The following is a 144,179-nucleotide window of genomic DNA, read 5'->3' as shown; positions in this document are numbered from 1 at the left end:
TTTTTCAACCCTATCCAGCCCACACGCATGTGAAGGGTGGTGCCCCTCCTCCTCCTCTTCCTCCTCCTCTGTGTATTTATACATTACATACGCTCACGGGCCACACAACAAAACACACTCTTTCACAGGCCTCCCTCTTCTCTTCCAGGCAGCAGCATTCCGTCTCTATCGAACGTTCCCATAGATAGCAGGAAGAACAAGAGACTGAGAAAAGAAAGCAAGCAAGCAAGCAAGCAAGCAGATCGCAACCGGATCTATCTAGCGAGATGGTTAAGATCTGCTGCATCGGTGCCGGGTACGTGGGCGGGCCGACGATGGCCATGATCGCGTACAAGTGCCCTGACGTCCAGGTCGTGGTGGTCGACATCTCGGTGTCCCGGATCAACGCCTGGAACGGCGACCGGCTCCCCATCTTCGAGCCCGGACTTGATGAGGTGGTGAAGCAGTGCCGCAACCGCAACCTCTTCTTCAGCTCCGACGTCGAGACCCACGTCGCCGACGCAGAGATCGTCTTCGTCTCCGTCAACACCCCCACCAAAACGCGCGGCCTGGGCGCCGGTAAGGCCGCCGACCTCACCTACTGGGAGAGCGCGGCCAGGATGATCGCCGACGTCGCCAAGTCCGACAAGATCGTGGTGGAGAAGTCGACGGTGCCCGTGAAGACAGCGGAGGCCATCGAGAAGATCCTGACCCACAACAGCCGGGGCATCAACTTCCAGATCCTCTCCAACCCGGAGTTCCTGGCGGAGGGGACGGCCATCGAGGACCTGAAGAACCCAGATCGGGTGCTCATCGGGGGGCGGGAGACGCCGGAGGGCCGCAAGGCCGTCCAGGCGCTCAAGGACGTGTACGCTCGCTGGGTCCCCGAGGGCCGGATCATCACCATGAACCTCTGGTCCGCGGAGCTCTCCAAGCTGGCTGCCAACGCCATCCTGGCCCAGCGCATCTCCTCCGTAAACGCCATCTCCGCCCTATGCGAGGCCACCGGCGCCGACGTCTCCGAGGTCGCCTACGCCGTCGGCAAGGACTCCCGGATCGGATCCCGCTTCCTCAACGCCAGCGTCGGCTTCGGCGGATCCTGCTTCCAGAAGGACATCCTCAACCTGGTGTACATCTGCGAGTGCAACGGCCTCGCCGAGGTCGCCAACTATTGGAAGCAGGTCGTCCACATCAACGACTACCAGAAGAGCCGCTTCGTCAACCGGGTGGTGTCCTCCATGTTCAACACCGTCTCCGGCAAGAAGATCGCCATCATGGGGTTCGCCTTCAAGAAGGACACCGGGGACACGAGGGAGACGGCGGCCATCGACGTCTGCCACGGCCTTCTCGGGGACAAGGCCAAGCTCAGCATCTACGACCCGCAGGTGACGGAGGAGCAGATCCGCAGGGACCTCGCCACCAACAAGTTTGATTGGGATCACCCGCAGCACCTCGTCCCCAGCAGTCCCACCGCCGCATCCAAGCAGGTCTCCGTCGTCTGGGACGCTTACGAGGCTGCCAAGGGCGCCCACGGCGTTTGCATCCTCACCGAGTGGGACGAGTTCAAGACCCTCGACTACCAGAAGATCTACGACAACATGGAGAAGCCGGCCTTCATCTTCGACGGCCGCAACATCGTCAAGGTGGACGAGCTCAGGAAGATCGGCTTCATTGTCTACTCCATCGGCAAGCCGCTCGATCCATGGATCAAGGACCTGCCAGCGGCCGCATCCACCTGATGACCCACGAGTCTCCTCCTTTCCTTTTGCGATCCCTCCTTCTTCTGCACCTTCTCCTATCTTTCCCTCCCTCTCAGCTTCCCTTTTGTTTGTTTGTCTTAATTCTCCTTCGTGTGGTCTATGTTAGCTTCTATTATTATTCACAGTGAGTACTAATAATTATCATTGCTTTAGCCCCATTTCTTCCCTTGGATTCCGATTTCAGTTTTGTTCTGCGTCTATTTGTCCTTCACCTTCCTTAGTTAATTAGGTTACAATCAGAGTAATGACCCAAAGAAAAAGGAAGAAAAGCGGAAGGCAGCTGCTTCTCTCTCTCTCTCTCTCAAAATTTAGCCAGATCTGCTGAACCGGCCGATGCTGATCATCGTAGCAGGACTACGTTCCCTTCTTGCAGGCAACTTCCCTCTTCCTTTTGTAAGATCGGCTATCAGCATCATGTTGTTGTTTCTTGTTTGTTGCCGCTGCTGTACCCAAATTAAAATAAGAAAATTTTGAGTTTTCGTGTTATTATAATTACCTTGCTTTTTCTACGAATTCAAGTCGGTCGTTTCTTTCTTCCTTATGTCTGTGTGATTTGATTTCTCCCCTTTTGCGGCAATTAGTCTATGACAATCACAAACAAAATTCAGCTGGCCCTTGTAATCTGAAAAAACTTCTTGTTGTATGTTGAGAATGAGGAGGGCCTTGAATATCATCATAATGTAGCGAAGTGAACAGGGGTTAACGGCTTATGATTTCATTGCAAAACGAACTGTAGCAAACCTTACAGCATAGAAGCAAAGGCACAAATTCTCATAAGAACCCAGCCTTTGATGGTAATAAAAAAAAAACTGAACCACCATATATGTAACAAATTTGATGCAACAAGGTGAACATATTTTATCTGTACAAAGTATTAGCCAAGAAACTTAACTAAAGACGCAGCAGCTACGAAGATTGCAGTAAATGCTGGTGTATACTGCCATTTTGACTGACTCGCAGAAGACTCAGAGCTCCTGTTATAAAAGGCTCTGTGATATTCAAAAAAATAAAAAAAAAGGAAGAAAAGGTAAAGAGGCGATCTAAAAACCATTCTAACTTCATTTAAAGGTCCGGAAATGTCAGGAGCCCATTGCACATGACATTATCACCATGATCATGGCGATGGACACCTTAGTTACGGATCTTCAAGAAGGATAGGTCCTATCAACCTCGCAGGCGCCTGGAGTCTGGACCATACCAACTCTATCTGCATCTTGCCTTAGAACCTGAACTAGATAAACAGCAATGCCCAATCCTTTCAATGTAGAATTTTGAAGGGCTTTCATGGTTTGAGGGGGCTTTCTGTTAACCTCATGTTCTTAGAATGTCATCCAACAAAATTATGCAACTCAAGAGATGACTTTCTTACTTAACTAGCAATTATGAAAAATTGTGGATGCCACTTTTAAGAAGGTTATGAAAGCACGTAGGCTTTAACCTCCAAATAGCTTCCTTTACATCCAATCATCAGAAACTATTGGAGAGATGGCATTCATCAACTGTCAGCACTTCAAGAGATTCTTTTCCATTTCCATGCACTCTTCACCATTATCTCTGTTCCAAGCTGATCTGCTCTTCTTGAGATTCCAACCAAGATAAATGGTTATGCATTGCAATCGCCATGCTGGTCCCTGCAATAAACCTTGATGGAAAAGTTTCATGCTCCCACAAGACTTATAGATCAATACAAGTTTCCCCTTTTTCACATAGGCCACCCACAAGAAAAGAGGATTGATTAAGGCTCATAACTTGAAAACCTTCTCCAAATTGTTCACAAAATATTGGCTGAGAAAAGGCAAATGCCGACGGTTGCTATGACCACTCTTCTGCAAGGGGTGGGTAAAATCAGAAACCAGTTGCTCGACTCAGCTACTTTTCCCATCAAACATTGAGAACTCCTGTGGCATAGCAGCAGAAAGGGCTTTATGGTCATCGTAACTCTTCTCTTCACCCACGCATGCAGTGCTTGCAGTGCTGGCTGATTGGTGGAAGTAGCAGGAAGATGTAAAAAGAAACTCAGTCCATAGGATACCACCAAACATGTTTTTGCTCGAGAGGAAGATACCACTAACTATTCTAAGCCATTCACAAGGAGTCTTCCTATGTTGAGCATTCATATATCAAGTACTAGAAAAATAAATTAAGTCCATCATCATGTATGCCACCAGTGAGTGATTAACCTTGGTAGTGGCCTTTCTAACAGAAAAGAATGTTTAGAAATCACCACAATTATGTAAGCCATCAAGAGTATTGGTGGTGAATAGAGAAGCCAATTCATATGTGCCACATTTCCAAGAGACAATCAAGTGTCTGAGAAATCAAGTCAAACAAAGAGCTAGACTAATTGCAAAAGGAAAATAACGGTGAAAACAACTGCCACATGAATTGAAGAGCTGAAAGAAACATGATTTGCTCAATGTAACAGATGCCAGATCACCCAAAAACTACTAATAAGGATTTAATCCAAGAGAGACCTTACATAAAATGAGTACGACTAAATGTTCAATTACTCAAGAGTGTCAACAAACTTACCATAAGTTAGATGTGGTTTAGCAACAAGGTTATAAGAATTTTAAGCAACGACAGATACATAGAAGCATCGCATGATACCGCAATCCAGAAAAAAGTGCTTGAAAAATTTCTCATCTTTTGTCTGGAACAAGTATATGTACATTCGTAGATCCAACTATGGACCATTCGCTACAATCATATCCATCAGTTAAATGTCCACAAGTTTTGCCCATTACAACATAAAGAGAAACAAGCTTATGAAGAAACTGGCTGAAAGTTTTCTTTCATGCCGAGCATACTTGAGGACAGGAGAGCCCGTTCAACCCTGACAAGAATGAAGTTCACAAAACAATGTTTTATATCTTTCATCCAAACCATTGAAAGCATGTACCTGTAGCAAGGAAATCATAGCCAACTTTATTAAAAGAAACAATGCATTTTTATTTGAATTCACTCAAGATTGAATAGTTTCCGAAGGAGAAGAGCAAAGAGAAAGAGAATTTGCCTTAATGATAAGCTTAACAGCTGACAAAAGGTCAACAATAAACAAGATCACAGGTGTCATCAGTATTATTTTGGTTCATAGTGGTAAATGCAAATAGGAAAAAGCATGAACAAATAGGAATCAGTTCTTTTGGGTTGTCAGCAAAACTATGAGGAATGCAATTCACTCAAATTTAGGAACTATCAAATACTATGTCACATATGTGCGGGTGCGGATACAGGTACAGGTGTGGGTGCGGCGGTGCGGCACTTTAAAAAAACTTGGGTGCGAGAGGGTTATATATATTTGTTAACAGTTAACGGTAACACTAATAAAATAAAAACATTTATCATATCATCATTCATCATGCATAAATTCATGCAATACATCAAATTAACAATCTACAATTGTTATTCCTCATCAATAAAAGATAACAGCACAATTAAATCAATATAAATATATTATGACAACGCTATCTGAATTAAGAAAAGAGAAAATAATCAAACAAGTCAAGCAGAAAATAAGTAAATTATAATTATACTAATAAAAGAAGCAAACAATGTATAATTGCATACAAAAAGTATATTGTACATAATTTATATGACATTGAGGTAATGATCATAATAATTTTTTGTTTCATCATCAAATTCATCATAAGAAGAAAGAGTAGTCTCATATAAGTCCATGTTTATAGTGTTGAAATCATGCTCCTCATCTAAGTCACACTTCTTTGAGTTTATATCCAAAAAATTTAGATAGTCATTGTCTGCATTATAATTAAAATTTAAAAATTTTAAATACTTGCATATTTAAATGAAGAAACTAAGAAATAGTCAAATAATATAAGGGTATGTTTGGCTGCTCCTTTTTCATGTGATTTAGAATCTCACGATAAAGTGATTCTCCTAAGATTTTAAATCATTTGATTTGTAATCTCATGAGAAAGCAATTCTCATGTTCGGTTGGCTTGAGGAAAAGAATCTCATATAAATGAGATTTATTTTCTTTTGTTTGGTTATTGTAACATGGATTCATTTTCTCATACAGATGTGCCTGACTATTCCCATGTTGATTGTTAGTCATGTTGTGGGCAACTAGCTGGTGTGAATGCTATGGACTTCACTAATATTCATGTTTTTGTTTTGTTTGCTTTTTCCATGCAAAATACTCAATTGATGATAGTCTTGCACCACACCCTACTCTTGAGTATCCCCCACAATGTCTAAGATATATGCATGGTATTTGAAAAAGCAAATCCTTGCAATTAAAGACATACATAAAAATACAAAATAAGAGTACCAAGCTCTTTTTTCTTCAACATGATTGACTGGAGTATGTTGCTCTGAGTTAATTTAGAAATGACCAATGTTTTGTTAGCATCCCAAATAAAAGCTAAGGCCATTACATGGGTTACCATCTCTTTCAAACATTATAACAAAAGGCTGAAATGCAACTTCACATTCTCCCAAAGTCAATTGCAAAATCCAAACAAAGAACTACGACCCTCTCAAATTTATCTTATTCATCATCAATGGCAGCACAAAATATAGCATCTCACAGAACCATCTCATTCGTTCAAACATCTTTTTCATATTGCAGGTGACAGATTAGTGCTCAGTTGAAGGAGCAAATGGGGCTAGTGGGTGAAGTGATAGACTGTGAGCTTTCGTCAAAATTGTGAATTTATGTTGGTGGTGACTCCAACAATCATAAATAGCTACCCTTCTTTATTGAAACAACTAACGTCGCCCAAACTTGATCACAGCCATCTTAGGAACTCAACCAAGAGAGAGAGAGAGAGAGAGAGGTCACCTCCCTCTCCACCCCTCCCCCTGCTGTCTCAACCACTTAAAAAAAAATGTTACCTGTTTTCTCGTCGATACTTTTCCCATAATACCAAATCTAGTTATGATTAGCCGTATTTATGTTAATGCACTTCTCAATGATACGTGAAGAAATTATTTTTGATATTTGGTCATAGTCAGCAAAATTGTCGCGTAGATAAATGTATAAAAGCTAACTTGCTGACTATGCAATACTCGATGCAATGAAAGCATGACATATTGTAGCTTTTGGATATGCATGAGATGATGTATTGTTTACGGGGATTTCATCATCGAAGATACAACTAGGAAAGCACAGGTGCTAAAAAAGCATCACTTAATCTTTTAAAACTTATTCCTCAGTGGTTGGATAAACAATATACAAGAATGTCTTATGGTTAGGATAGCTTTTGGCCCTAAAGAAGATAGTACGCATCTTTAGTAATTCCCAGCACTTTTTTTTTCCTAATATTACTTTGGGTGTTTCTCATTAAGGGTTCTTGCTGCCAATATGATCAATTTTTGCGGCAAAGAGTGAATTTCCTGTCAACCACTAAGGATAGATATGAGGTGTTCATTGATTTTTCTATGATCATTGATAAAATCGGAGTGAAATTGTTGCCCAAGTAGGACCATCTTCTTGATTTACTTGGTATTTGATGCTTTTGCAGCCGGATTGAAGTTGCTTTTGCGGCCAACATGCAGCATGATAAGAGTGGATGGAGTAATTATTGATTGTGGGAGACATCACGGAAGCAATTTCAGATTTTGAGAAGCCTACAGTTGATGATTCGGAGTGTTGGACTGGTGGGAAAGTTAGAAGACAGTTTAATGTCACCAGTCGGCCCAAGCCTACACCACTCATGATTTAACTTACTATCTACATAATATTTTTAAGTCTGTGATTCAACATGTTGCTTGTGCACCTGTCTGCCTTGGAGAGCTGCATTTCTAATAACAAAAAAACAGATGGTGTACCGTGTAACTCTATGAAGTTTGTGCTGTATAAGTAATTTTGTGATGTTTTGCCAAGAACACTGTTTCCAGTTTGAGAAGCAAATAAAACATGGCAAGACGAGGCTGCATAATTAGCTTGATAGCAGTTTTCCGATCTCTGAGTGCAGTAGAGACAAAATCTGTGTACTCTTCCTTATTTATGAAGATCTAAAAATTTTGCATTTCCCTGCTTAGTGGCGTTGTTTTATTTTGTAAATCCAGTTTCAAGTACATGTGACCAGGAGATCGATGGGCATTTCCTTTTAATGTTTCCATACAACATTTATTGCTTTGATTCCATACAGCATTTCCTTTTATTTTGTAAAAAATTTATCCTTTTTCTATCGCATTCTTATCCACCAACCCGACTCTTTTTTTCCCTTTTTTCAATCTCAGCCTTACTCTTTTCCTTTCTTTTTATGCACCCGTTTTCGGTTTATTATTTCCACCATTTCATCAAGGCAACAATCTTGACAAGAAATGTGAACTCTTCAAAGATTAATAACAGGTATCTTTTCATATTGGGTCATCTCTTAAGCAATAACTTGTCAAGTTACAAAATTCTGACTTATGTACAATTCTCAAACATGTACAATATATCATTAAGTTAATAACAAGAATAAAGATCCAACTAGAAGGGGCAAAAAAGGCAAGGCCGAGCTCAATGCTTATCAGCCAAGATTTCTTGGGAACTGGAAACGACTGCCCTTTATAGACAGTCAATCAAGTGCTGCTTCAGCCAATAAAATATCTCCCTTAAGTCCCAAAATCTGAAAATTTATCTGCGTGAGACACGATAGAAGAAAAGGAACAACATAAGAGTGCCTAAAAAGCAGAACATGTTCCCATCAAACTGACACACTTCAAGTATACAACTTCTAAGTTCTAACTACGAAAATCTTCCCATGTGGCCAAATTAGCTTGACTGTAATGCATTTGATCCGTTGAAGATCAGAAACTCGAATAAACACTACTTATTGAGGATAAGGCAATGCGTAGATAAATCCTTGAGTTTTAGGTTGACAAGAGGAACCAACGTCCTGTGACATACTTGGCTATTACTGGTTCAATTTGGAGCACACATCATCTGCATCCATATCATCCTTCTAGCATATAATCACGATCAAATTATCAATGCTCAAGACAGGAAATAAGAACCCAGATCATTGAGGCAGGGTAGCTTGAATGTGTTCCATATTGCAGAATGGAACACATACACAAACAAGAGTGCTATTGCTACTCCAACATTAGATACTCTGCCCCAACCACCCCTAACTGCTAAAAGAAAACAGAGTTAGATACCAAGAACAAGACTCGATGATACAACAAAAACAATGTCTGGGGAATTGACTGTTTCCTGGTTGCAGATGCAAGATGTACCTTGATCTCACGCTCTCTGGGGAAAACAATGTGCAGATCAGGGTTGTTGGGGTTACCCCTCAAGCAAAGTATGTGATTCTGATGATCTTATATACCGCCTCCCTCTTTCTTAATTTGTGATGTATCATGGACAATGTCAACACCGATGCGCCATTTTGGCCCTTGTATCATGTCTCCTTATTAAAAACCTCATAGAATTGGCGATATCCCTGTATCCACAGTTGTATCATGCAACATAGATCATGAATCCATCTCTATTTTTTTAATCTAATATTGTTGTGGGTGCAGGCACTTTGAAGGGGTTGAGATGAATGGATGACATGAGAATGAAGGATGCAAGTGTGGTAGCAACTGCTTGCTTTGTATCATGTCAACTGTTCGCCAAGCATTTGTAGTACAATGGAAGAAGCACCACAGGATACAATTAGCATTGTATCATGTCAACAACAATAAGGGGGTAGTTTGACTTCACAACTGCTTGCTTCCTCTGATTTATGAGAGTGAGAGCATCGCAGTTCATCTCCTTCCACAGAGTAAGGATAGGTTAGACTTTGGGAAATCATGTGTCCAAGTGAAGATACTCCTTGCAGCTCTTCCGAACATGTCATCAACCTGAGGATGGTAAAGCATTATGAAGTTAAATGATACCCACTTCATAAATCAATGAAATTGCTAATAATGCTATTAAAGAAAAAATTGGAAATGAATTTACTTGTTTGGATGACATGCCAATCTTCTCCAAATCATATAGCTGCAACAATCAGGTGGATAATTTGGATAAGCTTTTGAATTACAGATCCAAATTGAAATAGCATATGCATGTTTCCTAAAAGGATTGTGATTTCCCTACCGTTTTAATGGGTTGTGGCGTTTGTTCTCAGCTTTAGAACGTAATCTGCCCTTTTCTGCCCAATACCTTGTATAGCAAAAAAAAAAGGAATTTTTATGGTACTATTTTTTCATGGTACAAAGCATTCTAGAGCTTATCTTTCTTGTTCTAGTGAACCTCACCTTCAAGCCCATTAGCTGCATCTGGAACAAAAGGTCAAGAACCAAAACAGATGAACAACTGTACATAGTATAGGTTCAAACAGTTTACATTATTCCCCGTTTACATATTCCAGGGATCATATATTTATATACGAAAATGGGTCCGTGCTAAACCCATTTTGTACTAAACCGCGTGCTAATTAGGTTTTTCAGCTTCTCCCGCGCTTTTTATGCTGTTCGGGCCCTATAAATGTGTTGGGCATGGTCGAATTACTAAGAATTCACACCTGGATCATGTGTTTTGATGGAAAAAATTGATGTTTGGAGCCTCAAAAATTTACAAAGGTTTTGGATCATTGATTTTTCGAAATCTTATAAAAACCACCAGTGTGTCAAAATAGAACATTGCAATAGCTGATCCCTATAAAATAAAACTCATCAAGCACCTAACATTCAAGCACATGAACCAAGTATAGATTCTTATTCTTAGTAAATCGACATGACCAACACATTTATAGTAGGGCTGGAATCATGTAAAAAGCATTGGAGAAGCAGAAAAACTCATCAAACACGTTCATCAAGCATCTACTATATATATATATATATACAAAGGAAAAACCCCTCATAGCATGCTGTGTGGTTCCATTAAAAAGGAAGGGACATTGGCAGCTGTCCGTACAGGTGACCCCGGGCACACCGACCGGTCTGCTGACAGTTCTGGTAAGGCCCAGAGAGAGAAAACGAGAAAAAGAAAGAAGTGAGAGGGTTCGGATGAGGGCTGCCACCCTTCCCCCTTCTTCTTCTTTTCATCTCTTTCCCTCCTCCTAACTTTTTCCTCCCTTATGCTCGAATCGAAAAGAAAGGGAGTTGTGACAGAGAAGAGAAGGAGATCGGCAGGGGTTGGTTCTCAGCTGGGAAGAAACCCCAGCGAAGAGGGGACTTGACTGACAAGGGTAACCCGATAGAGGTTGTGTGCCTCTATCGACAAAGGGGGCAGCGAACAAAGGTTGGAGGGTGTAGCCATGCAACCTGATTGAAACTCGGGTGGCTCGATAGATCTTTCATACAACAACAACAACAACAACAACAACTACGCCTTCATCCCAAAACAATTGGGGTCAGCGATATGAACCAAAAAAGAAATTCATTTTGGGTCTTCCACATGAATCCTTTTCCTCCAATCATTTCTATGCAACGCCATGTCCTCGGTGAGGTTCAAAGCATTCATATCCTTTCCTATCATCTCCATCCAAGTCTTCCTAGGCCTACCCCGACCTCTTTTAACTAATATATTTTCCCATTTCTCCAACCTTCTAACTGGAGCATCATTAGGCCTTCGCCGAATATGTCCAAACCACCGTAAACGATTCTCTCGCATCTTATTTTCAATGGGTGCAACACCTACCTTCTTACGTATCTCCGCGTTCCGAATCTTATCTTTTATTGTATTTCCACACATCCATCTAAGCATCCGCATCTCAGCTACACTCATTTTTTTAATATGATGTCTCTTGGCAGCCCAACATTTTGTACCATATAATAAAGCGGGTCTAATAGTCGTCCTATAAAACTTTCCCTTCAACCGCAATGGCATTCTACGATCGCACAACACTCCAGTTGCACTTTTCCATTTCATCCACCCAACCTTTATCCTATGATTTACATCTCCATCAATATCTCCATACTTTTGAATGATGGATCCCAAATATTTGAAATAATCATTCACCGGTATTTCTTGCTCACCAAGCTTCACTACACTCCCAGCACTACTTCGTTGCTTACTAAACCGACATTCCATATATTCAGTCTTACTCTTACTCAACTTAAAACCTCTAACTTCCAATGTCTGTCTCCATAATTCTAACTTAGCATTAACCCCAGCTCTAGACTCATCAATCAAAACAATATCATCAGCAAACAACATACACCACGGTACATTTTCTTGAATTGATCTTGTAAGCTCATCCATCACTATCGCAAATAGGAAAGGGCTTAAAGCAGATCCTTGATGTAACCCAACCGTTATCGGAAAATTGGTTGTCACCCCTCCACAAGTGCGGACATTGGTTACTACTCCTTCATACATATCTTTAATTATACTAATGTACTTTAGGGAAACACCTTTCTTCATCATTGTCCACCAGAGAACGTCCCTAGGTACTCTATCGTATGCCTTCTCTAAATCAATAAAAAACATATGGAAATCTTTGTTCCTCTCTCTATATCTTTCAATAAGTTGTCTAAGAAGATGTATAGCTTCCATAGTTGATCTTTCAGGCATAAAACCAAATTGATTCTCCGATATCATGACAACCTTCCTCAACCTAGACTCAATCACCCTCTCCCAAAGTTTCATAGTATGACTCATGAGTTTTATACCACGATAGTTTGTGCAATCTTGTATATCACCCTTATTCTTATATAAAGGCACCAAAGTACTCTTCCTCCACTCATTAGGCATCTTATTTGTTCGCCAAGTCAAGTTAAAAAGATTTGTTAACCATTCTAAACCTTTCTCTCCCAAGCATTTCCAAGCCTCGATAGGTATACCATCTGGGCCAACTGGCCTTCTTGATTTCATTTTCTTCAAAGCCTCTGCAATTTCTTTCTTTTAAATCTTGCGCATGAAGTCAGGATTTATCTCATGAAAAGGAATGGAGAAGTCTCCAAGATCTTGAGCATGACTATCATTAAATAGCTTATCAAAATAATCTTTCCATCTCTCCTTAATCTCCTCATCTTTGACTAAAACCCTTTGCGTTTCATCTTTGATACATCTAACCATACCCAAATCCCTCGATTTTTTATCTCTCATCTTTGCAAGCCTATAAATATCCTTCTCGCCTTCTTTGGTATCCAACGTGTCATAAACCTCCTTATATACCTTAGCCCTCGCGTTTCGAACTACTTTTTTAGCTTCCTTCTTTGCTATCATATACTTCTCCAAATTCTCATTATCACGACTCTTACTTAGATTTCTATAACACTCTCTTTTAACCTTAGCTAATTTGACATCCTCGTTCCACCATGATGTATCCTTACCTAGTGGTGCACCGCCTTTAGACTCGCCCAATACCTCCTTAGCCACTTTTCTCATGCCACCCGCTATCTTATTCCACATTGATTCTGAATCCTCCTCGAGACACCAATCAACTTCCTTAACTACCTGCTCTACAAACATTCTTTGTTTAGCTCCTTTCAGTGCCCACCACTTAATTCTAGGATCTATCCTATGTCTATCCCTTTTGCGGCATTGTCTAATTCTAAGATCTAAAATTAAGACTCTATGTTGTGTAGCTACACTTTCTCCCGGTATAACCTTACAATCGATGCAACAACCCCTATCTCTCTTTCTAAGTAGGAAAAAATCTATCTGACTCGTATTAACCCCACTTTTAAATGTTACTAGGTGAGACTCTTTCTTCCTAAACCAAGTGTTTGCTAAGATCATATCATAGGACAAACAAAAATCTAAAACCCTTTCTCCACTTTCATTTCTTTCTCCTATACCATAGCCTCCATGGATACTCTCAAATCCATCTCTACTAATGCCTACATGTCCATTAAGGTCACCGCCGATGAAAAGTTTATCCATAGATCTTTCATGTCGATAGATCTTTCATGATAGAATAAAATCACAGGAGAGAAGAGGTGTATCCATCTGGTAGGGTGTCTGCAACGCAAGAGAGAGAAGGGACGGGAGTCCGTGGTGGGGATCTGACAAAAATAAGATGACCCGGCGGTGGTTGGGGCTCCTGGCGGTGGGGCGATGCGTGGGTGGTCCGGCGGGATGTGGTGTGAGAGGAGGGCGGTGGGGTGTCGGTTCGTGAATTAGAAAGAGAGAGAGGATGGGTCGGGTGTCGACCCTCCAAGGAGAGAAAGGAAGGGAGTCATATAAGTGCGAAGACTCTTTTGCCTTTACTCTAATTTCAAAATTCCCTCGTAAAACTAATTTCCTTTCCAAAATATTCCTACCTCTAAGTTTTCTTTCGTAAATATCATTTTTGGGCTCGGTTTTGTTCAGATTGAAGTCCGAACCCGCGTACGTACCTGATCTATTTTTGCTTATTTGAATTTTTCCGGAGTCTTGTTATATCTTAATCCAGTTTGGATCATTTCTCTGGATTTAGTACTGCTTCAACTCTGTTTCAGACCAGATTTCTCGGTTTGGATCGTACTTGTTCTTGTTTAAAACTGTAAATCACAGGTTTGAATCACTTCAACGCTTATTTAACCCAGTCGATCCGAAATTTTGTTTGGATCATTTTCTGGAGCATATAACACTCCGAATTTGATTCAGATTGTACTTCTCATGTTTGAATCATTCCAACAGGAATCTAACCCAATACTAATTGATTTGGATCTCTCCTATATCTGAATTTATTTAGTTTTACAAAAATACCCTCAGTTTCAATATATATATAAAAAAACATATATTACAAATTGTCACGTGCACCAAAGGTACTTTGTCTTGATTGGATATGACCCTAAAGGGCCAATTACCCGAACCCAAACCCGAACCGACCCGGCACGGCGGGCGGGCGGGCACGTGTGTGTGTGGTGGTCATCCCACTCTCTTGTTCTCAAGAACAAGTGTATGAGTTCTCAAGTGGCTTATAAAGCCCACAGAAAACTCAAGCACAAGCAATGTGGGACTATTCCACCTCATCAAGACCACCTTCTTCAAAACAGCCCAGTTTCTCCTTTGAATTCTCTCTCCCTTCCTTCTTACACCTAACAGTTGGCTCGTGGCCAACTCAAAGGGACTTGCTTCCATTGCACTACTCTTGTGCAAGTTATAGCAAACATCAACACCAACCAATTCTTCCGATTTGCAGTCACATAATGCCACAAGTATTAGTTCAAAATGACGTTCACCCTTTTTGTGTACCCGTCACTCTGCAGGTGATTGCTTCCAGAGAAGTTCAACTTCATTCCCATCAACTCAAACAAGCATATCCAAAATCGTCCAGTAAACTACGTATTGTGGTCACTATGTCAAGCAATACTCTCCAATACATTGCAACATGCACAAAGAAGCGATGTGTTGCTTCTTCTATTGGGCAACTCTGAAGCGCATGGATGAAGGCCGCATACTTAGAAAATCCGTCTACCACCACCAAAATATAGGTCATGCCATCCACCTTTGGCAAGCCCATAATAAAGTCCATAGAGACACTCTGCCATGGATGTTCAAGTACAGGGAGTGTTGTTCAAGTACAGGGAGTGCATCCAACAAGCCACTCAACTTTTTTCGCTCTACCTTGTCTTGCTGACGCACTAAGCAAGTCTTTACATAGTGTGTCACATTTGCTTTCGTCTTTGGCCAGTAGTAGTTGCATGACACTAAGACCAATGTCTGATCTTGACCCGAATGTCCAACCCATTCAACATCATGCATCTCTCGCAACAACTTTTCTCGTAGGCCACCCGAGTAAGGCCCATATACCCTATCTCCCTTAGCATGTGGTACCCCGTCCAAGACCCAAAATCAATGGCAAGTGCCCTCCTGCACAAGCTACATCAACTGATTAGTCACTAGGTCACTAGTAGTTGTTTCCCTTATATGTTGTAGCAAATTTCCCTCAACAAGCACAACATTAAGGTAAGCCACACAACTTAGTGCATCAACGATAACATTTGCCTTGCCTGCCCTATGCACTATGACAAAATCAAACTCAGCTGGAAAATCCTGCCACCGAGCATGCTTCGTTGTAAGCCTTTTCTGTGTGGCAAAAAAATTGTTTGCCAAATTATCCGTATGCACCACAAAGGGTTTACCCAGCAAGTAGTGTTGCCATAGCCTCAAGCAATGCACACTCTTATCATCTTCTTTTCATGGATGGTATAGCACCGCACAACATTGCTTAGCTCATGACTCTCGTAAGCCACTAGGTGCCCTTCCTGCAGTAGCACCCCACCTAGCACCACATCTGACGCATTTGTTTCAACCTCAAAGGCGCTTGCAAAATCCAGCAACTTAAGCATTGGTTCCTCCATCGATGCTTTCTTCATGGACTGGAAGGCCTTCTTACACCATTCTGACCACTTCCATGTGTGTCCTTTCTTTAATAGGTCTGTGAGGGGAGCAACAATATTTAAATATCCACTCACGAACTGCACGTAGTAGTTTGCCAAACCCAGAAAAGACAGCAGGTCTGTGACTTTGGCAGGCACAAGCCACTTGCAACAACCTACACCTTGTATGGATCCATCGCCATGCAACCACCACTCATAAAGTGCCCCAAAAAATGACACTTTCGCCTGTGCAAATATGCACTTCTTCGACTTCAAGAACAACTGATGTTTCCTCAACTTCCCAAACACCAATTGAAGATGCCAGACATGCTCTTCCAACAACTTGGTATAGATGACAATGTCATCCAAATACACCACCACAAAGTTATCTATGTAAGTGCAAAACATGTTGTGGAATGCTGATAGAGCATTGGTCAGCCCAAACAGCATCACTTGAAACTCATACAAGTCATACCACATGATGTATGTCGTCTTATGCTCATCTCCTTCTGCAATGTGAACCTGATAATACCTTTATCTTAAATCCAACTATGTGAAGATGGTTGTTGTGGTCAACCGATCTAACAAGGATGTACGTTGAGACCAATTCAATGACATGATCCACATCACATAACGGGGGCAACTCTTTGGGCATCTCCACATGCAACACATCCTTAAATTCTTCCAACACCTCCTACACCACCTCAAGCAACAGACCCTACATGCTTTCTTATTTGACTTCCTGTAGAGTTGCAAGGTAAGTCTCCTTCCATTTCTGCAATTCGTCTTTCAGTTGCAGGGCTGACACCACTTGCAACTCTGATGATCCAACAGACAATGTTGGGACCATGCAGGGAGCCCTCTTATAAGCTATCACCAATGCCTTCAAGTGAGGAAACATTACCGCCTTAGCCCGCTCGAATAAGTTGATGCCAAGGATGACATCAAAATCATCAAGTTCAACCACCGTAAAGTCACACGACCCTGTCCAGCTGCATATCTGGACAAACACCATTTGAGCCACTCCATGGACCTTGAACGGTTGCACATTGATGGTCTTCAACCAACCATTGCTTCGCTCCAAGGTGAGTCCCAACATAGCCATCCCTCATGGCCACAAAATTGTGCATTGTCCCATAGTCCAACATAATACTTGTCATAATGTTGTTAATGAGGTCTTGCATATACAACAATCGAGGCCTTAAGGGTGTGTCACACTTGCTCTACAATGCGTTTAACATCTGCATAGGGTTCACACACCCTTCTTTAATAGACAACAGACCAGAGGTGTTGATCTTGACTGCCACATTCAATGATTTCCACAGAGGGCAGTGTTTGGCACAATGGGGTCCTTTGCATATAAAGCAACCAGAGGAGGCTAACTACCTGCTTTCTTCCTTATTTGCCTCTCCTTGATGTTGCTTATTAACAAGCTTCTGTGAAGACCATGGGGACTTATCCCTTGCCTTCGAGGTGTCACCACCACCCTCCAATCGAAAGTCGAGCAAAGCATCTGATGCATCCAAGACAATAGTCAGATAACTTGCCTTCTGCCATCAAAGGTTTGACTTTTCTCACGTTTGCAACCTACTCATGAAGTTGAAGAACTTATCTTCATCTGTCATGTTCTTCATATCAAACATTAGCGTCGATAATTGCTTCATATATTCTCACATAGACCCTGTATGCTTGAGTTTTCCGAGCCAACCCCACTGCATTTGTGAACATGAATTGCGTCCTCAATTCCTTTTTCAACTCTTCCTATGTGGAGATTTTCTTCCCACTGGCTAAATCATCTTCCACACGCATTCGCAACCACAACTTAGTATCACCATGGAGGTACATGCTACCTACCGACGAGAGGGTGGTGTATGTCCCCCCCCCCCTCGATGATTCATTGAATCCCACGTATGTGTTCGGGGCTTTGAATGAGCACCACGTATACAAGCACATGGGGTTTGTATTCCCGTGTATGTTGACATAACTTTGCATCGGACTCTGGTGCTATTGTAAAGACTTAAGTACCCTTTCTTGCTATTCTTCTCATAAAGTGATGGTTTGAGAAAATGACAAAAATGCCCTTCATTCAAAAAAAAAAACAAATAGTTCAAAAAAAGGACAAACATGTCCTCCATCAAGAAAGTCGAGGATGATGTTGACTCTTTAAAGTCTTCTTCTTCTTTCTCCGTTCAAAAAAAGGACAAACATGTCCTCCATCCAGAAAGTCGAGGATGATGTTGACTCTTCAAAGTCTTCTTCTTTCTCCGTTCAAAAAAAGGACAAACATGTCCTCCATCCAAAAAGTCGAGGATGATGTTGACTCTTCAAAGTCTTCTTCTTTTTTCTCCGTAAAACACTGTAAAACATTCTCTCTCTCTCTAGAGAAGAAATCAAAGGAGGCAAAGAGTTCTCCCTAGAGAAGGCCATGAACATCAACCATCTCACTCTCTCTCCCTTCTCTCTCTACTTTTGTGCACATCCAACAGACGATTCTACATTGCTCCATCAAACACCGACTGACCTTCACACTGACTGTAGCATCGTTCAACTTGATTCGTTGTGGAGCCTGATTTAGAGTTTTTGCCCTTATAGAAGGGAGGTCTGGGGGCTCCCCCCAGCGCGGATCCCGCTGCGCGGTTAGCGGGGGGGGTCTAGGGGGGCTCGGAGGGCAGCGCCCTCCGGACCAAATTTTTTTGAGGCCTTCCAACAGTGATTTGTAGTGTTATCGGGCTTTCCTACAACGATTTGTAGTATTTTTGGGTCTGCAACGAGCCCCACAATGATTTATAGTGTTATCCGGCTTTTCAACAACGATTTGTAGTGTCTTCCGCAAATCGCTATAGCGATTTATAGTGTTTTTAGATCTCACTATATCGATTTGTAGTGTCTTCCGCAAATCGCTATAGCGATTTATAGTGTTTTTGAATCTCACTATAGCGATTTGTAGTGTCTTCCGCAAATCGCTATAGCGATTTATAGTGTTTTTGAATCTCACTATAGTGATTTGTAGTGTCTTCCGTAAATCGCTATAGCGATTTATAGTGTTATTCAGTAAGTAAATTGTTGTAAATCGCAACTCGAATTTGGACCAACTTGTCAGGGCCATATCTCCCTAACCGGAGATCATATTTCAAATCCGTAAAAAATGGTGTCTTCGTTATTGAATCTAGTTTATTCCTGTAAATTTTAAACAATTTCTATTGTCATTTCATTCCCCATTTTAACTAAAAACCAGACCCTTATTATTTTGTGTTATTTGAGTTGCACAACACCATTCTCGCTTGACATCCACATCTTGATTCTGGCATGCTCCCTGTTGGATTTTCCATTGATTTCTTCCAACCTTGCTTGAAACAAACATATGTATTTCTCACCACGACACCCTGTGCATTTTTTGACCACGACACCCGAGACCCGTGCCGGGGGGGAGCCCCCGGACATCCCTCCTGTAAGGGCAAAAACTCTAAATCAGGCTCCACAACGAATCAAGTTGAACGATGCTACCCACGCTGGGAGGAGCCCCCAAACCCTTCTTCTGTAAGGGCAAAAACTTTGAATCAAGCTCCACAATGAATCAAGTTGAACGATGCTATCCACGTTGGGAGGAGCCCCCAAACCCTCCTCCTATAAGGGTAAAACCCCTGAATCAGACTCTACAACTCATCAAGTTGAATGATGCTACCCACGCTGAGAGAAGCCCTCAGACCCCTCTTCTGTAAGGGTAAAAACTCTGAATCAGACTCCACAACTCTTCAAGTTGAATGATGCTACCCACGCTGGGAGGAGCTTTCAGACCCCCCTTCTGTAAGTGTAAAAACTCTGAATCAGACTCCACAACTCTTCAAGTTGAATGATGCTATCCACGCTGGGAGAAGCCCTCAAACCCCCCTTTTCTGTAAGGGTAAAAACTTTGAATCAGACTCCATAACTCTTCAAGTTGAATGATGCTACCCACGTTGGGATGAGCCCCCAGACCCCTCTTTTGTAAGGGTAAAAACTCTGAATCAGGATCTACAACTCATTTAGTTGAATGATGCTACCCACGCTGGGATGAACCCCCAAACCCTCCTCCTGTAAGGGTAAAAACTCTGAATCAGGCTCCACAACAGTCAATGTGCAGGTCAACCGGTGCTTGATGGAGCAATGTAAGATCTTCTGTTGTATGTGCATAAAAGCAGAAATAGAAGGGAGAGAGAGAGTGAGAGGGTTGATGTTCATGGCCTCCTCCAGGGGAGATTTCTTTCTCAGATAATTCTGCAGTGCAGAGACTGGGTCTTAAATAATCATCTTCGGGGCACTTAAGTCTTTACAACCACTCTTTTTCAAGAATCGTCATTTTTTTTGGCACCAATGGAGGAGAGGGTACTTAAGTCTTTGCAATCGCATCAAACTCCAACGCTAATTAATGTTGACAAACATGGGGATACGAGACACACATGCTTACATACGTGGTGCTCTTTGGGACCCCCGAACATGAGATGTAGCTAACTGCCCTGTTCGGGGGGGTGGGGGGGACATCTAACCTTCTTCGCCTACCGACACTTGATCCCCAACAGGTGTGTGTGCAATATTTAAGTACATCTTCATATCCCACAAAAAATTTTCAAGGTCCTTGACACTCTACGTGCCATTGAATGCCTTCAATTCAAGGACTTTAATCTTCCTTGGTTCCGTATCGCTCGTGTTGACGATGGCACACTTGAGTACCACAACATCCTTTTGAACAACTTTGATGTCGAGTACACATCTCCTTGTAGCACACTCATTCGACCATTGATGCTTTTAACAAGTTGCCCATATTGTCCATCAAATCCACTTACTTGATTCATGAGAGCAGTAATGTTCTCTGACATTGCCATAACTCGTGCATCAAATGTCTCCTCCACTCGTGTCAACTGATCACACAACTCTCCCAATGCAGCCATAATAACACCCTAAAAAAGCCAACCTGACTCTTATACCAACTGTCATATTGCACTTTTTCATACTTGCTAAGGCACTTGTGTGACCTAGACTCCCATAACCCAAGAAACTCTAGCAACCTTTCTTTCCGCTTAAGGGATTTCGAAGGGACATGCCTGCAAGTCTCTGCCTTGTTGGCTTGTTATTGCATCAACTTGCCTAAGGCACACACACACTTGGCCAAAGAGCTTACAACCTGTTTCCCTCTTTTATTGCTTAGCACATAAAGTAAAAAATATAAGATATACACACTTAGTACACGCAAAGACATATACATTTTCACAAGTCACTTTGCAAGATGCAACCCTTCACACATATGAGGTTACACCTGTTCACTCCACAAGGGGGTGCCCCCTTCACGCACATGGGTTGATCCCCTTCATGCCCAAGGCTCGTGCCCCTTCCTCATCCACAGCCAACGACGAGTCTCTTCTACAAGTGTTGGTATGCACAACACCTAAGGGTATGTTTGATGCACCATTCTCAGCGAGATCCGAACAAAAATCTTGCTGAGAACAATAATTTCCAACAAACGTTGGATGCGGCAGATGACGTTCCAAGCATTCGTCGCATCCATAGTAGTATGCATTTTTTGATCCACCTCCCCTATTATAAAATGAACAGGAATAGGGGGTAAAAAAAATTGCATCGACGGGGTGCACCCATCTCTCTCTCTCTCTCAAATGGCTCAGCTCATCATCATCCTCTTCTTTGTTTCCCTAATTTTGATCCTCCTCTCTAAAATTTCATTGAAATCTTACGTCGATCTGGTCACCGACCTCCTCGCATTGCAGCAGCAGTCCAACACGTCAATCAAGTTTTTGTTCAACCCATTGATGCCGTAAAAAACTTGCACTTGCCCACCTTCTCACTCGCCCTTCTTTCTCGTTACTCTCCTCTCTCTCGTCGAGAAGAGTTCCTCTCGTTTCTCTCCTCACTCTCATCTCTCTCATCTAGAGGGAGTCAATAAGGTTTTCTCTCTTCACTCTCCTCTCTCGTCACTCTCATCTCTCTCTCGTTTAGAGGGAGTCGATCAGGTTTCCTCTCTTCACTCTCCTTACTTGTCCTCTATCTTGTCTTCCTTCTCACGCTCTCAACCAATTGTCATGGGTCAATCTTGGTGATCATGTATTGTGATACATGCAAGGAAGTGAAGATGTGTGCAATGCATGAATCGGGAGGTGCCGAGTAGATTTTCTTCTCCATCTAGGTTTTCTCAAAAGATTCTCGGCTTGGATCTAGGAAATTATCGGTAGGTTCCTGGTTTCTGGTGTTTGGGTGCATAAATCAGGAGGAACAGAGTTGAGTATGATGATTTATGAAAGTTTTTTGGTGGATTAGGGATTGATAGTGAAGTTCTAGAAGAAAAAAGTCCTAGAAAGTTGGAATATTTCTTTTTCAGAGCAGATCTGTAAGTTTTCTTATTCAAGGTTAGTGTTTACTCCTAAGTTGTTATTGGAACATGCCTTGATTCTGATTCTTGAATCTTCTTGAGGATTTTTTCTCTGATCCAGAAATTTATATCGTTTAATCTTATAAGTATTGTTCAAATTTTCTAATTAATATGCAGTGAATTTTCTGATATATTTGTATCTTTATGATATATTAAGGTTCAATAAATATAACATGCTAAATAAAAGATTTCAATACTGCTAAAAATTTTGTTGGAATTCTGCTTGTCATTTTTTATGTTTTTTGTTATATTCTAAGTCTATATCATTGATTTTGGCCTTTCAAAACAATATTGAGATTCTATAACCATTCACCATATTCCTTATAGGTAAACAAGTTCTCTGCAGTTTGTATAATCATCTGTAGCATAAATGTGAAATTCTATTCTTTTTTTTATAATTTAAACATTTGAGAAAAATCAAATACTATGGGATTTACTTGAGGGCATGTATAAAACATTGTTGAGCAAAACATGAAAGCCCATTTTATTTCATATTTCCTTAATATTGAAGCATTCAAGGGAAAATCAAGTATTATGTGGGATTTTTTGAATTCTATATGAGAGAAATTGCAGAAAAACTGTCCTCGTAAAATTGATTCAGTGGTGGAGATAATGATTATGCACCATAAACAGGTAAAACAAATATGAAAGAAAATATGCCATAAGAATGTGTTCATGGAAAGTCTCTTCCTTCCCAACTTTTCTTTAATAAGTCAGCTTTTAAGATCAGAGTGTGCGACAATTAGTCATGCTTGAAACTGAAATTGACATGCCTGTTGAAGGAAAAGAATCATACCAATTAGATGATAATGAGGATGGTGGTGGTGGTAGTTTTAAAACATGAAGGCCCTTGATGCATGTGATTGGTATGTTATAATTAGTCATTTTGTTATTACTAGTGTTTTTAAAAACTATGTTTTAAATTTCAATTTTGTTATAGTTGCCAATTCTTAAAATGCTTTCTTAGTTTGTGTGAATTCGATGCACTTCATTCTTAATGTACTTAACCTTATATGATGATGAACATAACCAAACAATATGCAACTTTAATTAAATTCATTTGTAGCTTAAAATTTAGAAAGAGAATTTCGCTTGTTTAAACTTTGCATAGAGAATTGTGATATGGTGACAAATTTTCTCTTCATTCTTGGGAATGTTGTTTTAAAGGCTTCATGTTAAAAAAATAGGAATCCTTAATGCATCCCTTATATGGTTGTATATTTTTGAATTTATGATGTTTTACCTTCACTTGAAGCACATGCAGGTTTATTTGTCACATTTTGGATTGCTATAGTTATGATAAAGTCGAATGATATTCTACGAAAGCAAACAACACTTAAGGTACTTTCCTTTCTGATATTTTTTGGTTTTCTTTTGTGATACATGTTAAAAAAATGTTGTGGTTGTGAGTAATGAGCCAAATAGATCATGCTCATTTATTATTAAACTAGCCAATCTCAAGCGCCATCATCTCTAAGTGCAATGTGAGAGCACACTTTAAGTGTGGTGCTACACTTGATCACCCATCATCTATAAAATATAGCCTTGCACATGAGTAAGATGGATAAGAGAAATAGATCATCACAAAAAATTTAGACCAGTCAATCTCATTCATATCAAATGAGTGCATCTACTAGTGGTATAAATGGTTTAACTATTATATATTACTTATTTTTAATATATGTTTTAATGCTTATTTGTTATTTTATATTGACAAAATTTGTCCTTGCTGTAATACTACATCTACATATGATTATATTAAGCAAACATTGTAAAACAAATATAGAAATTTATGATGTGAGAGGGGTCCCTTCCATATTACTTTAGTGGCTGGCAAAATAGGGAAATTAATTGGCAGTATGTGGTTTGTTGCATTGTCACTAGTGAGCCTAAATTTTGTCTTTTTTCAACAAGTTGCATTGCCACTAGTGAGCCTAAATTGTCATAATCTCTCTCTCTCTCATGTAAGCATGCTTAGTACTTGTGATGCAAGTCCAATTTGTATCAAAATATGTATTTAAAGGCTTATACATACATATACTTGATGAATTATCATATATATTCGAGCATTCACAACAACTCAATACATTCAAGAGAAGGGAAGTGGAGGAAATCATGCACATCATGAAGGTTTCAACAAAACAAAGAAAACAAAAGAAGAAGGCCCATCTCCACACTCGTCGCAAAGCCACTTATGGAGGCCTTTGCTGCACTTGAAAATTGAGCATCTCATCCTTGGAAGAAACCAAGACGGTTGATAAGAAGTTGATGCAGAAGATGAAGGCAAAGGAAAATGACATGACTAACTTCATGGTGCAGAGAGACATCAAGGTGAAGATGATGGCTTTAGCAGTAAAGAAAGTGTCTCTTGATCCAAAGGAGGACCTAAGGAAATCTATGTTGGACATGATAAAGGCTAATGAAGTGGTGCACTCCAATGAGATGAGAAGGTTGTCAGAGACAAAAATAACTATAATATTTGTTGATGTATTCTTGTTTTATGTGTGTGTATGAATGTATGTTTATAGAAAGGTAGTTTGGTCATTTTCAAGTCATCCTTTGTAGGGTATAAATGTTTTGTACATTTTGCTTGATGTGTTGTACATAAACAATGCCCATTTAACCAATGCTTATTGAACAAAATTATAAGTAGTGTGAGTGTCATGCTTCCAAAAATACTAAATCACTACAATGATGTCAACGTGAGTATGTTGATTTGTGCATGTTCCATGTCATACCTCTTTTAGTCAATGTGAATGGAAATCTAATATTGCATTTGAGTGCACAAAATGAATCAAGGGCTATGAGTGATGAAAAACTTGAAATGAGATATTATGTTGTTGCCACAACTAACCATGAAGAAAGCTCTCATGCCTGAACTCATTCAAGAGATCTTTTGATACATAAATCATTTGTAAGCATAGAGGAGATCTGCTATTAAGATCATACGTTCTTGAACTAAAACAATAATTTCAAAATGATGAAATGATGAATTTAAGCAAAGTTTGGTAATTTTATTGTGTGAATCGCTTGTAAATTCTTCATGTGCACACACACTTTTAACATTTTTCCTTGTTTATTTAAGTTTCTTTTATTTGTTATAATAGTTAATTAATGTCCCTAAGTCTAATCAGGGTAAATATCCAATTCGAGATCCATATTCGATGCAAAACTTCATATTGAGGCCAAAAATCCAATTCGAGATCTGTATTTGAAGCAAAAATCCAATTTGAGATCCTTATTTGGAGCAAAAATCCATATTCAGGGCAAAAATCTCATTTGAGATCCATATTCGGAGCAAAAATTCATATTTAGGGCAACAATCAAATTTCAAATCCATATTCAGGGCAAAAAATCAAGATTTTAGATATAATTTCGTAATTGGATTCATATTCGGGCAAAAAACATAACAAACTTGTTAAAATATGTAAAATGGTGGATGGATCGAGTCTTTAACACCCCAAAATTTCAAACTTATAAACCTTTCTAAAAAGTTCAAAAGTCTAAAAAATTCTTTTCTTATTAGATTTTTGTTAAGCAAATCAACAGAAACAATTTTTATTTTTGAAAGATGAAAGGCAAGTTGACAACCTTGGGCACATTAGCGTAAAAATCCATATCTTCAAACATATATAACTTGTAAACATTTTAATAAGTCATTTGTATTAGAAATAACTTTAAGTTGTATAAAATTAGGATTTTCTGAGAAAACCCTTGCCAAAAACCCAAAAGTCTAGGACGTAAGCTGCCAGCAGAAACAGTGGGATCTCAAACCATTTTTCAATCGCGTCATCGCTTGTCTCGTAACCTATTCATCACCTATACTCATGAAATTGGTTAGTTTCATAAAAAACGGGTAGGTGCACAAATAAAACACTATAAAACATAATGAAGTACATGCATTTAATTCTATCATGCTTAGTAGTTTATACATGTGAAAAACTATATAAGCAGCTTATCAACATAAGTAAAATGTTATAATTAGCATAATCAACAATTAATGAATAGTGCACAATAAACAAGAAGTGTGATCAGGATAACTTTTGTTTTGATACTTAGCTGGCTTGTGGGTATGCACAAGGCACGAATAGTAAAAATAACTAAGACTAGTTCAGGGTCTATTATGCCATGCATTTTCAAATACCCCGAATAGCTAGTTGAATCTGCTCCTAAGGGGACAACTGGTGACTGAAAAAAATTCCTCAAAGGCATACGTAGACAACAGATGCAACCTACTTCTGCAAAAGTCTGTGTAATCTACCACCTAGGATAATATCTAGTAATCCCGTCTCCTAACTTTGATGACTAGGATACCAAGTCATTGTCTGAGGGGTGGTTGTTAACAACCTATTCATCAGAGTTTTTGTATCATCCCATCCTCTCTCTTGACAAAAAACAATAGGTCGAATGAGTGCTTCAAGATTTTTTTAACTGAAAAGTCTTTCTGCATGCTCTAGTCTTTTCGATCTAACTCAATCATCTTGCCTATGAAGGAGAGTTATCACTATTTATGTGATTACAACATTGTGCCATTAGCACGATTCAAGGTCACATGACCGTCTCATCAAATCATTGTAGTACTGACATGACCTGTATGTCTAAGAGTACGCTATGATGAAGAGGGTATAGGTTTCACAAAAGGAAACCCCAACACTAAGTTTTGCAATGATGTAATATAATGCAAAGACTCATTTGGCATGTTTTATCTTTCGAAACTGAAGTACAACATTTATGCTATTTGCATGCTATGAGATTGCCACTGATCTCTCATATGTTTATCATAGTATCCGTATGCAGCGCATGGCTTGATACTAGTTTTGATAAATAGGATACGAGTTTCTCAAAAAAATTCCACCCAAACACATGTTCATACCCATAAACCGGGATTATTTGAGTTGTATCAGATACGCAAATAGAGATAGTAAAAACCTCTATCCCAAATATGTCGATTTGGGAGACTGGATTACAAATAAATGCGTAAAGAAAACCAACTTGTGCTCTAAAGCGTGGTGGCGAAAAGTAAATGAAAGAAAGCGATGCTTAATACACGAAACTGTGTATCAAGCTAAATTAATGCGTAAAGAAAATCAACCTGTGCACTAAAGCGCAGTGGTAAAAAGTAAATGCCAGAAAGTAATAAGGACAAGGATCACAAAAATACGTCCTTGAGTTTAAAAACATACTACTATAAATATATATATTTATATATATATTTAATTGTTTTAATTTGCATTATAAGTGTTTTAACTTAGTTCGGTTTATCCAAAGTCCATCACGCAACTTTCTCCTACCTTGGGGAGTCTCGGGATTGTGCTTGCCTTTGTGGGTAAGTAACAAAGGGCTTAGGCCATAGGGCAAGAGCAAGATTCATCGTGCGAGCTATGAAAAAACAAAGCATGAATATACGAAGAAAGCTAAAAAAAAATACAGAGGCGAGGGTGGGCTCGACTGTTAAGCCGAGTTCGGTCCTACCTGCAATGGCCCAAAGGCGATGGGTGGGCTCGGCTAATTGGCCAAAGCTGACCCTGGGCCCCAACAAGAGTGGAAAGAGATAACGGGGGCTGAGCCCCTCCCTTGCAAAAAAGGGAAATAGGGAGGGGACCGAGCCCCACCCCTGCGAACCGAGGCGGCAGGGAGGGGCTCAACCCCTTTACTACGCAGAATCAAAAGGGGGAGATAGGGAGGGGCTCAACCCCTCCCTTGCAAAAAAGGGAAACAGGGAGGCGACCGAGCCCTTCCCCTATAACTTAAGAAAGTAAGGAGAGGGCTCGACCCCTCCACTGCGAAAGGAAAAAGAAAGGGGGTGTGGGCTTTGCCCCTGCCTACCGGAGATACCCAGGTAGTAGGGACAAGCCCATGCCAACCAAGAAAAATAAAGAGAGAGAGTGAGAGTCAGGGGCTGAAAATCCTTGCTGTTCAATAAAAAATAGGCGAAAGGAGGCACCATGCCCTGCCAGAAAGTGAGAGGCAGGGGCAAAAGCCCCTGCCGACCGACCGTGAAGAAGAAGAAGAAGAAGAAGAAGAAGAAGAAGAAGACAAAGAGGAGAGAGAGAGCTTACTTGAAAAAGGGGTCGTCGAACGACGGTTCACCGGCGTCGGCCGTCCCTCTGGTTTACCGAAGAGGACAAAAGAAGAGAGAAACAAGAGAAGCAGAGGAGAGAGGGTTTTTCAAGAGAGAAACCCTCATCCCTCTGTGCCCTTTTAAAGGCATGGGGGGGGGGTGTAATTTAATGGGGTTGGGATCTGTCTTGGGTCTATTTTTAATGAATTTTACATGGTCATATGATCCAAAACGAAGTAATTCAACCAATTATCCATGACTATCCAAGTTGTCGTCATCAAACAATGAACATTTGGAACATAGCATTTGAGTACAGTCAAAACAAACGTTGGATTTGGAATAGTATTTATGGAACCAACAAAACCAATGTTCTATTCTCTTCTTTTTATTCATTTCGTTCAACCCTAGACAAACTATCAAACATACCCTAAGTGAGCAGCCAACAACGCTACCCCACTGAGTTCCCCTCTTCCTCGTGCACTCACAAGTTGGGGGCTTACAACAACCTTGTAAATAAATTATGCTACACACATTGGTACGGTGAGATCCAACATTTGGTGGCCAGATACATGGAAACATGAGTATGTAGTATCTAGAACCGCAGTAGTTTCGCTCTCTCCAACCATCCTATAGCAACAAAGGATCTTTAGACTCAGTGACGTGTTGGTAAAGGTGAAGTTGTTTGGAATGCGTTTGTTTTGGTCACAACTTCGGTTCTCAACAATATGACTGCTTGACATAGGTTCACGCTACGACCAACTTTCCTCAAGCAGCAAAGGCTTTTTAGGTGAAGTTGTTTGGAGTACGTTTTGTTTTGGTCACAACAGCGATTCCTCAACATATGATTACTGTTCATAGGCTCATATCTACGTCCTACTTTCACAAATTTAAAAAGAGGTCTCAACTTTCATAGTTGGGATTTCAGAATCACTGGCTGCACCTGCACATTGGGATGTTTGCTTAGTAGCTTCTCAAGGCAAGGCAAGCAAACGTGCCTCTTGCTGTATAGCGTTTTGTCTCTCCAGTCTCCCCCGAGATGTTACGAGACAGGGATGGGTCGAGTGAGTGCCTGTTGGCCCTACCATGCTGGGTCAAGGCCCAAGTCCCACTCGTGCGAAAAGAGATGAATTATTACTTATTAGACGCTGCTGCGTCGGTAGGTCGCAGCAGTATCGGTCGATACGCATCGTTTCGGCAAAATTTCGATAAGATGCAGGAGCCTTTCGGCTAATTTTTAACAAATGTAAAAAAATACCAAAAAATAGTTTTTAATATTATTTTTAAATTATTTTAATGGTTTTAACACGTATCACGTAATGATTGACACATAATAAATTTTTATTATTTTTGAGCCGATACAGAACGATTGAACTGGGTATCGGTATCGGCCGATACAGATGAATCGGCAGCCCAACGATTCAGGGCCGATACCGATACTGACAATAAAGACCAACAGAGAAGGAGTGATACAGTGGATATTTTCCATAAGTTCACGGGTGGTTTGCCTCTCGCGTCCATCATTCGTCGGCCCCCATCCATCCCTGCGCACTAATGCTGCCTGATCTGGTGATCTGCTGCAATTGCACATAAAAAAAAGAGCAGGCAAAACAAAAGGGGTGACTGTGAGGGGGCGTCTAATGAATGAATAGACGTACGAGTATCGATAACGAATCGATGAAGCCTCCAACCGATGACCCCGCCGCCGCCGCCGTCGCCTGCAGGAGCCCTCCATCCTGCTTTCTCCTCGCCGTCAGATTCAGAAATGGCGTTTTTGGAGCCATTCGTCTCTTGACTGCACTATACTGAATCTTTCTCCTTCACTGGAGAGGCATCCCGATTCCCAACCTCGCTCCCTCCTTCCTTCCTTCCCTCTTCTTTTCTTTTCTTTTTTTCGATCGTTCCTCTTGAGGGGTTGTGTTGTGAGTATAATAAAGATAAAGATGGAGCTGCAGATGAAGGTGGCGGAGGCGGTCCATACACTGAACCACGGCATTGAGTCGTCGCTCAGGGTTGCCGCCAACCAATGGCTCGTCATGTTTCAACAGACCGACGCTGCGTGGGAGGTCGCCACTTCCATTCTCACCTCTAATTGCTCTCCTTATATCGATTGCGAGGTCGATTTTTTCGCCGCTCAGATCATCAGAAGAAAGGTGCCATCGCCTTCACTACTATTCGTATTCATATTTTTATATTATATTTCTCCACAGCAAAGAAGAAAAGAAAAATAATTTGTTTACTTCATTTCTTTTTTTTTTTCCCTCTAAGAGTTCTGTTCTTTTTGCTTAGTCTCCAAATTTCAGTTATGTAGTCGTTGACCCTAAAATATGCCTCTTGAAATTTCTACAGTTACGAGATAGATCTATCTCAGTGTGTATTTCCCCAACGGCAAAATTAATATGCACCTCCATTGTGGAATTTTATTTCCCAATCAAGATTTCCTTCTTGCTGCGAGTTGTTCTTTTGACGTTTCAGGAAACGGCTAGTTCGTCAATCTCTACCAAGTTGAAAGCTTGGTAGTCAATGGCAAGAATGGCCTGACCTGAAAAATGTTTCAATGTTTGTCTTGTTGGCCTTCGAATCGAGGACTTTCCTTTCCCGTACCGAATGGTTACAACAGAACGCCGGAAACCTCATAGGGGCAGTTGATGGGGTTCCCAATGGAGCTACCATTTTTCAAGACCAACGAGACTTTTGGAACAAGAATGGGTGGATTGCATCTGAAACCTGCTCCGTTGGTTGAAGTTGTGGTGCAGTGTTGGCTCCCTACTCTTTGATGACTGACCAGAAGGCCATTTAAATGCAAGAAGCGTCTTCTATCCATTCATTTCCATTGATATAATATTGCTATCTTCGTCCCTTTTTGTAGTTGTAGCCTATCGTCTATACTAGTGTGTGTACCCGACGGTGGTCGGCATACACGTGACATGTACTAAAAGGTCATGCGTGTGAGCTATATGCATATGGTCCTTCTCAATCTTGATTAAAACTATATGTCCATTGATCAAAACATGTGACCAAGATCTAGCATTGCCCTCTATATGAAGAATAGAAAAGAGTAGAGGGGAAACTGCACATGAAACATGTCGGAAGCATCATCATCAAACCTTATCCCAACTACATGGGGATGTGGGAAGCATGACGTGAAGCAAATAATGAGTGTATAAATAGCAATACTGAAAGTTGTCCATTATGATTTTATATTGCATGAATAGGTATCATGTGCATTTAAATTTCATCTTAATTATTACAAACATGAAACATAACATGTGTTTGGCTAGGATTACATAGTCCTAAAATTAAATCTTAAAGTGAAATCTAGAGTTTAGTTTGTTCTAGCATATATGTGTTACATAAAGGAGGATTTTCAATGCGAGATATCAAAACATACTTTTCCGTGGCGCCTGTGCTAACTACTCTATGTGCTAACTACTCTATGGTTCGGCTCTTTAGTAGTTCTATTGATAGAGATCAATTGTTTATTCCCAGATGCGTTGACACTCCCCTTTTTTTCATTCTAGTTATCGATGTGTTAAGGGGCTTTTCTCATTGGAAGAAGAAGAACCCTGTTACGTCAAGTGTAGACCACTTGACAGCTCTCTAGCTGTCGAATCCCATTGATCAACTAACTGGGAGGGAACATGTCACAACATTAGAAGGGAATGATAAGAGGCATCCTCTAGTAACCACGATGAGGCTGGTCACTCTTTTTTTAGGTTTCACTATTCATGAATAACAGAATTCCGGGCTCTTTCACTGCTAACCCTGTTTCAGAATGCTGATCACTTCTTTGATGGCAGATCCTCAATGTACCTTAAGACCCGTTATGCTCTTTGATGTGTTGGCCCGGGTTTTGCTAGACTCCCTTTATCGACAACTAGCTGACAACACATGATTGAAGCCCTGGCTTTCTAGTATTTATAGCATCCAGTAGAGTAAAAATTTCATCATAATTTTGAGTTTTAAGAAATTGGTAAGCACTTGAGAATCACATTTTCCATAAGCAAGATTGAGGAAAGGTAGTCACCATTAGTAAATTCCTGTTGCTCTTAAGCAAGCTTTCATTAACTAACACCATAACACATAATGCCCAACTTATGAGCTTGCAAAATGCATTGTGAAATAGATGGAGTGGTTTTGTCATCCAGAGGATGAGTAATTGGGTGCTTGGGCAAGTGGAGATACTCAATTGTGTACACTTTTTGATTTACATACAACTACTAATCAAGTTCTGGTTTCCTGAATATGAACTCAAGTGTTTGACAAACACCTTATCGATTATTCAGGCATCAAAACAACCACTGCCAGATAGTTACTCTAGGTACATACATTTTCTTGCAATTTGTGTATTACATCTAAAAACTTTATTGCCTGTCATGTGAACATGCTTGCCTGATGGTGGATCTTCAAGATGGGAAATGAAAACGAGAATGTACCTGTGGGAAATACCTATCTGGTTGTGACATTTAGAAAAGATTAGATGTTACAGTCTGAAGCATAGCATAATCACCCATTTATATGAACGGTGCTCTTTCTTCAAGTGCACCAATTCATTTCATAGCTTTGAGGCTTGGTTATCAATGGTGGGCACATGCATGGGTAGCTCCTCAGTCATGCACCAGTTGACAAGGTGACTAAGATTGGAAGATCACTAGTCAGTGATAGATCCTCACTGGTTGGCGAATTCAGAATGGCATGATTTATTGTTATGATTGAGATTCTGAATTATTTGTCTGTGAAGGCAGTTTATAAACGCTACACCCATTTTCTGATGGTTTTGGCCTTAGAGTGGTTGCATGCACTTAATGATTTACTTAAGCTTTTTGTTTCTTTCATGGTTGATGGTGTCTCTTCCCTCTTTCCTGTGTTTCCTTTTCTTTGATGAGCTTCTTATTTATTTATTTTCTGCAAGAAGAAATAGAGATGGGAGTTAGGCGGCTTGGAAAGATAGTATCATAGTAGTAATAGCTTGGTAGTGGAAGGAACGTCTTTATTGCTAGTCAGTCCCTTTCTTTCGAGGCACTTGGCTGATCAAGAGAATGCAAATCATATTGCAACTTCAGCATATAAAGCCTAAGAATATTGTGCAAGTTGCTGGATCAACCTAAATTTATGAGCAAGTGTTTGAAGGTATATTTTAAGATGGCAATCTGTGTCTTGCCAGGGTAGTATGGTTATATCCAATCAGGTGACTCACCGCAGCTAGGTATGGAGGACCCTTGTGAGGGATTAAGAATTCTTAAATGATTACCACTCAATCTTGTCAAGCTTGATAGGCGTATATTGTCGATTCAGTTAAGTCTCCATAGATTCTTTGAGTGTCTTTTGATTTCTAGCTATTAATATTATTCAAATTTAGGATTTATGATCTTATTCTGGATCCTGATATGCTCACAATACTGGATGCTAGAGCTAGGCGGATGATGCTAAATGGGGGTGGTTGTGTGTTCCCCCAAGATGTGGATGCATTCACCACTTATGTTGAAGGCTTGTATATAATTCAAGAGTCAATACACAAATATGCATGCACATGCTTTCATTCATGAAGGTTCTTGTGGTATATGATGGTTAAAATATTATTTTGATTATTTATTTTTTATTGTTATATTCCTCACACTGTGTTTCCTTTCATATTAATCAATCTTTGTTTTACACCACAGATCCAAAATGAAGGAACTTGCTTGCATATAGGGGCTAAAGATGCTCTTTTGAATTCTCTTCTCCTGGCCGCAAAAAGGTTCAGTTTGGGCCCTCATCAGGTACTCTATCATTCTGAAAAAAATTCTTCACATTTACATGCTGATAAAAATGTTTATTTCACCTTGGTGGAATGATCAAGTTTCTTGGAGATTTTCTCTCTTGTTCTCTTTGCTTAAACTTGAGAATTGTCTGTGATACTTTCTACACTCTTTTCTTGTTACAGCTTTTGACTCAAATTTGCCTTGCATTAGCTGCACTTGTGCTTTGTGCTGTGGAACATAAGAAGCCTATTGAACAATTATTTTCCAGTCTTCAGGAACTTCAACAACAAGATAATGGTAATATTGCAGTGCTAGAAATGCTGACAGTTCTTCCTGAAGAAGTCATTGAGGACCAATATAAGAATAGTAAGATAAGTGCATCTCTCAGGTGGCAGTTTAGTCAAGAGGTTTGTGAATTTTTACTGTTTTTAGATAATGAATGTATAATGGATTTAAATATTTTTTTCAACTTTTAGTTGCTTCAAACATCCCTGTGGTGCTTTGCTTGTGATGGTGTTCTCTTTTTCTTCCCGTGGAATTTCTTCTGTCATCATTGTTATAGATAAGAGGTGGAATTTGTGTCCTGTTATGCTATATGACATATCTTTCTTTATTCATTGTCTGTATTTTCCTCCGGCAGCTCCTCTCACATACCCCTGCTGTTCTTGAATTCTTGCTGCACCAATCTGAGCAGAGGTCTGAGGATGGTGTTCAACTTCATGAGAGAAACCGGAAGATCTTGCGATGTCTGTTGAGCTGGGTGAGATAAATGGTTCAAGTGTGTCATTTATGCTTTATATGACCTTTAATCATGATTAAAGATACTGTAATGTTGAATGAATTTGTATTTCTCTTAGTTAAGTGGGTGATATTCTATTCAGTTGTAGTGTGATAGTTTGGGTTTCTACAGCTTGCTATTATTGGAAGAATCTGGCACACTATTCCAAAGTGAGTAAGATTCAGCTTGAAGTTGACAGTGCTGGTGTAATATGGAAGCCTGACTTGTGGATTTCTGTAGACTTCATGTCTGATATGATGTGGCTATGGGGGATTGACACTGTAAACTGTAAATTGCATAATACTGCCTGTGAAGCTTCTTGTATGCTATCTGAACTGCAGAACACCCCTACAAATACTTAAATAAATATTCACCAAGTTCTCTCAGGAAGTGAGGGAAAAATCTCCTTCCTGAGGTTCCAAATGTGGTCGAGTCCCGGTTAGAGGGAAAATGGTTCCATATTTTTTTTTCGTTGGTGGCAACCACGGAGTAGCTGTATGAAAATAGAGGATCTTCAACAGATACCTGAGCATTACCTTGCCATCAATGCTTCCAACCAAAGAGGAACTTGGAATTGGGAAAATCTCACTTTTTTCAGAGTAGGCAAATCTTGGATTTGTTCTTGCCAATTAGGGATGGGATTCTCCCCTCATAACTGGACTATTGGCTTTGTTGGTTACTCTTTCTTTTATTGTTCACTCTTTTGATGTTCTCTTGGGGGTGGTAACTTTGTCACTCTATCCTTATCTTTCAAGCTTGTAACCCTTTGATCTGAAAAGGGAGAACAAAAGGAGAAAATAAACAATCCAAAGTTCAAAAGGAGTGCCTAACCTCACTAGGATGCTACTGGCCTACTGGGTTGCTGTTTCCCTGGACTTCAACATCTAAGAACGGTATATCAGAGGATTATATCTAGGCAAGTGACTTTTTCTGTACATTGGGACTTGCATCTCTCATATCAGCTGAGCATGGTCAACAGAGTCGTATATTGCAGGCCACAAGTTTTATATGCCCAGAGACCCTGGTATTTAGGGGTAGAATCATTTAAACCATGAAGACAACATTTTACTGGAGTACATTAAGTTGCTCGTCATGGATTATCCCAAATAAAGAGTGCAGTAACTTAGGTGCATGGACGGGTCCTGTTATGCATGACAGCATTTTTTCAAGTCATGTCGTGTCTAACTTTGTGTCCATAGTCGTCTTTGATGTGAAATATTAGGTTTATCTGCAGATTTCTTACTCCCCTGTTATACATGAAGAAGATATCCTTTTATGACTGGCATTTCTGAAGTAGATGTCGTCTGAGACTCCATAAAACGATCTCAGGAGTCCAAATAAGAGTTTGTAAGACATCCAAAGTTTGCTCAGTATCTTGCAGTATTTGATGTACCAAAAAGCTCTGGTCTTTGCAGATTCAAAAATCACTTTTCTGCTCTCTATTATTGATTTAGTGCCGTGCTTATTAGGTTATTGAATTAGTTTATTTGCAACACACTCTAGACTCTGGTCCCTTAGCAGTCATTTACCATAACCTTAACCTAGTTGTGTGGACACATCTGAATATATCCTTGCGTTTGCAAGTTGGAGTTAAATTTGGTCCATTACTGTGGTACATTTTAGCTCTAGTATACACATAAAGGGAAAAACTAATTATGGTGTTTGTGCACCTGGTGAGCCACGATTTGATGTTGTACAGGGTACAACTGACAACCATGATTTGCATAGTCTGGATTGTTTATGTAATATCAAATGGCAGCTGCCATCTAATAATGGTATTCAAGTTATTGGAGACTATATATCAAGCACGATTGGGTTCACATTCCTATACATCAGGTCTCACCATGTCACTCTCACTTTGGCATATTTAACTCAACTTTGCAAGTAATAAGTACACAGAAGCTACCAACACGGTTCTTCACTTTGGTTATCTGCCAACAAACTTTTTTGTGGCATCTAGATTTTCAACAGTATAAAATTGTTATGTGTCTTCTTGAAGGATGTACCAACATCGATATTCTAAAATTCATTTAGTTCCGATCTTCAAGTATTACAATAAGTTGTTGAACTGTGTTGCAGGTGCGTGTTGGATGCTTTGTGGAGCTTTCACCCTCTTCATTGCCAACACATCCACTTCTTAATTTTGTTTATAATTCCCTGCAGGTATTTTTTTCCATGATATTGATTTACCATGTTATATTTTTATTGTTTTAATTTTGCATATAGAAAATTTGTATTGTTTGATTATTACTTTCATTTATCTTTTCTGTAAAAGGGTACCTTTCTTATCACTCAAAGTTCTAAGGATGGGTAAAATTGTGAATTCTGAACAATAAGCACTGGTTTGTTGAGTTGAATGTTTGATAGAAACCACCAAGTGAATCCTTTTTACATTTAGAAACATTTTCTTGAGTTGCCTGTTGGTGTGGTTAGATGTTCCCATCTTATAAAAATATGTCTCTGTTCCTGTGACTTATTTGTCATTGCAAGGTTCTACAATGTGGCCAACTTTTTTTACCAATTGTGTTAATCCTGATGTTTTGGATGTCTACATTGTTGGATAAAGTTTAGTGAAGGAATATGCCTATTTTTTGTGTCTAATGCCTATCTAAATTACTTTTATCTTTTATTTGTTCATTATCTCTCTCTCTCTCTCTATATATATACACAAAAGTATTAGTACTTGGACTGCCACCCACTTATTTTGTCTGGTAGGATTAGTTTGAAGCTTATGCTTTCCATTATCCTCATACGGTACCTCCCTATTCAGAATCTCTAAAACATTAAAGTGTTATGGATCCTTTTTCGGCTTCAGGTCTGAACCGCCCCTGTACTGGATCAGCCCAAACCAGGATCCGCCCCAAAGTATCCCACACCAATGAGGATTCTACACTAATTATCTGGAATCCTACCCAGGCTGGGACTCTAGTGGAAAGCTCCTTGGAATCCCATTCAGGGTGGGATTGTGTTTTTTTTTACCTTTTAGTCATTTTGTAAATCTATTTATAAATGTGAGATTTATTGAGTTCAACCTCTGAATTTCATTCTAGTTTGTGTGATTGCTTCCTGAGGGAAAGACTTTGCACTGTCACCTGTCCATCCATCCCCGCTCATCGTTAGACAGTCAGGAACATATTTTTTTCTTCCAACCATGCCTCTGCCTTTTGCTTCGATTCTCGTGCCCACCAGGTGAGATCTCCATCTCTCTCTCTCTCTGTCGGTTTTTCCCTGTGGCCGTGTCCTATACCCAGAGACACTTCCATCCCCACACACGCCCTTTCTTCCTGGCCATGTCCCCTGCCTGGCGACACGCCTGCACGTTGCAGCATGTTCGACACTTACCCAGACATGTCGTCGTGTCCTTCGCCGCAGCTGCTGCGCCCCTGCCTCCACTGCTGCACCCTCTTCTATTGCTGTAGCAACCCAGCGACGACCTCAGGATCAGCCCAGCACTAGCCGTGCAGGTGGGGATCCCTTCCGGGTTCCGACCTGCGCTCCGCAAGGCTAGAACTGATCCTTTGGGAATTGGGTTCTATCATTATCAGAGCATCGTTCTCGTTAGCCACGCCAACCAGCCTGCTCCTCTGAACGATGCACCAAGGGCCCAATCACTTCTCGGTTCAACACGGCAAATCCAACCACAACTAACAATGATTTGCATCAACCGCGACAATCTTTACCTTAGGATCTTTCCTCTGATCGTTCCAAGGAGATCACATCAACATCAGGTTCTTCGATTCTCGTACTTTCAAATCATTTTTGAATCGTTAGAATCCGACCACTGGTGACCTCAATCCGACTTCTAGAAGTCTGGCCAAATTTCTGCATGTTCTTGGGAAGGATCGGTATAGGCCTGCATCTAAGTCTAGTTTTCGAAAATTCATTTCGGTGGTTTGACAACCCTAAAAATCTCCCAAAAATTTCCATAGTTAGCCCTATCTGTCCTAAACCAAACCCAATTTACAAATTGAAAAAATCAGATCCCGATCTGTAGATATCGTCATTTTACCAAGACCTGTCAGATCCAACGTTAGGATCCTGACGACCTAACATTTGTTAAACTTCAAAAACTTCCCTAGGCCTGATCTTAGACCCGTCAATCTTGAAAATTTTACCCTAGGAACATACATATGTTAGCTTTCAAATCTAATTTACAGATTCCAAAAATTCGTTTGAATCACTGAGATCTGGTCTGATCTTTGAAACCTGTCAGAACCCAGAAAATCGAACTGAACCTACAATGTCCTGGTTTATCCCAGAAATAAATTAGTTTTGACCCTTTAAAAACCCTAAAAAAATCCCCCCAAAACTATGTCACATGGGTGCGGGTGCAGCGATGCGGCACTTTAAAAAAACTTGGGTGCCGGAGGGTGTATATATATTATATATTATATATATATAAAGTTTTTAACAGTTAACACCAGTAACACTAATGAAACTGAGATTGAAGGAAAAAACAGTAAACAGGGAATAAAACCAAAATTACAGATCCTTAGGCCGCCAAGAATCATGTCTTCATCTTCATTATATAGAGCAAAACTGGGATTGAAAAACAAGAATGTCACTATCAGAAAGCAATCTAGGACCAAACTGTTCAAAGCAATCTAAATTGATGATTAACATCAATACAAAGACAATCTCGAGGAAGAAAACTGAACAAGTACAGATTGTTACAAGCCAACCATGTAAACAACTCTAAATGAAAATTATGCCAAAATAGCTACTGAAAAGTCTTGAAGGTAATAAAAATCAAGGTAAGGTTGATAACTATGTCACACGGACTCGGCTAAGGAGGTGCCGCACCCGAGTCGACACGCCCCGACACGGGTGCGGACTCGGGTGCGGCTTCGGACTCGGCCCGGACTCGGTCAACGCCGAGTCGGACTCGGTCAACGAGTCCAGGCCGAGTCCGTCCACATTTTGGACTCGGTCAACTTTGACCGAGTCCAAAAATGTCCCTAAAAAACCATTTTTTTTATTTTTTTTTTGCTTAAAAATATATATAAAAAAAGGCACAGTGCAGACTGTGACTGTGCTGCCTGACTGTGACTGTGCACAGTCTGTGCAGTGTGCACAGTCACAGCCTGTGCACAGTCTGTGCCTGTGCACAGTGCACAGTCTATGCCTGTGCCTGTGCACAGTGCTGTGCAGTGTGCACAGTGCACAGTGCTGTGCCTGTGCACAGTGCACAGTCTGTGCCTGTGCCTGTGCACAGACACACAGACTATGCTGTCAGCTGTGGCATTTTAAAAATAAAATAAAATTATATATATATATATATATATATATATATATATATATATATATATATATATATATATTTTTTTGCCGAGTCCCCGTGTCCAAAAATTTTAAAATTGTGCCGCACCCGTGTCGCACCCGCACCCGCACCCGCACCCATGTGACATAGGTTGATAAGCATGTTAAAATGTAAAACTGTACATATATGTATATATAATAATATTATATATATATAAATACATTTTTAATTTCTTTCTTTTCTGTATTTTTTTCCTTTATTTTTATTTTTTGTTTTTATGTCATCTAGTTCAGTTTGAACTAGAATGACTGTTGCTAGTCAAGTCCTGTCCAGACTTGACTAGCAATAGAGCTGTTGGACTGACACAGTCCAACAGCTCTTAATAGAGCTGTTGGACTGACACAGTCCAACAGCTCTTAATAGAGCTGTTGGACTGACACATTCCAACAGCTCTAAATAGAGCTGTTGGACTGTGCCCAACGGCTCTATTGAGTCCTCTTTCAGCTGTGTATATAAAGGGGTGCAGCCCCTCTTGTATTTTACTCCAATGCTTCTTAAGCAATTGGTTTTTTATATCAATAAAGAATACATTTTTTATTTTTATTTTGTTTCCAGTTATACCCTTTTTAAGGGTTATGCTTTAGTGTCATTCTTGACACTTGCTCTTGTTAATCAAAGCTCGTGTTTCGAAGATCCCCATTTCATTTCATGGTATCAGAGCCGCGGAAGTACTAAATCTTGAGGAAAAACTGCCTCGGTTTCCGTGCCCATTTGCAAAAGTGTTCGCCACTTGAAGAGAAGTGTTTTATCACTTCATTGGAGAAGATTTCACATCTTGTTGTATTGTTTTTTTTTTCTTTCTTTCTCATTTTTCTTCTTGTTTCTCTTCTATCCCTATTCTTTCTGTCCTTGTAATCGATGGATGACAATGATAAAGTCACCATCATGCCTATGAAACTAAGCGATACGAACTATGTAACATGGGCTTCAATCATGAAGCACCATATATGGGGAAAAGGCTTATGGGGGATTGTGGATGGTTCCGATTCGGAACCTAAGCTATCTCTTACTAAAAAGGAGGGAGATAAAGAGGTCCCTCTATCGGAAGAAGAGAAAATCAAGGCTATTGCCTCATACGAGAAGAAATGGAAAGAATGGAGAATATCTCATGCGAAGATAATGTCATGGCTTATCAATAGCGTTGACATTAAAAAATGCTCAAGTCTTGCCAAATTTGATTATGCCGATAAGGCATGGGAATACCTTAAGAATATGTATTCCCTTAAAGATATTGCACACGTGTGCAACCTCCAAGAAAAAGTTCGAATGATGACACAAGGAGACAAAACTATTCGTGAATATTACAATGGGTTGTCCGAACTTTGGGAAGAACTTTCCCTTTTAGAACCAAAGTGGCATTGTGCCGAAGACATCGAGCTTCGTCAGAAACAACTCGATGCTGAACATTTTTACCAGTTTATCACTGGATTAAGGCCGGAATTTGAAACCACTAAATCGGCACTACTTCACCGGGGAAAAATCCCTTCTATTGTTGAAACTATTGAAGAGTTAACAATGGAAGAAAATCGTCTCTGGAAAGGTTCTTTAAAAATTGAAGATGATTCCGTTTTAGCCGTGTCTAGACCAGGGAATCATGTTCGATCATATAGGCCTCCTCACTTTAACCGACAAAATGGTGACTATGATAAGAAGAAAGTTATTTGTATCACTGTCATGAACCGGGACACTACAGGCCACAATGTCCCAAACTTAAGGAGCTGAGAGAAAAAAGAGCTGCAATTGCTGGATCGGAGCCTAAAGATCAGGATGCACCAGTTTCCCTGGCCCAACTAATGGAGATTCTTCAGCCTCTCATCAAAGGTGCCTCTTCCTCATCTGAAGCTTCAACCGGCGCAACAGCCTCATCTTTTTCTGATTTAGGTAAAATTTCTTGGCTTCTTGACTCTGGTGCATCTTTTCATATGACCCCAAATAATCAAAGTCTATCCAAATGTGTTAAAAATAAAACAAGTGTGTCAAAGGTCTTTACTGCTGATGGGACTTCTCTTGAAATAGAAGGAATAGGAAATTTTGAAAAAAAATTATAAAACAAAAAATTTTTTTATTCCAGAAATTAGACATGTTCCCAAATTAAATTTAAATCTTTTATCTGTATCTCAAATTTCTGATTATGGGTGTAATATTTCTTTTTCTTCTCATGGTTGTTGGGTACAGGATCGCCAGTCAGGCAAGCTGATTGGGGAAGGCCATAGAGAAGGAGGGCTCTATTACATGGATTTTTTGGAAATGCCGAAGAAAGCTTTTTGTTATAATATTCAAAAAATAGAGTTGGAACTGTGGCATAAGAGACTTGGTCACCCACATATAGCCAAAATCCAACATTTTCCAAATCTAGGGAAATTTTGTAACTCTGAATCATTTGATTGTAAAGATTGTATTCTCGGCAAAATGAAAAGATTACCATTTCAGAACAGAACCTTTTTCTCTTCAAGACCACTTGAATTAATACACTCGGATGTTTGGGGTCCTGCACCAGTAATTTCTAAAGGAGGATTTGTTTACTATGTTATTTTTGTCGATGATTTCTCCCGACATACGTGGATGTACTTTCTCAAACATAAGTCTGAAGTATTTTCATACTTTCAAACTTTTCATAATATGGTTAAAAACAAGTTTCAAAATGATATTACTATTTTTCGCACAGATTCAGGGGGAGAGTTTTTATCCACAGATTTTCAAAATTATCTTAAATTGCATGGCATCACACATCAAAGATCTTGTCCTTATACACCTCAACAAAATGGACTGGCAGAACGAAAACATCGCCATATTATAGAAACCACTAGAACTTTATTAATAGCAAATCAAGTCCCTAAAGACTTTTGGGCAGAAGCTGCCTTAACTGCCACCTATCTCATTAATAGGATGCCATCTTCTTCGTTACAAAATATCACTCCCATTGAAAAACTTATGAACATTTCTCCACACTACTCTAGATTAAGAATATTTGGGTGCAAATGTTTCATATTTACTGACAAAAATGATAAACTTTCCCCTCGTGCGATTCCCTGTGCCTTTTTAGGATATGTTGAAAACCAGAAAGGTTATAGATGTTTTGACTTCAAAAATAATAAACTATATGTGTCTAGAAATGTTTCCTTTCTTGAAAAGGAGAGCTTCTTTGATTTTAGAAAATTAAAAGACGTCACTGAGTACTCCTTTTTGCTAGATCTAACATCAACATCTGATGAATATGACCTTGATTGTAACTTTGATGATGATCACAGAATTATTGATCTTAATGTTGAAAATGAAGAAGTTCATAGAGATACTAGTATTCAATATTCCAGGCGACAAGAGTCTAATACTCCATGTGCACTTGAGAAATATTCTAACATTCCAACTAGACAATCATCCCGAATCTCGAGGCCTCCAGAAAAGTTTGTATTATACGAGTCTTTCTCACCCACATATAGGGCAGTTATTGCATTAATTCACTCATATGAAGAACCATCCACATATTTTCAAGCAAAAAATGATATCAAATGGATAGAAGCCATGAAAGCTGAATTAGATGCACTTGAAAAAGCTTCTACATGGAATATTCAAGATCTTCCTCCAGGGAAGAAAACTATAGGATGTCGATGGGTTTATAAAATTAAAACCAAGAGTGATGATACTCTTGAAAGATATAAAGCCCGTTTAGTAGCCAAAGGTTATGCCCAAGAATATGGGATTGATTATGAAGAAACCTTTGCTCCGGTGGCTCGTATGACTACTGTCCGAACCCTAATTGCCTTAGCTTCTATCAAAAAATGGTCTATTTTTCAAATGGATGTCAAAAATGCTTTTTTAAATGGAAAGCTAGTTGAAGAAGTATATATGGAACCCCCTCCTGGTCTAAGTATTCCTAAGGGTAAAGTCCTTCGCTTAGAAAAAGCTCTTTATGGACTTAAACAAGCACCAAAAGCTTGGTATGATAGGTTTAGTCGTGTTATGATTGATATTGGTTTTCAATTCTGTTTAACTGACACTGCTTTGTTTATTAAGAATTCTGATGCAGGGATCATTGTGCTTCTTCTCTATGTGGATGATATGATCATCACCGGAAGCGATAAACAGGGAGTTGCAACAATCAAAACACTTCTTAAATCTCATTTTGAAATGACTGATTTGGGCTTGTTGAGATATTTTTTAGGCATTGAAGTTGCTTATTCTCCTAGAGGATATTTATTATCTCAGACTAAATTTGCTTTTGATATTGTTTTCAGGTCTGGTATTACTGATGATAAGAAAGTTGACACTCCAGAAGTTGTTAATGTTAAAATGAAGATTGATGATGGAGAACTTCTTGCAGACCCTACTCCTTACAGACAGCTTGTCGGGGCACTTTCCTATCTATCCATTACAAGACCAGATATAGCACATGCTGTTCATACAGCAAGTCAATTTCAACATGCTCCTACTTCTGTTCATATGGGAGCAGTCATGCGTATTATCAGATACATCAAGTCCTCTCTTTCACGAGGACTTTTCTTATCTTTCTCCTCTTCTCTTGATTTAATTGCATATACTGATGCTGATTGGGGAGGTGATCCCAATAACAGACACTCAACCACTGGCTTTTGTGTCTTTTTAGGGGAATCATTAATCTCGTGGAGGTGTAAAAAGCAGCAGAAGGTATCTCTCTCATCCACCGAAGCTGAATACAGAGCCATGACAACCACGACCATGGAAGTAGTTTGGCTCCGACGACTGCTTGCTGACATGGGAGTTGAAGCAACAAAGGCTTCACAAATGTGTTGTGACAACAAAAGTGCGATCTACATTGCCAATAACAGAACATTCCACGAACGCACCAAACACATCGAAATGGATTGTCACTACGTCAGAGAGGAATATCTACACGGGATAATTGATCTGCCATATGTCACTTCAGAATATCAGTTAGCAGACTTCTTTACAAAGCCTCTCGCTGCTCCCCGATTTCACTTTCTCTTAGACAAACTTTCGCTCATTGTACCGTAAGTTTGAGGGGGAGTGTTAAAATGTAAAACTGTACATATATGTATATATAATAATATTATATTATTATATATATATAAATACATTTTTAATTTCTTTCTTTTCTGTATTTTTTTCCTTTATTTTTATTTTTTGTTTTTATGTCATCTAGTTCAGTTTGAACTAGAATGACTGTTGCTAGTCAAGTCTTGTCCAGACTTGACTAGCAATAGAGCTGTTGGACTGACACAGTCCAACAACTCTTAATAGAGCTGTTGGACTGTGCCCAACAGCTCTATTGAGTCCTCTTTCAGCTGTGTATATAAAGGGGTGCAGCCCCTCTTGTATTTTACTCCAATGCTTCTTAAGCAATTGGTTTTTCATATCAATAAAGAATACATTTTTTATTTTTATTTTGTTTCCAGTCATACCCTTTTTAAGGGTTATGCTTTAGTGTCATTCTTGACACTTGCTCTTGTTAATCAAAGCTCGTGTTTCGAAGATCCCCATTTCATTTCAAAGCATATATAACAAACTGCATTTCATTTTGTTGAGATTGAGAGAGAGAGAGGTACACAGTAACACTGAGGGGAAAGGGGAAAGAGATCGAGAGAGAGAGAGAGAGAGATTGAAGGAGAAATTGAGAGAGAGAGGGATTGAAGTAGAGATTGAGAGAGAGAGAGAGAATGCATACCTGGGTTGGAGACGGAGAGGAGGCGTCACCGGAATGTGGGTTGGAGACGGTGATACCTCATCGCCATGTCGGGGTGTTGGAGAAGATGGGTCACAACGTCGGGGTCGGGAGGAGAGGGCAAAAACTTTTTGCCCTAATCCCCCTCCCAGCCCATTTCATTGGGCTTTTTTTTAAGTTCAAAAATCAAACATTTATGGCCCTGGGTGCGTTGACCGCACCCAGGGTCGGTTTGACCGCACCCAATGCCACACCCTCATCGCGTCACGTCGATGCGCGGCACCTGGCTGGCCGAATCCCTGTGACATAGCACAAAAATTATTTTTACATACCTAATACCTCAGACCAGACGACCAAACCCAGAGCCCCCCCCCCCCCGTAGCCGAGTCCCTATTAGGACTTGTCCCCTCTCCTTCACGGTTCATGTAACCGTGTCCCCGTCCTGGGACACGACTCAGCTCCATGCTCAGCCACGTCAGCCTGACCGTGTCCTCCTCCCAAGGGCACGACCTTGCCTTCTTCCCTGCTGCGCACCACCACGCGTGATACGACCCTCACTGAAAATGCCAATGAAGAACCAACAGAATCAAGCCGAGGGAATCAAGAGCGATTTGACAGGTTCAGTCAGCTAGTTGAGCAGAAGGGTCAGCATGGGCAGTGTGAACTGAGTAGTGATATTCAGCTGGGTTAGCAAGTGCAGTAGGTCAGCAGTTGATGCAGTTGAGAGAAATCAACATGTGCAGCAATTCCTCAGCCACACAGTTTCAGAATGGAGGATAAGGTCGACACCAGCATGTTTTGAGTCATGGGCCGCCCAAAACTATTTTGGCGCCATGACTATGAAGCTTATAAATAATTCAAAGCTTTTGTAATTTTGCATGAATGGAATTTGTAATTTTCTGACAGAGATCAATAAAGTGAGATTTTCTTCTTGGCTCCAATCGGAGATAGCTCCATTCGAAGAAGGCCTCATCTAGAGGACTAGGCCCTGCTAGCTTTGTCGCCGCCTAGTGGAGGATATTTCTCAGTATCCATTCCATTTACAGCAAGTTAATTGAATCGTCATAGTAGATCTTCGCTCCAGCAGATCGAACGATCTTCACAGACATTCTGCAATTGTGAAATTGAAGCTTGCACATCCGACGTGAGATGGAACTTCCTCAAGCTTTACGATCGTCATTAAACTTTGCATAGATCTGTCCATCTAGAGTGCAGTGGACAATTGCAGGGAAGATCTGGAGCACCCGACGCTACTCGAGCTTGGATCGTCTCCAGTGAACATGGGCAGAAGCTCTCTTCATTGATCCAAGCTGATCAGCTAAGTGCATTGGGCTCGTTACCGATTTTCCTATTTGAAGGCTCATCAATTCACTACTATATTCTATATACTGCAAAGAATCACTTCAGACATTGATCGAACCTGAGTTTGTGTCTAAGGCAGAAGCCTATATGCGCACCTGCGTGCTGTCATCAGTGCACACTTGAAGTGAGCACTTGAATCATGAACGCCTGTATGCAAATATGAATGCGCATGTGAGTGCTGTAATCAACATGAGCACCTGCGAGTGTTAATTGAGATAAGGAATTGTAAAAGTCTGGAAATCAGTCACTGGAGGCAACCGGCGGTGAAGATCCATAAAGCACACTCTATCAACTGGTATCAAAGCTATGCCGCCGAAGTGAACCCCGTTGAAGGAAATTTTTCTTGATCTGCTGCAGCAGTGGTTCGAGGAATGACTTGAATAAAGTTCATCCCGAGTTGCGGCTATGGAGGAAAAGTTGGAGAAGTCTGACCATCAACTAGGTGGATTAGAGACGCAGCCCGTCTCCTTGCAGGTGAATGTGCAAGAGATTCTTACTAAGTTGAAAAATCAGAGAAAGCGAGGTGGAAAAGCTCTTGTCGCGACAAAATAGGAAGGCCGATCGACTGCAATTGGTCTGTCTGCGGAGCATATGGCCGAGATGCAACAAGTTGTGCATCAGGCACAAACCGCTGCTGAGCCTCACTTGAATGATTACTTGCAATGCGCAAATGTGCAAGGACAACCTGACAAAAATGTGCCAGGGTGCCACGCTGAAGTGCACCATGCATCAGAGGTGTTTGCGTCTAACGCACCCTACACTCAGGGTGTGCGCTACGCTCATGAGTTGCGCAACGCGGGCTACACGCGAGGCGATTGGAACGCGCACGACGCTCGTGAAGCATATCGTGCGGGAGATGTGCGCGCAATGCGCGCACGGTGCACGGCTTGTGCGATGTTTGCGAGGTGCATCTCGCACGCGACGCGCGAGCGACGCACAATATGCGTGACGTTTGTGAGACTTTCAGTGTGCGCGATGCATGTGCGGCACATGATGCGCACAACGCTGGGGGAGGTGCATTACGCGCAGGAGTTGCGCCAAACTGCTGAAGTGCGTAACACATGTAAGGGCAGTGCGCCAAACATTTTTAGACCTGACACATGCATGACACCTTTGTCAAATACTTATGCAAAATTTTGAGAGACCGAGAGGTTGGCACAACATTTCAATGTGCGCAGCAGGGTGCCGCCAATGCACAATCTCCGCGGTCAAGCGGAATTTATGCATGGCAATAGAGTGAGTGTCACTTCCTCAAGCGATGCATGGTTGGAAGATGAATTCACACCCGAAATGGAAATGGATGATTTCGAAAACACAACGAGGTTTACAAATTATGGGAGAACCAATACAAATATCGAAAAATAAAATGAAGTATTTTTCCCTCGGTCAGTGAAGCTACATTTTCTAACATTTTCGGGAAAGAATCCTAAGGAATGGCTTTACAGAGCACAACAATTTTTCGTAAGCCATAATGTGAAGTATGAGCACAAAGTGAGATGTGCAATTATGAGCTTTGAGGGAGAAGCTCTTAGATGGTTTCGTTAGTTTGATCAAAGAAATGGATATCCAACTTCGAATCTCCTTGAGCAAGAAATCATCAAGAGGTTCGGTCCTACACTTTACGTCAACCATGGGGTTGAGATGGAACAACTTCAGCAACTAGGGACCATGCAAGAATACCAAGCACAATTTGAAGACTTATGCTCCTTATGTGAGAAATGGAATGAAGGAGCACTTTTGAGCTCTTTCATTGGAGGACTCAAAGATGAGATTCACAATGAACTTCTAGCAAAAAACCCAAATTCATTTGAGGATTGTTATCTTCAAGCTCGCATAATTAAGGAGAAATAAAAAAGAATGAATGATATGCTCAAGAGTTCATGGAATTCTACTTCTAATTCCAAGTTTATACCAAAGCCCATGTGATGCAATGCTACGGTGGACTCGGTACACACCGATCCACGATCCAGGATCCAAACGGATCCAAATGCACGCGGAAGCTTATACGATGTAGAGTCCAAACATAATTCTCGAAAACAGATTTTTGGGACCTGTACACTCTGTTTCGACAGAGGCGGTCCAAATGAAAGTTGTGCATGATTCGCACAACTTTCCAACGAATTCGGAAACACCAGATTCGGAGCAGGAACGTTCGTTCCACAGACTCGGAACCAAGACTGATATTCAAGTATAACACAAACTGGTGATTTCGACAACAGTTTGTTCAATGGGATTTTTGGACCAATAAATGTTGAGTTTGCGAAAACTCACAACTGACAAAACGAAGTTTAGATCCAGACCTTTCCAGAACACTAGAGATCGCAATTTTTTGATGTATCTACAATCCTCTACGAATTTTTGAATATCCAGAATGATATAAAAAAATATTGTTGCATGAAATAACATTCAAGTATTCGATGACAACATAAATTGATATTTTCGGAATACAAAGACAATGATTCAATAAAATTATCAAATATGAAAGATGTGGGTTTCAATCTTAGCTTTTCACAGAATCAAAAATTTCTAATTTGCATGCATGGGATCTTCAGTTAACGGCAAAATACCGAACGCTACTAGGAGTGTTTTGAACCAAATTAATAACAGTGGATCACTGTCAGTCCGAGACTTTGACAGCAATTTTCAGAGTCTTAAACGATCGAATCATGAAATAGTTTCAACTACAAAGTTGGAGACAATTGTCTTAGCTTTTCGGGAAGCTAAAGAACGCGAAAATTTGTTCAGAAACGAGTCCGACACGGTTGTTTTATCAGAGACTTCTCTGTTATCACGGAATAATGATTTGGCCTCTTTGAAAACATCCGAGTTCATGCATACATGGCAATAACCCGAGAAAAAAATTAATTTCAAATAGACAATCAATGACGTAAAAGACCTCTAATATGCATTTACCAAACAATAACGATCCAATTACAACTTAGCAACAATATGTAATAAAAACCGCAAGATACAAATGATAATAGTAACGAAGGGAAAAGAACGAAGAACCAATGACGATATCCGGCTTGAAGCGGATAATGACCGTCGTTGGGAAGCAACCGACTTCAAAGGAGAACCACAAATAGTAGGGATGGATGAAAAACCACCACGAACAAACTCAGAACAGCCACCACGAATAGAACTTCTTCACAAGAGCACCTTCCACGCAAAAACAAAGTTCAATTTTTCTTTCACATCAAGATAGCTTTCTTTTTAGCACTAACCACACCAAAACTTGATTTTTTCTTACTCTAGCACCAGCTACACCACCAATTTCGAAAATGAAGAAGACCCCTAACCTCTTAGTCTACCTCCCTAGTTAAGGGCTTATGTTGCTTGGGAAGAGCCACAATAAAGAGACCTTGGGTCTTCCCAAGCTTTGCACAAAAAACGAGTTTGCAAGCCTAAATTTTGTCAAATGCTAATAACTCCACCAACAGTCCATTTTTGACTTTGGGCTGGTCAACATGAATTCAAATGAGGTCCAAGATGGACCACACTAAAGTGGCGCCACCTAGGACCCTCCTCATGAAGACAGATTAAGATTCAGATCCAAATAGGCTGTGAATTGGATCCTGCACCAACACTAAGAAAAGCGAATTTGCGAAAAAATAAAAACTACCCTTGGACCCCATACACCTTCTAGTACCACAAAAAGATCCTACAGGGTACCAGAATTATCTGGATCCGTAGAATCCGGCTCCTAAAAAAAATAAAAAAAATTACATAAAATAACTATTGCTAAAACAAAGTCCAAAATACGATTCCTCAACGGAATCAAGACAATAAAATGAGCACGACGAACATCGGCTAACTGATAGATCCACAAGGACCAGGGACGTCCTGCAAGCATGTGGATCGCCTTGGGTAGCGATGACCGAAACGGGTCTGGATATTTGGAATTGGATCCAAATCCTTTTCTGTCTCTGGATGCTCTGCATCACCATGCCTAATAAGGGAGTCAAATTCAAGGGTGCCAATAACCCTAAGGTTGAGCGCATCTCTAGGGAAGAGATTGAAGAATTAAAAAGAAAAGGGTTATGTTTTAATTGTAAAAGTAACTGGAAGCCCGGTCACAAGTGCAACTCTTTTAAATTTTTAATAGTAACTACAAATGAAGATTAATGTAAATCAGAAGAGGAAGAGTTAATGGATGAATTGGACCAAGAGAAAATTGATGACAATCAAGGACCAATTGGCCAATGCTATGCTTTGGTAAGTAAGTTCGCACCAAATTCCATGAGGGCTTCCGGCACACTTTTCGGCAAAAGAGTTGAGGTGGTCATAGATACGGGGTCTACCCACAACTTTGTGAGAGATGACCTAGTGTCTAAACTCAAGTTTAGGCCACATGAACATCCGAAGTTCGATGTATTGTTAGGAGATGGAAGCCATATCAAGTGTGGTGATCTTTCAACGGATGTTGAGCTTAACCTCCAAGGCTCTCATTTCAGGTTGGACTTATTTGTCTTGCCAATGCATGGAGCCTACGTTGTACTTGGAATGTGTTGGCTACACTTACTTGGAAGTGTTACGTAGAATTTCACTAATATGGAAATGACATTCGCCAAGGCGGGGCGACCAATGAGCTTAAAAGCTAATAACACATTAGATGAAGAACTAGTGGATAGCTAAGAGGCATTAAAAATTTTTCGGGCTACTCACATGGCTTTTATATGTTTGGCACAACCACTTATACAACAAGAGGAGTCCAAAGTAGAATCGCACATTCCTACAGACATGCGTGAGTTGCTTGAGTCATTTCAAGATATTTTTGGAAAACTTAAGGGTTTACCTCCTACACGTACTCAAGATTGTTAAAATGTAAACTTGTAAGCATATATATATATATATAATATTATTATATATATATATAAATAATATTTTTTCTTTTTTGTATTTTTTCTTTTTCTGTTTTTTGTATTTTGTCATCTAGTTCAATTTGAACTAGAATGGCATAACTAGTCAAGTCTTAGTTAAGACTTGACTAGCAATAGAGTCGCTGGACTCTAGTCTAACGGCTCTATTTAGAGATAGACTCTATTGAGTCCCTCATTCTCTCCCTCTCTCGTACTGTGTATATATAGGGGTACAACCCCTCTTGTAATGCATGTAAAATGCTTCTTAAGCATTGCTTCTCCTTGTTCAATAAAAGAATATTTTTATTCCTTTTTGTTTTCTTTTATACCCTTCTTAAGGGTTATGCTTAAATGTCTTGTTAAGACATCATTTCGAATCTCAGTTCGTGTTTGGAAGATCATCATCTCATTTCATGGTATTAAAGCCGCGGAAGTATTAGACCTTGAAGAAAAACTACCTTGATTTTCGTGCCCGTTTGCAAAAGTGTTTGCCACTTGAAGAGAAATGTTTTATAACTTCGTTGGGAAAGATTCCACATCTTGTTGTATTGTATCTCTTTCTTTTTCTCACTTCTCTTCTATCCCTATTCTTTCTCTCTCCTTGTAATCGATGGATGACAATGATAAAGTCACCACCATGCCTATGAAATTGAGCGATACAAACTACGTAACATGGGCTTCAATCATGAAGCACCATATATGGGGAAAAGGCCTATGGGGGATTGTGGATGGTTCCGATTCAGAACCTAAGCTATCTCTTACTAAAAAGGAGGGAGATAAAGAGGTTCCTCTATCGGAAGAAGATAAAATCAAGGCTTTAGCCTCTTACGAGAAAAAATGGAAAGAGTGGAGAATATCTCATGCGAAGATAATGTTATGGCTTCTCAATAGTGTTGACATTAAAAAATGCTCAAGTCTTGCCAAGTTTGATCATGCCGATAAGGCATGGGAATACCTTAAAAATATGTATTCCCTTAAAGATATTGCACACGTGTGCAATCTCCAAGAAAAAGTTCGAATGATGACCCAAGAAGACAAAACAATTCGTGAATATTATAATGGTTTGTCTGAACTTTGGGAAGAACTTTCCCTTTTAGAACCAAAGTGACATTGTGCCGAAGACATCGAGCTTCGTCAGAAATAACTCGATGCTGAACATTTTTACCATTTTATAACTGGATTGAGGTCGGAATTTGAAACCACTAAATCGGCCCTCCTTCATCAGGGAAAAATTCCTTCTATTGTTGAAACTATTGAAGAATTAACAATAGAAAAAAATCGTCTCCGAAAAGGTTCTTCTAAAACTGAAGATGATTCTTTTCTAACTGTGTCTAGACTAGGGAATCATGTTTGATCTTATAGACCTCCTCACTTTAATCGTCAAAATGGTGGCGATGACAAGAAGAAAGTTATTTGTCATCATTGTCATGAATCGGGACACTACATGCCACAATGTCCCAAACTTAAGGAGCTGAGAAAGAAAAGAGCTACAATTGCTGGATCGGAGCCCAAAGATCAAGATGCACCAGTTTTCATGGCCCAACTAATGGAGATTCTTCAGCCTCTCATCAAAAGTGCCTCTTCTTCATCTGAAGCTTCAACTGACGCAGCAACCTCATCTTTTTTCGATCCAGGTAAAATTTATTGGCTCCTTGACTCTGGTGCATCTTTTCATATGACCCCAAATAATCAAAGTCTATCTGAATGTGTTAAAAACAAAACAAGTGTGTCAAAGGTCTTTACAACCGATGGGACTTCTCTTGAAATAGAAAGAATATGAAATTTTAAAAAATTTATAAAACAAAGAAATTTTCTATTCCAGAAATTAGATATGTTCCCAAATTGAATTTAAATCTTTTATCTGTATCTCAAATTTCTGACTATGGGTGTAATATTTCTTTTTCTTCTCATGGTTGTTGGGTACAGGATCGCCAGTCAGGCAAGCTGATTGGGGAAGGCCATAGAGAAGGAGGACTCTATTACATGCATTTTTTGGAAATGCCGAAGAAAACTTTTTGTTATAATATTGTCCTTATACACTTCAACAAAATAGACTAGCGGAACGAAAATATCGCCGTATTATAGAAACCACTAGGACTTTATTAATAGCAAATCAAGTCCCGAAAGACTTTTGGGCAGAAGTTGCCTTAACTGCCACCTATCTTATTAATAAGATGCCATCTTGTTCGTTACAAAATATCACTCCCATTGAAAAACTTATGAACATTTTTCCAGACTACTCTAGACTAAGAATATTTGGGTGCAAATGTTTCATATTTACTGACAAAAATGATAAACTTTTCCCTCGTGCGATTCCCAGTGCCTTTTTAGGATATGCTGAAAATCAGAAAGGTTATTGGTGTTTTGACTTAAAAAATAATAGATTATATGTGTCTAGAAATGTTTCTTTTCTAGAAAAAGAAGCTTTTTTTATTTTGAAAAACCAAAGGAAGACACCGAGTACTCTTTTTTGTTAGATCTGACATCAAAATCTGATGAATATGATCTTGACTATAACTTTGATAATGATCAAGGAATTATTGATCTTGATCATAATGTTGACAATGAAGAAGTTTATAGAGACACTAGTATCCAATATTCCAGGCGACAAGGGTCTAATCTTTCATGTGCACTTGAAAAATATTCTGACATTCCAACTAGACAATCATCCCGAGTCTCGAGGCCTCTAGGAAAGTTTGTGTCATACGAGTCCTTCTCACCTACATATAGGGCAGTCATGTTAAAATATATGTAATACCTATATTTATATATATATATATATGCATATATATATATATATATATATATATATATATATATATATATATATATAAATATAGTTCTCATTCACTACCCGATAAGGGGTAGTTTTGTAATCTCGCCCAATAGGGGCATTTTAGACTTTTTCCTTTTCTTCTTTTTTTCCTTTTTCTATTTTTTCCTTTTTCTTTTTTGTCTTTTTTATTTCTTTTTGTGCATTTAATGCACAGCCATTGGGGGCCCCAACAAAGAGTCGTTGGGCCCCCAACGGTCACAATTGTGACCGTTGGGAGCCCAACGACTCCTTGTTGGGACTCCCAATGGTCCCTCTCTCTTGCTTTTCTCTAACTCTCCCTCACTCCTCTCTTGCCTATAAATAAGTGGGGTCTCCCCTTTTGTAATGTGTGGCTTCTTCAAGCCCTTTTGTGCATTTATAAGATTTTATGCTTTCTAGCCATTATTGGCTTTTGTGTATGTCCTCTTTTGGACTTGTTCTTTGATTTCTATGTGTGAATGTCCATTGTAGGACATACATTTCTTTTCCGCATATTTCATTACATGGTATCAAAGCCTTGGTTGTGCTTTTGATTCATATTGCTAGTTGTCTTGTTTTATCTCTCTTTGTTTGTCCTCCATTCTTGATTATATAATGGAAGGAGAACAAAAGATTGATCTCTCCTTCAAGCTCAATGGTACTAACTACATGATGTGGGCCGCCGCCATGGAGAACAACCTCAAAGGTAAAAAGCTTTGGGGATACGTTATGGGCACCATTAGGGAACCTCAACTTCAACTTACGAAAATTGATGGTGATCAAGAAAAAGCTCTAGAAGGAAATGCTCGCATGAAAGCTATTGAAGATCACCAATCCAAGGTAGAAGATTGGGAAAGTAAGCATGCAAAAATTCTTGCATAGTTCATGAACAACGTGGAGTTAAAGATTTGCGCCAACATTGCTAAATTCCGCCTAGCAAATGAAGCATGGTTCTTTATGAAAGGTATGTATACCCAAAAAGACCTTGCTCTTCAATTCTTCATCCAAGAAAAAATTCGTACCATTAAGCAAGGTGAAATGAGTGTAAGAGATTACTATAGCACTCTTGGCCCTTTGTGGGATGAGCTATCCCTTCTTGAACCCAAATGGGTATCAAGTGAAGATGTTGAAATGAGGAGAGAACAAATGGAGAAAAAACACTTTTTCCAATTTTTACATGGGCTTAGGCCCGAATATGAATAAGTTAGGTCCTCCCTCCTTCATAGATCCAAACCACTTCCATTGGAAGATGCCATAGCCGAAATATGCCAAGAAGAAACACGTCTTGGCATGATTAAAGGAGGAGATGAAGTTCTTGCCGTGTCTAAACCCGGCAATCATATGAAAGCATATAAGCCTCCACACTTTGGGAGGCAAAATAACTATAATGGCAATTATAGGAAAGCCATTTGCCATCATTGTCAAGAACCGGGTCATATAAGACCTAATTGTCCAAAGATAAATGAACCTCCAAAAGGTAAAGTTGCTATTATTGAAGAAATCCCACAAAAGAAGGAGGAGACAATGAAAGGGAAAGAGTCCTTCTCCCTTGCTCAACTATCCGAAGCACTACAAATTCTACTCAAGTCGCCATCAACTTCGGGAGCCGCCATTGCCTCTTCTTCTCCTCCAGGTACGCCTTCTTGGATCCTTGACTCTGGAGCATCTTTTCATATGACCCCTATTGAAAATGGACTATCCAATGTATGTAGAAACTCCAAAAATTCCTTTGTTTCCACCGCCGATGGTACCTCTTTACAAGTTAAAAGTTTTGGAACCTTAGATTTTTCAAAAGATTTTTTTGTGCCAAATGTAAGAGTAGTACCTCAACTTAATTTAAATCTTTTATCGGTCTCCCAAATATGTGATCATGGATGTGAAATCTCCTTCTCAACCAAGGATTGTTCTATACAGGATCTCCAGTCCGGGAAGCGGATTGGGCAAGGCCATAGGAGGGGAGATCTCTACTACATGACCCACTTGAAACTTCCTACTAACTCATTTTGTAATCATGTCCAAGATAAAAATATAGAAACTTGGCATCAAAGACTTGGACATCCAAGCTTCTCAAAAATGTACTCCTTTCCCTTTGGAAAGAAATTTTGTAATGAGAAACATTTTGTTTGCAAGAGTTGTATTTTTGGAAAAATGAAATCCACCCCATTTCCAAAAAGAACATTTGTGTCAAAAAGACCCTTTGAATTAGTTCATTCGGATGTTTGGGGTCCTTCTCCGGTCATATCAAAAGGAGGATACTCATATTATGTTACTTTCATTGATGATTTCACTCGATATGTGTGGATCTATTTTCTCAATTTAAAATCCGAAGTTTTTAACTTCTTTAAAAAATTTCATATGATTGTCAAAAATCAATTTTCAACTAATATCTCCATTCTTCGATCCGACTCCGGTGGAGAATATCTATCAAATGAATTTCAAGAATATTTGGAAACCAATGGAATTTGTCATCAAAGGTCATGTCCTAGGACTCCCCAACAAAACGGTATAGCCGAAAGAAAGCATAGACACATCTTGGAAACCACTAGGACTCTTCTTATTTCCCAAGAAATTCCAAAATGCTATTGGGCCGAAGCCGCCTTAACCTCCACTTATTTGATAAATAGAATGATATCCTCATCCCTACAAAATATATCTCCATATGAAAAACTTTTTGAAAGAACACCCGATTTTAATAGATTAAGAATTTTTGGGTGTAAATGCTTTGTCCTTACACATAAAAGAGATAAGTTATCTCCCAAGGCTATCGAATGTGTGTTCTTAGGATACGGAGAAAATCAAAAGGGTTTTAGGTGCTTCGATCCCAAAAGCAACAAACTATATCTATCAAAAGATGTTACATTTTTAGAAAATGAGAACGGTTTTGAGAAACATAAAGATATTGATGAAAGCGAATATGCTTTCTTATTTGATCTTCTCTCTCAAGAAGATGTGATTCCTCACGAAGAGGATGTTCCTAATGATTTAGAGGATACTCCTCTTAGTAATGTTGAAAATGCAAGTAATGATGTTGAAAATAGGTCCATTCAAACCTATGCTAGGCGTGGTCAAGAAACTCCTATTAGCGCTTTAGAAAAATATTCTCAAAATTCCAACATAGAAGAAACCTCTTTAAGGAGATCTAGCCGGATCTCCAATCCTCCTAATAGGTTTGTTTCCTATGAGTCCCTAACACCTAAATATAGGGCATGCCTAATTGCATTACACTTTTATCATGAACCGTCACACTATAATGAAGCCAAAAACATTCCTCAATGGGTTGAAGCCATGAAACTTGAACTTAGTGCCCTTGAAAAGGCTAAAACTTGGGAAATAACCTCATTACCCACTGGAAAGAAGTCTATTGGATGTAGATGGGTCTTCAAAATTAAAACTAAAAGTGATGGGTCATTAGAACGTTATAAAGCTAGGTTGGTAGCCAAAGGATATGCTCAAGAGTACGGAATAGACTATGAAGAAACCTTTGCTCCCGTAGCTAGAATGACTAGTGTTAGGACTCTTATTGCGGTTGCATCCGTTAAAAAATGGCCTATCTATCAATTGGATGTTAAGAACGCATTTCTTAATGGCGAACTAAGTGAAGAGGTCTATATGGATCCTCCACCAGGAGTATCCATTGGTGAAAACAAAATTCTTAAACTAAAAAAGGCACTATATGGGTTAAAACAAGCTCCGAAAGCTTGGCATGAAAGATTTAGTACTGTAATGACTAGCTTAAATTTTCGTTCATGTTATACTGACACTGCGTTATTTGTGAAAAGTGCAGGGTCCTCTGTAGTTATTCTACTACTATATGTTGATGATATGATCATCACTGGAAGTGATGAGCAAGGAATCCATGATATTAAGAAAATTTTAAAAGAAAATTTTGACATGTCTGTCCTTGGTTTCTTAAGATATTTTCTAGGTATTGAAGTTGCATATTCACCTCGAGGGTACATCCTCTCTCAGATGAAACTTGCTGCTGACATCTGTGCCAAGTCTGGAATTTCGGATGATAAGAAGACAGAAACCCCTGAGGTTATCAATGCAAAGCTGAGACTGGAAGATGGGACACTTCTTGAGAATCCTACTCCCTACCGTCAACTTGTTGGGTCTCTGACATACTTATCCATCACTCGGCCAGACATAGCTCATGCAGTTCACTCCGTCAGTCAGTTTCAACATGCACCTACAACTGTGCACATGAGTGCAACCTTAAGAATTGTCAGATATATTAAAAACACCATAACTAAGGGAGTTTTTCTTTCCTCTTCATCATCCCTTGATTTAATTGCTTATACAGATGCTGATTGGGGAGGAAATCCCAATGATAGAGTCTCAACCACTGGTTTTTGTGTTTTCCTAGGTGACTCTATAATTTCTTGGAGATGCAAGAAGCAGCATAAAGTATCATTGTCCTCAACTGAAGCGGAATATCGTGCAATGGCCACTACAACCATGGAGCTTGTGTGGCTTAGAAGTCTTCTCTGTGATATGGGCATCGTCATCTCAATTCCTTCGAAGATGTGTTGCGATAACAATAGTGCTATCTATATTGCCAGCAACCACACCTTCCATGAGCGTACTAAACACATTGAGATGGATTGCCACTATGTTCGAGATGAATACCTAAAAGGAACCATAGCATTGCCCTATGTCACATCCGAGTACCAATTGGCGGACTTTTTCACCAAAGCTCTTGCTGCTCCTCGTTTCATGTTTCTTCTCAACAAGCTTTCCGTTGTATCCCCGTAAAGCTTGAGGGAGGGTGTTAAAATATATGTAATACCTATATTTATGTATATATATATATATATATATATATAAATATAGTTCTCATTCACTACCCGATAAGGGGTAGTTTTGTAATCTCGCCCAATAGGGGCATTTTAGACTTTTTCCTTTTCTTCTTTTTTTCCTTTTTCTTTTTCTATTTTTTCCTTTTTCTTTTTTGTCTTTTTTATTTCTTTTTGTGCATTTAATGCACAGCCATTGGGGGCCCCAACAAAGAGTCGTTGGGCCCCCAACGGTCACAATTGTGACCTTTGGGAGCCCAACGACTCCTTGTTGGGACTCCCAATGGTCCCTCTCTCTTGCTTTTCTCTAACTCTCCCTCACTCCTCTCTTGCCTATAAATAAGTGGGGTCTCCCCCTTTGTAATGTGTGGCTTCTTCAAGCCCTTTTGTGCATTTATAAGATTTTATGCTTTCTAGCCATTATTGGCTTTTGTGTATGTCCTCTTTTGGACTTGTTCTTTGATTTCTATGTGTGAATGTCCATTGTAGGACATACATTTCTTTTCCGCATATTTCATTACAAGTCATTGCATTAATTCACTCATACAAAGAACCATCTACATATCTCCAAGCAAAAAATGATGTCAAATTGATAGAAGCCATGAAAGCTGAATTAGATGCACTAGAAAAGGCTTCTACATAAACTATTCAAGATCTTCCTCTAGGGAAGAAAACTATAGGATGTCGATGGGTTTATAAAATTAAAACCAAGAGTGATGGCACTATTGAAAGATATAAAGCCCGATTAGTAGCCAAAGGTTATGCCCAATAATATGACATTGATTATGAAGAAACCTTTGCTCATGTGGCTCGTATGACAACTGTTAGAACCTTAATTTCCTTAGTCTCTATTAAGAAATGATTCATTTTTCAAATGGATGTCAAAAATGCATTTTTAAATGGAAAGCTAGTTGAAGAAGTATACATGAAACCCCCTCCTGGTCTAAGTATTCCTAAGGGTAAAACCCTTTGCTTAGAAAAAGCCCTTTGTAGACTTAAACAAGCACCAAAAGCTTGGTATGATAGGTTTAGTCGTGTTATGATTGATATTGGTTTTCAATTCTGTTTAACTGACACTGCTTTGTTTGTTAAGAATTCCGATGCAAGAATCATTGTGCTTTTTCTTTATGTGGATGATATGATCATCACTGGAAGCAATAAACAGGGAGTTGAAACGATCAAAACACTTCTTAAATCTCATTTTGAAATGACTGATTTAAGCTTATTGAGATATTTTTTAGGCATTGAAGTTGCTTATTCTCCTAGAGGATATTTATTATTTCAGACTAAATTTGCTTTTGACATTGTTTCTAGGTCTGGTATTACTGATGATAAGAAAGTAAACACTTCAGAAGTTGTTAATGTTAAAATGAAGATTGATGATGGAGAACTTCTTGCCGATCCTACTCCTTACAGATAGCTTGTCGGGACACTTTCCTATCTATCTATTACCGGACCAGATATAGCACATGCTGTTCACACAACAAACTAGTTTCAACATGCTCTTACTTTTGTTCATATGGGAGCAATCATGCGTATTATCAGATACATCCAATCCTCTCTTTCACGAGGACTTTTCTTGTCTTCTTCCTCCTCTCTTGATTTACTTGCATATACTGATGCCAATTGGGGAGGTGATACCAATGACAGACACTCAACCACTGGTTTTTTTGTGTCTTTTTAGGAGAATCATTAATCTCGTGGAGGTGAAAAAAGCAACATAAGGTATCTCTATCATCCACCGAAGTTGAATACAGAGCCATGACAACTACGACCATAGAAGTAGTTTGGCTCCGACGACTGCTTGCTGACATGGGAGCTGAAGCAACAAAAGCTTCACAGATGTGCTGTGACAACAAAAGTGCGATCTACATTGCAAGTAACAGAATATTCCACGAACGCACCAAACACATCAAAATGGATTGTCACTACGTCAGAGAGGAATATTGATGCAAAGCAGGAATAGACCCGGATCCATACAGCGTGACCCAAGTCGAGGACCGGATCTACACTCTGGAGATCTTATCTAAGCAGCGGATCCAATCCAGATATTGGTTCCAAGACATAGGGAAGAGGTCCTGTTGTGTGCCAACTTCAAATCCAGCAGTACACCGGAGCGACATCGGGTCCGGGGCCGGACACGATACCCGGATCCAGCCAAAAGCCTTTAAAAACCCCTCTAGGGTTTTGTGCGGAGGACAGAGAATATTGACTTCCTGGCAGCAGTCGTTCTTTTTTTCTTCTTTTCCATTGAGCAGTTTCCCTTTTCCTTTTTTTTCGTGTCAGTGTTTTCTTCATTTGATTTTCAGATTCTAGTACTGTCGCTACTCATTTTCTACCCATTAATATTCAATTTATTGTTTATTTGAAAGTTTGTTGAAATAAAAATCTATTCAACTGTGTTTTAGTGGTTGCTATTGCTTACTTTCTGCACTGTGCACAACGTGGGAAATGAGTTCCTGCCATTCAACACAAAAGTGACGCAGCAGTCGACGTTCCCCTGCATCAAATATCTACATGGGACAATCCATATGTTACTTCAGAATATCAGTTAGCAGACTTCTTTACAAAGCCTCTTGTTGCTCCCCAATTTTACTCTCTTAGACAAACTTTCGCTCATTGTACCGTAAGTTTGAGGGGGAGTGTTAAAATGTAAACTTGTAAACATATATATATATATATATAATAATATTATTATATATATATAAATAATATTTTTTCTTTTTCTGTTTTTTGTATTTTGTCATCTAGTTCAATTTGAACTAGAATGACATGACTAGTCAAGTCTTAGTTAAGACTTGACTAGCAATAGAGTCGCTGGACTCTAGTCTAACGACTCTATTTAGAGTCGTCCAACGGCTCTATTGAGTCCCTCATTCTCTCTCTCTCATACTGTGTATATATAGGGGTACAACCCCTCTTGTAATGTATATAAAATGCTTCTTAAGCATTGCTTTCTCCTTGTTCAATAAAAGAATATTTTTATTCATTTTTGTTTCCTTTTATACCCTTCTTAAGGGTTATGCTTAAATGTCTTGTTAAGACATCATTTCGAATCTCAGTTCGTGTTTGGAAGATCATCATCTCATTTCAAAGATCACCACATTCCTCTTATGCAAGGGCAAATAAGTGTAAGACCATACCGGTATGCTTTTGCACAAAAAAAGTGAAATTGAAAAGCTAGTGCAAGAGATGCTTGAGAGTGACATCATTCACCCAAGTTCAAGTGCTTATTCTTTGCAAGTTCTCCTTGTGCGCAAGAAGGACAACACATGGCGCTTTTGCATCTATTATAGAGAACTTAATAAGGTGACTTACAAAGATAAACATTCAATATCGGTTATTGATGAATTATTGGATGAGTTGTATGATGCCAAATATTTTTCAAAACTTGACTTAAGAGCCGGTTATCATCAAATAAGAATGGCAAGTGAAAACATTGACAAGACTGCTTTTCGCACACACGATGGTCATTATGAATTCCTAGTTATGCCATTTGGGTTGACAAATGCGTCGGCTACCTTCCAAAGAACCATGAATGACATCTTTAGGCCAATGTTAAGAAGGTTTGATGACATATTGGTTTATAGTGCTAATTGGGAAGATCATCTTAAGCATGTCAAGATGGCATTGAAGGTTCTAAGGGAACACACTCTTTTTGCCAAGTGAAGCAAATGTAGCTTTGAACAAGAAAGTGTGTCATATCTTGGGCACATAGTTGGAAGTGAAGGGGTTAGTGTCGATCCGGAAAAGATTGAAGCTATGGCTAGTTGGCCAATATCACACACCATTAAGGCTTTAAGAGGGTTCTTGGGCCTTACCGGTTACTATCGCCGATTCATTAGACATTATGGTGTTATCGCGCAATCCCTTACGGCTTTGTTAAAGAAGAATGCTTGGGGGTAGAATAGTGAAGCGAAACAAGTTTTTCTTAAGCTAAAACAAGCTATGGTGGAGGCACTAGTTCTTGCCTTACTCGATTTTGACAAAATCTTTGTCTTAAAAACTGATGCTTGTGATATTGGAATTGAAGCCGTGCGTATGCAAGATCGACACCCCTTGACTTATTTGAGTAAAACTCTTCTGGGAAGGAGCAAAAGCCTCTCTACTTATGAAAAAGAATTCCTTGCTACAAGTGGATGCCTTACTTACTTGGGAGGCACTTAATTCAAACGGATCACTAAAGCCTTAAGTACATCTTGCAACAAAGGGTTTCTACTCCCCTCCAACAAAAATGACTCACAAAGCTTATGGGTTATGATTTTGAAATCAAGTATAAAAAAGGGGTGAAAAATGTGGTTGCCAATGCTTTATCAAGAAGAATAGAGGATGACTCTCTTTTAGTCATCTCCAATGTTGCTTGTTCTTTTGCGGGGAAAATAAGTCAAGCTCAAATTGAAAATGAAGAGATTCAAAAAATAATACATGAGGTGAGAGAAGTTCCGACTAGTCATCCCTCTTACATGGTGAAGGGAGACAAGTTATTTTTCAAAGATAAATTTGTTTCACCTAGTGACTATTCACTTATCAAAGAGGTATTGAAACATTTTCATGATTCTAGAGTGGGAGGACATGAGGGTATTCATAAGACTTGGAAAATGGTAAGAAACAAACTATATTGGGCCGGTATGAAGAAATATATAAAGAAATATGTGAAGGAATGTCAAGTATGTCAAGCAAGTAAATATGAGAGAATTAGACCTCCCGGTCTTCCTCAACCCCTCTCTATTCCTTCACAAATATGGACCGACCTAAGTATGGATTTTATTGAAAAGTTACAATGTTCACAAAAGAAAGAGGTACTTGTGGTAGTGGATCGACTTGCTCACTTTATACCTTTACAAAGCACCTATACAATGCAAATGGTGGCAAAATTTTTTTGCAAAATGTGGCTAGGCTATATGGAATGCCTAAGACTATCACATGTGATAGAGACCCGACCTTCCTTAGTAGGTTTTGGAAGGAGTATTTTACATTAATGGGTACCAAAATGTGTTTTAGTACTGCGAGTCACCCTCAAACGGATGGGCAAACTGAGGTGGTTAATAAAACTCTTGAAACTTACTTAAGGTGTTTCACAAGCGAGAAACAAGAGGATTTGGTGGAATATCTACCATGGGCCAAATGGTGTTACAACACTTCATTTCACACTACTACGGGTATGACACCTTATGAAGCGGTGTATGGGAAACCTCTACCTCAAACTCTCTTATACGAAGAGGGAATGACAAATATTCCTTTAGTAGACAAGCAATTGTGGGCGAGAGATGAGATTTTAAGAATCCTAAAGAGGAATATTGAGAATACTCAAAATAGAATGAAACAAGTTTATAACAAACAAAGAAAGGACAAGGAATTTCAAATTGGTGATTGGGTATGGCTTAAGCGCATTCATTATGGACAATTCTCATTAAGCAAGAATCCCATAACCAAACTTTCGCCTAAGTACTTTGGTCCTTACCAAGTTGTGGCCTGAATTGGAGAGGTAGCCTATAAGTTGAAATTACCTCCAAGCGTACTCTTTCATTCGATATTTCATGTTTTCGGATTAAAGCCTTACCATGGACAACCTCCAAGTGAAGAAGTCCAAGAAACCATCACAAGGCAGCCTACAAGGATTCTAAAATCCAAATTGGCGCAAAGAGGAATAACGAGAATTCAAAAATTTCTAATTGAATGAGACAATGAAGGTGAAGCATCTGCTACTTGGGAATGTGATTATAACATAAAAAACATGTATCCTGATTTTCGTCTTAGAAGACGAGGACAATTTCAAGAGGGAGGGATTGATACGGCCCTCACTGAAAATGCCAATAAAGAGCTAGCAAAATCAAGCCGAGGGAATCAAGAACGGTTGGACAGGTTCTGTTAGCTAGTTGAGCAGAAGAGTCAGAGGGTCAGCATGGGCAGTGTGAACCGAGCAGTGATATTCAGCTGGGTTAGCAAGTGCAGTAGGTCAGCAGTTGATGTAGTTGAGAGAAATCAACATGTGCAGCAATTCCTCAGCCACACGGTTTCAGAATGGAAGATAAGGTCGACGCCAACATGTTTTGAATCATGGGCCGCCAAAAACTATTTTGGCGCCATGACTATGCAGCTTATAAATAGTTCAAATATTTTGTAATGTGGCATGAATGGAATTTGTATTTTTTTGACAGAGATCAATAAAGTGAGTTTTTCTTCTTGGCTCCAATCGGAGATAACTCCATTCGGAGAAGGCCTCTTCTAGAGGACTAGGCCCTGCTAGCTTTGTCGCCGACTAGTGGAAGATATTTCTGAGCATCCATTCCATTTACAACAAGTTAATTGAATCGTCATAGTGGATCTTCACTCCAACAGATCGAACGATCTTCACAGACATTCAACAATTGTGAAATTGAAGCTTGCGCATCCGACGTGAGATAGAGCTTCCTCAAGCTCTACGATCATCGTTAAACTCTGCACAGATCTTGTTAAAATGTATCTAATATATATATATATATACTGTATATTACATCAATACCTGATAGGGGTATTTTTGTAATTTCACATAGTTGTTTTAGAAAACAACTATTTTTCTTTTTTTGAATAAATGTAATTTTATTTTTTATTTTTTAAATTCTTTTTTTATTTTATTTGAGGACCTAAAGGGGCTCCAACCTTAGAGTCGTTGGAGCCCCCAACGGTCACAAATGTGACCGTTGGGGGCTCCCAACGACTCTATGGGAGCCCCCTTTTGGCTCTCCTTTTGAGGCCTTTTGGCCATCCATTTGCTCCTCTCCTTTTTGTATAAATAGGGGTGAACTCCTTGTATATTTTCATTCTTGAGAGCTTTCTCTCTTCTCAATAAGAGGCTTTTTATATTGTTGCCTTCTTAAAGGCTTGTGCTTGTATTGTCCCTTTGTGGACTTGTGATATTGTCTCTTTTATTCATTGTTGTAAGTGCTTGTATGCACTCTTTATATTTCCGCAATATCTCATTACATGGTATCAGAGCTACTCGATTCTTGAAGGAAAGGTGTGGTTCGTGTATCTCATATTTAGTGGACATCTTCTCACTTCTTGTCAACATCATGGAGACAAAGATTGACCTATCTTTCAAGCTCAATGGAAAGAATTATATGATGTGGGCATCAGCAATGGAAAATAATCTCAAAGGAAAGAAGCTTTGGGGTTTTGTCATGGGTACCGTTCCGGAACCTAAGCTTATGCTCACGAAGGTAGAAGAAGGTTAAGAAAAGGCTTTTGAAGGAGATGCTCGCCTCAAGGCCATTGAAAGTCATCAAAAGGAAGTAGAAGATTGGGAAAACAATCACGCAAAAATCCTTGCGTGGTTTATGAACAATGTGGAGCTTAAGGTATGTGCTAATATAGCTAAATTTCGTAGAGCCAATGAGGCTTGGTCCTTTATGAAGGGTATGTATGCCCAAAAGGATCTTGCAAGAGCATACTTTTTGCAAGAAAAGATTAGAACCACCAAGCAAGGTGATTCTAGCATTCAAGACTATTATAGTGCCCTAAACCCACTATGGGATGAATTGGCTCTCTTGGAGCCAAAATGGGTTTCTATGGAAGATATTGATTTAAGGCAAAAACAAATGGAACAAGAGCGATTGTTTCAATTTCTATTTGGGCTACGTCCCGAATTTGAGCAAGTGAGATCTTCACTTCTCCATAGATCTATTTTTCCTTCTATTGAGGATGCTATTGCCGAAATCACTCAAGAGGAGACAAGGCTTGGCATGAATAAGCATGTTGATGAAGTCCTTGCCGTATCAAAACCGGGTAACAATGTTAGAACCTATAAGCCTCCTCATTTTGGGAAACAGGGAAACTACAATGGAGGAAGAAAAATGATTGTTTGTCATTATTGCAATGAGTCGGGTCACATTAGACCCGCTTGTCCAAAGCTTATTGGAACCTTCAAGCCTAAAGTGGCCTCTCTTGAAGAAACCACCACCAAAGAAGATGAAGGCAAAAACAATGACATCAAAGAAACTCTTGGAAAAATATCTATGGCTCTCCAACAAATGCTAAAAGTTTCTTCCTCCACATCGGGTGCGGCTATTGCTTCAACATCATCACTCGGTACGTATTCTTGGATCCTTGACTCCGGAGCTTTTTTTCAAATGACCTGGCATAAGACTTGGTCATCCAAGTTATTCCAAAATGTATCTCTTTCCTTTTGAAAACAAATTTTGTAAGGAAAAAAAAATTAATTGCAAAGATTGCATTTTTGGAAAAATGAAGTCTATTCCATTTCCAACTAGAACTTTTCTCTCATCAAGGCCTTTTGAATTGGTGCATTCGGATGTTTGGGGGCCTTCTCCGGTTATGTCTAAAGGGGGCTATTCATATTATGTTACGTTTATTGATGACTTTACTCGGTATGTTTGGATTTATTTCCTTAATCATAAGTCGGAAGTATTTACTTTCTTTAAAGATTTTCATAAAAAAGTTCAAAATCAATTTCAAAGTAACATATCTATTTTAAGATCCGATTCCGGTGGCGAATACTTATCTCACGAATTCCAAAACTATTTAACCCAAAATGACATTTGCCATCAAAAGTCATGTCCTAGGACTCCTCAACAAAATGGCCTAGCGGAAAGGAAACATAGACACATTATAGAAACCGGTAGAACATTACTTGTTTCTAGGAATATTCCAAAGAAGTTTTGGGCCGAAGCCGTTTTAACCTCAACCTATCTAATCAATAGAATGCCCTCTTCTAAGTTAAAGAATGCTTCTCCCTATGAAAAACTCTTTAAATTTTCACCCGATTTCAATCGTCTTCGTATTTTTGGTTGCAAATGTTTTGTCCTATTACATAAAAGGGATAAGTTATCTCCAAAAGCAATTGAATGTGTTTTTTTAGGATATGGTGAAAATAAAAAAGGGTATAGATGTTATGATTTTAAGAATGATAAAAACTATATGTTTCAAAAGATGTAACATTTCTAGAAGAAGAAAACGGTTTTGATAAAATAGAAGAAACAAATGAAATTGATTATATATTCTTATATGATCTTATTGATGACATACAAGAAGATTTTCTTGAAAACATAGACGATACTCGTGAGGTATCCCCTCTTGACATAACACTCTCAAATGATAGTGATTCAAATATAAATGTTCATGATAGTGATACCAATATAAATGTTTACTCAAGAAGAAATCAAGAAAATCCTATTAGTGCCCTCAAAAAATACTCTCAAATTTCTGAATCCACTGAGGAACCACACGTTAGGCATTCTTCTAGAATATCAATACCCCCAAATAGGTTTGTATCCTATGATTCCTTAACTCCCAACTATCGGGCATGTTTAATAACCCTACATTCTTATTTTGAACCGACCCACTATAATCAAGCTAAATCTATACTTCATTGGGTTGAAGCAATGCAAGTTGAACTAAATGCTTTAAAAAAGGCCAATACTTTGGAAATAGTTAATCTACCCTCACACAAAAAACCTTTTGGTTGTCGCTGGGTCTTCAAAGTTAAAACTAAAAGCGATGGCTCTTTAGAACGATATAAAGCTAAATTAGTTGCTAAGGGATACTCCCAAGAATATGACATTGATTACGAAGAAACATTCACTCCTGTAGCTCGAATGACTAGTGTCAGGACCTTAATAGCTGTCGCATCAACCAAAAAATGGCCTATTTATCAACTTGACGTAAAAAATGCTTTTTTAAATAGAAGTTTAAGTGAAGAAGTTTATATGGATCCGCCACCCGGAATAAATATTAAGCAAGGTCAAACACTTCGGCTTTTGAAGGCATTGTATGGTCTTAAACAAGCTCCTAAGGCTTGGTATGATCGTTTCAGTGATATCATGATAAAGTTAGGATTTCACTCTTGTTATACTGACACTGCTCTTTTTGTTAAACATGCAGGTTCTAGTATCGTAATTTTGTTACTTTATGTTGATGATATGATTATCACTGGGAATGATCAAAATAATATTATTAATGTTAAAAATGTGTTAAAAAATAATTTTGATATGTCTGACTTAGGTTTTCTCAGATATTTTCTTGGAATTGAAGTTGCATATTCTCCTAGAGAATATATTTTGTCACAGATGAAGTTTGCTGCAGATATATGTTCTAAGTCTGGGATTTCTGATGATAAGAAAGTAGAGACTCCTGAGGTTATTAATGCCAAATTGTGGTTGGAGGATGAGGTTCTTCTGGAAGATCTCACACCTTACAGACAACTCATTGGGTCTCTTACCTATTTAACCATCACCAGAACCGATATCACTCATGCGGTTCACTCAGTTAGCCAACTTCAACATGCTTCTACAACTGTGCATATGAGTGCTGTTCTCTGAATCATTCGCTACATTCAGAATACCATCAATAAAGGGCTATTTCTATCCTCTTCTTCTTCTTTGAATCTTCTTGCTTATACTGATGCAGATTGGGGAGGTAATCCCAATGATCGAGTCTCAACTACTGGTTTTTGTGTCTTTTTAGGGGACTCTTTGATTGCCTGGCGATGCAAGAAGCAGCAAAAAGTTTCACTATCAGCCACTGAAGCTGAGTATCGGGCTATGACAACCACGACAATAGAACTTGTATGGCTTCGCAGTCTGCTTAAAGACATGGGAGTTGATATTACCGAAGCCTCAAAACTATGTTGCGACAACAAGAGTGCCATCTATATTGCGAGCAATCATACTTTTCATCTATGTCACACGGACTCGGCTAAAGGGTTGCCGCACCCGCGTCGACACGCACGGACTCGGGTGCGGACTCGGGTGCGGCTTTGGACTCGGCCCGGACTCAATCAACTCCGAGTCGGACTCGGTCAACGAGTCCGGGCCGAGTCCGACCACATTTTGGACTCGGTCAACTTTGACCGAGTCCAAAATTGTCCAGTTCGAGTTTTCAATTTTGTTTTGGATCCGGGTCGGGTCGGGTCCAAACCCGACCCAGATCCAATTTTTTTTTGGCAGCCGAACCCTAAAAGGGGTTTATCGACAGGGAGAGGGGCTTACCCTCTCGATTTTGCCTCTCCCCTCAGCCCCTGCAGCTTTCTCCTGCAACCACGCCGGCGATCCGAACTCCGGCGACAGGCAGCCACCGGTTCCTCCTCCGTCAGGTATGTCGACCCTGCTCGTAGCCTCCCTCCCTGCACCCTCTGCTCGCAGAGGAGGGGCTCGGCCCCCCTTCCTGCACCCTCTGCTCGCAGGGGAGGGGCTCGGCCCCCCTCCCTGCACCCTCTGCTCGCAGGGGAGGGGCTCGGCCCCTCCCTGCACCATCTGCTCGCAGAGGAGGGGCTCGGCCCCCCTCCCTGCACCATATGCTCGCAGGGGAGGGGCTCGGCCCCCCTCCCTGCACCCTCTGCTCGCAGGGGAGGGGCTCGGCCCCCCTCCCTGCACCCTCGATTCGCAGGGGAGGGGCTCGGCCCCCCTCCCTGCATCCTCTGCTCGCAGGGGAGGGGCTCGGCCCCTCCCTGCACCCTCTGCTCGCAGGGGAGGGGCTCGGCCCCTCCCTGCAGCCTCTGCTCGCAGGGGAGGGGCTCGGCCCCTCCCTGCAGCCTCTGCTCGCAGGGGAGGGGCTCGGCCCCTCCCTGCAGCCTCTGCTCGCAGGGGAGGGGCTCGGCCCCCCTCCCTGCACCCTCGATTCGCAGGGGAGGGGCTCGGCCCCCCTCCCTGCATCCTCTGCTCGCAGGGGAGGGGCTCGGCCCCTCCCTGCACCCTCTGCTCGCAGGGGAGGGGCTCGGCCCCTCCCTGCACCATCTGCTCGCAGGGGAGGGGCTCGGCCCCCCTCCCTGCACCCTCGATTCGCAGGGGAGGGGCTCGGCCCCCCTCCCTGCATCCTCTGCTCGCAGGGGAGGGGCTCGGCCCCTCCCTGCACCCTCTGCTCGCAGGGGAGGGGCTCGGCCCCTCCCTGCACCATCTGCTCGCAGAGGAGGGGCTCGGCTCCCCTCCCTGCACCATCTGCTCGCAGGGGAGGGGCTCGGCCCCCCTCCCTGCACCCTCGGCTCGCAGGGGAGGGGCTCGGCCCCTCCCTGCACCCTCTGCTCGCAGGGGAGGGGCTCGGCCCCTCCCTGCACCCTCTGCTCGCAGAGGAGGGGCTCGGCCCCTCCCTGCACCCTCTGCTCGCAGAGGAGGGGCTCGCCCCCCCTCCCTGCACCCTCTGCTCGCAGAAGAGGGGCTCGGCCCCTCCAATATTCCCTGTTTTATTAACTTTATTTTATTTACTTATTTAATTATTTTCTTTTCAGTTTTCACTTTTCAGATATAATGGCGAGTTCTAGCGGTAGTGTCAATACATTTGGTTCAAGTTCTAACCCTGAATTAGATGTTTCTCAACCACTTTGGAGACTTGTGACAAAAGGGATAAAAGCTAGTAGTGGTGGTGGTGGGAATGTGCAGTTTCATTGTAATCTATGTAAGACTGTTTTCACAGGTTCTTATACGCGTGTGAAAGCACATCTTTTGCATATTCGTGGTCAAGGAATTAGGGCATGTTCTGGGGTTGACAAAGACATGTTAAAGCAATTAAAAAAAGAACAAGAGGAAGCTGAAAAGAAGAAAATTGCAGAGATGAAAAGCGATTCGATTAATTTGTCTTTTCCTACTGCTAGTGATACACAAGAAGAGCTTTTAAAGAAAAGAAAGATGGAAAGCAATAAAACAATACAAGCGTCATTCAAAAACATGGCAAGAGCAGAAATTGATAAAAAGATTGGTCGATTCTTTTACTCAAGCTCAATTCCTTTTAATGTAGCTAGAAGTCCATATTGGAAAGATATGATTACATCTTTGGCTAATTGCAATTTGAGTGGTTACGTGCCTCCTAGTTCAGAAAAACTAAGAACAGTCCTTCTTGCAGAGGAAAAAAATAGAATTGAAGACTTGCTAGAGACCCAAAAATTTGCATGGAAACGACATGGAGTGTCGATTGTTTCTGATGGGTGGACTGATATACAAAGGCGACCACTGATAAACTTCATTGCTTATTCACTAAATGGGCCAATCTTTTTGAAGACTGTTGATGCATCTGGAGAGTATAAAGATGCTGAATATTTAAAGAGATTATTTGTTGAAGTGATAAAAGAAGTGGGTGAAGAAAGTGTGGTGCAAATCATTACTGACAATGCTCCAGTTTGCAGTCGTGCAGGAATGAATTTGGCAAGTGAAGATACATATTCACATATTTTTTGGACTCCTTGTGCAGCACACAGTTTAAATTTGGCACTTAAGAGTATATGCAATCCATCAAAAGATGATGCACATGCACATGAAATGTGCTTATGGATTGAGGAAATAGAGCATGATGTTCGAAATATTAGAAATTTTGTTGTAAACCATCATCATGCCCTTTCTATATTTAATAGGCATTCTGATCTCAAGTTACTGAAAGTTGCTGAAACTCGTTTTGCTTCTCTAATTGTTATGATAAAAAGAATTAAGCAACTCAAGAATGCATTGATGATGATGGTGGCTGATCAAGATTGGGATTTTTATCGTACTGAAGATGATGTCAAGGCTCAAGCTATCAAAAAATGCATCTGTGATGATTTTTGGTGGGATAAAATTACATATTTTGTTGAATTTACAGAGCCTATTTGGGAAATGCTGAGAGAAGTTGACAGAGATGTACCCATGCTTCATAGAATTTATGAAATGTGGGACAATATGATTGAAAAAGTTCAAAGTATCATTTTTAAACATGAGAAGAAAGATATTGCACTTGATGATTCAGAATTTTACAATCATGTACATTCAGTTTTAGTGAGAAGATGGGATAAAAGCAATACACCCTTGCATTGCATGGCACACTCTCTCAATCCAAAATACTATGCAAAAAAATGGTTGACAGCAGGTGTTGGTCGTGTTTCTCCAAATGAAGATCCTGAGATATCAAGAAATAGAATGATATATTTGGGAAGAGTTTTTAATGATCCTCACATGTTTAAGGTTGTAAATAGTGAGTTTGGCAAGTTTTCTACTGGAAGATTTGATTCTTTAGCAGCACTTGTGGCAAGGGACGAGGAAGATCCCCTTAATTGGTGGGCAACATATGGATCAGAGACACCAAATCTGCAACGTCTTGCAATGAAGTTGTTATCCCAACCTGCTACATCATCTTGTTGTGAAAGAAATTGGAGTACATATGCTCAAATTCACAACATTAAAAGAAACAAACTCACTAGTAAAAGAGCAGAGGATTTGGTATATGTTCACTCAAATCTACGATTAATTTCTCGCCGCACCAAAGAAGAGTATAGGTACTTTTTTTTCTTTGTATTCAAAGTTTGTATTTAAATATTTCATATTTGTATTCAAAGTTTTAAGTTAGATACTAATATAGTGATTTTTTGATGCAGTTGTGGACCATCCAAGAATTGGGATGTAAATCCAGAAGATTTTGACTTGGAGGGAGAACATAATTTACATACTCTCAACATGGACTACCTCGATCCTGTTCTTCCTTCTAATTCAGACGATGAGGCAGATTTATGATAAGTTTTGTTGTTTATCACACTCACAAGCTTCTTTATGTGTTATATTTTGGTAAGTTTGTGTTGTTAAGAATTGCTTTTTTTTTGCTTTAAAATTTACAATCTTTATGTGTTAATTTATTGTTATATATATAATTATAATATTTAAAATATATATATTTATAATATATATTTTTTAATATATATATATATATATATAGCCGAGTCCCCGTGTCCAAATTTTTTGGAATTGCGCCGCACCCGTGTCGCACCCGCACCCGCACCCGCACCCGCACCCGCACCCATGTGACATAGCTTTTCATGAGCGTACAAAACATATCGAAATGGATTGCCACTATGTTCGTGACGAATTCTTACGAGGAACTATTGCTCTTCCATATGTCACTTCAGAATATCAGTTGACAGACTTCTTCACTAAAGCTCTTCCGACTCCTCGCTTCATGTTTCTTCTTGGCAAACTTTCCGTCATTTCCCCGTAAAGTTTGAGGGGGGGTGTTAAAATGTATCTAATATATATATATATATATATATATATTACATCAATACCCGATAGGGGTATTTTTGTAATTTCACATAGTTGTTTTAGAAAACAACTATTTTTCTTTTTTTGAATAAATGTAATTTTATTTTTTATTTTTTAAATTCTTTTTTTTTTTATTTGAGGACCTAAAGGGGCTCCAACCTTAGAGTCGTTGGAGCCCCCAACGGTCACAAATGTGACCGTTGGGGGCTCCCAACGACTCTATGGGAGCCCCCTTTTGGCTCTCCTTTTGAGGCCTTTTGGCCATCCCTTTGCTCCTCTCCTTTTTGTATAAATAGGGGTGAACCCCTTGTATATTTTCATTCTTGAGAGCTTTCTCTCTTCTTAATAAGAGGCTTTTTATATTGTTGCCTTCTTAAAGGCTTGTGCTTGTATTGTCCCTTTGTGGACTTGTGATATTGTCTCTTTTATTCATTGTTGTAAGTGCTTGTATGCACTCTTTATATTTCCGCAATATCTCATTACAGATCTGTCCATCTAGAGTGCAGTGGACAATTGCAGGGAAGATCTGGAGCACCTGATGCTACTCGAGCTTCGACCATCTTCAGTGAACATGATCAGAAGCTCTCTTCACTAATCCAAGCTGATCAGCTAAGTGCATCGGGCTCGTTACCGATTTTCCTATTTGAAGGCTCATCAATTCACTGCTATATTCTATATACTGCAGAGAATCACTTCAGACATTGATCGAACATGAGTGTGTGTCTAAGGCAGAAGCCTGTATGCGCACCTGCATGTGTACTGTCATCAGTGCACACTTGATTCATGAACGCCTGTGTGCGAATATGAATGCGCATGTGAGCACTCTAATCAACATGAGCACCTGCATGTGTTAATTGAGATAAGGAATTGTAAAAGTCTGTAAATCAGTCACTGGAGGCAACCAGCGGTGAAGATTCATAAAGCGCACTCTATCACATGTGCCTGCCTACTTTCGCGGTGCGATTCGTCGAGCTGCACCTCGCTCCGTGCGTTGGACCGATAGAACCAATCTGCCCAGGTTTAGGGTTCTATCATAAAGCCAAAAAGGCTGATCTTGGGTTGAAAGGAGATGCTATTGTTGTATACAAAAGACTCTAGCTTTTGATTCCAAGTTCCCTAGTATGTGGCTAACTAGATGGCAGTCTTAAACCACTTGATGTGGGTGGATTGGGTACTAGGTTGCTAGGCGTTGTTGCATAAAGCATTTATTGTCAAATGGTGGAGGTAGCTTTCTAAACATACGATCAATGGTTTTAGTGTGCTCAAAAGGTTAAATATGGAATTAGGGGATTTCCTTGTCTTGGACAACTAAACTAGATACAAAACAACCTGACTCTAGAGATGTTGGGTTAATGAACTATATTTTCCCTATGAAGGGTGCTATCTGCAATCTATGAGAAGGATTTTTTTTTTCATTTTTGGTCAAACTGTAGATTTTTGAGGTGCTTCACATTTCATGATTATCTTGGCTCTTCATTATGGCTTTGGATAATGCTATTGGAATTCTGTAATTGGTGTCTTAGATATGAGAACCCTGTCAAGAACTAGGTATCAGGGTTGCATTGGAGCTCATGGATTTGGATAATGTCATTCAGTTACAATACTCTGCAACAGACAGATCATTTGGAGTGGTGCTGGCAAAGGTTATTCCACTGCTTGTGCCTATTGAGCTCCATTGAAACCTAGGTGGAGCAACTTTCTACCACTGCAGCTTGTTCTTCTTGTCCGTCCTAAAGGGCATGACCATTCTCGTAGGTTGTTTTTAAGGTGACACTTGGTAGAAGCAAACTTCCAAAAAAAGTGCTATGGCCCAGCTAGCAGATATGTATTTTGTGGTCACATGATTAAGATGGTGTGCCTTTATTGCGGTGATCTCCAGTTCTTTTGTGCACCCTTGTTTGGAGCATGTGGGCATTGAGACTTAGTTCCCTCTATGTCACCAGGGTACGGGTACGGAGGGTACGACACGACAATTCCAAAAAATGTGGGTACGGGGACACGGCTATATATATATTAAATGTCACATAAATACAAATAAATTCTAAATAAACTGAATATAATCTAAATATATATGCTATATCTAAAATATATATTATATACTGAAAATATAAAGTTATAAACTAAACATATAATTATAAATTATAAATTGAATACAAACTTGTATGTACAGAGGGTAAAATGTCGTGTCCAGGAGTCCACGCATGTTGACACGGGTACGGAGGGCAAAATGGAGTGTCATAGGTTCCCTGGATTGGTTGTATAAAGAAAAATGGACAAGACTTGCTGTGGTCTTGAACTGGTATTTGAAACCTACCGTGGAATAGTTTCTGGATCCAGTTTGGAATTCTAGAACAATTCCTAGACCACTCTAATGTAGCTATTTGAGTTGTAGACCAAACTCACATGGAGCCCCTGGATCTGATGATGTTGATAGTTGGTCATATCTATTTGACCCAGGTCCAACCCACACTTATTTCTTATATTATATCCTGATCATAGCCCATTCAATGGAAACCATGCTTGTCTTGTTTAACACAAAATGAGCAGCATAGCCCAGATGTTGAAACCAGAGTTACCGGAAGCGCCTAGCTAAAAGGGGAAGCGCGCTTCCCCGAAGCGCGCTTCGGAAGCGCGAAACGTCGCGCTTCCGAAGCGTGGGGGGAAGCGTCCCCCTTTTTTGGGAAGCGCGTTTCCCTTTAATGGGGGACGCGCTTCCCTTTAATGGGAAGCGCGCTTCCCATCACGCTTCCCCCTCGCTTCCCCCTCGCTTCCCCTGTTTTTTTCAATTTTTTTGTATTTTTTATTTTTTATTTTTATTTTTTTCGCTTCCCCCTCGCTTCCGAGACGCTTCCTAGGTCGCTTCCGAGACGCTTCCTAGGTCGCTTCCGAGACACTTCCCGAATCGCTCCTAAGTGGTCCCACGCTTCCCCGCTTCCTAAAATTTTGAAAGTGCCTCGCTTCCCGCTCCCGCTTCCTCAACTGGCAACCATGGTTGAAACCAAAATGGATCCAACTCATATTCTGTCACGCTTGATTGGATCCAGCAACCTTCCACCCACCTAAGTGTGAGCTGTTTATCCATTTGGAACTATTTGAGCTTTAAGTTCAGTCCTTGAAGAGGGAGCTTGCATCTTTCCAAGTGAATCATTTTCAGTTGAACTTATTCACTGCTTATTTTGATGGAACCCCACCACTGCTTAATCCACCTGGTTGGTTTCTGGCAGGTCCATATCATTGAAAAGTTGTATCTGATCAATATGATCAATAGTTTAAGATGGAAAAAAAAATAAAGTGTTAAACCGAAGATCCAACTTGAAGGTGAGTCTTTTTTTCTAGAGTGAGTGATGCAAACTAGTGTGAGATGCTCAAAGTTCGAATTTAAGATTCAAAACCAAAATTGAAGGTCCGGAGTCGACTCAAAAGATTGTTTGTCCTGGCATGATGAGGATATAATTGGCATTTTCCCTACCTGGGACAGGCTGGTCATATGCATTCTTGACATGTATTTACTGTGGAATGTCATTTTGTAACACTGTACAAGGTCAATCGTATTTCTGTCCTGTGTTATAAACCCTGGGGACCCCTATATTTGTCACTGTCATTGTTGTAAGACCACTATATTTGTCACTGCCATCTGTTGTAAAATATTTATGTCACTTGTGTCATTCTTTTATACAAATTTTTCATTTATATTATATATATCTGGTAACTGTGGCAATATTTCAAATTGTATTTCTCCTGTTAGTAATGCTTCTCTGCTTTCATACTTTAAACTGTTACCTTTTAAAGTTTTTTAATAGCAACAAAGACGTAGATTTGGCTGATATGGCTTTGTTTCTTTGGACAGGTTATGTCTTCATTTGATTTGGCCATTGAAGTTCTTATAGAACTTGTTAGTCGACATGAGGTATGGATAGCGTTTACATGAGCATGCAGGTCTGTAGAGAACAATAGGTTTTTGAGATAATCTACTTCGGACATTCAATGTAATCTTCCTTTAATAGAGAGCTTAATTCTGTAATGAGATCAAGAAGTCTCCACACACCTCAAAGAAGAGGCAAATACAAACTCACAAAAGGGGCACAAGCATAATACCCACTTAGGGGCTTGAGGAACACTGGCAATATAAAAAATATAATCTTTATTCACTTAACAAATGCACACAAAATGCACAAGGATACAAGGGGCACAAAGCCCATATTTATACAAGAGATGGGAGTTATTGAAAGTTTATGCAATATAGTATAGCATAGTGTTATGTAAAATAGCTTTATATATGTTAGTTTGTATATACCCTATAAAGAAGGGGCACAGTAGTCATTTTCAGACTGTTTCTTTTTGTTGTACTAAAGGGGGGTCGACCCTCTATGTGTAAAGTGTTCTCTTTCAGGACATGGAATGAATAGTGTGATGTTCTCCCCATTTTGCTGTGCCTCATCTAACCCTAACCTCCCTTACTCTTATCTCTTTGGATTTCTGACATGGTATCAGAACCATTATCAAGAGGAGGAGCTACAGTGCTGTTCTTTTGTTTCTTTGTTGATTTATATGCAAGTCCCAGTAGTATCCATCTTATGTTTCTTACGATTTGCTCCTTATCCAGGGTTTGCCTCAGGTATTGCTGTTCAGAGTGCAGTCCTTCAAGGAACTGCTTCTACAACCTGCTCTTACCAATGGAGATGAAAAAGTTATTGGTGGTCTAGCGTGCCTAATGGCTGAAATTGGGCAAGCAGTAAGCATCTTTTTCTCAACCAACCTGAAAGTACTTGGTGTATTTCTTTGGAGTATAGTGAATATTTCTGCAATCAATCTTCATTAATGAACATCCTCTGTTTTAAGCTAAACTCGTAACTGTTGACATTTTTCCTATTAGTTTTGTGATATTTAGTTGCCATGAATCAGGCACCAGGATTGATTGCTGAGGCAAGTCCAGAAGCGCTTATGCTTGCAGATGCTCTTTTGAGGTCACCGCTTGTCATCACTGAACAAGTCCAGATTGCTAGTCCTTAATTTTGTCAGGGCACCTCAATAATCCATTTATCCTTGCTACCAGAATCTGACCCTTGAAGATATTTTCTTTGGTCTAGTTTTGGTGTCATTTTTAGATTTCTTAGGAACTGGTATTCTCTTTCCAGTTGTTCTGTTAGATGTTTTGCACACTCATTCCATATCTCATACCCTGGCAGTTGTGTTGTTTTTTCAAGTGAAGACTGGGAGATCTCGGACTCGACATTGCAATTCTGGTATTGGTTCTGCTCTAATCTCTTTTTGCACCTGTTCAAGTGATAAATGTTCTATTTTCTGCCGACAAGCAGCCTGATACTTGGGCTGTCAATGGTTGGATCTGGATTGGGTTGAGGTTCACTCTTATCTGCCTATACGTGTAGTAGTTGAGTTTGAATTGGTTGGGTTCCATTGGATCAAACATATTGCTTTCCTTTTCCTTTTCAGGTGCACCCTAGCCAGTTATCTTCTTGGGCTAGAGCATGATAAGGGTGGCAAGAAGAAAAGTGTGCAGGAGATGTTCTTACCTATCTTTTCCTCTCTGCTTGATGCTCTTTTGTTACGTGCACAGGTAATTTTGCTATATATGTTTATTTACTTCTTTGGAGGTAGAGGTCTCTATATTAGACAGGGCTTTCTACTTATTGATTTTATTGAGAATTAGCAGAGACTGCTATGACATTCAAGCTATGAAGGAATTGAAGTCTACCTATGAGAGTGTTTCATCAATTTATTTAAGTTGATCAATCATGTTAGAATCAATCGATTCATTATTTTCATGATCTTTAATACACACAAACACACATATATGTTCTATGAGCATTGACTTATGAACATTTTCTATTGTTCAAGGTATGCATTAAACCTAATGCATTTGGAGGATCTTCCTTGTTTCCTGTAACTTTTGCTATGAATCATAGTTTTTTCTGGCTAAATCTGCACAGAAGTTGGAAGCATTAGCATGGTTGAATTTGGAAAATGTCTCCATTGTTTAGAATGGCAATGAACCACGATCAACAAGTTTAATAAGATAGTGAAATCAACATACTGTCCTTGGTTATGAATCTATGATAATTATACTAATTTCTAAATTTTGTAACATTTGGGAAATTGACTACTTAAAGAGGGGCATTGCATTCCTTTTGATTTTTCTTGATGACAGTTGGAGCTTGTGTTTATGGGTTATGACTATTTATCTATCATGTCAAGTATCTAAATTATCTTACAAATTTACAATGTGATCTTTCAAAATTCATCTTTTTTCTGCACATTCCTGATTGTGTTACTGGTTTTCATGTATTGTCCTTTTTGCAGGTTGATTTGAGTGGGTTGGATGATGTTGATGGAGCTCACGGTATTCCCGATGGTCTTATTCAATTTAGGATGAATATAGAGGAGATTTTGGGTGACATATGCCACCTCTTGGGGTCTTATGCATTTGTGCAAAAGGTGCTTCTCTTTTCCCTAATGCTTATTCTATTGGATTTAGGGTTTTACCCATACTATGTCCGCTGAGCTGGATTTTGAGTTTTTTCCCTACATAGCTTTATGTTTAGCCTGTTTATGTGAAAATTTTGACTTATATAGTTACTTTTTGAAGGTCAAGAAGGAAGTTTTATTATAATGATTAAAAGTGGTGTCGGGTAACAGTTTGTTGTCCCAAGGCCCAGGGGCATACAAGCAAAGACTGAAAAGCAAGAGACAACAATAAAACATAGACAAAAGCTTAGGCATATGCAAGCAAATATCCACATGACATCTATGCTACCAGGCATGTAGGAATTAGGATGTAGACATTAGAGATCAAAGAATTTGTTGTGGCATCAGATTGGTAGATTTGGAAAGTGTTGGCAAAAACTTAGTTAAATTGTCAGTCAGATTGGTTTGCTTGATTAGAGAAAAGTTTCAAGGAGAAAATTTCAGAAAATAATATGTATGGAGAAATCTGCAAGACAATTGAAATATTGTGAACAATCCTTTTGACGTTTCCACTTAATTGGAAAAGAAACATTATTCATCTAAAACTTCCATGTTTTGGGAAGTCAGTTAGGGTATGTTTGATGGCTTGTCCAGGATTGGACGAAATGAACAGAAAAAACGGAACATAACACTGGTTCTGTTAGTTCCGTAACAACTGTACCAAGTCCAACGGTAGTTTAGAGTCTTAGACCGTACTCAGATGTGTTCCAAATGTTCGTTGTTTGATGATGATGTGCAGATAACTTGGACAATCATGGATAATGGGTTGAATTACTTCGTTTTGGATCATATGACCCGATTTGCCCAATCATACGAGTGTTTTAGCATGTCCATGAGTCAGTAAGGAAAGTAAGATCTAAGTAAGCCCTTTAAAGAAAATGAAAAAAACGAAGTTGCCCATTGACAAAGCTACATTCCCAAGCTGAAGCCACTATAATCCAAATTCTACCAAAGAAAAAAGTTCGATATCTCAATTTCAAATTGACAAAATGAAAATGGGACAAATTTTGAACTAATTCACTCATAACCAACAATACAAAACCCTAGGAACTCCACTTTCCTAAATCAACATACAAAAATCACAGAAATCATACAAACACAGAGCAGGCAACCAAATAGCCCAAAATTCAGATAAATTAGGGTTACAACACCGGCCGATTAAGAATCCTGATTCAAAATTGACCTCGGGAACAACCAAAAACAAATTAAACAAAAGAAAAAAGAACGTTGGAGATAAAAATCAGTTACCTTCTGTTCCCTCTTTGCCTTCTACTCCCAGTAGAGGTCGGCATACACAAGGTGCTCCTGCGTCTGAAGAACGATCTTCGCCGATGTTTGCAGCTTCGACTTGAAGATCCCCTTCATCTTCCTCCCTCTCCCTCTCTGTTCACAGATCCACCTACTGCACTGCCGGTGAATCCATCAGAGTCACTGATCGTTTCTTCGAGGAGAGAAGATGCCGGTGAATCCATCGGAGGCACTTTCCCTCCCCTGTGAAGCACAACAGCCGGACAGACCGGAGCCACCTCCTTCGGTGCGACCTTGCAGACCAGCACCCGGACCTGCTCCTCCTTTGGCTCCCCTTCGTTGCACAGGAGAGAGAGGGAGAGAGTCAGGCAAGAGAGGGGCGTGCCCGTTGATGCAAAACTTTTTTTTTAAAACTTTGTTCCCCCCGTCCTGTTCTTTTCGTAACAAGGGAGGGGTGGAACAAAAATAATGATGTTTAAAGGAGCCACATCCAATGTTTGTTAAAAATAGTGTCTTTTTTGTGATTTTTGTCCCGCGCGACGCACGGGAAGTGCCATCAAACATGCCCTTAAGGGACACAAGTGGCTTTTTGGAGTAACGAGGAAAGTGGATAGGCTGGAGAAGTCTTTTTGTGAATGACAAAGGATGAAAGCGTTGAAGGATAGAACAGATCAAGCAACTTCATGGTAGAATGAGCCATTCATTCATGAAAATTTCAAGGTTTTGGATGTGGATGGGGCAAACACTGAGGCACTATTGGGCAACCTGATGGAGCTTATGGAGCATTTGAATCTGGTGGATCTCAAATCCGAGGTAGCTTGGGGCTTGCTGATGCACGAGCTGCACACCAAGATATGAGGGACTCAAATGCTGAGATCCCTCATATAAGGGAAAGGGAGGGATCAGAGGATCTCCACTCCGACTATTTCTTTTGTGAGGTGGTGTTGGATGAGAGATCTCCCAAACACACCCTTGAGGAATATGTTGCTTAATAGAGGAACTATGTTATGTGGAAGTGAAAAGAGAAGATTATTTGGTTAAGGTAATGGGATCCATAGATGCTTCTTCCTCCATGTGGTGGCGATAATAGGAGGAAAAATAGACTGACTCTATTGATCCATGGTTGATTTTAGGGGGAATCCTACTGTGAGAATTTTTTCATACAAAACCTCTCTGAACATGTTTGATTTATGAATGAGAGCTGTGAACACTGGAACCTACTAAAGAGACACATGAAATGGAAAATATTAAGAAAACAGACATTTGTCATGGAAGATATTAAGAAGGCCGTACTTTACAGAAAAGATGAGAAAGCTTCTTGACTAGATGCATTTTCCAATTTGTTTTTAACAAGAGATTGAGATATTCACCAACAAGCATATGTGGAATATCTTTATCGAACTTGTTTTGGATTTGTATTTGAGAGGAAATTGATAAGTCCATCCTCATTCTCATTGCTAATGAAGAAGGGTTGAGAGAGCTAGCTAGTTATTGATGGTTTTCTCTCCTCCCAAGCACCTACATGATTGTCATAATGCCACCAGCAAGGAAGGTTTAGATCAATGTCACTGTATCACATAAATGTTCAAACTACTGCCTGTTATTTGTGCATGCTTAGTGATTGTTAATTTTATGGCCATATGGTATACGATACTTCACTATTCCTGCCCTAAAAGTAACTGGACCAAGTGCTATTGTGTGTAGGGCTTCCAATGTGTTAGCCCTGTGTTGAACATGATGGACCTGGATCTGGGTCGTAAGGTGCTGTTAGTGAATCCAGGTCTAGGGTCGGGAACTGGATTTTTCATTACCAGACTTGGGAATGATCTGGTTAGTAAGAACTGTTCCTGGATCTTAATCATTTCTTGCCTCAGACTTGGGCCTGGTTTATAGAGCTTTGAAAAGCACATCTGGATTCATTTAGTGGTTTGATACTTTTGGGTAATAACCTGATTACATGGCCTCCTATACTATTTCCTGACCCTAATAGTATCACGTTGGTATTGGATCTATTTAGTAAGACCCAAGTCCATGACACATTGTCAACTGCTAGTAGTTTGTGCATATTGTGGATAAAATTTGTTTTCTTTGCACTTCATCGGCCGGTATGTTCTATGTGACATACATACATACATACATATATACATATATATACAGGGGGTTTATATTTAATACAGTTGATTGTACGTACAATCTTGTTAGAATCTCACAATGGAAGTTGTTTTGACTCAAACTAACCTCGTAGATGTGTTCAACATGCTTGATTTATTGGGAAACTACACTTGGGTTATGTTTTTTGAGTCGGAAAAAATCGGTGCATTCATAACCGTTGATTTTTGTATCGCCATAAAACCCTGTATACAGGTTGGATTTCATCGAATCAAATCCAGTTCCCACTGAAAACATGTAGATCACATCTATGGGGTCATTTGGACAAAAAAATAAAAAAATAAAAAAAATAAAAAAAATGAAGTTTGCTAAGTCGATTGTAAATACAATCGATTGTAGCAAATATTTATCCATATATATAATATTATGTATGTATATATTTATACTTTTTGATGGCATCAATGTAAGGACTTGATATCTTGACACCTTTTCAAATCTGATTTTTCAGTAAATGATCTTTAACTGGTTTCTTACCTATATTGACTCTACAGCTTAGATGTGAATTTTTTTTATCTGATATATATTTGAGAATATGATGGTTCCCTGTTGGATAACATTTGTTGATAATGCTAAAGTTTTCTCTTAAAAGAGGACAAATTGAACTTGAAAATCATGAACTATGTTCATATCTTGCTTTATCTGGTTTCTGTTAGTATTTCCTTACATCATTAAGGCTCTGTTTGGGAGCCTGAGATGGGAGGGGAGGTGGTATTTAATGAGGGTGTAATTAATACCACCTACCCCCACAGGTGTTTGGGAGCCCTGTTTTGGGAGATGAGGCTAGTGTTGGCAGTGGAGATGGTTCGTTTTCAGTTACATCCGCACCAGGATGTTGTTGACAACTCCAGCCTCATCTCTTGTTTTCATATCCACTCCCATCACCTCTCTCGTCTCCTCTTCAACACTGGCTCCTAAACAGAGCCTAATTCTTATTTGTTTCTTTTCTGTTTGTGGAATCCAAAATATACATAATTATTTGCAATTCTTTGTAGCTTTCCTGCAGCAGATGGGGCCCGTCAGATGCTCAGATTCCTTGGGAAGAGGTTGAGAGTAAAATGTTTGCTCTTAATATGGTGAGCAGTTTGTCACTCATAGCTTGTCGAGGATGAGATTTCAAAATTTCCATTTCCATTTCATCTTTATGCGTGAAACTTGCCAGACTTCTCTTTTTTATATATAAATGTAAAAGGGTGCTTCTATTGTGGTATTGAACCGCCATAGTTTATGGTGTTACACACTTGATTTACATAGTTCTAAGCTCCAAAAGCAAAAACTAACCTTTGGATCATGTTTAGCATGTTCTATTTGTTATTTTCATATCTTAAAAATCGACTTATATCGTTTTCGAACCGCCCTTATCTTCATGAGTTGTCAGGCATTGGTTTTTAACTCTGAAAATGAAATCTTGTGTTGTATAAGACATGATAGAACCTCCTAACATAGCAAAAAACATGCTACGCACATTTTCATGGTTAGATCTAACATTTGATGGCTAGATCTATACAAACAAAAATGTGTAGCATTGTATGGTCTCATAATACAGACCCCCATTATAAGGGTTAATATTCAATGTTATTGAAGGCACAGTATAAATTACATTCTTTCCATTTTTTTGGACCTTATGGATGTGATCTACAAGGTTTGTTTAGTAGAAGATGAATTTTGAATCATGTGATTGTAACACGTAATCAGGTTTTTTAGGGACTTTAAATTTCAACGACCCATAATGCACTAAAATTTGACAACTTCAAAATTTATATTTTTATATCAAAATAACATGATCCAAGATTTGATCTTTGGACATCTATGTGGTCAGATTGAGTCGATAAAGCTTGAACCTATGATTTCCAGCTCAATACTTGGGTGCTTTCAATAGCGCCAAAAATTAACCCTATATATGAATATAGTAATGATAGGGTGCTCTGGGAGCACCTACGCCCATCTATTAGAAGCTATCCGTTCTCATAATTCATGAGTTGTTTTGTTGATCAGTCCTTATAAAATATGATCTACATGCATTTTTTAGTATAAAACAAGTTTTAGATCATGTGATTGCATAGTGACAAATATCGCAAGATTTACGAAAATCTCACGATAATATCGTGAGAAATTGCCTAAAAGTTTAAAACAGCAATTTCTCGCAAGATTTTCAAAATATCATGAGATTTATGAAAAAAACATAAATACCGCGATTTAAATGCGATATTTACGTTTTAAAAGGCTATTTATCATGAAAACCCGTGTATCTTTATCTTTAAATAATTTTTATATTTTTTTAATTTATTTTTTTAGTGCCGAGATTTTGCCGAAAAAAATGCGAGATTTATGATTTTTTTTCAATTTCTTGCGAGTTTTTGAAAAACAAGATTTTGCCGATAAAAACGTTTGTCACTATGTGTGATTGTGATGTGCATGTATGCTTTTTAATATCTTAAAAAATCAATGGCCCACAATATACCAAAATTTCATGACTTGAAAAATCCTTTGTTTATGTTGAAAAAACAAGATCTAAAGCATGGTTTCTATCAAATAAACTATGCTGAATGCATCTACCTACTTATCTGATTTGGTTGGTCTCAGGGAATGCTAATCCATATTACTGGATCATGTTGCAGGGCATTTTATTCTAAAACACATTGCAGATAAGCTTGGTGCGATACATGCCTTTTTGGTTGATGACTGCTTTAAGTTTTAACTAATGAAAAGAAAATGGACTGGTTATTAGGTATTCATTAATTTCACCAGGAAGAATCAGCATTAATCCTTTGACATATATGTTTTGACAAAATCTGTTCTATCATATAAGAGTTAGATAATGAAGAACATTTAGTAATAGTTTGTAAAAAACCATGTGCACAGTCTTATGTGCTAAATTCTGTTTGACTCAAACAAGTTTGAATACTGATATAGTTTGTCTTACAGGTAGCAGAGATAATCCTGCAAGAAGGCCATCCCTTTGACTTTTCTGTCATTATGCAGTTGGTGACTATCTTATCTGGTATACGTCCAGATAAACTTAAAGGATTTATGGGATTTGTAAGTTGCATCTTTTCTAGTGAGCTCTTAATCCTTTTTTTTTAAATTATAGTGACCTCTTAATTCTTAAAAGTGTTTATAATGCATGATGTTTACTAGACTAGTTTGTTCTGATGTCCTTTGGAAGTTGTTGGTGATTGTTATGCGTTATTGATGTATGTATGGTAAACCATTTAACAGGTCTATCGTTCAGTTGTTGATGTTGTTGGTTCATATTCCAAGTGGATATCCTCTTTCCAGAATGCTACGGGACCTTTGCTGTAATATCCATCTTTTGCATTTGGCAAAATAGTATTTATTTTTCTTTTTTCTTGTCGTTGGAATTTTTCTCATAACAAGCTTTCTTTTCCCTTTATTATTGGAAAGCGAATTTTGCCTATTGACTGTTGCTTCCCTTTTGTACTGATTCTACTGCTTTCAGCTTGTTCCTTGCATCAGGAATAGCAGAGCCTGTATGTGCAAATTCTTGTTGCACGGCCTTGCGTAAAATCTGTGAAGATGCTTCTCCTGTGGTTTGTGAACCTTCAAATCTGGAAATATTGATTTGGATTGGAGAGGTGATCATTCTTTTCCTAAGATATGTTTAAAGCTCATATATATATATATATGTATATATTTTTCGTGCATACATGTTTGTATAAAATTCGTAAGGTACAATTGACAAATGACCTTTATTTTCTGTAAACTGGCTTAGATATCCTCGATGGAGAAAATGAATGCATGAAACCACCATGACATTTCTATATATGTTAGGGGCAAAGGAAGTTTGTGAACTTGTTAATGACCATGTTAAGCAGTGGAAGTGAATGTCATGCAGACATGCATAATGCATACCACTATAACAAAAATGTCACATAATTTTTATGATATGTGATGCTGTCACTAATCTATTCTGTAGAATTTTATTTTTTATTTTATACTTCAAATATAATTGTCTTATTCTTTGTCCTTTTATTTTTTGAAATGTTTTGCTTTTTCAGTTTTTCTTTATGTTTTATAAAGGCATTTATTACTTTATTTTTATTTTGAAACATTTTATTTTTAAAGGACACGATTTTCTTGATATTTATAAAAAAAAACTAGAGATTTTGCCTTATCAAGATATAGCCGAGGCCAACCAATAAAATGAAAGTTGATTATCCTAGACCTCCAAGACCAATTAAAATGAAACTTTATTATCATAGACTTATTTATGCCGAACTATTATTTGAAGAAACTATTGGCATAACTATATTGGCCCAACTTGATGGAAATTCCTTAAAATAGAATCAAGATGGGTATATCAAATCCTCATTGTGTATCATTAAATGATCCTGCATGTACATGCTGTAAAGCTTGGGAATACGTGGAATCCCAAATGATTAGTATGGTCATCATCGGATTTTCAGACAGTTATCTTATTGCAGAACAGAAAATTCAGATTATTACTCCAATAAAAGGATCATCAGGTTAATACTTTCTTAGACAATCCTTTCCTTGTTTTCCTAACTTTACAATATTGTTTATCATTTTATTTGGTGAATCTCATGATATTTATGAGAAAATATGTTGTCTAAGATGTATCACTATGTCTAGCTTAGAATAGTATAAAGTCACATTTCTATGCCACTATATCAACTCCTTAAATCTAATAAAGAGTTCTGGAAAAGGAAAAATTGTACTAGGTCTTCCTTGTTTGCATGCAGAAAACATTAGGATCCAACCCAAAGTTACCGAAAGCTTCTTAGGTAGGTGTTAAGCACGCTTCCCAAAGACTCGCTTCGGAAGCACAATACTCCTCACTTCTGAAACTTCATGGGAATCTCGATTCTCCCACACTTCTTCTATACTTCTCACACACATTGTTCATGCTTCTTATATGCTTTTCTCACATTTTTTTTATGTTTTCCATGTGCTTCCTCTCATGCTTCCACTTACTTCTCATGTGCTTTCTCTAAATTGGTAGCCATCATTGTTAGATTTTAACAAAATATTAATTCTATTACTGAAAAATCATGATAATAAGAATAATCAATTTTATTTTAGATTTGCGAAAAACACCCCGAAAAATCCCTCTTCTTTCGCAGTAGGCACCTACTCCTCACTTATATATATATATATATATATATATATATATATATATATATATATATATATATATATATATATATATATATATGATCTTTCTTCCCATTTCAAATTATCTACCAAGTGAGAAGCTACATTCGTTCCAAGTTTATATGCTTGTTATTAAAAACGCGCCTCAAGGCGCAAAAAGCGCGCCTCGCCTCAAGGCGAGGGCCTTTGTGCCTTGAGGCGCAAGCATGGAGCGTAAAAGTATCGAGGCATACGCCTCATACGCCTTGAGGCGTCCACCTCGTGGTGAGGCGAGGCGCGCATGCCTTATATTGTTGGTCAAATGAGGGTCAAATCCCTCATTTGACCAAAAGTAAAATGTTACCCCGACCCTAATGAGGGTCGGGGGCCCTAATTTTTCTCTGCAGCCCCTCTTTCTCTCTCGTCTCTCCCTCTCTCTCATCTCTCGCAACCCCTCTCTCTCTCCTCTCTCGCAGTCTCTCACCTCTTGTCTCTCACAGTCCTTCTCTTTCGTCTCTCCCTTCTCGGCCTCCTTCTCGCCGGAAGCAGCCGCGACACCAGCAGCCCTTGCCAGACCCCAGGTAACCCCGACCCCCTTCATTCTTTTTCCTTCGTATCTGCCTCCCTCTCTTCAATCTCTCCATACGGCAGGTATCAAGGATTAAAGCTGTTTCTGACCGTTACCTTTCAATCTCATGTATTATGATACAGTCTAAAATACCCCTTCTTTCGATATGGCTTCCGATATGCTTTTCACAAACGATGGTATGTTTTTCCTATTTTTACCATATGCAGTCCTTGCCTTCTCATTTGAATTGTGGTCATTTTTTAGGATTCATATGGATCTTTGAGCCCATTTGCATATGGATCTTTATCTCAAACTTGGTAGAGCACTTCAATCTGTTTTCATGGGTTCCTCTCCTTTGCACAAATAAAAGTTTGCTCTCTTTACGTAACTCCAAAAAATGGAGTTTTGCCATCTTTCTAAAGCGTAAAAAATGTTTTGCCATTTTACAGGGCAAATTTTTTTTGGGCTCCTGCCTATACTAAACTAGAGATTTCAATTTTTCTCAAACGTAATCACAACGGGGCTTTGCAGCTGTTTAAGGATTGGACTTGGAATCACAACCGTGCTTTGCCGTTTCAGTCGGTTCAGTTTGCCTAGCAACAGTTGTTTCTTTTCAGGACTGGTTGTTCTGCAGGCACGGGGTTTCTTTTCTGGACTGGTAGTTTTTTAGCCGTTGGGGAAATAGGACTAGTCCTTTTGTAACCTGATATTTGGGATTTGTTGCTGGAAGCACAACCCCTTGTCACAGCCTTGAAAATATTTTAGAAAGGTTGTAGAATGTTTTTTTGAGCCTTGTAACTGAGTCGGGGCAATTGACATTGATCACGGGTTAGATGGGTCCTCACATTCGAAAAAGCTCAATCTTGTGAAAGCTAGCCATTTTTTTTATAGTCTAGCTGGGGTTACAACGATTCCTACCAGATCTCTCTTAAGCCCCATGTGGCAGCGGGATTCGAACTTGGGGCTTCAGCTTGTCACTTATCCCGCTTACCACATGGGGTACCATCATGGTGGTATGTGAAAGCTAACCATAAGTCAGCCTTGTGACAACTTTCTCAAGTTTAAAAGTGGTTTACATTGCAAAACTAAATTCACAATTACTATGTTCACCATGTTTATTATTAAAACTCGAGAAAGTGTTGTTCTTATGGTTTGCATTTGCATGATCTTGGTAAAATCTAATTTGGCAAATATAATTGGGCAATGTGAGCTATTATTTTTTCTGTATTACTCATACTATGCATACTGTTAAAAGAGGAATGTTCTTAGACAGCATTTCTGGATGTAGGCTACTTATCTATCAGTAATCCAATGGAGCATATAGCATTGACTATCGAGTGATGAACTATTTTCATTTGATGAATGCTCATATAGAGAGATACTTACATTTTTTAATATGCATTTTGTTGTTAATGTTAATTTTTTATTGAATGAATGCTCATATTTTATTTCTTAGATACTTGCATAGATCAAGTTGTTGCATTAATGTTACTTTTACATGTTAATTTCATAAATTTTCCATATTTATTTGATATTTTTTATTTCTTGTTGGTTGTTGCTTCATCAATAAAGCATTTCTTATTTATTTAGAATTTTAGATATATTTTATAATTTTTTTAAGTTAAAAAAATATTTTTTTTTGAGGCTTACGCTTTGCGCCTCGAGGCTTACGCCTCGCCTCAGATTTTGGTTGAGCGCCTCGCTACGCCTCAACACTTTTCACAACACTGGCTTCCATTCTGTATACAAAGTAAAAGTCTATAAGTATTTGGTAATTCTGGTGTATTGGTTTAAGGAATGAAAGGGAGTTGAAGGCCTCAATATATATATTCTGTTTTCCTTCCTGTGATGCTCTTTCCACAGATAACTTCTGTGTTGGAACTTCTCTCTTTGACCTTTTCCTCTTTTCTTCCAAATCCCCCTCCCCACCCTCTGGGAGAAAAAGGAAAAAAAACTTTCTTCAGATGAAATAATAAGGTGTTGTAGATTCTACCTTTATTTATCTGTGGTCCTCTATGTCCGCAGACTCTTGACAACTATAAATGCTAAGAGATACCTTGTGATTTTGTATGCTGCATATTTATGCAATCTGTTCTTTGATTTATGCCCAACTGGTATTTTTTTTGCTGTTTACATGCAGTGATTCACTAATGCAGGACTACATTGCCCAAAAAGTTTTCTCATCTGCTTTTCAGGAACTTGACCTTGGATTTTCTCTCTTCTAGGGATTAGACAAATGGTACTTACCTTTGGAGGAAGAGGAAGAAGTTGTTGGTGCCATAACTCTTATTCTTAATGCTGTTACAAATAAAGAACTGAAAAACAACTGTGTAGCAAGATTACTTCATTCAAGCTTTGAGGCTATCAAAAAACTTGTGAGTTTTCAGCTGTATCATCCTTCTATCTTTCTGTGCAGTCTATGTCCAGTTTTGTTGTGCAAAAAGAGTAGTTTGTAACTTTGTACAAAGTCTTTCTCAACCTTCTGGATGCTAATTCCACAAAATTGAAATTCCTTTCAAGTATTTTCTTTATAATTACTAGAACTCCCATGTTGATAATGCCTAAGCATCGAACACCATGCCTCTTTAAAATTTGTTATGGGTATAATTTTTGCCTCAACGCTGACCAACCGCGTGCTTTTACAAAATTGTACTTTTTACAGTTCTGATGCTATGATGAACCAAAGTAAAATAAAAGTACTGATTGTTATGGAATGATGAGAAGCGTCATTAACTGTTTCTACCATTTGTTCCCGACTAATTTCTATTATTGACTTGCTTGTTTTGTCTTCGGTAATTATTTCCCAATGTTTAAGGATTCATTTAAGGTAATGGATTCAGGTTTGTTGCTAGAAACACACTTTTTCTCAACAGTGTGATTACTTCCAGATGCTAATTCTGACTTCCTTATCTTTGCATAATTATTTAGAAAAGGGGAAAAGTCACTTTGTCCTACTTCTGAAATCTGCATTATCAAAAGTATCTCCTTGTTTTCTCTTTTCCTTTATATGATAGGAAAAATTTGTTTTCATAGACTTCAAAAAATGTCTTTTTTTTCTAATCAAACAAGTTGTTCAATTGCTGGACCTGTTGTAATGCACATTTGATCATGTGATATATATATATATATATATATATATATATATATATATATATATATATATATATATATATATATATATATATTTTTTAAAGTTATTTTTTATTTCCCATCTATTTATTTGTTTTTATACATTGCTTTCTTAAATTCCTGGCCAGAGCCTGCATATTTTGGACTGGAAAAGTTAATGCTGTGCATGTTTATCTTGGTTCATTGTACTATATCTTAAAGATAAAGTCTTTTTCTGCAATTGGCTGCCTTGGCTTATTCAAGATTGTTGTTTAGTAAAAGGAACAACGTTGTGATTCCTAAGTCATCTGTCCAGTCATTTCATGGATGTGCAATTTGAATCATGGACTTACATCTACATTACTTTGATTAGTGGTTAATCATTTCTAGAAAAAACATGCATTAGGCAGTCTTGGAATTACTGACAACACTATGTCTTCAAAGTTTGTTCATGTTCAATGCATGAACTGCTCACTCAATCTTTTTACACACTTCTAAGTTTTTTCTCTTTTTTTTCTAGATTGACGGGGAGAGCAGCAGCTCATTGGCACAAGATCCTGCAGCATATGCCCATGCTTTATACTCTTCTGCTAGAGGTCTTTATAGGTAGATTTCTTGATGCTAACTGGAATGAACATATCTGATGCATCTTGAAACTAAGCTAAACATTGGGTTGTAACATGGCTGTGGTGTTTGATGGACCCTCTTAGATCAGAAAACTGGTACAGCTTTTGGAATTTTTCTACAGTTCATGATTCTTTTTACTCCTTATTGGGGTTTAGAGGAGTAGCTGTAGAATTCACGATGGCAATTAATAATAATTTTTGTGCAACTTCTGGCGGTCAGCTTTGAATGGTGAGTCTTTGTTGACTCATCCAAGTTTGTCCCAACTCATTCATTTTTAATGGGTTAACACAATGAGTGGATCCCAGACCAACAGAACCAGGAAAAATCTTGGCTGAGTCAGACTGGGTTTTGCTTTTACACACACATATATGCATACATGTAAATGCTGGATTTGATAATTTATTTTGCAAGTGCTTTTCCTGAATTGTGATGTTATTAATTGACATTCTTATGTTGGATTTGAAAATCATGTTTCCTTGATCCTGTTGTTGTTTTATTTTGCTCGTGGTCATCATAGTTATTCATGTCGTATTATATATTTTGATTTAGTTGCTCAATGCTAAATGTAGCTTGATTGGTGCTTAGTTTAGACTTATTTTTTGATCTTACAAGAATTTATGTAATATTGATCTCAATAAATTCACTATTTCAATGTAAATTAGAAGTTAACAAGACCCAGCTGAGTCATGAGTCAAACCCAGACATGTTGTGTCCCAAGTCATTGGCTTTTCAAAGATTTATTTGAAGTGTAAATTAAGTGCACTTTGTTTAGTATATCTTAACCATGATTATTGGATTGGCTGGACATACCAGCAACTTGCATGTTAGGTCGCAAGTACTGTAGTATAGGTTGTTGTTTACCTAGACTGCTGAATTTAACGAACCCAACTTTCAATATATCGAGCTTTTATGGAGGAAAAAGGAATTTTATTTTCTCATGCCTGAGTCTTTTCTCGTCTTACATTATTCATTGCATATGCCACTATAAAGTTCTACATGTCTAGTAAATTATATGACCATAGCAGTCACCTACTAACTGAGTATGTGTGCATTCCATGCATAGCACAAATTTTGATTTTTTTTGTTTCTCTTGGGAAAATCTCTGGAAAATATTGGTCTCTTAAAAAAATAAAAAAATATATATAATAAAAATATAGGGAATTTGTATAAAAAAGTACTAGTAAAATCTTGTATGATGATCATCAAATGAGTGATATGGGTTCATTGGTAATATATTACTCAACCAAACTATGATAACACATTGTATTAATTCCCATAAAGAGAAAAGGTAGTCCTACATCATTCAGCAACAATTAGAGTCTTTCACCTTTCTGTTTAAGAGGCAAGGCCCCCTTCTCTTTCCTGCATTGAATAAGATAGGTGGCTTCCAGGCAGTTATTGGGTCGCCAATGTGCCAGGTAAGCACCTTCTTAATTGTTTTAAATGTTTTGAATGTTGGGAGTCATGGGACTTGTTTGAAATTTGGCAGTTCTAAACTTGGCAGTTTTAAATATGTGCCCCTTCTTAAAAATAACACAATAATATTGCGGTATATTCAAAATAGGCAAGATTTTGAAAATCTCTTTATCAGGATTATTGCAGATTGTGAATATATCACGATAATACCGCACAATTTTTTAGATCTTGCCCATATCTGTGACTATGATTCCATGGTGTGTGTGTGTGTGTGTGTGTGTGTGATGCTATCATGTTAAGAATGCTAGCATACTGGGATAACTGGGAACCCATGGACCGATGACCTGATGGCCTATGATGCTTCAGACCATGATCTAAAGTTTTCAAAGAGAAAATATAGACTTTAGTTAACTTATGGTTTTTTGTCATTTTGATTTCAGGTTGGGATCTGTATTTAGTAACCTTGCAACCCCCCATTCACCTGATCCTGTTGAGGATGATCCTGTGCTGGCTTTGCTGAGTGTTTTTTGGCCACTTCTAGATAGACTTTTCAGATCTGTATATATTGAGAATGCTAGTTTGGCTACAGCAGCATGCAGATCTCTTTCTCAAGCAATTCAGTCATCAGGTATTAACATTCAAATGTAATGTTGATTTTGGGACTATTCTGTATGATTAGCTGTGACGTTATCACTTGACAGCTAGATAATGTTTTATTGCATATACAGGACAGCAGTTTCTGATGCTATTGCCACAAGTGTTGGATTGCTTATCAACAAAATTCTTATCATTCCAGAGTCATGAATGTTATGTCAGAACAGGTACATCACGTCTCAAACTGGCAGTGCTTTTCGTATCCTTTTCACTTTTTCTATTGGAATGCATCAAAATTTTTTCTTGCTCAGATGTCTGCATTTCATATACTGCACTGTATTCCTTGTATATGTCAACCATGAAGGCCCTGAGAATGTGTTTTTATTTATTGTTTAGGAACATAAATAAACACCCATTTTATGAAGAAGATCTTCCCTTTATTGATAAATAAGTGAATGTTTGGATCACAAACTATTTACACTAGAATGAAGAAAATAGGGAGACAAGTCGAAGATGATAAAAAAAGGGAAACTGTTTTTTCTATTTTTGTTTCTTTTATGTTTTAAAAACTTTTATTTATTTGTATTTATGTAAGAAAAATATTACTAAAAAACTATTAGTTATATTTTTAATTATTCATTGCTGTTTTTAGTTTTAAAACTCCTGAGTTTTCCCAAGATTTTTCCTAGGAAGAAGCCACTTTTTCAGAAACTCCCAAGTAAAACCTTAGTTGAGAAATTGCTGAGAATGAAGCTGGTGACTATGAGTAAAGACATATACAGTTATTTACAATTTTTGAAAAAAGGAATTTCTATCATTTTAAATTATTTAGAATCTTACCACATGCAGAAGTTTTTCTCTGATGAGCTGACATTCAGACTCCTCTCTTGCACTGTATATAACAAAAATTATTCAGCTGCGGTTGCTATTGAAGAATTTGGACACAAAGAAGACTATGGGTCATTATTTGCTACCACATTCCAAAGAATCACTTCAGCAGATTCAATAGCTGCTCTCAACTCTTCTTACATTTGTGACCAAGAACCAGATTTAGTTGAGGCCTATGCAAGCTTTGCATCAACATTTGTTCGTTGCTGTCCTAAGGTATTAACACCCTAATGGTCTGTTCAATTCTTTTTTTTTGCGCTCATCTTGTTTTATTGTGTAATCCATCTGGGAGAGTAGATATGTTTGCTTTCTAATAGTCGTGTTCCAGGAAGTTATGGCAGTTTGCAGTTCACTACTTGAGACATCCTTCCAAAAAGCAGCTATATGTTGCACAGCAATGCATCGTGGAGCAGCATTATCTGCAATGTCATACATGTCATGTAAGAATAATAACCGACAATAATCTTCTAATGCATTATCATAATCTTCCTTTAGCTTTTTGGAGTTATTTAAGTTTCAGATCATATACATTAATAAGACCGTGATGATCAAAGTCACTATGTAGTTTTTGCACTAGACCACAAAATCGCTACTGGCCATGCCGGACATGTGTGTTATGTTTGTGTTCTTAGGATTTATGCAGTCCTAAATCTTCTAACTTTTTCTTATACATTACCCATGTTGGTGCAACATAACCTAAATTTTGGCTGGTTGTTTCTCATTAATCCAGCTACCTTTACTCACACATGATTTTTTCACGACCCCATCTATGTTGTAAATTTTGCTTTTAAGATGATAGCTTGTGTCACCACCATAGTGACAAATGTTAAAAATGGCAAAATCTCGTTTTTAAAAAACTTGCAAGAATTTGAAAAAATTTCATAAATCTCTCATTTTTTCAGCAAAATCTCGGCAATAAAAAATAAATTTAAAATATAAAAAATAATTTTTCTAAGAAAATATTAATAAAAATTATTTAAAATTAAAAATACATGTTTTTTTCTGGATAAATAGCTGTTTAAAATGTAAATATCACATTTAAATCTTGGTATTTATGTTTTTCATAAATCTCGTGATATTTTGAAAATCACGCTAGAAATTGCCGTTTTAAACTTTCAGGCAATTTTTCTTGATATTATCACTAGATTTTCATAAATCTTGCGATATTTGTCACTATGGTCACCACCTAGGTCTTTTGCAGGTTTCTTAGAGGCAGCATTGACTTCTACATTGGAATCAATGGCGTGTATCACTGAGGGCTCATTCAGTGCAGTGGCGATACAAATCTGCTGTCGCAGTGGTGAGGGACTAATATCTAATGTGGTGTATGCATTACTAGGTGTCTCAGCAATGTCAAGGGTAAATACTTTTGCTCCTGTTTCTCTTTGGCAGAGTAACCAACCTATATATTTTCAGTTTCCATATGTGACTAGTTGCCCATGGTTGATTTCGAATGTGCAAGTTCTTTTTAGTTGGTATCAATGTCGCTAAAGCTAATGGAAACCATCAAAATGAAATATCCATGTAGAAGAAACAAACTCAGCTGTGCAACAGTGGTATCTCTTATGACACTGTTGTGTGTTGGCAAGCCTGATAGCTAATGGCAAATATGTTCACATCCATTAGATGTGCTCTTTCTCTTGATGAAACTGAAGAGTGGATGTCGAGAGGTAATGTTGTCATCCCTTTGGAAGGTCTTACACAGGGAATGCATAGATTTGAGAAAGTTATATAGTCAAACAAAATCTTATTGGAAACCGAAAGAGAGCTGGATGATTGGGTTGCACTATCGTAACTGAGGTGTCTCGGTTTTGAATCCCATGGGGGTTAGCTCCCAACTTGCCTATCAAAAAGAAAATTATTATTAAAAAATTACAGGGTTTGGTGTTTAGATCATTTCGGGTAAGAAGTGCCCAAAGTTTTGGGTTGGGATTGAACTGAGCTTCTTAGGATAATTCAGGTTTCGCTTATCAGTAGCTTGTTCAAGCTCATGAAAATGGGTTTGGAACTTTGGTGAGCCAGGTGCAACCAAACTCATTCATCTTAACTAATTGACCAGCACTTGAACAGCCTCAGCGCAGTTGAGTGCTTGTGAGATGTAGCAATGAAAAAGTGTCATCATATTTATTAGTGTTTTTGGGTACCAAAGATAATGATTATGAGCATGTATTGCAGTTTGTTGGGGGTGTAGCTGTTACAAAGGAGGCTGAGTTGTTCAATGATCCTTTTTTTTCTTTTATGACAAAAAGAACGAACTTACACACACACACAAAAAAAAAACTATTTTATAAGATGAGCCAGCTTGAGTTTGGCTTAGCTTATGATGAGGTGAACCTGAAAGGTGACACTGAGCTTGTGGTAACCTTTACATGAGCTCACACAGGGACGACCTTGGCTCATTTAGATGGTTATTAGATGTGTTGGAGTTCCCTATGCAGGAATTTTATAAACTCAAATTTTATTTGTTGTGATTAAGATGATTCTCAAACAAATGCAAGAATCATAAAAATAGCCATTAGTATAAGGGAGACAAATAATGTGACAATAGCAAAACCACCATTTTAGAATATCAACATAAAACCACTGTTTAGACATTATATATCATAGGTGTTCTTTGTGTAGCAAATTGCAGAATCTAAAATAAAATAACTGAAAGAGAGAAAATAAGAACAATAATATTCATTTGGGCACTGCATATTTGAAAAGATATGCATATGCTATTTGATACGTGGTCATGAATAAAAGGTCTATTAGGTCTGTCACAAGCAATGTGGATCTTTTAGAAAACAGAATTTTACTATTTTATAACAAATAAGCTTCAAGTTCTAATTTCTCACAATAAACGTAAAGGTCTCTAATTTCATCTATGTAAGTGATTCGGTGTAACCATTCATTATAACATGGAAACCCATAAGGACTGGCCCTGTTGCTTGTTTTGTATTCTAATTAGACGTGAAGTGGATTTTGTCACGAAATGGCATAGAACCTCAGACACAAGGAACTAAACATAACAACATAGATAAAATCCAATGCATTATAAATATGCATTTGGCTAGATACAATAAGCCATGCAAATACACGAGAAGAAACAAGATATAAAAAGTTAAATATTTTATTGATGTGAAATAAATACAAAAAAGTATACAAGAAAAACCTCACTACAACACTCATGCACACACACTCAATATACATCTATCCTCTCTCACTTAAACACACACATACACACCCTTTATATAAGGGAGTCAGAGAGAGAAAAGGAGAGAACTAGCCTAAGGCTAGTTTAACCTCCTTTAGCTAGCTGTTAGGCATAGTCCTAACAGCTAGCTTGGTCAAAACAGTTTGACTAAAAATAAAAATGACAAAAACATTAGTTTTTAAATAATGACTAAAAAATAAACATATAAATGCAAATTAAAAAAATACCTATTCTAACCTTATAAGTATACATTTAAGTGTACCTAATCTAAATGCTTAATAGGTATACTTAGAAAACAAAAAAGGATACAAAGAATAACAAATACAAAGGAAGCACCTATAAGTATACTTAAGTATACCTCAGTAACTAAACCACAATATTACACTTATCTTTACAGATTTTACCTTGGGTTGCTTTTGAATTCAGAAAAAAATGACATAGATAAGGTGCATGCTGGGATGTTTGACCCTATGTCACAAAGATTGTGTGCACGAGGACAACTGACGTGAATTCGACTTGCAAGTTCGATTTCTTTTTTTTGGAAAATAGGACATGATGACATAAATTTTTTTTTTTATTTTTTAATAGAAAACAAACTATTTTTTGATTTTTTAATAGTAAAATATGCATTTTATTGAAAGTATCAAAAGTTATTAAAATATTATTAAAAACTATTAAAATAATGGTGTCGGCGTGTCTGTTCATGTCACCAGAGATACATGCAAAAATGGCGTGTCCCTGTGACAGGTTTAATCTTTACATGTTTATGTATGGCTGATGGATTTAGTAACTAGATACGCTCAGGAATCTGACTCATTGCTCTTATCCTTCCTAGGTTCACAAATCAGCAACAATATTACAACAACTGGCAGCATTATGTTGTTTGAGTGAGAGAACAGCCATGAAAACAGTACTCTCTTGGAAATCTTTGCATGGATGGTTGCACTCAACGGTTTCTCTCTCCCTCTCTCGTTATGTGTTTGTGTGTGTGTGTGTGTATGTACTACATGTGTATGTACTACATGTGTATGCGGTAATCTGATATGTGATCATCGGACATGCATTTCCAATTAGGTGCAAGCTTTGCCATCTGAATACTTGAAGCCAGGGGAGGTGGAAACTTTGGTGCCATTGTGGTTGAAGGCTCTTTCAAGTGCAGCATCAGACTATATTGAGAGTATGACCTCCATGGGTGGGAAAAAGAACCATGGGCATATGCAGGGGAAAGGGGGAAGGGCACTAAAGCATATAATCAGAGACTTTGCTGACACACATCGCAATATACCAACCTTGACTTGATAGTGCATGTGATGTGGATTAACTTTTGTTTGTGTATAGTATTGGCATCATCAGTTAGCTATTCAGCTGCACATGCTTGCCTGATGCTGGCCGTTCATGTAACGAGAACTGTAAATTGAAGATGTACCTAGAGCTTGGTTTTCTAATTCATGGTCACTTCTGAGATGTAGCAAGGCATCTGTTTCGTCCCTGTAAAGGATAAATCATTGGTGCATAAGTTTTGTTATATTCGGCTCATTTAATATAATAGGAATTCCAATTCTTTTTTTTTTAGTCTATTGAGATTCAGGTTGAAGGCTTTCCCTTCAACAATGATCATTTGCCACCATATATAACTGTCAATTTCTGGTTTTAATGTAATTCTCTAATTATTGTCTTTTGAGATAAATGGATGCCTGATTTATTGGATAACAAGTTATTTTTTTATAGCTGATCCACTATGAGGATATTGACATGCATTGAACTTGCTTACTTGATTGATTGGTCCTTAAGTACTACACCAGCTAATCTTGGTTTAACCACCTGATCATTTGCTGTAAGCCACTAAATCCAAGTGCTGGGTGTGGCTGATCATCCAAAGTTGTATGGAAACAAAGCTTAGCACTGAAAGTACGATAAACCAGGATTTCCGCTTGGAGCTAGTAGCAGGGTTATTTATGCATGATCAGAAGATTAAACGAGGCCCGGGGTCACACAAATCATCTGCCTAACTGGGGCCTGTTACTGAACTTAGCCTTGCGTCTGGTGCCCAAGCTATTTACTTTCTAAAGACCAGAGCCTACACCCAACCGCCTCCAGGTTTAGGGGCAACCCCCAGTATCCCCGCACTAATCATTCTTGTGATTATTGACCATCTTTTATAGTTGGCGAGATGGTATTTTTGAGACCAATGGAGACGGAAGCTCGAAGGGGTGTGGAGTAGAATAATGGCTCTCCGATTTCTCATGAGTTCATGGAGCTCCTAGACCAGCTCACAGCTCTGAGCCACGTTCAATGGGATTTCTGGCCTATGGCAAAACCATCTCGTTTGCATGATTGGGGATCACTGAACAAGAAGTCAATAGTTTGGAGGAGGAAGGACAAGTCCACCCCAATTGCGTGGGCAAAAAGAAAAGTCTCGCTGTACAAGCCTTCCCTTTAACAAATTATCAAGAAACTTTTGACGCTTAGTGAAGTATTAGAATACAAGAGCTTACCAACATTCGCAGCTGGTCATAATAAATCATTCTCAAATGACTACTGGAAATGGACTAATAAAATTCCAATTTCTGCTGATTTTACCCAGCGAAAAAACTAAGAAACATATAGGTTACCAACATGATAGAAACCCTTGACTCGAGCAACCAAGTTAGACAAATTGCATTTTATTTGCTTGTGCAAAATGAACAGGGAACTTCACTAGGCACAATAGAATCAGGTGTTCTCCGGCTTTGACATGTTCTTCCAGTTTCCATAGATCAACAAAATATTGAACTCATGAACTAAACAAGAGCAAAAACCAAAACAAATAAAAGAAAGCAGAAGAAAAAAGAACATTAGATAGACAAAACAGGCTCACGTTGGAGCCGTTGGCTGAGAGGGCGACAAAAGAGGGGGAGCGTTAGCAGGAGGGAGTGAGAGATCACCAAGATGCATACGCAAGATCGCATAAATATCCACCAAGATTTTATGCACAAGATTATGAATGTTAACCAAAATTTGACAGAAATGGGCATCATTGCGCGCCATCCAAACAAACCACCAAGAGGTAAGCAACCATGTCCGCCAGATCAGCCTTCACCTCGTGCTACGTCTAATACAAACCGAGACCAAAATAAGATCAAGCGCAAAGGACTCTTCCTTAATAAATACTTCCGGATGCCTTCAGGTCCTGTTAAAGAGTTCTACAAATATTGGGCAAGACCAGAACAAGTGAAATGTAGATTCTTCCGCAGCTTGACAAAGCACACACCAACTCAGGAGCTGAAGGCCCCACTTCTTTAAATTACTGTGGGTCTGAATCCTATCGTACAAAATTAACTAAGCCAGAACCCGAGAACGGGGAGAAGGGCCATTTACCCAAAACACACTTTCAGGCAACCAATCAGCCCCCGAGAGGAGCAACGATCTATAGAATTTGGAGGTGAGGAACTCCCCGCTTGGCGCAAGCGCCCAATGCAACCACTGAACAAAATTTTTGGAGTCCTCAAAATGGTCTCTGAAGAAGGCTAAAGCCCTCAACCACAATTTACGCAAATGCGATAACGCCATACTCTGAGTTTCCAGGTGAACCAGAATAAGAGCAGGAGCCCCATATTTAGCAAGAAGCAAACAAGCACAAGGGTTATCCGGTTGGTGGGCCAGCCAGCATTGCTTGGCGACAAGAACAATGCTCCACAGTCTGGGTGTAGGAATACCTAAGCCAGCTATATGGAGAGGTAAGACCACCGAACGCCAACAAATCAAGTGATGCTTACCCATGAGTTGACATCCAGACCAAAGGAAACCTGCCAGCAAGCGCATCAGTTGCTTCTCCACTCTCACAAGCATCACAATCATATACATAAAAAATTCTGGAATAGTGGAAAGAACATGTCAGACTAAAGTCAGACGACCAACGATGGAGAGATAAGACGACTGCCATGATAGTAATTTGCGCTTCACTTTTTGAAGTATCAAATCCCATGCAGCAGAAGATAGGCGTTTCACTTATAATGGCAATCCCAGGTACATTATAGGCAACTCAAAAATAATGCAATTGAAAATTCTCCTCCCAACTGCAAGCATAGTGAACTAAACATTGAACATAGTAAGAGAGCATTTTTCTCATTCAGAGAAAGCCTGAATAGAGTGAGAAAGAATTGAAGAATAAGCTTGAACCTAAGCATCTAGTGAACATTTGCATGACAAAAAATGATCATATCATCAACATAAGTAAGAATATAACCTGGGAAGTTCAGAACCTGCAAAGGATCAATGAATCGTGATGCTGCAACCCACAAGACCCTCAACAACCACATTGAACAACAAAGGCAAAAGAAGGTCCTTGCCACAGACCCTGCTTCAGCTTTAACCGGTCTCTTCTAACATCATTGATATTTAACATGGCCTGGAAATTTGAGACCATCTCCCTCACTCAACCAGAAAAACGACAACCAATCTCAAAATTTGATAACATGTGAAATAAGATGGGCCAATGCACAAAATCAAAAGCGCGAGAAAGAGCCCCTCTCAATGGCAACGAAGAAGAAAGTTTTGTTGGTCGGCATCAATGAAAGCAAGGAGAGCTTTTATTCTTTAGAATGGACTCTGGACCATTTGTTTGCTCCCGACCCATGGAATTCCCCCTTTAGGTTTGTCTTATATAATATCAAGATTATTAGTAGTATGGATCGAAACGTTATCGATAACATGTGCAACTGTTATCGATAACGCACATGGGGTTACACATAACCAACTCAGATATCATGAGAAGGATAAGACGTTATCGATAACACTTGTAGATGTTATCGATAATGCATATGCAGATGATAAAGCAACAAATGTAACCAACTAAGATATCATGTGGAATCATGGAATCATATGTGCGCTGTCATGCTTGAGCTGTTAGCTGAAGATCATACAAGATTAGGTCAAATGTTGTTTAGATAAAATGTTATCTTTTGTCTTTTACTGTTACCACAAATGTAATAATAATTGTAATGTACACGTGTATATAAAAATGTGTAAATGTTATCAAAACAAGGTGTGAATAATACAGTTATTGTTCTGAGAAATCGAACTCTCCTTATTTTGTTATGGTATCAGAGCCACGATAGAGACAATATCTACCATCATTCTCACAAACTTAGATGGCTTCCTCTTATTCTTCTTCAATCCCTACAACATTCTAGCTACTTTATCCTTATCCATCCATGTTAAATGTGAAAATTTTTGTCTCCCTCAAGCTAAGTCAAACCAATTACCTCCAGTGGAAGACTCAAATTCTAGGATTGATAGAAAGCCATGATCTTCTTGATTTCATTAATGGTGAAAGTCATATGCCACAACCTATCATCAACTCCCCCCACTTGAATTTCTTGAAAAAACATCAGAAAATCCAGTGTTCAGAGCATGAAAGAAGTTTAATCGGCTTTTAAGGGGCTGGATCACCAACACTCTATCTGAAGAGGTCCTTAGCCTAATCGTAGGTCAAAAAACCGCTGCTCAAGTTTGGGCTACATTGAAGGAATCCTTCACTCTTGACTCTCATGAAAGAGAGTGTTACCTAATCCAACAATTAAAGATGTACCGCAGGAAAAATTCATCTATCGCTAAATATATTAGAGGTTTCAAGAACATTTGAAAAACTGGTAAGTGATCAAACAAAAGTTTTCAATCTTCTGAATGGATTTAGATCAGGTTACGAGTCATTTGTCACCGCTACGTTGAAGCCATCCACTCCATCATATAGGGAGATCATCCCTCTACTTCAAAGTCATGAAACCATGAGGAACTTCTATGCTGCAGTCGAGCACCCAAAGGCCACAAACAACAATGTTGTCTTTTTTGGGCAGCAACAAAGAAGAGGCGGACCAAACAAAAGGTTCTTTTCGAGGGGAAGCGAATTTGCTCAATTTAGGCAACAAGCTTCCTGCCAAGGAGCCGGTTCCAACAAAACTAATAATTCAGCAAGACCTCGCCAACATGCTAACCATGCCAGTAACAATCAATCCTATGAAGCATACAAAGGATCCCAAATGGAGAAGGGCTCTATCTGCCAGATTTGTTTTAAGCTCAATCATATTGCGCTCAAATTCCTGCATTGGTTCAACCAAACCTACCAGGCAAAAGACATTCATCAAGCTCTAGCAGCCATGTGCATCTCTGACAATCAGGATGACCATGCATGGTTCCTCGATATTGGTGCGTCTTCTCACATGACATCAGATCTAGGAAAACTTCAAAATCTTGTTAAATATGAAGGACCAAAGAAAATCATGGTTGAAAATGATGATAAATTGACACAATTTCATATTGGTTCAATATATATTGAACTTGACAAAAAGGAATTAACTTAGAAAATGTGTTGGTAGTCTCAAAAATAAATTTTTTTTATTTCAATCAGTCAGTTGACGGAAGAACAACCACCAATTATTGAATTCTCTGTTGATGGTTTTTTGATAAAGGACAGGAACACAAAATCAGTGATCATAAAGGGGCGTAGGAGAGGGGACTTATATATATATATTGCTAGTCATGATCACAAGAATCATTTTTCTCTACTCGGTTTTAGGTTGTCAGTGATGATTGTTGGCACCAAAGGCTCGATCACTCTCACATGGACGCCATCAATTTTTTGAAGAAAAATAAATTGATAACTAGTAGTTTCAGTTTTTCCAATAAGTGTAAAAGCATTTTCCCAGTTATGCCATGGCCAAGGCATGCAAACTCCCACTCAGAGAATCTGAATTTACCTGTAAACATGCTTTTGATAAGATTCATTGTTATCTATGGAGCCTTGCACCCATAAGATCAAACCAAGGTTTTCAATACTATGCAATTTTGATAGACGATCATTTTAAATTTTCCTTGATTTATCCACTTAAACAAAAATCAGATTTTATGGATTGTTTTGATGATTTTAGAAAGATGGTTAAGATACAGTTTGAGAAAGAGATCAAATTTTTTTAATCTGATGGTGGCAGAGAATTTGTTAACCATAAAATGACAAATATTTTCTAAGAGAATAAGATACACCATAGTATCTCATGTCCTGACACACCAGAACAAAATGGACGGGCAGAGCGCAAACATAGAAACATCACCGAGTTGGGCCTCTTAATGATGTTTCAAGCAAACGTACCCCAAGGTATTGGATCAAAGCTTTTAAAATTTTTGTTTGGTTGATAAACATAATTCCTAGCCAACGTTTGAAAATGAAATCACCATTTGAGAAATTAAACGGTAAGATACCAGATTATGGATATATGGAAATTTTTTGTTACAGATGTTTCTCATACCTACGGGATTACTCCATAAACATGCTCGATCCACGATCCTTGCCATGTGTTTTCATTGGATATAGTCGACAATATAAGGGTTATCGCTTCTTGCACATTCCTTCATGGCATGTTTACATATCACAACATGTGATATTCTACGAGAGCGTCATGCCATTATAGGGTGCCAAGTCAGTATCCATTCAACATTTACCATTGCATAAATTGATTGAATTTTCATCTTGGTTTTCAGGTACTCCAAGTCCACCATCCACCAACGTGCCACAACACGTTGTCCCGCAACAACCAATATATGACGATGTCAAACAAGACCAGCCTCATATCATGGATGACTTCTCTAATGCCGAGACCAAAACTATTGCACCAGAATATGAAGGACCGACCAACTAGCAACAACCTAAACTTGGCCATGATCAAGCTATTGCCAACCCACCACCTACAGTTGTCCATGCTACTGATACCATGACTACTCGTTCACAAGTAGGTGTGTTCAAACCTAACTCCAAATATCTCATGCTGACCACACTTACCATTCCTCTTGAACCTAATTAAGTCTGTCAAGGCAACACACAAGCACCCTGGATAGTTCAAAGCAATGACGGAGGAGATACACGTTCTTCACCAAATGAAGACTTGGGAGCTAGTTCCCCCATCGCCCTACATGAACATTGTCATCTGCAATTGGGTGTTTAAAATGAAGATTTGTGCCGATGATTCCCTCGAGCGGCTCAAAGCACGACTCATTGCAAAAGGCTACAACCAAGTTGCCAGCATTGATTTTTTAGAAACATTCACACCAGTGATTAAGCTGACAATCATCCAAGTTGTCTTGTCAATATATGTCACTCATAGATGGTCAATCTATCACCCTGACATCAAAAACACCTTCTTGCACAATTTTCTTGCTAATCTTGTGTACATGCGACAAACGCCCGAATTTGAAGATCCTACCAATCCTAATCACGTGTGCAAACTCAAACGCCCATTGTACATGCTCAAGCAATCCTCGTACACTTGGTTCGATCGATTTGGTGACTACCTACTTTGTTTGGGGTTTTATTGCAATACCGCTAATTCCTCCTTGTTCATTTGCCATCATTCACGAGGGACCATTTTACTTATTCTTTACATTGCCGACATCATCGTCACCGACAATCATCCCACTTTTTTATCTGACTTGATTCAACGGTTAAGCTTCAACTTTGCTATGAAGGACCTCAGGGATCTCCATCATTTTCTCGATATACAAGTCCAACATTTTGCAGATGATATTTTTCTAAATCAATCTCGGTATGCTCTCGACATACTTGATCGAGCCAACATGATTGATTGCAAGCCCATTTTCATGCCGATGGTCGGAAAGCCCTATACTTCCATTCATGACACATTGTTCTCTGATCCCCATTACTATCAAAGTCTGGTCGGGAGCCTCCATTATCTCACCTTCACTCACCCTTATATTACCTACAATGTCAATCATGTTTGCCAATACATGCATGCTCCCACGAACCACCATTTTCATCTAGTCAAACGAATTCTTTGGTACGTCAAGGGTTCTCATGGGATTCATAACAGTTTTGTATGGCTTCTCTGACACAGATTGGGCATGATGCCCTACCATGCGTCGGTCCACCTCTAAATTTTGTATTTATTTGGGTGAAAATTGCATCTCATAGAGCTCCAAGAAATAGCTCATCGTAGCCCGCTCCAGTACTGAAGTAGAATACTTTGCACTCACTTCCACCGCTGGTGAATTAACATGAGTATCATTCATTTTGCACGACATTGGGTTATTTCTCTCAAACCGGCCCACTTTGTTTTGCGACAATCTCTCAGCTCTTCATCTCACTATAAATTCTGTGTTTCATAATCGCTCTAAGCATATAGAGCTTGATTATCACTTTGTGAAAGAGAAAGTGACTCTTTCTCAGTTAATTACGCGCTTCATTCCTTCTTCATCTCAAGTCGTTGATGTTTTCACCAAGTCTCTCACTCGGCCATCCTTTGTGATTTTACGACCCAAACTTGGTTTGTGGGATTCCCAATATATATATATATATATATATATATATATATATATATATATATATATAATTTAGGTGAGGAGTCCTTGCTCTAAAAGGGGTGACAAAATGCGACGACGGTGCTAAGAAACAAACTTTCATTTAGGATCTATGAGATTTGATTTATATTTTTAGCTAGGTCATTAAGACTATTTATTTTAATTAATGTATGAGGAATGTTACATTTTAATTTGAAGTTAGACATTATATTTGTTTGAATGAATGATTTAAATTATGGTTTGTGAACCATAATTTATCTTTGTATGTATCAATTTTAGATTCTTTTGGTTGGAACCAAATTACAAGTGGACATCAATCCTAGTTCAAATGGGGTTAGGATTCAGTCCAATGTTGTGTTCATTTACTTGTGACCCATCCAAGATTTGTAACCGACTGCCAAACAGAGTTGTTCCCTTGTATTCTAGTTTCTGATAAAGATGTACTTATCTTTGGAATTTTCTTTTTCATGAATTTGGTTATATTTGACTATTAAACATTAGCGTTTGCATACAAGCTGATTCTTTAGAACTTAGTTTGGTTAGAGCAATGCCTTAAATAGAGTTTTTAACTTTAGTTGTCTCTTTCTTGAACTAGGTTTTATCGAGGCTATTAAATGCTAGCATTTGCGCCCAAGTTGACTCTTTAGAGCTTAGTTCAGTAGAGCAATGCTATAAATAAAATTTTGTTCTTGGTTGTCTTTTTGTCAAACTTGATTCTAGATGGCTATTAAACACTAGCGCTTGCGCACACGCTAACTCCTTAATTAGAGCTTAGTTCGGTTAGAGTAACGATATAAATAAGATTTCACATTAATTTCCTTGTTAAAGAAAATAGCTAATTTTTTTTTGTTAAAATTTTGAAGCATTGCACAATGATGTCGATTATTTTGAAAAATCCATGAATCATGAAAATTGTGTTGTGAAGAAAAGAGAAATTGTGGGTTCAACGATTTAAGTTGGTCAACACATTATTAGGAATTTGTTCACTCTGGTGGACCTTAGGTGCTCTCAAGAATTTGGAGTTGAGCTTGTTTTATGTTTTTTATAGCCAAGTTGAGGTTAGGCAAATCTCTGCCTTCAATAGATCACAGTTCCAAACACACTCGCTCTGAACAAAGTATCTCATTGAATATGGAATTGGCTGCATGTGCTTTGGCAGACATGAGATCTTTAGTCTTAGACAGTTGATTCAAGAAGCCACAACACATTTCATTAGATTGGAGGAACCAAACTTATTTAAACGCAAAATCTTGCTTATATCAGTAAAATTTTTAAACTCGAACCCAAAACGTTAAAGAAGGAAGCCTAAAACAAGCATAATAGTTAGTCCTAAAAAATGTGCAGCCACTACGTGAAAGAAAAGAGGACAAGAAAGGTATTTTGTCTTCTCAGTTCGTTCCAAATAATTTAAGAAAAAAAAGTAATCTGATTGCAAACTTAAAATAAAGGTAAGGAAAGGAATGAATGTCATTGACGATGCTAGTTAGAAAAGAACATTCACTCTCTAATTTCTTTTTTTACCAAAGCAATTTACAACTGTACTCAATATTGAATATCACGACAACGTCTGGGAGGGTGGTGTATGCTCTCCCCTGATGATTCACTGAATCCCACGTCTGTGTTCGGGGGTCTAAATGAGGACCACGTATATAAGCACATGGGGCTCGTATTCCCGTGTATGTTGACATCACTTAGCATTGGAGTCTGGTGCGGTTGCAAAGACTTAAGTACCCTTTCTTGCTATTCTTGTCATAAAATGATGGTTTGAGAAAATAACAAAAATGCCCTTCATTCAAAAAAGAAAAACAAACGATTCAAAAAAAGGACAAACATGTCCTCCATCCAGAAAGTCGAGGATGATGTTGACTCTTCAAAGTCTACACAGCGAAACGAACCTTAATCGTTTCGCCGATGGTGATCCGGCGAAACGATGGTGAGCCGACGATTCGATGGTGATCTGGCTTAACGAACCTAAGCCATCAAAAATGTCTGTTTGAACTTTTCATTGTCATCTTCTTCTTCTTCCTTCTCCGTAAAACACTGTAAAACCCTCTCACTCACTCTCCCTTCTCTTTCTATTTATGTGCACATCCAGCAAACGATCCTACATTGCTCCATCAAACACTGACTGGCCTGCACACTAACTATAGCATCATTCAACTTGATGAGTTGTGAAGCCTGATTCAGAGTTTTTGCCCTTACAGGAGGGGGGTTTGGGGGCTCTTCCTAGCGTGGGTAGCATAGTTTTTGCCCTTACAGGAGGGGGGTTTGGGGGCTTTTCCTATCGTGGGTAGCATAGTTTTTGCCCTTACAGGAGGGGGGTTTGGAGGCTCTTCTCAGTGTGGGTAGCATCATTCAACTTGATGAGTTGTGAAGCCTGGTTCAGAGTTTTTGCCCTTACAGGAGGGGGGTTTGGGGGCTCTTCCCAGCGTGGGTAGCATCATTCAACTTGATGAGTTGTGAAGCATAATTCAGAGTTTTTGCCCTTATAGGAGGGGGGTTTGGAGGCTCTTCCCAGCATGGGTAGCATCATTTAATTTAATGAGTCATGGAGCCTGATTCAGAGCTTTTGCCCTTACATAAGGGGGGTTTGGGGGCTCCTCCCAACATGGGTAGCATAGTTTTTTTTCTTACAGGAGGGGGGTTTGGGGGCTCTTCCTAGCGTGAGTAGCATTATTCAACTTGATGAGTTGTGGAGCCTGATTCAGAGTTTTTGCTCTTACAAGAAGGGGGTTTGGGGGCTCCTCCCAGCATGGGTAGCATAGTTTTTTCCCTTACAGGAGGGGGGTTTGGGGACTCTTCTCAGCGTAGGTAGCATCATTCAACTTGATGAGTTGTGGAGCCTTATTCAAAGTTTTTGCCCTTACAGGAGGAGGGTTCGGGGGCTCTCTCCGACGCGAGTCCCGTTGAGCAGACGGGGGGCTCGGGAGGCAGCGCCCCCCGGACCAATTTTTTTTGGGCCTTTATATGATCTCTTTTATAAATCGCTACTCTTTTATCTGATTTTCACTATAAATCGCTATGGTGAGACTTGTCAACACTATAAATCGCTGTGGGGCTCGTTGGAGACCCGAAAACACTACAAATCGCTGTAGAGAGACCCGAAAATATCACAAATCATTGTTAAAAGACCGAACAACACTATAAATCGTTGTGGGGCTCGTTGGAGACCCGAAAACACTACAAATCATAAATCGCTACTCTCTGATCTGATTTATATTATAAATCGCTACTCTATAGTCTGATTTCTACTGCAAATCGCTACTCTCTGATATGATTTCTACTATAAATTGTGACTCTTTGATCTGATTTCAACTGTAAATCGCTACTCTCTAATCAGATTTATAGTAGTGATTTACAGTAGAAATCAGAGCAAAGAGTAGTGATTTATAATAGAAATCATATCAGAGAGTAGCGATTTATAATTTATAGTGTTTTCGAGTCTCCAATGAGCCCCACAATGATTTATAGTGTTGTTCAGTCTTCCAACAATGATTTATGGTGTTGTCGGGTCTCCCTACAACGATTTATAGTGTTTTCGTGTCTCCAACGAGCCCCACAACGATTTATAGTGTTGACGAGTCTCACCATAGCGATTTATAGTAAAAATCAGATAAGCGAGTAGTGATTTATAAAAGAGATCATATAAAGGCCCCCAAAAAATGGTCTGGGGGGCGCTGCCCCCGAGCCCCTCACCAGGGGCGGCCCCCCTTGGACCCCCGCCCGCTAACCACGCAGCGAGACCCACGTCGAGGGGAGCCCCCGAACTCCCATTCTGTAAGGGCAAAAACTATGAATCAGGCCCCACAACTCATCAAATTCAATGATGCTACCCACGCTGGGAAGAGCCCCCAAACCCCCTCTTGTAAGGGCAAAAAATATGCTACCCACGCTGGGAAGAGCCCCCAAACCCCCCTCCTGTAAGGGCAAAAACTCTGAATTAGGCTTCACAACTCGTCAAGTTGAATGGTGCTACCCACGCTGGGAAGAGCCCCCAAACCCCTTCTTGTAAGGGCAAAAACTATGCTACCCACGATGGGAGGAGCCCCCAAACACCCTTCCCGTAAGGGCAAAAACTCTGAATCAGGCTTCACAACTCATCAAGTTGAATGATGCTACCCACACTGAGAAGAGCCTCCAACCCCCCCTCCTGTAAGGGCAAAAACTATGCTACCCACGATGGGAGGAGCCCCCAAACCCCCTCATGTAAGGGCACAAACTCTGAATCAAGCTCCACAACTCATCAAGTTGAACGATGCTACAGTCAATGTGCAGGTCAGTTGGTGCTTGATGAAGCAATGTATGATCGTCTGCTGGATGTGCACAGAAGCAGAAAGAGAAGGGAGAGAGAGAGGATTGATGTTCATGGCCTTTTCCAAGGGGGATTCCTTTCTCAGATGATCCTATAGTGCAAGGACTGGGTCATAAATAACCATCTTTAGGGTACTTAAGTCTTTTCAACCACTCCTTTTCTAGAATCGTCATTTTTTTTGGCACCAGTGGAGGAAAGGGTACTTAAGTCTTTGCAATCGCATCAAACTCCAACACTAAGTGATGCTGACAAACATGGGGATACAAGACACACATGATTATATAAGTGGTGCTTTTTGGGACCCCCGATCATGAGATGCTCTGTTCGGGGGGTAACATATAACCTGCTTCGGCAATGTCTAGAAGAAGGTAGGCTAGTGCGCATTTGGTGTTTAAAATGTGGAAAACCCCTATCCACCACCATTATCACCTCATCCCTTGTCGCCAACATCATCGCAGAGAGAGAGAGAGAGAGAGAGAGAGAGAGACTCGGTAGCAACTGTTGAAAAAACTGCCTAGAGTGGTCGGACTGTATCATTAGAGCTGCCGGGTTGCTCGGTGCTTAGGGTTTGCGAGAGCTCTGTGCTCAACGAAGAAAGAGGGTAAAACGTGTAGGGGCTAGATAGTAATTTTACCTGATATTTAACCGTGGCCAACATTTCACCATGGTTAGTTTGACAACGAAGAACTATTTTTATAATAACCATGAAAAAGGTGAGGACCGATTTGCAAAATCATACATGGTAAGGATTAATTTGCAAATCGTTAAAAAGGTAGGGGCTGATTCGAGAGACCACAAAATAACCCCACCGTGGAAATGTGGACTTGGGAGAAGGATTAATTTGGGAGAATGAGAGCGTGAACTGTCGTCTATCCATGAGTCTCTCTCGGCTACGACCTCCATGTCTGCCTCCGATATTGAAAGCCTTAATGCAAGATCTGCTGAGCTGACTCTGCTATTGCATTCTTGGCGACCGAATGATGAGATTCGCTGGAAGCAGCGGTCTCGTGTGATATAGCTTAAAGCGGATGACAGAAACACTAAGTTTTTTCATTCCTTCGCATCTAGGCATAGGAGGCAAGCCGTTCACTATCTTTCAATTGAGGGTGTCTCCTACTCGGGTGAACAAGTCCTACCAGTGGTTACCAATTATTTTATGAACCTGTATTCCTGCAGCCACTCGGTCGGTGGTTCAATGGGTCCTACCTTCGTTCTGTCCACGGACCATGCTCTTTCCTCGTCTATGCAGGTTTCTTCCACTGAAGAAGAAATTTATTCTACCGTGCAGAATTCGTCAGGTTGGAAAGCTCCAGGCTCTGATGGTTATCCTGTGGATTTCTTTCACATTTTTTGGCACTGTGTAAAGAGTGACATTCTTAGTGTCTTCGTCGAGTTCCATCGCAACTGTCATTTGCCAATTCACTATCACCTGACCATTGTTTCTCTTATTCCCAAGGAAGCAGCTTCATCGGACATCTCGTGGTTCTTCCCCATATCCAATTTAGGGAGAATATACTGAATTATCGTCAAGGTCATGGTAAATAGGATGATTTCAGTCGCTCCTCAGATTTTTTTGGATGCACAGTTCGCCTTCATCCCTCATAGACGGCTGCAACATTCCTTCATTCTGGCCACAGAAATGTTACACTCTCTTAAGATCAATGGACGGCCTTTCTTCACTCTGAAGCTTGACTTCCACAAAGCCTACGACTCAGTTTATTGGTCTTTCCTTTTCCACATGCTGACGAACTTTGGTTTTGGTCGACATTTCTCTAGTTGGGTGCATGAGCTGGTTACAAATGCCCAGTCACAAATTCAGATCAACGGGGTCCGTGGCCAGCAGTTTAAACTTGGTTGCGGTCTTCGGCAAGGATGCCCCCTGTCTCCTTTGCTCTTTAACGTCGTTTTTAAATGCCTTGTGGTTTTGTTTAAGAGGGTCGTGGAGTGTGGTCTCATTGTTTCTCTCAGAATCTAGGAGTTCCCTAGTCATATCCTTACTTATGCCGATGACATGATAATTTTTGACACTGCCTCCATCCAACAAATGTTAATAATCAATCTTATCTTTCTTTTTTTCCTATCGATGTTAGGTTTATCTTTGAACAATGATAAGTGTTGTCTGTTCATGATAAATACCCCTCCTTCTATGCTGGCTATTGGTCAACGGATTTTCGGATATGCTATCTTCAAAAATTATTTTTCCTACCTGGGTCTGCCGCTACAGATCTCGCGTATCCCATCGACAACCTGAAATGCAACTCTTCAAAAGGTTCAGACTAAAATATTGGTCTGGCAAGCATCCTACATTTTCGTCACTGGTAGACTTACTCTCATCAAGCACGTTTTAAATGTTATGCCAGAATTCTTTATGTCTATGTTCCTGATGCCTATGGGGGTCAACATGAAGCTCTCTCGGTTGTTGGCGAATTTCTTTTGGTCTGGGCGAAGTACCAACAACAAGCCACCTGTTGGGTTGGGAATCTCTAATGCTTCCTCAGAATAGGGCGGGGTTGGGGATCCCGAATTCCAGGTTGAGAAGTATTGTTCTCGTCATGAAGCAAAGCTGGCTTGCGCACCAATCGGGGTCCTCATGTGCAAGCTTTCTTCTTGCTAAATACGGATCGGTTGAATCATTGTTTGTTGACCACTGCGCAATACGGCCAAATGTTTTGCAACTGCGTCGCTCATGGATCCAAGCTTGGTCTGTTGCTTTTTCTAATGAGGGCGATGATGTCTCTCAGGCCCAGTTCTTTCGCCGCACTCTCGCACCTAACGGCTCTTTCCGCACAAGAGCTTGTTGCCTTTCTCTCCTTTCTTTGGGGGTGGATTGGTTCCCTGCGTACCTTATCTGGGGCAAGGGACCTACTCCTCGATCACATTTCCTGGCATGACTAATCTTTCATGAACGGGTGCAGACAGACAACTTCCTCAAATCTATCAGTTTCCATCTTCTGATTAAATGTGTTTTGTGTGAGGCGGCCGAAGAATTTGCGTTTCACCTTTTTCTGGGAGTGCCATGTTTTTCAGAACCTCTTTAAGGTCACCTGGAATAAGCCTGTCGTTAGCGTGCGCCAGGAGTCGTTCGTCGTAGACCTTTTGTGGGGCCCTCAGCCAGTTCACAGTTGCAAGCACTGACGGATTATTTGGAGAACGTGGCTTCTCTCGTCCTGGTGAGCTGTTTGGATGACTCGCAACAATGCCATTTTTCGGCAAGCTTCGGAAGTTTTTAATAAATTAGTGAATTGTATTTTGGAGGATGTGTATGTCATTTTGCGCATTACCATCCCCGATCTTAAGCATTTTTTTGTCGCCCTGGACCCCCCTGAACCAAGCTGATCTCGTCTAGTTTTTGTTCTTAGTTTTGTTTTTGTGCTCTCGGCCTGTCTGGTGCCTGCTTGGCGTTGCCGACGGGTTCAATGTTTGTTGACCCTTTTCGTAATGTTGATGTTTATAGTTCCTCTCTCTCTCTCTCTCTCTCTCTCTCTCTCTCTCTCTCTCTCTCTCTCTCTCTCTCTCTCTCTCTCTCTCTGACAACCTCAAAAAACTTCATTTAGAAAATGAACTCAAGAAAAATGCAGCAGCTCAAAGGGTTGAAACTTGGCATTTGATGATCCTGTGATTACGGGAGTACAGATTACAATTTGATGCTTTGGTGCCTATTTTATCCCTTTTTGTTGGTTTTATTTCATGATTATCTTGTCAATATGAAGGGAGAACTGCCGTGTCCTGAGGCTGGGCGTCAATTTTCATGTTTTCAGGGATAATCACAGGGTTTTACTCTCTTCATGAACTAGGCATGTGCTGTAGAATGTAACGCAGTTTCAATTCTCTATATGTAGTGTCATATAATTGTTTGCTAAATTTAATGTTTTATATAATTTTTCTGCTACATGTTTCTACCGATCTATCATAACAAAATTCGAACATCCCAGAGGAGAAAGACTACTGGACAACACTAGAAAGCTTGTAATTTTTTCTTGGTAGGTTGTTACAGAATTTTTGCATTCATTTGCAAATATATGAAAGTTTTGCTGGTTCTAAAGCCTTTGGTATCATTTTATCGGTTCTTTTTCTTTTTGTTATTTTCTGAAAAAGCATGAGGATGTAGCCCCTAGCAGTTCCCTTTTAGAGGGAGATAATCTTCATTCTACTTCTGCAACGCTTGATGTAAATGAGGAGCAAATTTGAGATGCCTATGAAAAGGTTCAGACAAATTGTTGACATGAGCATTACCGGATTAATCCATTGTCAAGAATGTCGTGTCAATGTGAGTTCAAAATTTACATAATAAAACAAGTAAATTTACTCTAAAAGTTCAATCACTATCAATCAGGGGATCCTCCCTTTTTAAGTATAAAATGATCTACCTTTCCCTGAGATTGTCCAGCCTAACAATAACAAAGGTTAAGATAATGAAATCTCACAATTGTTCATACTCCTCACAGAACAATAATTGACTCAAAATTTCATATACTATAAACGCAACAGTGAATGGCTAGCTTTATTTTCTATTATTCCTTCATCTGAAAGAAGCATGCACCAGAAAAAACATGGGGCCAAGGACTTCCTGGGTGAGAATGCAGCCACAGCATAAAGCTCGAACATTTTGGCAGTCAGCCAAACAGAAACACAGCTCATAACAAAGTGATAGGGATCAGGCAAACTAATTAAGCTCCGGATAAGTGGATTGGGCTGCGAAAAATATTGTAGAATCTCCTCTCTTTTTCCTTCTTAAGAAAGTTGGAGTACCACCGAGCAGAGAGCCTAGGGTACCTCTTCAGGTCCTTGTCATTGAAATCCACATAGTAGAGACCGTAACGAGCTGTGTAACCAAAATTCAGTTCGAAGCAATCTAAGAAGGACCACACAAAATATCCTTTCACATTTGATCCATTCCTGCGTGCAGTCATCACAAGCTAGCAGTCAACCTCAATATGTAGGCAATAACATACAGCAAATGCTGGATGCTGCTTTAATCTGATTAAATACCTTATAGAAACAAGCAAGCTTTCAATGTAACTCCACAGGTAGTCTCTTCTTTCTATGTCGTCAAGATCATTCGAGAGACCAGAGTTTATATCAGGCATTCCATACCCTAGTAAATGACAAGATTTGAATGCTGAAGATCATGATTTTGACATTGCTTAATCTAAAATACTAGTAAAACAATCTCAAGCAGAGTTGTTAAACTCCAACTTGGTGGCATTACCGTTCTCATGGATTATAACTGCAGGGTTCTTGTAGTAGTGCTTCATATGTTCCAGCAATTTTTGTAGGCCCCAAGGCATTGCATAATTTGTCCCCATGTTTTCATGTCTTGCCAACTTGGCGAAGTCCTGATATGATGCACTTTGAAAGGGCCATCCTGTATAAATTGAATCATCAGATGCGTGCTCTGACATTGAAACGTATTAGAGGACATACATGCTCCACCAGACCTAGACAGGTTTGGGGGAGAAAACACACAACAAAATATAACTGTCAGAGTGCTTGATGCAACTGCTTAAATGATGATCACACAAATTCTAGCAATAACAGAAACAATAAAGGAAGTAATGATAACTAATTCGATCCTGGGAAGAACCAATTTGATCATTCAGTAAATGTCGTTGCCTAGATATACTACGAGGAACTGAGATTTATTAAGAAAACTGTAACTAGCAAACCTATGAATGGATAAAAACGAGAAACTCAGAAAACTGTCAATATTGCAGTTTGCCAACAAAAGCTCAGCTAATGACTGTTGGGTTGAGTTCTCCAGCTGGCATATTTTACTACCAATGCCATTTCAAGTTTAATCATCAGTTCAATTTTTGTGGAGAATTTTTTATGTAGGCCCAATATGCAGCCATGCAAACTACCTTATCAAGTGTGAGGAATCTTGCCATTCGGTTCCTAACAGTAATGCCAACAACAATGATACATTGCTAACAGAAAGTGCATAATCAATATATAATCTACTAAAGCTAGAACATCAATCTTTTGATAGCTCATGAAGATACGTTGCATGAGTCTCAATTGACTTACTGGCTATCTTCACAGAGAGGTCTCTGACATAATCACTTCCATTCTTGTATGTGTGACCGGTTGAGTCTTGGATAAAAATAGTGACATAATGGTTGAGACCGACAAAGTCAAATGAACCCTTCAACATCTTGGATTGCTGTTGACTAAAAGATGGCAACCGAGATCCCACAATCTTTCTCATGGAAAGAGGATAATCTCCAAATACCATTGGGTCCAAAAACCTTCAGAGTAGAACATAAAACACATAAGAAATATACTGTGAAAAAATCCGTCCTGAGAAGATAATAATCCTTACCAACCAAGCTGAAAATCCATAGCCCTTTGACTTGCAGCAACATCTTCCATTGAATTAGTGTCAGGCTCAAGCCAGAATCCCAAAAGTGTGATTCCTATGGAGGCTCTCTGTTTTGGCTGCAAAAACCGTCTGTCCTATTAATGATATCTGCTCAGAAGAGACATTGTAAATTAAAGTATCAAAACTTCAGAAACATGCCTGGTACTTTTCTCTGTACAGATGAGTAACTGCAGCATGTGACAGCAAGACATTATGAGCAGTAATATATGCCTCAACTGTTGAGTTCCCTTCCCAGCAGTTGACACCAAAAGGATATGAGCAACGCTGCGGTGGGAAAATGCCGATGTCATGGCCAAGAACTGTGAAAACATTGGGTTCGTTGAAAGTGCTCCAAGAGGAAACTCTACATCCAAATTCTCTGAAGCAAACATCTGCATATGCAGTAAAATCCTCACTGCACCAGAGGTTTAAGGAAGCAGATGAACAGACTTACATGATAGAATTCTAAGCTTCCTTCACTTGATGAAATTATTATTCAAGACAAAATGCATATGGTTTGAATTTATTTAACCAATAGAATATCATTATCACCATATTCCAAATACATCCACATATCCTAATTGTGATAGTTTGAGGACTATATCTCTGAATGTACAGAATATTCAGGGACCAATTGCAGAAAGTGGCATGACGGATGATGAGCTTTTGGGTTACCAAACTTCTGGGCGTGGAATGTAGGAATTTGGACACCAAAACATCCCGTTTAATTTGAAGCAGTTCTAGCTACTCCATCTTAATTATATAGGATCAAGGATCATGTGTCTCATCTTGGTGACTTGCCAAAAACAAAAAGCGAACACAGTTGGCTCTTCAAGACGCAACCTATCAGACAATTCTAAGTTCTCTTAGTAGTGTTTTGTAGCATTAGCTATGACGTGAACACAGATGAAGAAATTTACATTATCTTCGGGCTAAGCCACCCTCCATACTCATCTTGAAGAGATTGAGGAAGATCGAAATGGTAGAGGGTAACATGAGCTTCAATTCCTATAAAAGAAAGAATAACTCGCATAAGCTTCCTGGGAGGTGATTCTAAATCCTGTAACAAAAAGAAGGTCAAAGAAAAAGCTCAATGAAATCAGGCAAATTCAAGAATCCCCAGAACGGTCTCTTTGTCAGAGTAAAGATAAAAGAGAAGGAAACATTTTTCTCGACAAAGTTACCATCAAGGAGTTTGTGATTTGTGAGATATCACTTGGTAGAGAAGACGGAAGATTGCTGTTTCATTTCCATTACAACTGGGTCACCAACACATTGTTGTTCTCGAGAAACATTCGAGCTAAAATCATTATCCACTTAAAAGAAAAGAAAAGAAAAACCAAGAACAGGACAGTGCAACCGACTATCACGGATGTGGCGTTTCCAGGGCAAGTACTACGAGTTACAGTTGGAGATATTTAAAGGGTGGGAAAAGGGGCGAAAGGAGAGGAGACAATTAAGTCTGCAATAGTAGGACTTAAATAGCTTACCGTAGCTGATGAGTTCATCAATAAGTTTATTGTAGTATTCCAAACCCTTTGGATTAATAGCTCCTCGCCCATCTGCTCAAACAATAAATCACAGCAGTACCATCATCTATTCATGGTTGCTCGAGATAAAAGAGACCATAAAGACAATGCAACCCAACACAAAGAGAGACGTACCAGGAATCAGCCTAGGCCAAGAGATGGAAAATCTGTAAGCATCGAGACCCGTCTCATGCATCAGCTTCACATCCTCCTGCCAAAAGTTGGAACGGCAGTACCACAAAAGATCCACTCTCACAATTAACTCAAGAAATTGCTAAAGTGAGAAAAAGAAACCAACATCTGGCAACAAGAAATACTTAAGGAACAGAGAGTCGGTAGAAAGAAGAGTGCCTTGTACTTATGGTATTGGTCAGCTGCAACATCTGCTGTACTCTTATCCAGAATATTTCCTGGAAATCCAGAAAGTTGAGCATAGAGTAAAGAAGTGTAAGGCTTATTATCTTTTGTTTTGTTTTGTTTTTGTTTTTTTACTTTCCTAATTTGCAAGTTTATCAACTTCCAATTGAGCAAATCAACATGAACGCCGGTGTAAGGATTTCTTAAAACGAACGTGGAATATCTTAACGTGCACATGAGCTATCTATATATGAAAACACTCTTGTTTCTACACAATTATAAGAAGGGTATAAGTACCAGCATGAGCGAAAGTGTCCCAAATACTAGGGCTTTTCCCATCGATGTCGGCGGCGCCTTCAACCTGAAAGAGCCAATGGAAGAAGAATGATTCACGCAAGACGATTGTAGTAGACCAACGTAAGTCTGAGTTGAGAGAGAGAGACCTGAAAGGAGGAGGTACCGGCCCCAAAAACAAAACCGGTTGGGAACTCATTTCGACTGATCGGACTACGTGTCGCAGACGAGCCATGGAACAACAGAAGCAGCAAGAGCAGAAGAAGAATGCTCCCCATCTCTCTCTCTCTCTCTCTCTATATGTGTGTGTGTGTGTGTGTGAAAGCAGAGGTACCACGCATGCTGACACCCTATAAATCCTCTGGCTGGCTTTAGCGTTCACACTTTGTGAGGAAAGCAATTATGTCCGCACAGGTGTCCGTGGAATATTTTCTAAGATTGACTGTCAGATCAGCGGTTCCCTTCGATGACGTCAAACCAACATGGTTTGTGTTCTTGTTTCAGCCGTCCATTCACCGTGCCTTAGATACCGTTCATCGCATGTTTGAATTATGCGACCCATTTTACCATGATGGTTTGATGCCGTCCGTTCATTGCCAATAATGAACGGCATCTGAGGGACTCCTGACGGACAGGGGTACCCCTGACCTCATCCCTCACCCATTGTCTCACCCCCTTCCTCCTAAAAAGTGTGGGAGGTTGCATCTGTAGTAAGAAACCTTTCTCAAGAACAGAAAAAGAGTGGGTGCCGCCTCAGTCATGACTCGTGGGACGTAAATGTCTTCAATTAGGCACCAAAGGTTTCTCACTGTTAATCAAATAGCTTCATTCCTAAACTGCCTTTGCAGCAATTGAACTGCACGTCCGGGCTCTTCTTCATGCTTGATTAAAATTACTTTTTTACCTTAATTCTAGAAGTTAAATCTACTTTACCCACTGATTTGTCGTGTTCTCCAGAACAAAACAGAAAGGAGATAAACAAAGGTATCCCACTGTTAAATCCCCACAAAGCGACCATGGATTCCGTCTCTTTAGAACCAATGAATAAAATAACGCACACACACAGTTGTTGGAATGATGATTGCATTCCTTATCTGATTAAGGTATGGGCATTGAAGGTAGGGCATGTGTGCCAGCAGGAGGAATCCCCGAGCTTTTTTATTTTCTGCATCTTTCTAACAGAGGGGATTCGCTATTTTTATAGAAAAGTATGGTTCACTCTCCACTAACTACCCACTAATTGCACACCAAAGTTCACTAATGGTCGTTGGAATTTAAAGTGAGACCCAATAATCATATTTAAATCCAATATCCGGATCCAACATCTATCATATGGCAAAAACATGCATAAAGTGATCTTGCACAATTCTAAGTGTTGATATTTAAAGTTTTTCTCACATGCTATAAGTTATTTTCTTATATAAATATGTAGTTTTTCTATCATCACATTAATCATGATTCTTTTTTGCATATAATATGAGTTTGGCCAAGATATTATGAGGTTTTACATACATTAGCTAGACTTTTCATTTATGATATATCTTTATTATGAGGATATTTACAAACTAAGTTGATTTTCTATCATGATTCTTTCATGCACTCATTTCATGTAATCATAACTCATAATGTGAGAAAACATGTAAAATTAATTTTTGTTTACTTTCACTGCATCCTTAACTATTCTGTTTATGCTTTGGAGCAAACAAATATGTATCACTATGGTAAATTATTTTGCACATATATCATAATGAGGGTATAACTTTTTTAGATAGTCATGAGGTTCAAATTGCTCTTTCATGACCGACTATGTTATATGACATCATCATGTCCTAATAATCCTATATAAACTTCTCATGCACACTAATGGAGTACTATGGATTTGTATCATCTCATATATTCACAAAAACTGATTTGCTAAACATGATTAACGCTTTTATTCTTCAAAAATTTACTAGACAATACTCGCATTATTCATGTGCATCATTATCACATGTAACATGCTTAAATTCTCATAAGGCTAAACACCACCTGATCATATTGGATTAATATATCCAAATTCAAAATCATAAATATAATTATAAAATGTCCATGTTGCATTCTATGTATAAAACTCCTAATGCATAAAAAAAATACTTTATGCAATTTTACAAGTAATTATGATAAATATTTACAAAAATGTGCAATATATAATTCAACTCCCACTTTTCTACACATTGCAATGTCATAATTTTTTTTTGCATCTTGTGCAGTATTTTCAAGCATATTCATGCTAAAAATCAATTTTAGTAGACCCTAATTTGGACTCAAGTTAAAAATCCAATCACATTGCTTGCAATTTACATCCATAAGCTTTAAATATATCAAACAAAGCTTATTTAATCAATTATCAAAATATGGTAAATGCTCTCACTTTTCATGTGCATTATAAAAAGCATAAGCATGTTCTTTATTAAACATGCAATCAGAGTTATTTACTCTTACTCTCTCAAAATAAATCACAACTTGATCTCTAAGTAATCATAGCATCTTTAGATCTATGTATCCAGATCCAATTGTAATATTTTGTTATCCAAAATCATAAAGAAAAGTTATGCATTAAGCATTCAAAGCATGTCAAAAAGTATTCAATCATAAATTATTCATCCAGGGAGCATTTAAATCATAATTCTACTAACTTTTCATGTATATCATGAAAGACTTAAAATATTTCTTTCAAAACATGCATATTCAAAGTCATGCCCTAATTTCACAAAGTGATTCACTACATTAACATATCAACCTTAGATCTATGTATCCAAACACATGATTGCAAGCTATACAATATTCAAAATATGTTGAAACCATGCAATCATGTTCTCATGCAATTAGCTTATTTTTGAAGCATTCCAAGTGAAAAGAATATTGCTTTCACTTTTATAATAATTGATATGATTCAAGGGACCATTTTAGAATTCAATCATGTCATGTACTTTCAAGCATAAAACCAAGGCTTTTAAGATTCATAATGTAATGCCCCAAATTTTTGGACCCTTTATAATTTATGAGCTAGTAATTTGGCAATTTTGATGGATTGAAGGCGTTGTTTAAACATTGCTTGAGCTATAATTTCATAGATTATTTATTGTTTTTAGGCGATTACGAGGTATGGTCCTGTACTCCCATGTTTTGCTTGTTGGTGTGCAACATGTACGTAAAAAATGTATAACTTGTGTGGATTCTTGAATTAAAAGTTTTGTTGAGAAAATTATGCTTTATTGCTTGATTCTAGCATAACTGTGAGAGGTCTATGTATTCCTACATATTTTGAGGTTTCAGCTCGTTAAATCATATTTTTGAATGCTTTGTTTTTGGGGGAAACTAAATGAAATTGAAGATTCCCTATTTAAGTTAGCATGATCTTGCATTTTATGAAATTATATATGATTTTGGACCCATAAAAAACATGTTTTCTTAGAGATATGCATGCTGATATATTGATTTCATGATTACAAAGTGATGGATTTTAATTTAAATTTTTTATATGTTGTTTCTAGCTTTGTTATGCTTGTAATTTGGTTGATTTTAGATTTGTCCCTATGTGGGACATGATTCTGTGCATATTGGATGAGATAGGATGCCAAATTCATAGAGGATTTTGGGAAAGCGTGGTATAACACTTATAGTTGATGTGTTTTTTCTTTGGGTGTATTGGGTGTGCATGAGAAAGTTTGGTTTTCATAGCCAAAGCCAAAGTGCCCATGCTTATGGAAGCCACTAATCTATATATAACTATCCCCTAATTGTGTAATTGTGTGATATTTATTAAGCTTTGGATTTTACGAATTTACCCTCTCTTTTTTTCTCTTTAGCAATTCACATTGCTTTGTTAAGTGCAGAGGACAGTGCAAGTGATATCATTATCACCATTCGCTGGTGATGAAGCATCACCACCATCCACATAACAACCTCTATGGGCCCCCCTAAGAAAAGGATCATTAATCGTGCGAAGGACAACGATGAACGATGTTAATGTGTTATTACGAAGAGATGAAAAAATGGTGATAAGGCTATCATGTGACCTGTGCTGACCGACGGTGAAGGGGCGATGATAACGCCTGATTTTTTGTTTGGTAAGAAATTATGACACAAACACACCCCACATTCCACAAACAAAGTTGGGTGGTTTAGCGGAAGGGTTGTAATAACCGCCAATTTTCACTACTTTATGCAATAAAATAAAAATGAATTGTTGTGATTCAATTATCTGGAGTATTTAGTCTGGGAGTAATCTGGATTCACTGCAAAAATTTAATGACCCAGTTTAACTTAAATCTCTGTGTTAAATTTATAAAAGAAAACGAAGATCAATTTAACCATTGAAGAGTAAAATTGCTTCAAGTTTGACTTTCAAGGTCAATTTAACTTGAAATAAGCATGAGCTATTTTAGAATCCGATTAGCAATGGATTTGGATTTGGTTTTTTGATAAAATTGGACCAATGTATGAATTAGGAGAGAACCGGCTCCACAGGGTGGGATGCTCCTCAGGGCGGGCCTCATTTGAGTCCATATGCCTATGTGGTATATGCCCTAGTTAAATGTTCAAAAATACTTACCCGGGTAGGATGTCACTTACTCTCACTCGCTCTCTCTTACATTAGTAACTAAAGAGAAAATAGAGTTTCACTTAGTAAGTAAAAATGAAACCAAGCACTTAAAATGGTAACTTTTAAAAGTTGTTGGATGAGATTTATCCCTCCCACAAGATTTTAAGGGAGAGGGAATTCATTCCCATTTAGAAGTTATAGGAAAGGACCAAGTGGTGCCCTCCCCAATGCGGTAATTTATGTAAACCAATAAAATTTTTCAAGTAAAAATGAAAAGATAAAAAGAAATTGCTGGACCCTAACCCTCCCCTCCACGATTTTAGGAGAGAGATAGAGTCCACATCCTAACTATGGAATTTATAGGAGGATGCCAAGTGACATTTTCCTTCCCTTACTTTAGTAAATCCCCCACATGTTTTTGGGAGGTTTAATAGAGAGTGGGGTTCAATGTCTGGGGCAACACGTGACACCCCTCTCACATTAAATCATTTTATTATTTTAATAATTAAACAATTATGTGACAATATTACACGTGTCTAAAGGAGAAGATATCAAGTTTTCAACGTAGGGTTGAGATTGAGTAAGGTTTGAGGAGGATCTTTAAAAAGGAGAGGTTAGAGAGTGAGCTCCACCTCCTTTACACGATTCTCTCTCTCTCTCTCTCTCTCTCTCTAGAGGTCGATCTCTCTATCTCTTTCATCTCTTTCTTGTTCATTCCTTCCACACGATTGAGGAAGGCTGCAAAACCAAGTCAGAGGGTTGCTGGTCGGAGGTGGAGTAGCAACCTATACCAAGCCCAACCAACCGAGCTATTGTTTTGACATGAAATCAATTTGTCAAGGTGAGTGCATAGTATATGTATGTGGGTGCATTGTGCTCAAGTGCACATGCATACCATAATGGTTCAGACTTGTGTATGAAAAACATACATATATACTATCATGGATTAAATCGGGACATATTCAAGCTTGAGATCTGAAAAGAGATAAAAGCTCAAAAATATTTTCCGGGAAAACATTTTTGAAGAAAATATAGTGGCTTTTATCTAAGTTTTTAAGTGCATGTTGATGTTTGTGTACACATGTACTCAGCCATAGGTTAGTCATGGCTGATTTGAAAATGAAGGCATGACAAGTTTTTAAAAAGAAAAAAGAAAACGTGATAGGGATTGATGTTTGAGAAGAGGCATCTTGCTTATTATTTTCTTTAAATAAATGTACCTTCATTTTTGCTACAGTATAGGGTTGTGTATATACTATTTTGTTAGTGTATGTATGTATAAAGATCCTATGTTTTTATGTTATGTACGTAGACATTGATTCATACTATCACATAACATATTTCATTTGGTGATGAGGCATACATGTTTTATTTAATGAATTTTCATCTATGACCATTAATGTTGTCATCATATTGGGAGTATGCGGGTCTGAGATGGATCAATATACTTAAATCAGTTTTAAAAATTTCCAAGGGCTGATACAAGGTTCGTGTTTGAGTTTGGGATGAGAGAACACACTCTTTTGGTAGGGTGACTCAAACTGTATGCAGTGAATGCAAAGTCTAGTCCCCACCAGTCCCAGTAAAAGCCATGCCGATCTTAGAACATATATTGAAAAATTCTAAAATTTTACAAGGTAAAATTAGATACTTTAGCGAAGATGTAGAAAGAAAAATAGGCTAAAATAGGGCTATGAGAGATATGCCCTCTGCAATCCAGTACAACTGTTTGAAAAATGATGGGAAAATAGTTTTAGATTTATAGGTTTTTTATCTCACTGATGGAAGCTATTCTAGGGTTGAGAATTTTATTAGAGATAGTACTAATGTATGAGAAAATACCATAAAAAGCTCAGGACCTGATTCACCCTGGATTAAAAATGAAAAATCTGAGAAAATTAGGTTTTTAAAAATAATGATGCCAAAAGCTGTCCTAAAATTTTTTAAAGTCCTGGTAAATAATTTTTCATTTTCAGTAGGAGTCAGATCTAAGTCTTGTATTTGTTGGGTCTGATTCAAGACGCTTTAGGGTACACACAATGATTTTATGAATTTTTTACCATTATGTAAAATTCCTGAATTGAACCATGATCATGAAGTTGTCATCTGCTAGTTTTGTCAGGGAGGCAAAAAACAACTTCCGGTTAAAAAATTCCTCTCTTCGTTCGGAATAGTTTTGGGACAGGGTTTTCTTCTGTGCATTCCTCAAAGACATGTGAATCTTTAATAAAAATTTGGGAATTTTACGAGTCACGAATGAATTATAGCTGATGTTACACGGACTGATAAAATTCTACAATTTCAATTCATGCAAAAGTTGTGTTGTTAATTGCATATGATGCCTTATTTTAATGATATATGCTGAGTAATGAAGCATGCAACCTGATATTGTATACCTGAAATGGGATTTTGAATATGAATGACAGTTGTATGAAACAAAAATCATGTGCATGATCAAAATAAAAAATTATGTGCATGCTAAAGTTAGTGTCATAGAATGATACATGCATGCTAAGATTATGAATTGCAAAGTGGCATGTGTATGATAATGCACCAAATAATTTGATATACTATGTTGTGATGACATTATATACGTGTTGTTAAATGTATAATGCACGTGCAGACAAATGCTCATAAATTGAGTTTTCAGTCTAATCGGACCATCTGGTGTCATAAAAGCACCAGTTTTGTGTGGGGCACATGATGTACCTTTGCAAAATGCATGAAATCATGCATGCCCAAAGAATGCCCATAGTTGTGCTTGCAATTTTGTTAAACCCTCAAGGGTGTTGCATATCGATTGCAAGATAAACTAAAGCATAAGTAATTAACTTTGAGTTGGGATTCAGTGTATCGTTTTCCTTGATTTGGTTAGACAATAAATAAAATAATGAATACACACATAACCTAATTTATGGGATATGTTACCAGACCTGAGGTATACCTTGGAGAGGGTAGATGGTACAAACACCGTGAAACATTTTTTATTTTTATGAGAGCTAGGCACCTCACCTGATCTCCCATCCTCATAGTTAGGAGACCAGAACTATCAATATGTCTTGGGTAGTAGATCTTAGAGATAGATCATTTTCTAGTTTTTGCCTTTAGGAAGTGCTATCTCGGCCATGGTCCGTCCTCTCTGGATATTCGTACAGTTAGTGACGCGGGTTAATAAAAAATTATAACATAACAAACCCCTGTGTGATCTCGATTTGCTATGATCACTTAGCCTGTGCGTACCAGCAGAGAGAAGTAAATAGAGAAACCTAAAAATGTAACAAGACAACTTTGGTTTAAATTTTGAAGCGTTTACAACTTTGGTGTCAGAGTCTAAAAAAAAATTAGTTTATGGCCCTTTCGACTACCCTACAGAGCTCTGTGAGTATATTATTGCTAAATTACTATTATATTGCCTGAAGACATTAAAATAAATTTTGTGTGTGAATACGACCTAGAAGTATGAATAGGGATGCCATTTAGCAAGTTTGTGTTCTAGATAAACTTATAAACTTACTTTGATTTATTTATTTTTAATAGATGATATGGGTAAATAGGTGTAACAACATCATGGAGACCTTGAACAACCTAGCTAGGGTTATGAGGCAACAAGTCATTACCATGCTGATGATGGGAGACAACCTGCAGCAAGTGGCTTAGAAAAGGCAGGTTGTAAGGGGTGGTGTCTCATATAAGAAATTTATGAATATGGATCCACCTGCCTTTACAGAAAAAAATGGTCCAGAGGTGACAAAGAATTGGTTATGGGAGATCAAACATATATTTCAGGTTCTTGAGGTTTTAGAGGATCGTCGGGTCAACTTTGAAACCTATAGACTGAATGAACACACAAAAAAGTGGTGGGAGATCACTCGTGAGGTCTGACTCCAAAATAGACCAGTGACCTTGGCTCAGTTCATAGAAGTTTTTAATGGTGTGTACTTTCATAAGCATGAACAGAGCAAAATGATGTAGGAGTTCTTGGACCTACAGTAGGGTGAATCGACCTTAGCCGAGTATATCATGAAGTTTCACAGTCTAGAGCTTTATTGTCTAAAGGTGGGCATAAGAAATCGTCTGTACACTCGAGGGCCAAAATCACTTGATGAGGCCATCTAGGTGGTGATCCTTCTAGACGATGACTAGACCAAAGGACAAAAGTCTCAGTAAAACAAGTTTGAAGGCCAGAAACAAGTATTCAAGAAGAGTTTGGTGGGAAGAATCTCACTCCACAGGCAAAGAAGCAGAAGCAGAACAGAAGAAACATGCCACAATAGGCATACAACCAACGATGTCAGAAATGTAACCACTTTCACCCTGAACAATAGTGTCCTCGAGAGACTGATGCATGTCTTTAGTGCAGAAAGATGAGATACTACATCAAGGAGTGTCGCAAGAAATGGGTCGACGAGGCGAGGCATGCGACCAGGGGACAACATCAACCATATGTAACCTAGAAGAAGGTGTCTGGTAGAGTTTATGCTACCACTGTAGAGCAGTTGGAAAAAGACAACTTAGTGCAAGGTACGATGTTAGTTGTTGGACATGCGACTCTAGTTTTATTTGACTGTGGTGCAACTCATTCGTTTATATCGATAAATTTTGCTAAACAATTGAGGGTACCTACCGAGTTATTGAAAAATGAATTAGTCATATACAACTTTATTGGTTTTAATAAGATATGTGTAAATTATTTGCTGAATATGAACATAAAACTAGGAAAATAAAGTTTACCTGCTAATTTGCCCCTACTCGATATGACTGAGTATGATGTTATATTGGGTATGGACTGTCCATTCAAGCATTATGCCAAGGTTCTTTGCAGAGAAAGGAAGGTCATCTTATCTTGACCTGATCTGTCGAAGGTCGAATTCAAACTCTCAAGACCTATAGTCAAACATCGGGTGATCTCTGCACCCAAGTCTTAGAAGTACTTGCAAAGAGGTGACATTGCATTCCTAGTCAGTGTGTCGGTGGTGGAGTCTAAACCAGTGTCAATCAAAGATTCGGGTATTGTCCATGAGTTTCCCAATGTGTTCTCGAAGGATCTCCCAAGACTCCTTCTGCACCCTGAGGTGGAGTTTGGGATTAAGTTGATGCATGAAACACCAATGATTTTCAAGGAACCTTATCGCATGGCACTGGTAGAGCTCGAGAAGCTAAAGAAGCAGCTACAAGATTTGATAGAGTCAGGATTCGTGCAACCAAGTGTATCACCTTGAAAAACACTGGTGTAGTTCGTCAAGAAGAAATATGAATCCATGAGGTTATGCATCGATTATAAGATGTTTAACCAGGCTACTAGTAAGAATAAGTATCCCTTTCCCTGCATTGAAGTCTTATTCAATTAGCTGCAAAAGGCCAAGGTATTTTTAAAGATTGACCTGAGATCTGGGTAACATCAACTTAGAATCAAGGATGATGTTTCGAAGATGGTGTTTCAAATGAGGTACAAACATTACGAGTCTATGGTGATGCCTTTTGGGTTCACTAATGCACCAGTTGCCTTCATGGATTAGATAATCGAGTGTTTCAGCCATATCTGGACATATTCATGATCATTTTTATTGATGACATCTTGGTATACTCTAAGAATATAGAAGAGCATTAGGACCATCTGAGGATTGTATTGAGGACCCTTCGAGAGCATCAATTATATGCCAAATTCTCAAAATGTGAATTTTAGCTCGAAGAAGTCATGTTCTTAGGACATGTTATCTCGAAGGGTGAAGTCTCAGTGGACCCAACGAAAGTGAATGACTACCTCTATTGAAATTTTTTATAATAGAAAAATTTTTAGTTTTTTTACCTTAATCGATTCTGATAAATGGATCTTGAATATTTTAATAGTTCAAGGCAGTAATAAATTGAGAACAATCGAAGAATGTTAGTGAGATCAGGATTTTTTTTTGCCTGGTAGGTTATTACTGGTAATTTATACAAGACTTTTCTCATATTGCCATGCCTATAACAAAATTTTTAAGAAAAGGAGATAAATTTGATGGAACGAGAAATATGAAGAAAGCTTTCAGAAGCTAAAGGTGAAGCTCACGATGACACCAGTACTAGTCTTTCCATCCCGTAATAGTATATTTGTAGTATATACAAATGCCTCAGATACATGTTTAAGTTGTGTTTTAATGCAGCATGGTAAAGTTATTGCCTAGTGAAATCATAATTTTTTATGAATTTCAGCTATTGCTACATATTTATTTTCTTATGCTAGAATAAATATTTCAGAATTTTGTGATTTGTAAACACTTTGAATTGTTATCCATATAGGTAATGTATTTATATTTTTAGGACAAAGACTACCGCCGCTAATTCTATATCATGAGTTGGATAATGTCTTTTATGAATCTTCAATTGTCACGAGTCCTCAGCTTCCAAGTGTGAATGTTTGGTTGCACCATTTGCATATAATCAATCAGGGTGATATCATGGCTAGGAAGACTTTTCTCCTGCTAATAATATGTTTTTCTAGAATACTGAAATTTGAAATATTCAAAAGTAGCATGCTTCTATGTATCTTAGAACTTGTTCTCAAGTAAAAGCTATAAAGAGTTGAAGATGTGGATTTTATAGGAAATAATTTTGGTCACCTAGCTTATTAAGTAGTACCAGTATTTGCCCTTTTTTTCTACTTTTGTTTAACAAGGCTTTGTTTTGTCTTGATCATTTATCAAAAATACAAATACTTACCTAGCAACTTCCTATTTCGTGTCATTCTACTAGTACATGCATTGTAGGTCCTTAAACATCTCTGTACTACCCTAGTGAATGGTGTACTTACTCTTATGTATCTCATCTAACAATTCCTTCTTCAACTTAGGTCATTAGGCACTCAAAGTCACTCACGCATCCATATGCTTGCATCTTCTTTGAGTCGGAAAGAAGTGTTATCCTGCTGGGTAAGTACCTTCAGTTTCTCATACTGAGGGTTTTCTTTCTGTCCAACAATTATCCTCTCCAAGTTTTCTGATTGAGCTGTCAAACTAGACAATTTCACATCACCTTGGTCACCAAAAAATGGATTCTACTCAACAAAGTCTTCTACCAGTTTCCACCCTATACCCACCAAACTAGATAATATACCCCCAGCCTTGCGACTAAGGGTGTTGACTACTACATTGGTTGATGAGAATCATGATGCTGAAAACCTGGTTCTGCCATACAACCATCTTAGGTATGGCATCTCTTTAGTTCTTATTCTCTTTAGGAAGCAACTCTTTACAACACCTTTTTATATTAATAAGAACATAAACCCACCATAATGACATACATCAATCGAGTTCTACAAAAGATATAACTTTCAAATACAAAAGCTACACTAGAGATGATGCCTTCTTGTTAATGTTAACTGACACTCGTCACTATTCAATTGTTCAATTGTTGGTTGAATTTCCTTCCTATCTTTTTCATTTTTTCTTTGGAATAAGTCAAAAACTCTGAAATCTCTCTCTCTCTCTTTGTACACACGTGTGCTAGATGGGTCAAAAAAATATATATGAAGCTTGATCATATTATTTTAAAGTAGATTTTCCATCTTTTTACTACACTTTCTATTGCAGAGCTTTATTATGCACTTGAAATGCCTTGTTCTATTCAAATATAATGGTTGTGTTATTCTTTTGTTCATGAAGTTCTAGGGATGGGACTCCAAACCATAAATTATTTAGTAATTAAAAGGTTCAATACTTTTCGTGACTCAAAATAACACTACAAAATTTGATTTATATTACCAGATGTGTCTCAAGGTTCTTGACTTGCCAATAGATCAAAATTAAGCATTAGAGATATGGTGAAACAATACAACAGATTGAGATTTTCTAGTGTAAGTTGGAGGATGTTATTATGGACTTTATGGTGGATTTACCCCAAACCTACAAGCACCACGATGCTATCTGGGTTGTGGTTGATCGACTTACCAAATCGGCTCACTTTTTGCTTATTCGGATTGGACCATCCATACAAAGTTTGATGGACTTATACATCAAAATGATCGTACGATTTTACGGAATTCCTACCTTGATCATATTTGATCGAGACCCATGTTTTACCTCTTAGTTTTGGGGTTAGTTGCAGAAGGCCTTGGGCACAAAACTAAAGTTTAACATGATTTTTCACCTCCAAACTGATAGTCAATCGGAAAGGATGATACAAACTCTAGAAGATATGTTGTGAGCTTGCATATTGGATTGGAAAGGTGATTAAGATATACACATGGTACTAGCTGAGTTTGCGTACAACAACAGCTACCACACGAGCAATGAGATGACTCATTTTAAAACTCTATACGGATGACCCTGGAAATCATTTGTATACTGGGATGAAGTTGGTGAGTAAAAAATAGAATCATAAACAATACTCCAACATTATGCTTAGCAGGTACAGATGATAGGAGACCGATTGTGCATTGTACAAAGTTGGCAGGAAAGTTATGCAGATCAACGTCACAGAAAACTCACTTTCAAGGTAGGAGATTATGTTTTTATGAAGGTATCCTCAACTAAAAGTGTGTTCAAATTCGATAAGAAGGGTAAACTAAGCCCCAGATATGTTGACCCTTTTGTGATCTTGGAGTGGATCGATGAAGCAACGTACCGAGTAGCACTACCTCCTCAATTTACTCAAATTCATAATATCTTTCATGTATCGATATTGAAGAAATACATGCATGTCTTATCACACATGATCCAGTTCAAGGACATGGATATTCGTGAGGACCTGACCATAGAAAAAAAAGCTAGTAGAGATCATGAATCGCAGAGAACAAGTATTAAGAACGAAGGCCATTTTGCTTGTGAATGTGCGATGACAACATCATAGTCTTGAAGAATGAACTTGAGAACCCCAGGTAGCAATGCAAGAGAAGTACCCCTAGTTGTTTGAGTAATATGTTTAACGAATTTCGAGAAATAAATTCTTTTAAGGGGGAAGGATGCAATAACCATGAATTTTCACTACTTTATGCAATACAATAAATATAAATTTTTGTGATTCAATTATCTAAAGTATTTAGTTTGGGAGTAATTTGGATTCACTAAAAAAATTTAATGACCTAATTTAGTTTAAAACCCTGAGTTAAATTTACAAAAGAAAGAGAAGATCACTTTAACCATGAAAGAGTAAAACAACTTCAAGTTTGAATTTCAAGGTCAATTTAACTTGAAATAAGCATAAGCTATTTTAGAATCCAATTAGCAATGGATTTGTATTTGGGTTTTTGATAAAATTGGACCAGTGTATGAATTAGGAGGGAACTGGATTGAGAGGGTGGGACTCCCATCAGGGTAGGCCCCAGTTGAGTCCATATCCCTACGTCTAAATAGAAAATGGAGTTTTACTTGGTAGGTTAATCACTTGGTAAAAATGAAACCAAGCACTTACATTAGAGAAGATAGGGTAAATAGTAACTTTTAAAAGTCGTTGGATGAGATTTATCCCTCCCACATGATTTTGAGGGAGGGAATCCAATCTCATTTAGAAGTTATGAGAAAGGGCCAAGTGGCACCCTCCCCAATGGTATAATTTATGTAAAGCAATAAAAAATTTCATATAAAAATGAAAAGATAAAACGAAGTTGTTAGACCCTAAACCCCCCTCCACAATTTTAGGGGAGAGATAGAGTCCACATTCTAACTATGGACCTCGTAGGAGGATGTCAAGTGGCATTTTTCTTCCCTATACTTTAGTATAAACTAGTAAATAGTAAATGTAATAGGTAAGTAGGGTGAAATGAAATCAAACAAGGGGATTTTATAGAATCAAACACCCCACATGTTTTGAGAGGTTTAGTAGAGGAGAGTAGGGTTCAGTGTGGGGTGACATATGGCACCCTTCTCACATTAAATCAGTTTTTTATGTTATTAATTAAACAATTATGTAGGAATATTACATGTGTCTAAAGGAGAAGAGATCAGGTTTTAAATGTAGGGCCAATATTGAGTAGGGTTTGAGGAGGATCTTTAAAAAGGAGAGGCTAGAGAGTGAGCCCCACCTCCTTTACATGATTTGCTCTCTCTCTCTCTCTAGGGGTCAATCTTCCCATCTATTTCATCCCCTTCTTGTCCATCCCTCCCATACGATTGAGGAAGGCTCTTAAACCAAGTCAGAGTGTTGCTGGTCAGAGGTGGACTAGCAACCTATACCAAGCTCAACCAACAGATCCAACTGAGCTATTATTTTGCCGAGAAATTGATCTATCGAGGTGAGTGCATAGTAAATGTATGTGGGTGCATGGTGCTCAAGTGCACATGCATACCATAATGGTTCAGTTTCAGACTTGTGTATGAAAAACATACATATGTACGGCTTTGGATCAAATCGAAACATATACGAGCTTGAGATTCTAAAAGTTATAAAAGCTCAAAATCGTTTTTGAGGAATACGTTTTTAGAGAAAATATAGTGGCCTTTTATCTAAGTATTTGAGTGCATGTTGATGTTTGTATACACATGTACTCAGCTATAGGTTAGTCATTGCTGATCTGAAAATGAAAGCATGACAAAAGTTTAAAAAAAAATTGTGATTGGGATTGATGTTTGCAAAGAGGCATCTTGCTTATTATTTTCTTTCAATCAATGTACTTGCATTTTCGCTACAGTATAAGGTTGTGTATATACTATTTTATTGGTGTATATATGTATAAAGATCCAATGTTTTTTGATGTTATGTAGGTAGACATCGATTCATACCATCACATACCATATTTCATTTGGTGATAAAGAGTACATGCTTTATTTAATTAATGCTCATCTATGACCATTAATGTTGTCTTCATATTGGGAGTACGTGGGTCTAAGATGGATTAGTATACTTAAATCAGTTTCCGTAATTTTCACGGTCAGATTTAAGGTTGGTGTTTGAGTCTGGGATGAGAGAATACACCCTTTTGGTAGGGTGAATGAAACAGTGTACAGTCAATGCACAATTTAGTTCCAACCAGTCCCTATAAAATCCCTGTTGTTCTTGTACCATATATTGAAAATTTTTAAAAGGGTGAAACTAGATACTTTAACGAAAATATAAAAGTATTCAGAGTTAGGAGACCAAGACTACCAATGTGTATGTATTTTGTTAAAGTCAAGGAATGCATCATTTTTTTTTAGTTTTTTGCCTTTAAAAAATATTTTCTCTATCATTCACCGTCTTCTTTAGATATCTATACAACTAGTCACGCGGATTAACCAAAAACTATAACATAACCAACTCGCATGTAGTGTCGATATGCACAAGTAAAAATAAATAGAGAAACCTAGAGATGTAACAAGACTTTTTATATTTTGAGATACCTGTCATGATATTGTATTGGTGGTGTCATGATTATGTCCTGTTTTATAATGCATATATTTAAATATTGCTTTAATTTGCTAAATAACTAGATGTTACATTTGGGTAAATTGCATGACTAGAATGTGTTTTGAATGTAATACTCTAGTGTTCTGACAAGTTACACGTGTTTTGTATATTTGACACTATGAACACATATACTGTTGCTATGTGTTTTGCTGTTGTATTAGTAGTCTGGTTGTAGTCTGACTTTTATAATTTACCATTTTACAGGTAGAGAATGAAAATCACAAAATGGTTGGAGGCTTGTTGTGGGGGAGTTTTTTGAAAACATTATTTAATTTTTAAGTTATGATACGTTTATGACAATTAAACTTGTTGGTATTTCATTTAATATAAATGTTTTGGATGATTTTCTAGATTGATTGAGTTTACTGGTTTCTGCAAACTACTTTATTATCGTTTTCGCTGTTAGGTACGACTTAATTGTGAGGTCTTGATAAGTCCTTACCCCCATTCCCTTTTAAAAAAAAAAAAAAATTGCTATTTGTTTTTTGTTTAAATTTTGAAGCGTTACAAGGGTGACGTGGAAGGAGGAGAAGCCCTGACCTGACCCAATCTGATGACGTCTTACACATTTGGGATCTGTACTTGTTGAAGCAAGGTGGTCAACGATCTGAACTTCCTCGCCCTTTTAGATCCGTCCCTAATTTTGCAAAAGGGGATTCATATCACTTAGGGCTAATTTGGAGGTGCAACTGGTTCGGATTCACTTGAACCAGTTCAAATAAAACCAATAGAAGAACTGAACTGAACTGATTAGACCTGGCCGACCCAGTTTAATAGGCCCATGGTCAGGGTTGGATCTAAAAGCTTAAAGCCATTTTGAAACCGAGAAGGTTCTTGTGTATCCAAAATTAAGATCCGGCTGGTGCGTACCAGAACAGTTTTCATAACCAACTCTCTTACAACCCAAGCCTGATTTATTTCCAAATTGATTTTATCCATATTAAAATGAGGTTTAAATTAAAATTTTGATTATGACAAAAATAAAAATCAATGAAGACATAAAATTGGGTATACATTTAAAATAAAATGCGATTTTATTTTAAATAGCATTTTATTTTAAATAGTCGGATCTCCTTGGCTGGCTGCCAGATTTTAGATGAACTGTGCTGCTGTGCATGTCCACCACATACGAAAAAGCTATCAAGCACGATTAGCCGATTGCCGTTTCTCGAGTGTTTTGAACAAAAGGAACTTAGGGAGGGAAAGATGGGCATGGAACGCCACTTCGAGTTAATTGAAAGACAAGGACAGACAGACAGACAGACACCCGCAGGAAACAACCCCCCTCATCCCCTTTCTCTATGTCTTCTTCTGGTAAATTTGGTCATTACTTGGCTTCGTGTGGTTGCTCGGCTAGTTCTGTTTTTATCTTTCAAAACATTGCGTACATGTGGAGTTTTTTGACGGGAAATCCAAAAAGGCAATCGTCATCACAGTCGTCACCTGATTTGAGGTGTTACTTAAAATACCATTTTTTTACTTATTTCTTACTCCCTTCCAACAACAAGTCAAGATGGCCGAGTTGGTCTAAGGCGCCAGTTTCAGGTACTGGTCCGAAAGGGCATGGGTTCGAATCCCATTCTTGACATGAATTTTTTTTTCATACTTTTTATTTTATGCCAGGTATTTTCTACTTCTATTTGTCAAACAATGATATTTCCCTTTTCACAAATCCGCGTGCTAATAAGAATCTTTAGGTTGGCAATGCACTTAGGCCACGATTTTTTTATATTACACGGAGAAATCACTACCAAGAACAATGTTGGCTTTGCCAAGTCGCTGTCTTGGCAATGTAAAACTCTATGGGCATACGGTAGCCACCCTTAGGCTTGCGCAAGGGGTGATATCTGAATTTTAACCTAGGCCACTTGCTCCTTTGGGGCACTTAGTATACTACTCTAATATTTTAACCCAAATTATATAAAATTAAATTTTTTATGCAAGGCCTTATCGATGATATTGCTTCAGTCGGACTAAACCCTACGGAGTCTGCTTAACGCAACACAAGCACACGCATGTATTAGCCCACTAATACTAAGTTTGAGAAAGAGATAACAATTGGCATGAACCCTTTTATTAAACAAAAACAGAAATACAATGAAAATATTTATTTATTTTTTTGGTTGGAATTTTGGGCGGGTTACAAATATTTAAAGACATTAGGAGACTAAATCCAATTTTCGTATTGGACTCGAGTCTAAGTCTAACTTGTAATTCAGTTCCAACCTAGGAATCTGAATCTGTAACATAAAAGATACAATACAGTTCATGAATCATTTTAAAACTATTCATCAATTAACTAGATTGTTTCTAGACAATTGTCACACAAATTGGCAAGTCTTTCAATTTAAGACTAATATCAGATCTAAGCATTTGGTTCTTGACACCACCTGCAACATTCTGCCATTATTCCAGCTTCCTACTCATTATTTGTATGTTTGAGATATAGGGGTCAGACTCATCAAGTCTCAACGTTTTAAAACATGTGCAATGTAACATTGTATCATAATGCATGCATTCAGTTCAACAAGTATAATAATCAAATCTATACAACATAATTCAAAACATATCCATAATTGAGATTTTATATTAATAAAACATGTTTTCAATAAAAAAATTCACTGAATAAATGTGCTCAAGCTTAAGGCTTTTGTTTCTCTCCTGTATATGTCTTTGTGAACACTCACAGGGCCAGACGTTGAGACAGAGAGCTTACTCGAGGGTTTATTATGCTATGTATTTTAATGACTCGAGTACTTCATCAAATTGATCTTACTGTGGGCGATCTGTGGCTAAGAAAAATTCTTACAATTGATAGCAAAAAAACATGATACATCATAAACTTCAACAGAAGACTTGAACCTACTACCTAGGATATATTAGAAGTTCGCCTCTAACTCCCTTCACCCTCCCAACTCTGAGGACTGGAGACCTAATGAAAAGCCCTTGCTCTCAAAACACATAACGGTCCAACAAACTTTTGTACCATCTATCCTCAACAAGGTAAGCTCGATCTAAATGGGTTACAAAGTATTTTTATTTAAACAAGGTTCATTATTTTTTATCATATATGCCTTTTATCATTCAACACTCTAGGCTCAATAGCCCAAATACCTCTTGAGGGTAGTTTTTTATATTGCCTTTCATGACATGAACATTTACACAATTTATTTGCTCATTTATATTAATAACATATTTAGAATGCTCTTGGTACACACCCTCACATCCACTCCGAGGTGACTTTGAGCAATTCTACCCCTAGATCCGCTATGAGGTATCCTTATGTTATATATGCATGTATATTTTTTTTATAACTTGGTGCACCTTTAGCACTCCATAGGTTATTTTTAACTCTTTGCTCGTTCATGAGCAATCCTATTTGCATGTATGTTTTTTATGCCTTACATGAGACTATCATCACATGCCACACAATATATTTGGGCACTCATGACACCACATTGATTTTTTTGAATCACAATCTCATTCATAAGCATCCACATGTGCATGCATGCATTTCATGTCTTATAACACATCATATAATATCATGCTATATATAATAACATCTTGTTGCATATCAATATATCATATTGCATATTAATACATCATGCAACCTATTATAACTTTATAACAAGAATTTACAACATATCATTCAAAAATTATTTATAAGCGATTGTACAATTGCCCAACCTCAATAGGTCAGGTGTCCATCTGGTTAACTTTTGGTATCATGACACACATTCAAACTTAAGTTCACAATTTGAGACTATTATGACCGAATTTCTCAGTCATTAGAAATTCTACCAATAATTCATACAAGATGATTTTGGCTTTGAGATTTTTATTGTAAATTCATGCACATGTTAACTGTATATAATAAAAAACCTAGACCAAAACTCATTTTAGATAAAGAATTAAAAATTTTGTAAGTATAAATTATTTTCTATTTACAGAACAACCTTGATCTAATCACTCTTTTTAATATAAAATTAACTATAACCCATACATAATGAATTAAATGCTGAGACTTTTAGTGAAGTTGACTTGGTGTGTTTGATACAAGTCCCCAAAAAACCAAACTTAAATTTGTTCTCAAAAGATAATTAAAAATCTCACAGTACATACTATTTCTGTTATTTAACAAATTGTGTTGCAGAAATTACAGGTTTTGGACTGAATTCCAGTGATTTTTAATTTACGATCTATGAGCAATTAGCCTCCAAGATTTTTATTAAGTTTTCTTCCATATACGAACTAATACACATAAAAACCCCAACTATAAATCTTGAATATCTTGGGAGATACAATTTTTATAAAGTTCTTATGTCTTCACAAAATCTTTATTAGGACAAGATTCCTTTGTCGACTTGCAGAGGTTATATCTTTCAAACCATGATCACTTGAGTTCAATATTTTAACTGGGATTGCTTTCATATGTATGGAATATCTACATAATTTTACAAGATTTTTGAGTTCACCATTTTGGAGAACCAGATTTATTATCATGACTGATCAGAATAAATCTACCGAACAAGATACAATTTTTGAAAAATAAACATGAACTTCATGATTTTCATAAAGAAAACACATCCAACAATTTTGAGACATTCAAGAACACATTATATTCATGCTTGCACACACTTAATCATGTTGTAATCACAAAAACATAATTTCTAACATGAATCTATATCCGAAATCACACTCTATCCTATAGAGAATACATTTTTCTCAAAAACAATTTTCGAAAAGAATTTTGGTTTGTTAAAACCTTCATGTTAAAAAATATATCAGTGGATCAAGGCTGATATACATCTGGGGATCATCCCACAATATACTCATATATCTAGCCTTATGCATACATGTAAGATTACAATGTACTTACCTCAAAATAAAAAAAAAAGTCAATCATAAAAGACTCTCTCGCAAGTATATTACCAACCTGTCATTCTCCTATGTATGCACCACCAAGATGCAACCACACCAGCCTTCAAAGCACCTCTCCAAGGAGGGGCGTGTGGTAGAGACAAGGAAGAGAGAAAGGAGGTAGAAGGAGCTAGGAAATGACAAGAGAGAGAGAGCATGTGATAGGGAGGGGGTTGAAAGCCTCTACTTAAATATCTTGTCTTAGTTTTTAATTCAATGGCAAGAACGATCATGCTTTATTGAGTGCATTCTTTAGGAGATTAAAGGATGGAATCTGCAATTAGTTGCTCAATTAAAACTCTTACACACATGAGGAGTGTTATATGCAAGAGAGGGTTATTGAAGAGAAACAAAAACGAATGTGGGAAATTCACAAGAGTTTCTCAAATCCTAATCTTGGTACTAAGCAAAATGCAAAGCCAATGCCAAACAAGGGAGAAAATTTTTGGGATGGTGTAAACACTAGAATCGAACATCTCTTTCAAGCCCAAATTGATGAACTAAAAACAGAAGGGGCTTTGTTTTGTTTGTAAAGAGGAATGGAAAGCGGGTCACAAATGCAAATTAAAAGCACTCAAATGTTTAATTGCTATAGAAGATGAGTTGGATGAAAACTCAAAAGAACCAAAGCCTGGAAGAGACCGAATTCATCCAAGATGTTAATGGACAATGGTACATATTGGGAAGCAAGGTCACATCAAATTCTATGAGAGAGTCCGACACTCTTAAGTGGAAGAGAGTAGAGGTCATAATTAATACGAGATCTACTCACAATTTTGTGCAAAAAGACTTATTGCCTAGACTCAAATGCAAAACATATTTGCATCCTCAATTCAATGTCATGGTGGGAGATGGTAGCTATCTCAAGTGTAGGCAGCTTTGCACGGATGTGGAGCTGAATTTGTAAGGGTGAAAATTCACTCTTGACTTATTTTTTCTTTCAATGCACGGGACAAACATTGTTCTTGGAATATGTTGGTTGAGGTCCTTAGAGAGCGAAACAAGAGA

At 38.7% G+C, this 144,179-nt stretch overlaps 3 protein-coding genes, 1 long non-coding RNA gene and 1 other non-coding gene across 7 annotated transcripts; 3 read left to right on the top strand and 2 right to left on the bottom strand.

Moving 5' to 3' along the window:
- Positions 1-110: 110 nt before the first annotated feature.
- Positions 111-2,231, top strand: LOC149851607 (UDP-glucose 6-dehydrogenase 4-like). The gene has a single exon (XM_090001660.1). It carries the CDS (start codon positions 267-269, stop codon positions 1,716-1,718), a length of 1,452 nt encoding a protein of 483 aa, XP_089857786.1. The 5' UTR covers positions 111-266; the 3' UTR covers positions 1,719-2,231.
- Positions 2,232-8,360: 6,129 nt separating this feature from the next.
- On the bottom strand, positions 8,361-9,907 carry LOC149851606 (uncharacterized). Its single transcript, XR_016433548.1, has 2 exons — positions 9,646-9,907; positions 8,361-9,545 (listed from the first exon to the last, which is right to left on the bottom strand). It is a non-coding gene; the product is annotated as an uncharacterized LOC149851606 (long non-coding RNA).
- A 19,973-nt stretch (positions 9,908-29,880) lies between these two features.
- LOC149851605 (ARM repeat superfamily protein) lies at positions 29,881-101,800 on the top strand. 2 transcript variants are annotated; one of them, XR_016431102.1, is made up of 24 exons: positions 29,881-30,567; positions 34,075-34,173; positions 34,338-34,562; positions 34,796-34,915; positions 37,013-37,096; positions 78,552-78,611; positions 79,308-79,436; positions 79,607-79,668; positions 79,891-79,947; positions 80,156-80,279; positions 81,023-81,157; positions 85,597-85,677; positions 87,527-87,640; positions 87,821-87,900; positions 88,062-88,197; positions 92,510-92,659; positions 93,913-93,998; positions 95,876-96,063; positions 96,164-96,256; positions 96,946-97,133; positions 97,235-97,357; positions 98,119-98,276; positions 100,949-101,065; positions 101,188-101,800. XR_016431102.1 is itself a non-coding variant. In XM_090001646.1 (24 exons), the coding sequence occupies exons 1-24, from the start codon at positions 30,358-30,360 to the stop codon at positions 101,410-101,412; spliced, it is 3,033 nt and encodes a 1,010-aa protein (XP_089857772.1). In that variant the 5' UTR covers positions 29,881-30,357; the 3' UTR covers positions 101,413-101,800. The 2 variants fall into 2 exon arrangements, 1 of the variants encoding a protein (XP_089857772.1); XM_090001646.1 differs by having other exon boundaries at positions 97,246-97,357.
- Positions 101,801-118,255: 16,455 nt separating this feature from the next.
- Positions 118,256-122,614, bottom strand: LOC149851604 (beta-glucosidase 31-like). Of its 2 annotated transcripts, XM_090001634.1 has the most exons (12): positions 122,458-122,614; positions 122,312-122,375; positions 122,009-122,067; positions 121,793-121,868; positions 121,619-121,690; positions 121,049-121,136; positions 120,288-120,543; positions 120,090-120,205; positions 119,795-120,015; positions 118,977-119,132; positions 118,757-118,862; positions 118,256-118,663 (listed from the first exon to the last, which is right to left on the bottom strand). In XM_090001634.1, the coding sequence occupies exons 1-12, from the start codon at positions 122,584-122,586 to the stop codon at positions 118,435-118,437; spliced, it is 1,572 nt and encodes a 523-aa protein (XP_089857760.1). In that variant the 5' UTR covers positions 122,587-122,614; the 3' UTR covers positions 118,256-118,434. The 2 variants fall into 2 exon arrangements, with proteins under 2 accessions (XP_089857760.1, XP_089857752.1); XM_090001626.1 differs by having other exon boundaries at positions 122,312-122,597.
- Positions 122,615-139,758: 17,144 nt separating this feature from the next.
- On the top strand, positions 139,759-139,839 carry TRNAL-CAG (transfer RNA leucine (anticodon CAG)). The gene has a single exon. It is a non-coding gene; the product is annotated as a tRNA-Leu (tRNA).
- Positions 139,840-144,179: the final 4,340 nt, after the last annotated feature.

Source organism: Nuphar pumila, chromosome 1 (genome assembly GCF_984573655.1).
Source record: "Nuphar pumila chromosome 1, dmNupPumi1.hap1.1, whole genome shotgun sequence".
In the NCBI taxonomy this organism is placed as follows: domain Eukaryota; kingdom Viridiplantae; phylum Streptophyta; class Magnoliopsida; order Nymphaeales; family Nymphaeaceae; genus Nuphar; species Nuphar pumila.
This window is presented reverse-complemented; position numbering and strand designations above follow the sequence as displayed.

Excerpts from the sequence above, each read along its gene's own strand:
- LOC149851607 (XM_090001660.1), top strand. The coding sequence starts at position 267 with ATGGTTAAGATCTGCTGCATCGGTGCCGGGTACGTGGGCGGGCCGACG.
- LOC149851605 (XM_090001646.1), top strand. The coding sequence starts at position 30,358 with ATGGAGCTGCAGATGAAGGTGGCGGAGGCGGTCCATACACTGAACCAC. Across the intron at positions 34,563-34,795 it reads GGTGGCAGTTTAGTCAAGAG|CTCCTCTCACATACCCCTGC; the intron begins GTTTGTGAATTT and ends TTCCTCCGGCAG. Across the intron at positions 78,612-79,307 it reads AACTTGTTAGTCGACATGAG|GGTTTGCCTCAGGTATTGCT; the intron begins GTATGGATAGCG and ends CTCCTTATCCAG.
- LOC149851604 (XM_090001626.1), bottom strand. The coding sequence starts at position 122,543 with ATGGCTCGTCTGCGACACGTAGTCCGATCAGTCGAAATGAGTTCCCAA. Across the intron at positions 120,206-120,287 it reads TGTACAGAGAAAAGTACCAG|CCAAAACAGAGAGCCTCCAT; the intron begins GCATGTTTCTGA and ends CGGTTTTTGCAG. Across the intron at positions 119,133-119,794 it reads CCTCTCTGTGAAGATAGCCA|GATGGCCCTTTCAAAGTGCA; the intron begins GTAAGTCAATTG and ends CAATTTATACAG.